Source organism: Lygodium microphyllum, chromosome 4, assembly GCF_053477565.2.
Source record: "Lygodium microphyllum isolate KBCC chromosome 4, Lygodium_microphyllum_v1.1.10, whole genome shotgun sequence".
Classification (NCBI taxonomy): domain Eukaryota; kingdom Viridiplantae; phylum Streptophyta; class Polypodiopsida; order Schizaeales; family Lygodiaceae; genus Lygodium; species Lygodium microphyllum.
In genome coordinates, this window is record NC_141138.1 from 63908436 (window position 1) to 64052614 (window position 144179).

At 41.5% G+C, this 144179-nt stretch overlaps 2 protein-coding genes across 8 annotated transcripts; one reads left to right on the forward strand and one right to left on the reverse strand.

Moving 5' to 3' along the window:
- The first annotated feature begins 13458 nt into the window (after positions 1–13458).
- On the forward strand, positions 13459–15296 carry LOC148037104 (uncharacterized). Its single transcript, XM_087677239.1, has 2 exons — positions 13459–14157; positions 14390–15296. The coding sequence occupies exons 1-2, from the start codon at positions 13550–13552 to the stop codon at positions 14988–14990; spliced, it is 1209 nt and encodes a 402-aa protein (XP_087533365.1). The 5' UTR covers positions 13459–13549; the 3' UTR covers positions 14991–15296.
- An 8649-nt stretch (positions 15297–23945) lies between these two features.
- Positions 23946–110153, reverse strand: LOC148037105 (Thioredoxin family protein). Of its 7 annotated transcripts, none has more exons than XM_087676040.1 (12): positions 109923–110153; positions 109800–109838; positions 109466–109586; positions 93565–93626; positions 93345–93412; positions 74663–74743; positions 74516–74565; positions 74324–74393; positions 66762–66885; positions 66556–66672; positions 65987–66079; positions 23946–24187 (listed from the first exon to the last, which is right to left on the reverse strand). In XM_087676040.1, exons 1-12 carry the CDS (start codon positions 110109–110111, stop codon positions 24071–24073), a joined length of 1131 nt encoding a protein of 376 aa, XP_087532166.1. In that variant the 5' UTR covers positions 110112–110153; the 3' UTR covers positions 23946–24070. The 7 variants fall into 7 exon arrangements, with proteins under 7 accessions (XP_087532166.1, XP_087532172.1, XP_087532170.1 ...); XM_087676046.1 differs by having other exon boundaries at positions 109466–109582; positions 109923–110022; XM_087676044.1 differs by having other exon boundaries at positions 109466–109694; positions 109923–110021.
- Positions 110154–144179: the final 34026 nt, after the last annotated feature.

Consider the following 144179-nt stretch of genomic DNA (forward strand, 5'->3'; position numbering starts at 1 on the left):
GACTCAGTTCCTTAAATTCTCCCAAAGATAAGGAACTCTTCTTGGGTCGTACACGAATAAAAACCATATCTCCTTCTTTGAAGAGTCACTCTTGTCTATTTAGATATGCATAGGATTTTTCCCTATCCTTGGCAGCTCTAATGTCTTGTCTGATGGCCTTGACCTACTCTTCCATTTCCTCGAGCATTTTCTTGGAAGCTTCTACCCTTAAGGTAGGATCTGAAAATTCAATGGAGTACGACAGTCATGCCCATATAATGCTTGGAAAGGTGCCATTTGAATGCTTTGTTGGTAGGAAGCATTATAAGCGAATTCTACCAATGGTAGATATTGCATCCACTTTATGGGTTCACGACAACAATATGCTCTAAGAATATCTTCAACGTCTTGGTTGACCCTCTCCGTTTGGCCATCAGTTTGAGGGTGATAGGTTATACTAAAATAGATTTGAGTTCCAATGGCCTTGAATATCCCCCTCCAAAAGTGAGGTGTGAACATGGAATCACAGTCACTAACGATCCTTCTAGGCAACCCATGGAGTCTGAATATCTCCTTGATTAATAATATGGCAATATCTAAAGCTTTATAGTTTGTCTTGACTGAAATGAGGTATGCAACCTTGGTGAGCATGTCTACTATAACCATAATTGAATTGTGGCCTCCTTGCACTGAAGGTAACCCAACAACAAAGTCCATACTGATAAATTCCCACTTTATTTGGGGAATGTCAAGAGGTTGCAACTTCCCAAGCATCTTGACATGTTCTGCCTTAACGCACTGGCAAGACAAACATTCCGTGACATATTTGAGTATGTCACCCTTAAGCCTTTCCCAATGGTAGCTCTTTTTGACCGTGTTAAGGGTCTTGACATATCCGAGATGGCCTGAAAAGGGGGAGTCATGTGCTTCTCAAAGTATTCTCTATTTGAGTTTTTTGCTCAAGGCTATTCATAATATTGTCCTAAAATAGAACAGTCCCTCATTGACGGATAATTCTTGATACTTGACCTTAAGTATGGGGTTTTGGTCCTTTTCCAAAATCTCATTTATCATCTTTAGATATTCCGGGTCATGGCTAGCTTCTTCCTTAGCTAGTTCAAGGATAGGGGCTCTAGGCATTGACACCATAGTTGCCAATGATTCCTCCATTAAGGGCTCCTCCATGATAAGAGAGTTGAGGAATGCCTTGCAACTTAAGGCATTAGCGACTACTTTCTCTTTGTCGAGTTGATACCTGATCTCAAAATCATACTCCTACAAAACTTTAATCCATTGACGTTGCCTCATGTTGAGGTCGGTCTGGATGAAGATCCATTTAAGGCTCTTATGGTCCATGACCAAAGAGAACTTGCTACCAAGCAAGTAATGTCCCCAAATTTTGAGAGCATGAATAACTGCTAGCAACTCCAAGTCATGGGTGGCATACTTCCTTTCATGGGTTTTTAGCTTCCTTGAGGAATAGGCTACAGGATTACCTTCTTGCATTAGTACAAAGCCTAGTGCAAGTGAGCTAGCATCCATGACAACTTCAAATCCCTTGCTCAAGTCACGGAGTTTCAGAATTAGTGCCATCACTAAGCTATGCTTGAGTTGATCAAAACTTGATTGTTTAGTGGGCGTCCACACTATGGCAACTTACTTTTTCAACAAATTTGTGAGGGGTGCTGCAATTAAGGTATAGTCCTCAATGAAGATCCTGTACAAACCTATTAATTTAAGAAAGCTATGCACTTCTTTAACAGTAGCTGGTGGAGACTCTTAGACATCCTTAACCTTTTTAGGATATACAGATATTCCTTGATTTGACACAATAAACCCAAGATATTCAATATGCCTTTTGAGGAAGGCACACTTTTTCTTCTTAGCATAGAGCTTATGAGTCCTCATGGTCTCAAGGATGATGCAGACTTGGGATTCATGATCCTTCTTTTCCTTGGAATAAACTAAGGTGTCATCAAAGAAGACAAGTACAAAATCATTGAGATATGGTCTAAAAACGTTCTGCATTAGCATGTTAAAGGTGGCATGGGCATTAGTCAATCCAAAAGACATTACAGTGAATTCAAAATGACCATATCTCGTATTGAATGCCATCTTTGAAATATCCTCATCCTTGATGCGGATCTAATAGTACATGATCTTAGAGAAGATTTTTGATCCATGTAATCGATCGAGTGACTCATCTATCCTTGGAATGCGGTATTTATTATTGATGGTTACTTGGTTCATACCTCTATAATCAATGCAAAGGCGAAGTGTACCATCCTTCTTCTTTTGGAACAAGAGTGGAGCCCCCCAAGGAGAATTGCTAGGGTGTATGTACCCTTGGTCCAGTAGTTGTTTGATTTGTTCCTATTTAACTCAATAGCTTCAAGATTGGACATCTTGTAGGGCCTTTTTGCAACTAGTGCGACTCTTGGTATTAGCTTGATCTCATGGTCCACTTCCCTAGGCAGTGGTAATTCAATAAATTCTTCTAGGAACACATCCTCATACTCTTTTGGCCATGATGGTTCTTCATTGGTGTCCTCTACCTATTCCGGTTTGTTTAGCTTGATCAAGTAGACAGGTAATCCTTTCCTTATTCCTTGAACTATTTGTGTTACCTTAGCTAGTTGGATCTTTGTTTTACTTGCCTCTCCTTGAGTTGTAACTAGCTTACCCTTGGGATTCCGAAAGGAGACTTGACCCTTTCCACAATGGATATGTGAATCATTGGGGATTAGCCAAATCTATCCCGAGTAGGCACTCATGGACTCTTAAGCTCATTACCCTGAAGATAACAGATGTGGGCTCATTTTTTAGTAGGAATTCCACCTTAGCAATTTGTCTAGTGCAAGTAATTTCTCACCCATTTGCTAGTTTGACAAGCAAAGTGGGTGCAGCTACAGTGGATATCCCTAACCTTCTTGCACAAGCTAGTGAAATGAAAGAATGAGTGGTGCCACAATCAATCAAGGTTTTGAATTTCTTACCCTGGTAATCCGATGGTGTTTGGATCATCCAAAATTGGTGGTTCGGCCCTTTTTTATGGAGAGCCGCATGAACAATTGCCCTCTCAATCTCAATTTCCATGGACAGGTCTTCTTCTTCGTTGATTCCCTTGGTGGTGATATTGGTTTTTGCCCTTCCCATTGTTGCACGAGCGTGACCATGGGTAGCCCTGGCTTGGCCTCCAAATTTTCCTTGACGGTGATCTCCGCCAAGTTTGGGACATCCCTTTTGAAGTGCCCAGGTTCATTGCAGTGAAAACAACGTAGGATTTGATCACTTCTTTGAGTGGGGACAAAGTCACTGATTGCATTTGCTCTCGATTCTTCCATTGGCCTTGACTTTGTCCTTGCGCTCTTTCAATTTGAGCTTTCAGCATCCCTAGATTCTCATCTTTGTGGGACCAAGGTCTATTATTCCTAGACTTCAGCTGAACTTCTTGGGCAATAGCTCTCACTCTTATCAATGCATCCTACAAATCTAAAGGATGCATTGATTCCAACCGAGTATTCATTGGTGGGTTCAATCCATCACAAAACTTTGAGACTTGTTGGGGAGATACTCATTATCGGGGCGTATTTCAGTAAGGAGACAAATTTTGGGTAGTATGCCTCCAGAGATAGGTCCAACTGTTTCAACTTAAAGAACTCGTTCATCTTCTGAGTTCTCTACGTGGGTGGCATGTACCTCCTTTAGTTTATCCCAAGTTATTGTGCTTTCCATGACTATTTGGTCTTTACACCATTGCTTTCACCACAGCCTAGCTTTGCTAGTGACCTCGAGCTTGGTAATCATGGCTTGGTTCACATGTGTTATTCTTGCTACATTGAAATAGTCCTCCATGGATTCAATCCATATTTTGGCATCGGCTTCAACAGTCTTTCCTTTTCCATCAAATTCCAATGGTTTAATTTTTTTGAGAAGAAACTTCTTCTCTTGTGTCTCTGCCGGGCTTAGTGCAGAAATAGGATTCTGGTTCTGCGCTTGGGGTTGTATCTAGTTACGAATTTAAACTTTTCGTGTTAGGATTGCATTTACATATCTTTACACAACTTAAATCAACGCGCACATTATTTTCCATCACTACTGTGCAACAAATCGAATGAGCATAAAATTCTTATTTATCCATAAAGAAGTATAAGCCTCAAGTACAATTATTCGGGAGTAGATAGAGATCGGCTAGGATGTTTTTCTTTTCAAGAGGTACATCAACACCATGTTAATAATTCCCTATTGGATTCAGCTACAGGGATAGAATAGTAATATGGATTAGGGGAATGGATTCTCAGGAAGCGATAAGTCATAGGATGTTTAGGAAATACCTGTTTTTGATAGCCATAACATTCATTTTGTCCCATTACTTTATTTCTGTATGCTGGCAAGACTTTGACCATCTCCTCATAGATATAGCGATTTTGTTCTACTTGCCGGTGTCCCATATGTAGGATCGAGTTCACACGTGCCTCATGGAAGATGAATAACTTGATGATCTTTAGGTCTTCCAACCATTTTAGCCTCTTCAGATTGTTTTGAAGATAGGCGAGTCGGTTGGCACCTATGTAGCAGTATCTCGCGCTCAAAGTCCAACACCTTTCCACATACAGCAATGAAGGGTTGTAAAGTTGATCTAGTATCCCCATCATGTCTCATCATCCTCGATAACTTGAAGAGTTCATAGTCGTCTTGAATATGATATGAAATACGAGGAATCTGCTCCATGCCTTATAAGTCTGGAAGTGGCAACAATCCACAAGTCAGTAAAAGGAAAATTATTTTCTAGTGAAAGCATCACTTCACTCTTCCCCAATTTATCCTAATTATTTTATTCATTGGTTGGCTCTAATACTACTTGTAACATGCCCACCCATTGGCTGTCTAAACACAATTTTAGCAGTCCATCGAGACACGAATCTAAGTGGCACCGCCTGGCTTTTCTATGGAATGTTACGGGGTTTGTCACATAGGGTATCCTGAGTCCACCTCGCAACAAAACGTTCGCGGCTGACCCACTAGGATTGACTTGAAATATAGGTTCCTAGTGGTCAGGATCTCTTCACAACATTCTAGCGTCGATGGGTCCTGGACATCCAACTTTACGCATAGATACCCAAGCCGAAGCAAACCCATACCGCACTTGGTTCAAAGAGAATGGGAAAGGAGAGGTATACGCCACTCAACCTCTCTACCAGTAGGGCATAGTCCCATCCCAGTCCCCTAAAATGGCATGAATCGGGTTCTAACCTCCTAGTCCTCTGGAACCACCCTTTCGTAGGATGGACTTGTTCGAGGTTCCACCCACCCACTTCCCTCAATAGGCATTCTTTAGTTATCTAATTAGGCCCTACCACATTTATCTGTGAAATTTAAAATTAGCTTATTTAATTAGGCCTTTTAAGGAAACACGATTCGTTCACATAATCTTATGGCACTAACATGAAGTAGGCTTAATATTAGCATTTTAACTGAGATACAAGTCTTGTCCAAAAAAGAAAAAGACAATTCCTACAATCCATGAGGAAGCGTCTTATTCCCTCTAAGTTCCCCCCTTGCACTAGCAGGGGCTTGAGAAATCATCTCAAGTCACGTAGATTGTTCGAGTAGAACCCGGAGACATGGAATTTTATAGCCAAAGTCCCCCTGTGGCATCCAAGCATCCTCCTATGTTCAAACTAACCCACAAAGAGACCTCTCGTGGTGGGTTCAATCCACATTCCTGTAACAGTTATTTAGAACCCCCTTGGATAGGGTTGGCGGTCAGCTGGGGGTGGCTTGGCATGCCCTCCATGAATTCAACCTGATTCATTATTCTAATTTCTTGTGAGTTTGGGATCATACAATCCTTTCACAGACAGTGTTCCTAAATTTTCAAGCACAAACAATAGTGAAGGCGAGTGCTCAAGTCATCTCCTAAGGTGGAGATCCCATCTTTGAATGCTTAGCGTTCACCGTTCTTGGGTCTTTCTTGCCTTGGTGACAGATTCCATGACCTTTCGAGGGATAAAGAATATTGTTGTTCTAACCTCATTCCCATGTGATAGGACCGAGCAATACGCTATTGGATTTGTATCCATTAGTCTTTGGATGGTAGCTGCCCTAATTTGCAAGCCTTTAGCCGAGGGTTCTTGTCTTGGGGATACGACACTCGAGTTTTCTTGTATTGACATCGAGTTGTATCATGGTTAAAGGTGATATCTCCAAGAGTGTTTTGGAATTATCGCGGCCAGTTGTAGGATAGAGACCAATGAGTGGTGTACTTGTCTCAAGGTCAACCTATGATTATAACAATAGCTTGACTTTTTTACATTTAAACCCTAAATAAGTCGAATTAAACCCTAGCCTTACGTATCCTATAGGGTTTCATTTATCGAACTGCCTCAACAATTAAGTTTAGTAACTCCTATGTGCATCTTATATCTATCTTTTAAAATGAATCCTTAACATGCAGTGCAACTGAAACTATCCATGATGCCACACAAGACTAGATGTGAGTCTTTCCTATGTTGATGATGCAATAATGCGAAGCTTCTATTCCTAGAAATTCATTTCAATACACTTATGCAAATCATAAATAGTGACTGGTATTTTTCTTTATGCGAGGAACATGAAATCATCATGCCTAATGCAAATGTGAGCTAACTCTCTTTAAAAGTTCATAGGAGCCTAATACTCGGCCTAGTATTGCAACAATTCATAAATACTTAACCTTTTTGTGGCAACTCATGATCATCACGGACTTGATTCAAGCCTTTACACCTACATTTTCAATTATGCAAAATTTGCGATGCAAAAGTATGATTTCTTTCTAATGATGACTATGCTTTACCGTCCCATTCATAGGGCTTGACATTGTAACAATACCCCGTTCTAGAGTGTCGAATTAGTGTTTATACCCAATAACCCATTTTTAGTTTCTTTTACCTCTCAAGCATGGCAATGCTAGTGCATAAATCTAATGCTCTACAAACACAATCAATAAATCCCTTGATTCCAATGTACACCAAAGCATAATCTTTTGTGCAAATTGTTCGTTCTATAACATGTCATAGTGCGATAAAACACAATTTCCAACATGATTATATATTGCAACCTAATTGGTAGTTAGCTATCATGGATTTTTGCAAGAATACTTCTCCCTTCATAATGAAGTCGATCTTCGTTTTAAAAATTTCCTATCAAAGTAGGATTTATGGGACGCACCTGGTTACCAAGTGTCAGGGTTCCTTGACCCATAGCTCCATCGATTGATGTAGGATTCACACTTGATTGGACCTTACTTCGCTTGGGAGGCATAGTATAGTTTGGCCTTTTCTTCGAGAATATGTGCATGGCTACAAAGGAGTTGACTCCTTGCGCAGGGGGGGGGAGAAACAACCTTGGGAACACCCTCAAAGGGGAGGGAGAGGAAGCTTGGAATCTTCTAAGGAGATTCCCCCTTTCTGTCTCTCCCTCTCTCTGTTCCTTAGTGCCTCTCTCTCTCTCTCTCTCTCTCAATCAATTGGACAACTGGGGGGAAAGGGAAAAAGAGGTGCCCCACCCTCACCTCGTTGGGGGAAGGGGGGGAGGGGGGGGGGGGGGGGGGAAGAGAGATTCCCCCTTTCTGTCTCCCCCTCTCTTTCTGTATTCCTTAGTGCCTCTCTCTCTCTCTCTCTCTCTCTCTCTCTCTCTCTCTCTCTCTCTCTCTCTCTCTCTCTCTCTCTCTCTCTCTCTCTCTCTCTCTCTCTCTCTCTCTCTCTCTCTCTCTCTCTCTCTCTCTCTCTCTCTCTCTCTCTCTCTCTCTCTCTCTCTCTCTCTCTCTCTCTCTCTCTCTCTCTCTCTCTCTCTCTCTCTCTCAATCAATTGGACAATTGGGGGAAAGAGGTGCCCCACCCTTACAGCAGCTCCACCTCCCCCCGCTATTTCTTGCCATCATCACGACCCCGTCATCCCACAGTAGCCCCCCCTCCGTCTGCCAGCTGGTGGCGTGAATAGGGGGTGTTTTTTTTGTTTTTTTTTTAATCGTTAATTTATAAAGGGGAAGGGGGAGAGTCTAGTGGTGACTCATTACACTATTGAATGCATCAAATAGATGGATTGATCTCCTACATGCCGCCATGCTTCACTTGGAATTTATGTAGCTTTGTGTCATCTAATCCCTTATACATTTGGACACATCATATAATTTTGAGAGGAAAGTAAGTGCTCTCTCTAGTGACCTCCATAAACTCTTCGAAGGCACCTTGGCTTATCATGTTTCCAAGCTTGAGGACATAAAATGTAATACCAATTGATGGTGCACATTGATGATTTCAAAGTATGCACATAATGGTGCCTACCCTTGACAAACCACTTGGGTTACTTGAAGGACTTGGGCATTGACTTTGACCTATGGTAATCCTTTAGCTACTTGGTATGGACCCTAAAAATTCATGCTTACCTCCTTTTTGTCATCTTACACAAAGGATGTCAATGAAGAAATGCTAGTACAAATGCTTTTTGTGGGATGTCTTGTGTACCATGGAAGAGATTATACTAAAGTGTCATTTACTTTTCCAAGCTCACAATTTTGAACATTGTGCTCTCTAGCTATGCTGGGAGCCTCTCCTTTACCACCTATTATTTATTTGTAGTTGGATAACACAAAAAGAGAATATTAAAAATCAAACAATTTTCAATATGCTTATATATATGGGTGTATTTCAAAACCTTTAATGAATTTTTTGATGGTAGATCATCTACATGATCATGATCAAATGTTTAGCACATTTTCTAAGGGTTTATCTTGGCACAATGCTTTTAACTTACTTGAAATTATGTGTATCATACATAGTGCTTATACAATTATTTAAGTTTTTTTAGAGGTTTATATATTTTTTAATAAAAAAATACAATTGTATGAGTTTAGTAGTATTGATTTAAAAAACACAAAAACATTGCATTATTTGAAATAAAACAACCCATAGGTCTGTACACACATGACAGAGCAAAGGTATCATGATAAATATGTCTGTCAAATATATGACACATGCCAATCCATGTGTCCAAGAACTTACAAGTGAGAAGACCAAACATATGCAATACATGCAAGTAATGCATGATAAGGAAGAACTGCCTAATGGCATACATTACCTATGCCAATAAGTTATATCCTCTCTACCACACATGTGTGTGTGAACCGTATATACGTACACACAATGAGTGATAGTAGGGGATTGCCTCATCAATCCTCATGACATGAATATGCTAAATTCACAATGCATGCTAATAGCATGACCTTCTATCATGCACGTGTGTGTGTGTGTGTGTGTGTGTGTGTGTGTGTGTGTGTGTGTGTGTGTGTGTGTGTGTGTGTGTGCGTGTGCGTGCGTGTGCGTGTGCGTGTGCGTGTGCGTGTGCGTGTGCGTGTGCGTGTGCGTGTGCGTGTGCGTGTGCGTGTGCGTGTGCGTGTGCGTGTGCGTGTGCGTGTGCGTGTGCGTGTGCGTGTGCGTGTGCGTGTGCGTGTGCGTGTGCGTGTGCGTGTGCGTGTGCGTGTGCGTGTGCGTGTGTGTGTGTGTGTGTGCATATATATAGACATTCATATATACTAAGTGATAGGACAAGACTACCTCATGAAATGCATATATGGTGAATTCATAGCACATCCTGATTAGAGCTACCACACACACCACACAAGGTTGAAGAGAGAGAGACAGAGACAAAGAGACAAACAGAGAGAGAGACAAAGAGAGAAAGAGAGTGGGAAAAACTACCTAGAGGTAAGAATAGAAGAAAGCCTTATAGGCTCGTCGAGCTTACCCTTATGTACAAATTTGAAGCTTTTCAGTCAACATGCTATAGATGTTACCAATGGGCTCGAAGGGCTTTATGCTTTTCTTGGTGAGATTTTAATCAGTTTTCGTGTAACCTTTTATCTACTCTAGAGTGAAAAAAATCAATACAATCATATTAATATAGTAATCACACACCCTGTTTACATAAAAAATTTAAGTAATTACATAAATATTCAATTCTTGCTAAGAATATTATTGCACTAAATAAAGTGAAACAAAATATTATAACATACCTCTACTTGAACTTGATACAGTGCATCAAGTTGGTAGAGATATTGACAAACATTCATTGTAATTCATCAAACTATCTTCAAGAAGTTAGAAATTTCTTAGAACCTTGATGTGGTGCATGAAGATCTCTATAACCTTAAGAAAACTCCTTGCTTGAGTAATCAAATATATTTATTATGATTCACTATAACTCGTGATGCATTATATCAAGCTTACCTATTTTTATCAATCATTATTTTTATAAAGTCATTATCTAAATAAAAGACTTATAAAATTCAACTATCTAGCTCTTATAAGTTAATTGCTTACTTGAAAATACTTTATAATCTATCTTTTGAGTAAAAATAATCTTTTTTATGTCTTTTAACACTAGCCAAAAATCACTTACATTAGCATTTTCAGTTGTTGTTGCAAGGTTGTTGCACTAGATTTGTGTGGATTGGTCGTGCTTCTTCTACAACACTCCTCTACTCTAGATTTTTGATCTCTTCCTCATGCAATTGGGAGGAATGAGATATGCATCACTTCTTATTAATAAAAGTTCTTCAACTTACTAGGTTCTCAATCCTAGGTCACCTTCATACCAAGCCCTATCCCTGACCTAACCCTAAACTCAAATGTTCTCCTTATAAAAAATCAATGACCCTATTATTCCATTTTGCTCTTGCCATTGAGTTCTACGTACCATTATCCTTAGGCATTTACTTCTAATTCTCTTGCTAGAAACTACATTGTACCTTTTCTCTTCTATAAATGGATACTTTGTCTTTTTTCTTATGAGGGATATAATACTTTATCTTTTGAATCCTTTGACTTGGATATCCTATCAAGTGCATGTAGCCTAACCCATATTATAAAGAAAAATGATATGGAGATAGTCAAAGACCAAGATCAATTTTCTTTTGATTCATTTGATTCCAATACTTTGGAGGACATTAGAGGTTCCCTAAATGATGTATAGGTGAATCATCAAAGCATGTAGATCAGTCATACTACCAATATCACAAATCATCTAAATACATTTCATATATGGAGAAACATTGTGGTGATAAAACAATTGTGCATCTCCAAAAGAATAGAAGAAACTATAGTATAGAGCATGCTATGTTACTTGTATAAGTGATGAGTAAAGTGATGCACAAATCAAGTATGCATTGCAATGTGATTATTGTTAGAAGATTATTCTTGCTACATATGGTTATCGAAAGTTGAAGGCACTACATCAACATGAATTTTATTTGATGTGTAGTCACAGAAAGATGCTTTTCTTTCATCAATGTTGATATCATGGATGTATGGAAAGTTCCACTATTGTTTTTATAATACAGTGGTTTATAGGATATATTTTAAACTAGGCTTGAACCTAGTTAATACTTGTCTTGAAAGTGTCGAATATAGAATATTTAAGTATAATGGACATACATGTGCCAAATATTATCATTGGTCCTCTAGACAAGGTTATAGTTTCTTAGATGGAAATGTACTTTAAGGCACAATGTGAACTTATGGTAGTAACTGGGAGGTTGCATATTGCTGATAACTTTACTAGGATTGAAGTATGTTTCATTTACAAGCAAGCTATGCTTCAAAATGCAGACAAGTTTATTAGCTATCCACATTTTAACAGATCATTTCACTATCCCAAGGAAAGTCAAAATAGGAGTATGTAGCATCTATACAAATTTCAAAGCTCAAGGAAAGAATACAAGAGGTGACGAAGATCTTACAATGGCAAAGGAAGCACTACAAATTCATGAAGAAGAGGAAGCAACTGAGGAATGAAGTCCATGCACCATAGCTCTAAGTGTTTTGTTGTACCAAAAGATATAAGAAATGCTCGTACAAATGCTTTTAGTGGGATGTCTTGTGTATCATGGAAGAGATTAGCCTAAAGTGTTATTTACTTATCCAAATTTTTGTAATGATCTTAACCTTACAATCATAATTTTGAACATTGTGCTCTCTAGTAGCTAGGAGCCTTTACTTTACCACCTATTCTTTACCAGAGGGGTGCACCTATAAGAGATTATATATATAATGTGTTTTCAAACGGTAGTAAGAAATACAAATTTTTCAACATGCTATAAGGTCATAAAATGACCCCTTCTACTTTACTGAGTTTATGATTTTTTTTAAAATTATAATTAGAAAACCTCTTTTGTAAACATAGTACTATAATTTTTACTCAATAAAATATACTTTCCGTTGAACTCGGGTGGTATCTTACATGTTCTATAAGGAGGTGGACTTCCCAGGGTTCTTAATTTGCAGTTGAATAACAAAGCAAGAGAATAACAAAAATCAAACAATTTTCAATATACTTGTATATATGGGTGTATTTCAAAAAGTTTAGTGGGTTTTTAATGGTGCATCATCTACATGATCATATTAATCAAATGTTTCGCACATTTGCTAAGGGTTTACGTTGACACAATGCTTTTAGCTTGCTTGAAATTATGTGTATCATACAAAATGCTTATACACCAAAACAAGTTGTCATACACCTAAGAGAAATATATGATTTCAAGCTTTTTGCATTTTACTCAAAAGAAGAAAAGGTAAAATATTTGCATGACTTAAATGTCCTAAGCTTTCAACATGTATTTCTAATAAAGAGAAAATTAAAGAAAGGTGTTAGAGTAGATTTGATGACCACAATGCAAAAGTCATGCCATCTAGTTGTTGTCTATATATTGCAAGAATCACCCTCTATTATTTGTTAGCATTTCAAGTGCAATAAAATTTCAAAATGCAATGTTCATATTTACTTTCTATTAGCATTTCTAACTGCATTAAAATGTACTATTGTAAGGCTATATTTTCTAGTTGAAGAAACACACATGTACTATTAATGTACTATTGTAAGGGTATAATTTCTAGTTGAAGAAACACACATGCTTGAAAATGCTAAAATGTAACAATAGTGATGGAGTAAGAGATTTGCAAGTGTATGTGTGATAATGAGTCCTTTATACGACTTGATGCTCGAAGAATTGGTTATCTCAATGAGTGAAATTATGAGTATTTTTTAGTTTTAGGAGTAAGGGACTTTGAAACATCCATCTCCCATTGGACCATGTAAAGAAGCTCATGGAGCCCTTAGAGTATATTTTTACTACGGAGATATATATGTGTTTGCCTCTAATATTAATTTTTACTCCAATACTAAGATATGTATGCATTTTCCTTTTTTAAAAACATTGCCTTGATTTGTGTACGAGTGGAACGAGAAAGTGCAGCGAAAGGGCCCCTTGAAAATATAAGATTTGAACGGGGCGTGGGGATCTTGACCATCTTTCTTCACAAAAGAAAGCGGGCGAGTGAGTTGCTGAGACTCAGTCAAAGGTAGGAGTTTCTTCACATTTTTGGCCTCCCATAAATGGTAAGCGTTCCGCATTGCCTCTTTTGCACAGCCCGCTAGTATAAAAAAACTCCCGAGCCCCACCCACACACACACACACTCTCTCTCTCTCTCTCTCTCTCTCTCTGTCTGTGTTCACTCGTCTGTGTAGCTTACTCTGATGGCGGCTGTAGCCTCCCAAGAACAGCAGCTCCGGGCGCTCGTCATGCGCGCGATTGAGCTCCCCTTCCCTCTCCACCTCGCCCTCGATTCCCTCCCTCCCGGCACCCTAACGCTTCACTCCCAATTGCAGAACTCCAATATCGTCTCCATCTCCGTCGCTTTCATCAACCAGTCCCTGCAGCTCATCAATGATCTCAGCTCCTCCATCAAGACTCTCATCAATCGCAGCACCAAAGAATTGGCTAGCGAATCATATGAATTAGCTGCTCCAGCTCCGATCGATGAACAGATGAGAGAGGAGGCTGTGAGGAATGCCACACAACTGACTAATGGCAGGGTTGAGCAGATTGGACAGAACCGGAAGGATAAGGGGCGGAAGGAGGGGAGTGGTACGACTCCAAAGAAGAGGAAGCCTTCTGCTACTGCGTCGCCTGCTGGTGGTGTGAGAGGCAGTAGTGGTGGTAGTTATAGAAGGAGCCGGAATAGTACTTATCATAGCAATGAAGTCATCACTGTTCACTGTACAAGCGAGAACCCTGACCACTTCGACCACTATACATGGCGCAAGTATGGCGAGAAGACGATTCATGGCACAGAGAAGCGAAGGTAATGGCGATATTCTCTGTTACGACTCCGAGTGTATTCTACTTTAGCTGAGTCGATCCAAGCATCTAGTTCTTTTCTGTCGGGCGATCAGTCGCGAGATAAATATAAGAGTAGGGTAGAGAAAGAGCTATCGCAAAAGTTATAATTACTCAATATTTAATACGTGAACACATATAATAAACTGGCTAATTGGCTCTTATATGTTTCTTCCTTTGCGATGTTAAACAAGCAGGGCCTACTACCGTTGCACCCGCAAGCACGACACGGGGTGCTTGGCGATGAAGCGAGTGCAAGCATGTGAATCCCCAACACAAGGCTACTCCATCACATACGTGAATAACCACACGTGCAAGTCGGTCTCTCTACCCCACAACCCACTAACGAGTTCTCCCTCTCTTGACGTCTTGCATACAAAGACTAGTACTACTACTATAGCCAACAATAATCAGCCTGCGATCTATGATCGAGAACCCTTTGATATACTTAATCCCCTTAACACAATGTTTAATTGTGACCCTCTTTTTATTAAGCCTAATACTATAGCTACCAATTACACTTCAACCCCAACACAATCTGCGAATGACAATTGTCAAACATTTTCACAAGAATTGGAAAGCATTACCTCCTCTGCATGTTGCCTCACTCCTTCATCCTCTCAACCTTCTCTTGATGAGCTAGAGGTTTCTTTCCCATTCATTAGTGAAGGCATGAATGCAATGCTTCATCCTTATCCTTATCATCAAGATCAAACCAATACTAGTTCTATGGCTGAAGCTTACTTCTTGAATCCACCTTGCCATAATGACAACTTCATGTACCCCAACACAATCTAGGAATGACAACTGGCAAACGTTTTGAAAGGAATTGGAAAGCATTACCTCCTCTATATGTTGCCTTACTCCTCCATCCTCTCAACCTTCCCTTGATGATCTAGAGGTTGCTTTCCTATTCATTACTGAATGCATGAATGCAATGCCTCATCATTATCCTTATCATCAAGTTGAGGCCAATAATAGTTTCATGACTAAAGCTTACTTCTTTTAGTCACATTGCCACAATGGTGACTTTATGTATTTTGATTCATGGCTAAGGAAAATCTCTCATTAGAGTACATTTTTCTAATACAAAGGGCAACTGCTTTTCCATGCGTACATCTTGAGGCTTGAACATAATGCTTGCAAGTTTGTATGATAGAAATGTATAATGTGAATATTCTCTAAGTTCAAGATGTTTCTACATTCTACTCAACTATGCCTATTTAACATTTCATTGAGAAGGACTAAGCGAATGAGTAACATGCCCAAGCAATGTGCATTAGAAAATGTAAATGTTGTGTGATCAATAGAAAGGTTATTCTATTTGAAAATTTTGAATAAAATTACAAGATTATTTTTATAAAAGGATTTTCAATATTTTGAAAAAAACATAAGTCTCTTAAGAAATAAATACCATTTTATTTCCTTAGAACATGTATGTAAAGGAGTTTTCTTAATACCCATTAAGAAAAAAATGGACTCCAAAGGGGCCTCATACGGAATGGATTAGAAACTCTCCAAAAGCACCTCATAAAGAATGGATTAGAAACCCTTAACCTTGGATTTGTCCCCCTTCCATGGTAATCATTACATGTTCTTTTGTGCCCTATCTCCCTTATATGTCTAGGCTCTATAGAAATTACACAGCATAGTGGACATGACCTGAGTAAGGAGTAGAGAACACACATCAAATATGAGAAGAACGGAGACTTCTTTAATTTTAAACGAATTGATACAAAGATGGCTCTATCCACCTATGTGCTTCCACTGTGAAGCTTAGATGGCGATCCAAACAGATGATAGAGGTGAAGATCTTAAGAGTAGCTGGAAAAACTCAAACTAAGTGAAAGATAAACTGATAATGGCTTTAGAGAGATCTTCCTTTTATAGCTCGGGAAGGTAGTCTGGTTGGCATGACCAAACATAATATGAACCTTCACTAGTCGGCTAGGGATTTATTTTACCATTGGGCGGAGGGCTCCCCCGTTTTAGGGAGGCTATCGGCTCCCATGAGACCCCCCACAAACCTCCAAATAGGGACCCCTAGTAACTCCTATACCCCGCAACTCAATGCATTGTGCATCGAGTTGCTACCAACATAACTACTCTATCTAAATCAAAGGCTAGATCCACAAAGGTCACCTAAGGCTATGTCCACAAAGGTGACCTTTTTTCCATTTGATCATAAAGACCTCATCTGACATACAAGTTAGGACCCACCCAATATTTGAGCACACATGGCTTCTCCTCATAATAGGAGCCTTATAACTTAGAGCACCATGGATCATTGATGGCACCTTATGAGGATGGAACATTAAGCATATCTAACACCACCTCTCAATGTCAACTACATTCTTAGAGTCTTTGAAGATGAATTGGAAGAAGATCTTTCATTAGATCTTTGGTAAAGATATTTACTCCATTCTCCTTCATTGGACATTAAACCAACTCTTTATCCCATCCTCAATCAAGTCACGTACATAGTGATACTAGATCTCAATGTGTTTGGTGCATGCACGAAAAATTGGATTTTTTGCAATGACGATGCAACTCTGATTTTCACATCTTAGCAGCATTGTTGGATCTTCATCTTGTACTCCCATAAGCCATTGGATCCTCTTTAACCATACAACTTCATATGCAGCAAAGCAAGCTGCCTTGTATTTTTCTTTAATAGAAGACAAAATGCCACAATTGGCTGCTGCTTATTGATCCAAGAGAAGATTCTTGAACCTAAAGAGAAACAATATCCAGAAACTAATTTCCTAGAGTCACTATCACCTTGCCCAATCAGAGTCACAATTCGCCATAAGAGCACTTCTGAAATTGCATATTATATCATAGTCAAGAGTTCCCTTCAAGTATCTGAGCACCCGCATCCCAGCTTTTCATTGACTTTCTCCAAGTTTGTTTGGGAACCGACTCAAAATCCCAATAGCAAAACTAATATTTGGTCTAATGTCACACAAGTAGATGAGACAGCAAACCAATCTCATTTACCTCCCAATGTCTACTAGTGTTGATGTATCCTCAATGGATAACTTCACATTGACCTCCATAGATGTAGCTATCTCCTTACACTCTGTCATGCCAAATGCTTTTAAGATCTCCCATGCATACTTCTTTTAAGATATGAATATTTTGCCCTGCTAAACTTCAATCTCCAAACAATAGTGCAACAAGCCCAAGTCTGTCATTTCAAACTCAGAGCTCAAAGTCTTTCAAGTCTAATGGATCATATCTTCATGGTCACCTATAATAAGAAGGTCATCCACATATAGGACAACTACTACAGACTTTTCACCATCCCTATAAACATACAAGTTAGTATCTGAGGCACATCTTATGAAATTCAAGCCTAAAAAGAATTTTATATATTCACTAGTACCATACTCTAGGGGCTTTTTTTAGCCCATACAATGTCTTCTTCAACTTCTTACAAACTTTGTTCTCAAAATGGGGGACCTCAAACGCTAGTGGTTGATCCATGTACACTTCCTTCTTGAGGTTACTATTCAAGAACGTTGATTTAACATCCATGTGGTAAATTGGCCACTTCTTATGAGCAACCACTCCAAGTACTATGTGAATAGTGGTCATTCTAGCAGTTGGAACAAATGATTCTTGAAAATCAAATTCTTCAACCTGTAAAAAATTGTGTGCAACTAATCTAGCTTTGTACTTTTTGAAATTACCATCATCCTTGTACTTTACCTTCCAGACCCACTTGTTGATGCCAATGATATTCCTCTTTTCTAGCCGATCCACTAGTTCCAAAGTGTCATTCTTCATTATGCTATCATACTCAACTTGCATAGCTGCTCTCCATGCTAGAATGGCAAGTGTTATTTTCAAGTGTGCCAGCTCTTTTACTTCTCTCATAGTATTAGCCCCATCAAGGCCATGTTGATGATATAAGTATAAGCCTTTCTTTGCTCCTCTATTCTCAAAGACCTCCTTGGTCCATCTATCTTTTCCTCAACTATAGTAGGCATAGGATTATTGTGATCATAGAGTTGCTTCATCCATTGTGGCAATGACTCTTCCAGTGGCATGATTGCAAGTAGGTGAATCTTGTCCTCATCATTTGAAGACGATGCTTCCTCCTCCCTAAGAGTAGGGATAGCTCTTGGATTAGATTCATAGGGGACTACTTTTTCATTGGATGATAAAGTGAAAAAACTTATAGTCTCATCCTCCACTATATGTGGCTGCTCCTTGAACACCATATCACGGCTCACTATGATCTACACCATATCACGGCTCACTATGATCTTCTTTGCCTCTTGCGTCTTGTTTATACAATATAGAAGCCGTTTTCTAATTATCATAACCCAAAAATATACATTTTGTGATTTTTGGATTTAACTTGTTCCTCTTATCCTTTGGAACATGTGCATAATATTCGCATCGAATTGTTCTAAAATGAGACCAATGGTTTCTTACCAGAATTGGCCTCCTGAGAAGTTTTGCCCTTAAAAGCCTTTGTGTAACTTGGATTGAGAATATAAACTACATTATTAATAGCTTTTTCCCAAAACTTGTTAGGCAATCCCTTGTTCTTAAGCATGCACCTTGTCATTTTCACAATGGTGAGATTTTGGCATTTCATCTCCACTACTACCTTCTTAGGCTTTAAGCCCCAACTTCTCTTCCATTAGTAGTGCATACAATTTCTCAAATGTCAAAGCTTGGGGTCTCACTTGAGTAGTTAGGGCAATTACCAATCCATAAAACTTCGGTGGAGAAATCTCAAGCCACCTTCGAGCTAGCTCCTAGTCTTTTGTATCCCAATGGCAATCATCTAGTCACATAGATTCTTTATCTGAGTGATAAACGCTTCAATTGACTCTCCTTTAGCAAAAAAAATTCTGCTAATTGATTCTCCAAGTTCTAAATCCTTGTTTGATTTCACATTTTGTACTAACTCCTAAGCATGTTTCAAGCCTCTGATGCCTTGATTGTATGCTAAATCAAGGTCAAAACATTGTCAAAATAGCTTATAACTAAGGCATATAGTGCATCTGCATTGCTTTGTTTCCAAGCTCGTAGAAGATTTACATTTAGAGGAATCATAATACTCAAATTTGATGGGTTTGGATTGGGTTGTGATTCCGAGTCAATCTCCAACATCTTCTCAAGAAGTTCATAAGAATCAAGGATAGTTATGATTTTTAACTTCTACAAAGTATAGTTTGTACTATGTAACTTACCTTCATTGAAGGTTGGTGGATGAATCCTTAGTATTTGAATTGCTTGTACAACACCACTACCACCTCATGTGCCAACACTAGTACTTAATGTAGTAGATGACATTTCGCCTCTTTGCTATTGAATCCCTTACCTCTCCATACTCTTCACTCCTCAAAGCCCCATTTGATACCATGTAGAAATTACATTGCACAATGGATAGAATCTGAGCAAGAAGTAGAGTACACACAACAAATATGAGAAGAATAGAGACGGCTTTAATTTCAAACAAATTGATACAGAGATGGTTCTATCCACCTGTGCACTTCCATTGTGAAGATTAAATGGAAATCCAAATAGCTGATAGATGAAGAGCTTAAGGGCAGTTGCAAGAACTCTGACTGGGTGAAAGATAGATTGACGATAGCTTTAGAGGGGACTTTCTTTTATAGCCTGGAAAGGTAATTGGTTGGCATGTCCAACCATATTATAAACATTCCCTAGTCGACCAAGGAATATTCTAGAGAATACTCCCTTTACCATTGGGCTGTGGTGGCTGCTACCACCAAACCCTCGTTAGGGGGCATTAGTCCCCTTAAGACAACCTAGCCAAGGGCCGCATGCATTGTGCCTCGAGTTACTACCAGTATAAATACTCTATCTAACCCAAAGGCTAGATCCACAAAGGTTGCCTTTCTATCATCTAGTCATATAGACCTCATCTAACATACAAGTGAGGACCCACCCAATGTTTGTGCTCACGTATGGCTTCTCCTCATAATGCAGGCCTTACAACTTAAAACACCATGGATTATTGATGGCACCTTATGAGGGTAGGGCATTGAGCATATCTAATAGGCTTTGTTCCACTTTTTGTGATAACCAATCTACAAAGTAGGGGATCTCCCCTTCTTTCACCCTCCACACTTGTGGGACTTAGGGTCCACAAGAGAGTACATAACCCTAGCACTCGCCAAAAGTGCAACACTAACAGGGTAGATTTACTTTTACATAAAGAATCATTATTCTATTTTTTATTTGAAAATATTTCTTTATCCAAAAAGCTTTTCAATTATATTGCATGTTAAAATAAACATTTTTTTGTACTCTATTGTACACTATAAAGCCTCCAAACATACGGTCTTTCTCACAATCCATACACGTAGTACCATGGCTCACTAAAGAGAGCTGCACGATATTTCCTACTCCATTACTTCTCCAAAACTTGCCACATTAGTAGAGCAAGCTATGTTTCGCCCCCAAAAATTGACATTTTTCTAAATGTCACATTTCCTAAATGGCAAGTTGCTTTGTGCATGCACGACCCAAAACCAACCCTTGTGCATGAACTCGGCTTGTCAAGAAAATGTTATAATCTTCCAACTATAATGAAATGATTAACATTTTTTAAATGATCTGTTGTATAGTGCAAGTCTCGTCATTATCAAACATGAGTTGTCATTGTTTGCACATCATCAACATCAAACACGTGAACCTCATTCTCACTTGTCACTACACTTCATCCCCATTAATGTCTACTATAACTATAATTACCACTCGAACTACTTATTGTCAACATCAAAATGTTATCGAATTACATTGTTGGAACAAACTACATTGCCATTATAAATTCACTTGCCATCATCATTGAACACCCTCATCATGTAAGCTGGATGGATTGAATGAGGCAAAGAAGAGCCAAAGTGATAATCATGAAGATGGAGGCTTAGCAAGACGACAATGGTCAATGGTCTATAGTATCCTTGAATCATAGATAACTACAATATAAAGTTATTCTTACATTCTCTATCATGGATAATATACCACAAGGTATGACAAACTACAATATAAAGTTATTCTTGTATTCTCTTTTCTGGCTTGAGGAATCACAAGCACATTGGACAAGGGAGCAAAAACAATATGTACAACAATACAAACATTCGGCCTTCTGCTTACCATGGGACACTTTACAAGTTTTTGTAGCTATACATAGACCATACAACCGTTGTTTTTAAAAAATACATGCTTTCTATACTTTTAGAAGATCTCATCCATTCCAAACAAATTTATTTGTTCTCTATATATATTTGCCAAGATCTTCAAACAAGGCCTTGATTTTTGCAAGGGTTGAGGAGATGTACTTGATAGAGGATGAGTCAATAAGCAAATATCTAGTTGCCAGAGCAAGAGATTCCTAATTCTCATTAAGAGTGCTAAGACCAATGTAAATGTCAACCTTGTGGAAAAATAGATCCTTGATACAAGTAAACAACCCTTAAAAGATGAGGGGCACCAACAAAGGATCTCCATAGCCAACAAGTATTATATCCATGTCATATATTCTAAAATCAAGAGTAAGAAGTTTAATGTCTTGCTTTTGGAAAACGATATTACAACTTATTAAAATGTACAAGGCAAAGGTGGTCAGAAAACACCATTATCAATATTGTGTTCGCGAGTTATCAACATCAAAAACTAAAATATGAACAATGGCATCTTCATAAAAGCTTTTGATAACAAGAAGTTCAACTCCTTGAATCAAAAGAGGCTTTACAACAAATGTCATGAAACATTATTTACAGGGCTGTAGTAATGATGCATCACAATAAGGAAAAATCCTTGGGAGCAAGATTCAACTACCATAAAAGAAGTGGTTCTCCAAGGTGCAACTAATCAAGAAATATGTTTGCAAAAGGGCAATAATGATCTATGAATATACTCGAAATACGCTCTCCATGGTACAATTAATCAAAAAATATGTTGCATAGGGGCCATAACTATCTAAGAATAAACTCGAAAAATTTTCAATTAAGATAAAAAATACAAGTCATGATGAAGGGGCGAGTGAGCAAACAAATCACAATCATGATGATGCAGTCGCTAGGGAAGAAATCAAATGGGACAAAGAGATAAGGGGGTAATCCAATAAGGGGTCACTGCATTGCGCGCACAAACATCATCCTTTATCATGAGGGAGCACGCAGATGGACTTTCAGGAAGTCCACCAAGATCTACTGGGATACAGCTGCTGATAAATGCTTTGAGTTTTCTGTCAATGCCAACTTGCCATCGCTCAAGAGTGCAGGAAAACACATTGAATCAAATCTGCTAAGTAGCAAAATAACAATGCCTGCCAACAAGATCGTAGCCTAGTGGTTGAGTGTGGGTTGAATAATATGGTTGCGCGAGTTCAAACCCTAGGTTCCACATCCGCCATGGCACAAATCATTTCACACCTACAATAATAAGGCCGCCTTCGTCAAATTAGGTTCCAGAGGTTGACAAAAGACCAGAGCTTTGAGGCCTAGATGTCAAAGAGCAGCAAATGTCAAGTGCCTTAGAGAATATGTGGCCACTTAGGCTTGCCCTCACGGACAAGGTATTTATGTGAAGTCATGATGGGATGTATATTTACAGGTGACAAGCTCAAAAGGAGACGTTTGGCATATGGGAAATGTAGCTCTGGAGAGGAAGATTGCCAGATGGCAAATTTGTGGCAAGATATCTTCAAGAAATTGAATTGGCAACAAGTTAAAATTGTGTTTTGGGTGAGATAAAATGCCCAACACAACCTTAAAGAACTTGGATATCATACTCAAAAAATCCCAACATGTAAACTGATTTGGGAGTTTAGACTCAAATCTGTTTGAGAGAGATAGGGTAGAAGTGAAGGTTACTTTAGTATATAAAGTCAGATGGTGTTGGTGTCTTACCTGTACACAGGGTGAACAGCAAGAACGGAATATGACTTAAGATACTTGGCTATTTTGCAGTTATCCTCCTAACTCCACTATTTATAAATCATAAATACAATCATTTGCATCAAAATACAAAATTAAGGCTTAGATTTTTACACTAGATTAAGATTTTGTCTTTAAAGTCTAGTCAAAAAAGACAAAAAGTACAAAAAATCACGTGTAAATAAATAATCATTTTTTGAATAAAATAATTGAATAGAATGGTTACAAATTATCGAAGAAGTATTCTGTATGGTCCAACTGTCCAAATTGGGCACTACTACATAACACACACCTTTGCTTAATAAAATTGTGATAACCAAAAATCAAAATTGTGAATTGAAAGTTTGAATTTACATAGGGTGCGAGTTCATTTTCATCAAGGTTGACCACATAATGGTTTCACTTTTTTCTCAATGTTTTTGATGCATCTTTTGTTCTCACTGAACATAACACCTATTGTACATAAAGAATTGAACATAACACCTATTGAACATTAATATAATTCATTCAACTCGTTGCAACCAAAAACAAGTGTTTGGAAATTTGGGTGTCCCTTGCTCTCATACCTATGCCTCCTGGATCAGACCATAGAGGGTTGGTGCAGCTGATTAATACAACCCTAGCAATGTCAATGACCGTGGCTTTGCAAACCCAACTCAATCTGAATGCTGGCATGAGAGGCATCAGTTCAACTCAACAAAATATGACAGCTTCAATTTACTCTTGGAGCCTATCTTACAGGCGTTTCTTGAGTTTCATCCGTAAAGGAAAACCTCAATTGCATGAAGGGATGAAGGTTCAAAGGTTTAGAGCATAAGCATCCTTAAAACAGTAATCAATAGCCTTACTACAGAAATTAGGTGCTTTTTTCCAAAATTATGATATAAAAGGCATCAAATTACTGAACAAGAAGTTCCAGTATGAAAGAGAATGGTTTGCATTCAAACATTACCCACTAGGCTCAATATCAAGGCTGCTATAGGTTTGGAACAGATATGCAAGGCTGTCTTCATGATTTTTGATGCACGTATCTGTGTTTGGATCAACCAGAAATGGAATCTCTACCTGAAAATGTGAGTACTGTTAGCCAAACCTAAATGTGTAGATCTTACAAAATAGAAGGTTACGTATCAGGCATATTCTCTGACCTTCATACAGGAAAAACTGAACATGAAATTTACCTAAAATATTACGAATGTGTCCAATCTCAATACTATACATACTCATTGCAAGGCAAACACATTATCAGAATGAAGCTTGCTGAAAGCAACAAAGAATTTCAAAAACTTTCTCGTAAGTAAAACTAAGAACCTGCCTATGGGTATGCCCAATATACAAGAGAAACTTAAGAAAGTACTGGACCTTGTGAATGCAAATAAAATCATTCGCTACAAAGAAAAAAGAAGCTCAAAGACGAAGCATCCACTACAGACTTATTTCAGTATGGGACCATTACACTTGGGAAAACTTAACTTCTGAGTTCAAGTGAACAGAGCTATTGAGATTTGGGCTTAAAGCCACCTAAGTTTATATTCTACACATGTTAACTAGCTATCAGGGTTAAGTCCAGTTTTGAGGTAAGCTGTAATGTTGCCTCGAATTCCTGAATATATGCTTATGATTTTAGCAATGTCAACCTTTTTAGCACTATCTTTGGTTACCATGCCATGCACCCATTAATCTCGATTTGGTGCAGCCATGTGTAGCATTCAAGACATGTGATATGCTGAGACATATTTTTCTCTTTCTCCTAACCATAAAAATCTAGGAATCTTTTTGTTCTCGGCATTGTTTTGGTGCCCCCACCTGAGGGACTTCAAATTTGATTTGCTTAATTTTGCATCAATGGCACAACCATTTTCAGAATTCATTGGTGCCCAATGTGAGGATGTTAGAAACTTTGTAGAATGATTTTCTTGTGCCTGTCTCATCAATAAGACCAATGCTGATATTTTGTTTGGAGATTCTCCAATATAAGCTGACTTGTGAAGCTCGTCCTTGGATGAATGAGTATCTAGCCACTCTACGAAATAATAATCCACTAATCGCTCCAGATATTATGCAGTTAAAATGCTTTAGTTGCTAAATTCACAAATAGGTCAATGTAGATGGTCTTTGGCATGAGAATTTATCCTTGGACAGGGAGACCCTTGCTGCTACTATTGCTATATTGAAAAAGAAAACGTTTTCCAATTTCACTACTCTATGAAGTTTAGGGTTGAATTGAAAAACTGCAAAGTTTTGATGAAGCTTTGGTAATTGCCAAAGAATAAGAGTGGAAATTGTTGAGGATGGGCCAATCGACAAAGGGATTCAGGAAGAAGATTAAGCAGGAACATATGAAAAACATAGTCATAACGAAACAACTCCCGCCATCACGACACAACGCTGTTCCCCCCCCCCCGTCTCGAGTGAACGGTCGATCCATGCCAGTCCTTCCTTCCCCCCGCCTGCACCAATCCCCCCCTGTCCTACGCCATATCTCCTCCCCCCCCCCCCCCCCCCGGGGCCCTGCAGCTGCCTGCCCTGTGCCCCTCCCGCCTGCCTGCGCTCCGCCCTCCCCCGCCCCCCCCCTGCACACCTGCCGCCCTGGGCCTGCCTGCGTTCCGCCTTCCACCTTGCCCGCCACCTATTCCCCCCCCCCCCCCCCCCTGCCTCCTCCGTCGTGAGGTCACATCACCGTTTGAAAAAAACATTCCCCCTCCTCGCCATCGACTCCCCCCCCCCCAACCTCTAGTTGCTCCCTCCCCTCTCCAGGACTTCCCCCTGTGGTAGCACAACAGCGTGATAGCTAGGTTCCCAACAGGGACGCGCAATGGAATCCTCTGGTCAAACATCGGCACATTCTGCGAGCGCCCCCGAGTCAAACACCTTGCGCATCATCCTCTCTGAGGAACAACTCTTAGCCGTCCGTGCCACAGAGCTAGAGTTAAAAGAAACAGCGATCTTTGGTCAGGTTATTAGACATTCCCCATCGAGGTTCCAATTGCGGGATTAGCTCCACTCTACGCTACGCATTGGCACAACACAAATCGTGAAGGCAGTCCTCATGGGCCGAGGGATCTTCATGGTTCGACTCACCTCTGCACATGCAGCTCGTGAGTTAGTGAAGAGCTCGCCCTACGCCTCCACAAAGGGGGTCATCTACATGGTTCCCCGGTATAGCAGCTTCACTATGGAGTCATTTGCGCTCCACAACAGATTTCTCAGACATCCAGTCACTTTACTTTTCCCCAGATTGGCAGTAGAGTACCGCCAGTTAGTGGAGGACTTTGGACGACTCTTCGGCATAGTTCTCCTTGCCTCCTTCGCGGATGCAGTAACAGTTGCAAGTGTCCCAAAGCAATGAGTGGCCGTTAAAGACACAAAGAGTATAAAAAGTTCCTAGAGATTGAGATAGGAGGTCACTCCTTTAGGCAGCAGGTCATTGTGACCGGGCAACCAAGGCAATGCTTGCACTACCACGACTTTGGGCATCAGGCAACAGATTGCTCCGCAAACTGGCCCAGAGGTGGACGCTGACGGCTTCACACGGGTCCAAAGACGACAAAGAGAGAGATGACATGGGGGGCCACAACCAGCTCCTCAGACGCAGCCTTGACAACAGGGAGCAGGAGGACGAGTGACGCCCTCTCGGCAGAGCACTCCGCAGTTCCCCCCCCCCCCCCCCCACTCCACCCAGTAGGACCGCAGTCCCCCACAGCAACAACCCGCGCCACAGACTATCCCACCTGAAATCCCACAGCCCCCGCACCCACCTCCTAGCTCCCTCCACTGACCCTAGCCCACAGCCCTCCCCTTCCAGGGCCACTAGCGCCCCCCCCCAAACACTTGCCACATACCTCTGACCATCCCACCATCCCTCAATCCGCTTTCCCCCCACCACCCCCCTTGCCGAGCACCCCCCCTCATCCGCACCCGTTTCAGGAGATCCCCCCCAGACCCACCCCCGCTCCTCCTGCAAGAGGTAATGAGCCACACACACTCACATCCTCCTCGCACCAACAGTTTCCCCCCTCCCACACAGCGACCAGCTCATCTGCCCCTGTTGCCCACCACACTTTTCCGAGTCATACACAATTGTTGCCACAGGAGCTCTTCCGTAGTGGCCCATGGTCCTACCTGAGAGTTGGAAAGCGCGGAGAGTTCCCGCTACCTCTAGAGGTGGGGATCTTCGTGGTTCATAAGTCAAGGAGGGGCAAGGTCCATCTACTAGCACCAACGGATGGACCAAACTACGTTTTTTTCCTTTTAGTCCTCTCACTGAGGGGATTGGACGACGACACAAGTAGAGGAGTTGAAAAGCCAGGTGGCAGACCACATCTCCCAGTGGATGGGAGAAGGACAAGCATTGTTTGCACAGCAGTGCCCTAGTTGTATGATGGACATTAACTGGTGGGCTCGTGCCAAAGTACCACACTTGAGCATTATCTTTTGAGCCCCCCCACAGTGGAGAGCTCCGAGAGATGTGATCGAGTGGCCCTTGGCACAAGCGGCCCGCTTCTACTAGTGTACAGAGTCTCGCCCCTCAGCATAGTTAATAGATGTAGTGATAGCAACTATCATATAATAAAACTAAATCGTCTTCTTTAAATTCTCGTATTTTGATATTCTTTAAACTAAATCGTCTTCTTTAAAATCTCGTATTTTGATATTATGATCATGCCAAGCTTTACGATGTTTCTGCATTACTTCTAAGCTCTGTAAAGCTAACACTTGGGAAGCTAAAAATTTGTTGGTTAGGACCTTTTAAGGTTGTTAAAGTTTACGATAATGGTTCTCTTGATATGCAGGATATTAATGCTGAAAATGAGATTTTTAGAGTTAATGAACTCCATCTTAAACATTTTGTGACTTAGTTTAGTTAGGTGTAGTTAGGTAAGTGGTTATAATGACCCCTTACCTAATCTATATTTCCGATGTGCAGGGAGTTTTTTCAAGTGCACCAGCCTCGCACCTCAGGAGAGCAAATACGCAACCTTCGAGATCAGTATGGGAGAACTCGTTCTAGCCCAAATGAGGTGATGGAGATTACCACAGACTACTACAGTCGCCTCTTCCAACAGGAGACAGCCTCAGCTAGAGGACTACGATATAGACAACAGGTCTGGGATCACATCTCGTCCCTCGTCTCAAAGGAGATGGGATGCTCCCTCCTAGCCCCCTTCACAGAGAAGCAACTCGAGGAGGCTTTCCATACACAGGGAAAGGATGGCCTCTCTAAGGCCTTCTTCACTACCTACTAGGAAGTGGTGAAGGACCCCCTATTGATGGCCTTTCAGAAGGTTTTCACTTCAGGAAAAATGCCAGGGAGTCTTTCGAGAGCCCTTATCAATCTTCTCCCCAAAGGGGGAGACCGATTGGAGCTTTCCTAGTGGAGACCGATCACCTTATTGTCAATGGCCTATAAGGCACTGGCAAAGATGATAGGTACGCGTCTACGCCCCTTGCTTCCAGACATCATCCATGACACACAGACAGGCTCTGTCAAGGATAGGAGCATTCTGGACAATGTATTCACCTTCTTTGAGACGATAGAGTGGGCTCAGCACAGTGGAGAGAGGCTGGCCATACTACTCTTGGATTTCGAGAAAGCCTATGATAGGGTGGACTAGGACTTCCTTGAGGGCACCATGGTGAGGTTGGGTTTCCCCCACGCTTGGATTCACAGGGTCTCTAGACTTTACAAATCGGCCACCAACAGGGTTCTCATAGGTGGTAAGCGTGAGGAGGAGTTCCAACTAGAGAGATCGGTTTGACAAGGTTTCCCTCTTGCCCCGTACCTGTTCTTACTCTTTACAGAGGCGATGTCCCACTTCCTCAAGTCACGTGTGAGCGGATTACGCGGCCTCCGACTTCCAGTGAGAGAGGAGATGGAGTTGTTAGATTCAAAGTATGCAGATGACACAACACTCTACATTGAGGACGATGAGCTAATGCTAGAGAGAGTGAGACTGGCTCTAGAGGTGTTCTACTTTGTAGTAGAAGCAAAAATCAACTGGAAATTGTCGGTTGGTTTCCTCACAAACCCGGGTTCTAGCACGGAGTGGGGCGTCCACCTAGGATTTAGATGGGTGAGCATAGGGCAGACTATCCGGTACCTAGGGTTCGAGGTGGGACTTGACATTACTCCCACCCAGCAGTTTCTTCCAGTCCTCGATTCTATTCGGAGGAAGCTGACCTGCTGGAGCACGGCTCGCCTCTCACTAGCCAACCGAGCCCTAGTGGTTAATCAGGTCCTCCTAGCGACGGCTTGGTACATCGCCTTATGTTGGTGCTTCTCCTCACCATGCGTAGTGTAGCTTCACCACCTAGTTCAGAACTTCCCTTGGTCCGGGTCAGACGGCTCCAGGGATTCCAAGGCCAAGGTGGCATGGGCAACTATCATAAGGCATTGGTCAAAGGGAGGGCTCGGGATCATAGACACAGAGTATCAGAGTATTGCCCTCTTGGGCAAGCTAGTTGTCTACAGCCTCACACCAGGAGGGCAAACCTGGAAGATCCTATTGCAAGAGGGTCTTCAGGATTGTAGACTGAGGCTTGGTAGGGAGTGGAGACTGTCCTTGAGATGGATCTTCATGACACCATAGATCAGCACACCCCCCCCACCCGATCACCTTTCCTATGCAGATTGCTCCGCGTGTAGCAGGGCCTTCGTAAGGCCCTAATCCAGAGCCCCCCAGGCTGCCAGCAGGAGATAAATCGTCAATCGGTGATCTGAAACCCCCAAGTCAGGGATCAGGAAGAGGCACAGATTGGCGAACACCCCCACATTCAGTGGGCTGATTGGGAGACTGGCCCGGCTCGTACCATCAGGACATGGCAGGAGGTGTACAGGAGGATGGACGAGGAGATCCTGCAGCGAGTATCAGGCTGCCAGAGAGAGGTGGAGTTGAGGAGAAGGGAGATAGACACAATAATACCTCAAGAGTGGCTTGCTCCCCTGATACGAGAGCCGATAGAGCCAGGGGAGGTATGGACCACCAAGTTCACCAGCAAGCATCCCCCTACACGTGGCAGGTAGAGTGGGCAGCGCTCCACTTGGGACCTTCTTCATCGTACACGAGGGGGGGCGTCTAGCTCTTGACAGAGGATGTCACAACTCTATAGAAACAGAATTTGTATCCTTTTTCATTAATTTATCTATATAATGATTTATTAAATTTATTTCCTTTGCACTAATTAGATATAAAGAAAAGTGCATTGGAGCTGGCCACTGATGAGTGGTCACAGGTTATGGTGGACCCACACGGTGGGTTAGAGAAAAGATAGTTCACACTTCCACCTATATGACCCGATTGGGCGCCTGTGACTAGAACTCACGCATATCAGGGTTAGACTCGCACACAGAAAGGATTGATGCCTTGAAGTGTGGGCTAGATCCACCAGAACAGACAGTTACAATCAACAAGATGGCATGATCATGAAATGCTTGTATAATGTGCATGTGTGGGCTGAAAGCTTGAAATGCACATTTCTTTGCATAGGAAAGTCACATGAAGATTCAAATACCATTTTTGCGATGTACACGGAAAAAGCTTTCATATGATACCCATATTGGGGGGGTCCCTAAATTCTAGGAGATCCCTAAATTTTAGAAGGTCCCTAAATTTTAGGAGCCTCGAATTAGCCTAAAAATGCTAGTCCTAAAAAATAGGGATGTCATTCTAAAAATAGTAAGTTCTGTACTCTGACTGTGCTTACTAAATTTGGTTGTTTCTATTCTTGACAGTATTCAACCCAAAAAGGAAGGCCATAAAGAAGAGACAAGTGTCAAGACACTTGTCACACAAGTTTCCAAGTGTCCCACCACTTGTCACATCTCATGACATGTGGCTGGACACTTGTCTTGTGCTACTCAACTTTCCCCTTTTGTACTAGCTCTCCCCTCTCCTATAAATAAGAGCTCGTTTTTCTTCATTGAGCATCATTTTTCTTTGCTGTAAACTCATGTACAGCACCCACAGATAGCCAAAAACTGGCCCCATCCATCCCCATCATCATCCCCCACTTCTCCATTATCAAATTCCTCCATATTCCCTCTTCTATCACTGCTGTTTAACAAGACAGCAAGCCTGTAAATTCATTACAGCACCTCCTTCTTGAGCTCTTTCTTCCATTTTAGCTACAAGAAGCAAGCTCTATCCCTGTACTGCTGATCAACGATGGAGAAAGGCTGAATTCCCCTTTTTCTTCTCTCATACTGTAAAGAAATCAGTTCTTATCATTGCATAATAGATAATGCATGTGTGTTTGTACATCTTTGCATGATCTTATGAGAGTGAGAATTACTTCTTCTCACTCTCAAGTTGATTGTAACTGAGCTCTTCCCTAAGGGACTTGGGTTGAGCAGAAATACATTCCTTCGGGGGGGGTTGCCCATCTTCAACCCTCAATCTTGTCTCCATTACTTTTACATTTTTATGGCTGTAATTTTGTGAGTAATTTTCATTTTCAGCTTTAAGTGTTCATTCTCTTTTCTATTAAATCTCGAAAACAAGCAAATATCATAATTGTTAAGCATACTACGTTGTTCGGGGCGTTTACAGCGGTATCAGAGCTTTGGCTCGGTCCTCGCCCCCAACACTGGTAGTGCTTACAACTATAAGTTTGTTTGTTTTCAGCCCTTGCATTGAGTGCGTGAGCATATTTTTTTTTCTTTAGTCTCAATGGATCAATCGAGTGCTATCCTTCAAGCCATTCAAAGTCTTAGAGAGGAGAATCAGCAAATTCGTGAGCAACTTCTCAAACTAGAAAAAGTTGAGAATCCCAAAGAATTCAAGGAAAGAAACCCATCTACTTCAAGGAGACAAAGCCATACCAATGAAAGGAGCCGATCAAGAAGTCCAACTACTTCTAAGAGGCAGTCCCATTCTACTTCAAGACAAAGAAAGAGATCGCGTCGAAGCTCATCCTCTTCTTCAAAGTCATCTGGCGCCTATTCTGATGGATCCTCTTCTAGTAATGAAGAGTCACACCCTTCTCGTGGAAGACCTCATCATCGTCAAAGGCGTCGACATTCTTCACCCTCGTCTCCATCTTCATCCCCATCAAGCACTTCATCATCTTCAACCTCAATATCCGAGCATGGACGAAGGCATAAGAAGAAGAAGAAGACTAAGTCACTATCTCAACTTGAAAAGAAGATCAAGTTCAGTATGTATGATGATTCCCGAAATCCTGATCTTCTTCTGAAGTTTATTCGTCAATTTCAAATTTTGTATGGTCGTGACAAGTATAAAGAAAAAGAAAAGATTAAGTTTGCAGCTTTACATTTAACCGACTTAGCCCATACTTGGTGGACGGGGTTGGAATATGATCATGCTGCCCCAAAATCATGGCGGTCCTTTGTTCGCCTGATACAAAGCCAATTTCTTCCTGTTCATTTCAAAAGAGATGTAAAAATGGAATGGGATCGGCTTTGGCAAAGGAAAAATGAGTCACTTGGTGACTATACCAAGAGATTTTGGGAGCTACTTTTGAAGTCCAACATTTCAAGAAGATCAGCAGTTCGGAAAAGCTTAGGAAGTTTCAAGGAGGTTTGCATTTTAAACTTCGTACTGCTCTTAATCATTATCATTGTTCTAGTCTCAGGGAACTCATTGACCATGCTGAGACATGGGAAATGGAGCACAATGGCAACAAATCATTCCAAAAGAATGATAAGAAGAGAGTAGCTGATGATGAGGAGTATTCAGCCCCAAATGAAGGACAAAAACAGTGGCAAAAGCAGCCATCAAATCAAAAGAAGATGAAGCCCTATGCACCTCCTAATGCTCCTCAATTTCGCTCCAATCTATACCCACAAGCAAAGCAATTTTCCGAAGAAGAAAAGCAACGCTTCATGAAAGAAGGGAAGTGCTTTAAATGTGGACAAACAGGCCACATAGCGAAGCAATGTCCAAACAAGGGACAAAGCAAGGTTTCTGACAACAAGCCTAAGTCGCCAGTGAAAATCAATGCTATCAGTGATGTAGTTGCAAACACAACTCACACTCCAGAGACGCGCAAATTATTAAAAGCTTGGGGACAGTTGCAAGGTAAGCAAGCACTATTCTTGATAGATCTTGGGGCGAATGAAAATATTATTTCCTTGCAATTAGCTAAAGAGCTTGGATTAAAGAATGAAGAGATGGACACTCCGGTAGAAGTTCGCCAAGCTTTAAATGTTGATGAAGGTGACACAATGAAGACTGTGATACCCTACATTGGCAAGCTCAAGTTTCAAATTCAAGGCTACAGTGACGAAGATACCTTCTGTATCGGAGACCTTGATGGTTGCGATGTGATTCTTGGCATGCCCTGGAATCATAGAATAGATTCAACCATCTTCTCTCAGAAAAAGAAGGTAGAACTCACCAACAAAGGCAAGAAGTACGAGATCCAAGCTGGAGTTTCTGGAGACACCATACCTATGGTAAGCCATATGCAAGTCTCTAGAGCAATTAAGGATTGTGTTCAATGTTGTCTGCTTTATGTCACTGATGTAAAAGATAATATGAATGCTGAAAACCAAGAGCAACTTCAACTCTTGGAAAAGTATAAAGATTGTTTTTTGGAAGATCTTCCTTATCAGCTTCCCCCAGAAAGGCCAGAAGACCATCATATTGATATTATCCCGGGCAGTTCTCCTCCTAATATAGCACCATACCGTGTGAGCCGTCCTCAACAAGAAGAAATCAGAAAGCAAGTCGAAGACCTACTCAACCGTGGGCTAATTAGGCCAAGTAGCTCACCATTTTGTTCACCGGTTCTTCTTGTTCAAAAGAAAGATGGCACATTCAGGATGTGCATTGATTATCGAGCCCTCAACAAAATCACCGTAAAGAATCGGTTTCCTATTCCCAGAATTGACGACATTTTGGATCGTCTAGGAGGCTCAAAGGTTTTTAGCCGCATTGATTTAAAGAGTGGTTATCATCAAATTAGGGTAATACTACAAGATGTACACAAAACTGCTTTCCGCACTTCATACGGTCTTTATGAATTCTTGGTGGTTCCTTTCGGATTAACCAATGCACCAGCCACCTTTAATCGAATGATGGAGCGCATCTTTAGAGAGCATCGACAATATGTCGGTACTTTCTTTGATGATATTCTTGTCTTTAGCAAGAATGAAGAGGAGCATCATCAACACTTGGAAATTGTTCTACAATTACTACAACAAAATCAACTCTTGGTAAATGGTAAAAAGAGTGAATTTTTCATGCATAAAATAAATTACCTTGGGCATGTCATCTCTTTTGAAGGGATTCAGATGGATCCTGAAAAGATCAAGATAATCCAAGAATGGCCTCATCTTCGTGATGTACATGAGGTGCGATCGTTTCTTGGCTTATGTTCTTATTACCGCCGCTTCATCAAGCATTTTGCACATATGGCTTCTCCACTTCATGACCTTACAAAGAAGAAGATCTCTTTCCAATGGAAGGAAAAAGAGAAGGCAGCCTTCACAAGGCTGAAAACAGCTCTTACTTCTGGACCTGTTCTTATCATTCCAGATCTGGTAAAACCATTTGTGGTGGAAGCAGATGCTTGCGGTGATTGTATTGGTGCAGTGCTAAATCAAGAAGGCCATGCCGTAGCCTTTGAAAGCCGCCATCTAAATGATGTGGAGAAAAGGTATGACATTTATGAAAAGGAGCTCTTAGCAGTGGTTCATGCTTTAAAGATATGGAAACATTATCTTTTAGGCAATGAATTCCTTATTAAAACCGATCATCAAAGCTTGAAGTATTTCAAGACTCAAAAGCATTTGCAGAAGAAACATGCAAGATGGGAAAATTTCTTGTCTATGTTTCATTTTCAAATTATGTACACTCCAGGGAAACAAAATGTAGTTGCTGATGCACTTTCTAGAGTGCCTCGCATTGCAACTATTACAGTGGCTCATCATGAAGATTTTCAAACGATGAAGAATACTTATGATGAAGATACTGATTTTGCAGCAATTTGGTCAAATTTACAGCAAGGAGGTTCTCATCCAGATTATTCCATCAAAGATGGTTACCTTCTCATGAACAATCGCCTTTGTGTCACTCTTCCTGTTCGACAAAAGGTGCTTAAAGAAAGTCATGAACCCCCTTATGCAGGGCATAGAGGGAGGGCAGCCACTCTAAGTGCAATTGAGCGCTACTTTTATTGGCCAACATTACGAAAAGATACACATAACTTCATTGAGGCTTGTCTGGTATGCCAAAAATCCAAATATGATAGGCAGAAGATTCCAGGATTGTTGCAACCTCTTCCAGTGCCCAAAGATCTATGGGAATCTATCACAATGGATTTCATCTCAGGTATTCCAAGAACACCTCAAGGTCATGATATGATTTGGGTCATAATTGATAGATTCGGCAAACAATCACATTTTATTCCATGTCATAAAACATTGAAATCCGCACAAGCTGCAAGACTTTTCATTCAACATATCTTCAGATTACATGGTGTGCCTTCTGAGATCATTTCAGATAGAGACTCCAAATTCACAAGTAACTTTTGGCGTGCTTTATTTGAGAATTTGGGAACCACTTTAAAGTTCTCCTCAGCTTTTCATCCTCAAACTGACGGCCAAACAGAGGTGATGAATCTCACTCTTTTGGATATGTTGAAAGCTTATGTTAGTGAACATAAGTCACAATGGGAGAAATATCTTCCATTATTGGAGTTTGCTTACAACAATACAGTGCACTCATCCACAGGGAAAGCTCCAAATGAAATAGTACAGGGTAAAGCGATTCCTCCTCCAATTATTCGCACTAAAGATAAGATTTTTGATGCTGATGAGTTTGCTTCAGATTTAAAAACAACAATGGATCAAGTTCGAGCCACTATCAAAGTTGCGCAAGAGCGACAAAAGAAGCAAGCAGATAAATGAAGAAGACCTTTGGCTTTTGAAAAAGGTCAATATGTCTTGCTAAAGTTTGATAAAAGCAGGCTCAAACAAGGTTCTGGTCAAAATTCATCTTTTCCAAAGCTCTCCAGTAGATACTTTGGACCCTTCAAAGTGATTGAGAAAATAAATGAAGTTTATATCGACTTGAGCTTCCTACTCATTGGAAAATACACAATGCTTTTCATATAAGTTTGCTAAAACCTTACATAGGACCAGAACCAAAGGAACCCATTACTGAAGATCCCCCAGAAGTTGAAGAAACAGAGCAACTCTTAGAACTTGAAAAGATTTTGTTTCTCAAGGATCGAACCACGAGAAGTGGCCTTGTGACACGAAAATTCTTGCTAAAATTCAAGAATCTACCCACCACAGATGCACAGTGGGTAGATGAAAAATTCATGAAGGATTACCCAAATATTCTACAACAATATCAAGAAGATTTTCAGCTGAGAACAGCTGAATAAAAGCCAGAGGGCTGTCACAACTCTATAGAAACAGAATTTGTATCCTTTTTCATTAATTTATCTATCTAATGATTTATTAAATTTATTTCCTTTGCACTAATTAGATATAAAGAAAAGTACATTGGAGCTGGCCACTGATGAGTGGTCACAGGTTATGGTGGACCCACACGGTGGGTTAGAGAAAAGATAGTTCACACTTCCACCTATATGACCCAATTGGGCGCCTGTGACTAGAACTCATGCATATCAGGGTTAGACTCGCACACAGAAAGGATTGATGCCTTGAAGTGTGGGCTAGATCCACCAGAACAGATAGTTACAATCAACAAGATGGCATGATCATGAAATGCTTGTATAATGTGCATGTGTGGGCTGAAAGCTTGAAATGCATATTTCTTTACATAGGAAAGTCACATGAAGATTCAGATACCATTTTTGCGATGTACACGGAAAAAGCTTTCATATGATGCCCATATTGGGGGGGTCCCTAAATTCTAGGAGATCCCTAAATTTTAGGAGGTCCCTAAATTTTAGGAGCCTCGAATTAGCCTAAAAATGCTAGTCCTAAAAAATAGAGATGTCATTCTAAAAATAGTAAGTTCTGTACTCTGACTGTGCTTACTAAATTTGGTTGTTTCTATTCTTGACAGTATTCAACCCAAAAAGGAAGGCCATAAAGAAGAGACAAGTGTCAAGACACATGTCACACAAGTTTCCAAGTGTCCCACCACTTGTCACATCTCATGACATGTGGCTGGACACTTGTCTTGTGCTACTCAACTTTCCCCTTTTGTACTAGCTCTCCCCTCTCCTATAAATAAGAGCTCGTTTTTCTTCATTGAGCATCATTTTTCTTTGCTGTAAACTCATGTACAGCACCCACAGATAGCCAGAAACTGGCCCCATCCATCCCCATCATCATCCCCCACTTCTCCATTATCAAATTCCTCCATATTCCCTCTTCTATCACTGCTGTTTTACAAGAAAGCAAGCCTGTAAATTCATTACAGCACCTCCTTCTTGAGCTCTTTCTTCCATTTTAGCTACAAGAAGCAAGCTCTATCCCTGTACTGCTGATCAACGATGGAGAAAGGCTGAATTCCCCTTTTTCTTCTCTCATACTATAAAGAAATCAGTTCTTATCATTGCATAATAGATAATGCATGTGTGTTTGTACATCTTCGCATGATCTTGTGAGAGTGAGAATTACTTCTTCTCACTCTCAGGTTGATTGTAACTGAGCTCTTCCCTAAGGGACTTGGGTTGAGCAGAAATACATTCCTTCGGGGGGGGGTTGCCCATCTTCAACCCTCAATCTTGTCTCCATTACTTTTACATTTTTATGACTGTAATTTTGTGAGTAATTTTCATTTTCAGCTTTAAGTGTTCATTCTCTTTTCTATTAAATCTCGAAAACAAGCAAATATCATAATTGTTAAGCATACTACGTTGTTCGGGGCGTTTACAGAGGACAACAGGATGAGGGGATGGCTGTCCTTTCATGGAAGAGGATCCGGATGACTGGCCTTCAAGGAAAGACATGGCGTCTGGACCCTTTTGTCTTTTGGCAGGAGCTCAAGGAGTGGCACCTCTGGATCTGGGAGAGCAGGCCACTTGACGAGCTAGAGTGAGATCCGGGAAAGTGGCTATGGCCGGCCACAGAGGTCGCCAAGAAGCCACCACGGTTCCTAGAGTACACAGCCAGGATTGAAAGATACGTACTAGTGCAAGAGAATATGGATTGGGCGTCGTCACATAGCAGGCATTGGGTGAGCACAACATCACGGAGCCTTTCCGACAGACCTTCTGGCGCCGCCTATGGGATAGTTGGAGGCCGAGGAGGGTATTCTACTTCTTATAGCTGGTGGCACATGGAGGCTTGGCGGTGGAAAGTTGGCTTGCCCAAATGCAAAAGGAGGGAGGTTGTAAGCGATGCACACAATAGCCCCTGGAAACCACAAAGCACTGCCTTTGGTCGTGTGAGGCGACGCAGCTCGTGTGGAGAGGAGCATGTCACATCCTTCGCCGTATACCACCTAGCCTCCAATGTATCTCATGGGGAGCTTTCTGCTAGCAGGCGGTCAGCCAGGGCCGTCACCTTCTGTATGAGACTGGAATGCAAGACACGATATTCATTATTGAGGTAGGGTCACGAGCAGTGGTCGGTTTAAAGGCTAAAACCTATCTGCGAGGTGCTCGACCCCACAGCAAATCGCTCTGAGATATGGGAGATCATAGGGAGTCTTATTGGTTGGCATATCTGGAAGGCGCAGTGTCATGAGATTTTCGACGGGAAGAGACTTTCAGTACAGGCAACCTTAGCAGAGCTCTAGACCTCCATCATCCACTCCCTCCGTGGCCGATGGGATCAGGTGCAGGGTAAGTCCAAGGCTCGTCAGGAGCTTCGAAGTCATTTCATGCGCACGTGGGGCAACCAAGACCTGTTTTTCATGATGCAGGCAAGCAGCCCCAGATGGCAATACACCCCTCCTCCATGGCTTCTTGCCCCCATCCTTCCCAGACCACCTTCAAAGGCTTGTACACATGATGTATTTGTGACTTTCATCACCTCCAGCTAGTTTGTTGAGCATGAGCACTCCGTTGTAATCAGTTTTTTTTTAGTAACATAATCAGCTACATTTTATTTGCAAAAAAAAAGAAGATTAAGTAGGATAACTATGATAATGCTAATAAAGACTTGAAAACATTAAAAGCATAATGAAAAATGAACAAGCCAATGTAACAAGACATGTGCAAGCAGTGTGAAGATGAATCCTTGAAGAAGGTTGTGATGGAAATGTACCAGTAATCAATTGCCAATTTTCAGCTTGTAAGCCATTGAGTTGGGAAGTATGACCAACATGAGAAAAAGAGGGGACAAGAAGAGGAAATGGAAGAGGAACTTATGGCGCAAATGCTCAAGATAATGCTTGTGCAGATGATTGGCCTCAAGGAAAAGTAAAAGGTATGTGTGGTCTTTGATGTTGGGTATGGATGTGGACCATGATGCATGTAAATATTGATGCTATGTTGAATGTTCATTTGCATTGTATAGAATAATGAATAATGTCAATTTATGTTTTCTACATCACATGAATTGTACAATGTGTATATCAACTTTCTCGAATAAAACCCTTTCTAACATTTTACGAAACTCGTATGAAGCCTATGAAACCCGTTTCATACCTCCCGTTTTAGAAACCCTTGGCAACTATGGGCTCGCATGCTTTAACTGCAAAGATTGGGTCAATATAGGCCATAATGTCCCAAACCTTCCAAAATAGGTCGGCACATGTATCCATTACAAGACAGATTAAGAAATTGAGCCAATGACTATTTTTATTGCTCAAGAAAAGGAAAGGTGGTCCATCTAAATAGAAAGCTGATGTAATGCCAATAAGAGGCCAAGAAATCACAAAAAAGAAAGAAAGAGGAATAGGTTCAACGAAATGATGAAGCAAGCCCATCGACAAAACCAAAAACCAGACCTTGCAAAAAGTTGCAACTCAAGGATGTGCCCATAGGAGAAGGGCAAGTTAGTTATAGTTTACAAAAGGATTTATGGCACATGAAGGTGGATACCATCTATGGCCAGCTCATGAAGTTGGTTTTGATATTGAGAATAGACTTGGAAAGGGTTAGCAAATCAGCCAAAAGGTGAGTGGAGAAAAGGGGTTGTATGTCATAGGGACATGTATTCTTAATGATTTCCTTAGCATTTGTCTTCGGCATTAATCAAATGTGCACATGTGATGTGCAAGTCTATTAAGTCACAATGATAAGCCATGGTGATTTGTCAATAAAAATAGCGACATTAGGAATTAGGTATTAATTAATTAACTAATGCTAGTTCAAGGACAAATAAATGCATAGGGCCACTTGGGAGTGCCCAGCCAATTTAATTCTGGATGGGCACTTTTAAATTTTTTAGGCAAGGACAAAAGGTTAAATTAATTTTCAGAATTATTAATTCTAGAAATTCATTTAAATGACTGAAAAATCATTTGGAAGGCTGCCAAGTGGCAAACTTTCCCATGCAAGCTGAGGGAAGGGCTGTTGGGGCCTGGCTGAGGGTCATTCCAGTCATTTGGAGGTTGTGCATGCTGAGGGAGGAGAGAGTGTTGTCCAAGCAGGTACTAGCAGATTTTAATTATTTCCACCCAGTGTAGGAGGCTTCAGCAAGTGGCGACAACACCTAGAGAGGCCAAGAAAGTAGGCAACTACATCCTCAAGAGACTGGGACAGCTGGCGATCAGCCCAAGGCTTGCAAGCAGCAGCAGGCCAGTAAACAATAGGCAACAGTGGATTCTCTCTCTTCTCACGACAGAAATAAAAAATTCTCTCTCAGCTTTCTCTCTCCTCAACAAACAATTCCTCAGCATTTCTCTGCACAGCAGATTTCAGCCATTGAAGGATATTTATTGCTATAAACCCTAATTTACACCAAAATTTAGGGTTTACCAGCCAACTCGGGTCTCAGTCAAGGAATTGAAGGCTTAGAACTTGAAATCAGCTGCTAAAAATTGGGCATTTTCAGAGATTTCAGAAGGCCATCACATCCTAGTCAAATTTGGGGTTAGATTTGACCAACCAAGGCTCAATTGAGGGCCAATCCCTTGTCAAATGAAGGGACAAATTGATTGGAAGGCTTGCTAGTCATCTATAACAGCAAGAGGCATTGGATTTCGAAGGAGATTGGAGCAATCACGGTGTACTTCTTCCAATTGCAATACAAGTTAAAGAAATACTCCAAGAAGCACCAATTTTGGGGCCAATCCAGAGTCTACTATCCAAGATTAATCAGTAACACTTGTACTTTAGTTTATGTGAATTTATTGCTTGCTGTAGTTAGTGTATAATTATGTCATTTACTACCCTTTCAGAGAAGGAAGACTGGTTTCAATTGTAAGAGTTCATGAGATTGAGGATTTGTTATAGGACATTTGTACAATTGTGGATTCTTGGCATGAAACCACTTGTACAAGGGAAGTCCATATCCATGTGAGAGATCATGTGTCTAGTCACTTAGTCTATATGAAGTGGCTCAATTTGATTTTGACAAGAATATCTAGTTTAAAAATCAAATTGGCAAACCATTCAACCATTAAATATCTCAGTATTATAAGAGGATGAAGTAAGAGCATTTAGTGATTCGGTAAAATTTTAAGTCTCATGTTATGCTGGCATGTTTTGGAGCTTTCTCTTTGATTCTCAAAGGCCCTGATTATAATATTCAAGTGCTAGTCACGGTTGGGGAAGAGGTAAGACTACCCTATATGCCAAAAGAATCTGAAAGAAATTTGAGATGGCCACAAGATCTCTAATAAAACAGAAAAAGAACAAAGAAGAGGAGGTGAAGAGTGAAGTAACAGGGGAAGGTTATACAAGGGGAAGATACTTGCATCGCACAAGTGCTTGAAGTTGAAGACCAAAAAAGTAGTATAGAGGAAATGGAAAGACTAATAAAGCAAAAGATGCAACCGTACAAGAAAGAGCACTTGATCAACAAAAAGTTGTATGAAGGCTTGTCAACCTAGGAGAAGATGGAATGCAAAGCCATACTAAGTAAGTATCTAGATTTGTTTGCTACTTCATATCATGAGTTTAGAGGTTTACAGGAGACGCTTTACATATTGTTTCAAAAGAGGACACAAAGCGAATGTCTCAAAAGATGAAACATTATCCAAAGAACATACAAGAGATTTAAAGGAAGAATAGATAAGCTATTGGCGACAAGATACATTTTTTATCATTAGATTCTACATGAACTAGCAAGATATGAGAGGTATTGTCTCTAAGATTGTCATTCAAGATATCTCCAACTAACCATCAAAAAGGAGGATCTGAAAAAGACTTACCTTTCTTATACTATCGGGATGCTTCTCTTAAGGAGTGTTACCTTTGATTTGGCTAGTGGCATGGCTCCTAAGAAGGGTGAGAATCATTTTTTCTCTTTTTCTTTGGGAATTTATTGTGAGAAATCAGAGTTAGCTACAGGAGAGAGAAACGAGACTGACAATGAGTGGGCTGACACAAGAGAGTAGAGCGTACTCACAAAATTGAAAAGATAGAGTGAAAGTACAACCTAAGTTAGGTCAAGGGTTCACCTAACCAGCCCTCCACCAATTGACTAGAGTTAAGCTAACCAACTCTAGTCCTCTCATACCCATCCTTACTAATGAGGTTACCATCATCAAATGATGATGCCCTAGGTGCCGGCTATGTAGGCAAGGGGGGAATGTCATCATGAGGAACGAGATGTGAGCTACTAAAGCCCCACATTACATATGTCTGCAAACCACTCAAACCACCCCTCCTCAATGTCAAAGGGCACCAAATGACCATACCTCTGCAACCACCTCCTCAAACTCCTCGCCCACAAGTATGCTAACTATGAGTGTCATGAGTATCTGCTGCTATAAGCTCTCTATAGAGCTCTGCAAAATCATCTCCTCCTCCTCTACCTCTTGATGTACAGTCCAAAGTGTTGCCCGTCAACTTGAATGTATCAACATTCACCTATACAATGCACATAAGATTGTAAATGCTAAAGTATAAAGTATAAAGTATAAACTTTAAAGTTTAAAACAACAAATTTGAAATTTTATGGTTAACTGTTTACCTACTTTGAACTATCCATGCTCATCATAACCCCCATCATGCATAAGTTAGTGCAGAAATAGACTAGCCGCTCTAACTGTCATGTGCTAAGCTGATTCCAAATCTTCGTATGAATGGTGCCTTCCTCCAAGAGCTCATCAATTATAGCAATCAAAGGGGCACCACTTTCGCATCTATCATTTGTTGGAAGCGAGAATCGTTGGTGAAGCCCCTTTTTTTGTGGGAGTCATTTGGCTACCAATTGCCCCACCTCGAAAGAGTGGCCTTACGCATTCTTGCACAGGTTTGAAAATCTCCTCTCTTTTTTAATTTAATTCTAGTTACAACTTATAACAGGTAAGTTTAAAGTCTAAACTTACTTTTTCTTCACATGGTCTAGGATTGTTCGTCGAATACATGTGAGAGGAATTGGTCCGCCTATTCCTTCGTGCACACCAAAATTCATAATAAGCTTAGCACACAACAATTGAAGTGACTAATTTATTGTCACTCCAATTTACATATGTAACATATGAGATGTCTATGGTAAGACAAATATTGTATATCCAATTTTTTTACTTTTTAGTTCATAATTTTATTCATAGATTATGAAATATATGTTACAAAAGCTTCATTTGTTTAATCTAAATTTTTTATCTTTTAAATGTATAGATAAATGTGGATTCACTCAAGCTCTCTGCTAACACACTCAAAAGTGTGACTCGTGAGAGACTTGGAGGAGGAGCAAATCTTTAGGAAGCTTTACTTGAAACTCGAGGAGATAGACCGGCAGGTCTCTCGCACTTGTGAATGCGCTGCTCGTTTTATTATTCGCCCTCGCATTGATAGCAATGGAACTTCCACTTCGGCATCCACATCCGCTGCCCGTTATGCTTATGGGATCCTTAGATGCTACAGGAGACGTAGGAGTGGCTCAAGAAGCACTCCTAGTTCGGCCCAAGATAACATACCTATCACTGCCTCTCACCTAGAGCTTAGAGAGCCCGAGTATGATGACGAGGGCAATGTCATTAGTGAGGGTGATTTTGTTGAGGAGGATAATGGCTCCTTAAGCAGCGACGAGGATGCTTCCACCTTCGATACCGAGAGTGCTATGAGCACCTAGAGTAATCATGTATCTTGATTCGGATTGAGGCATGGATGATGGCTTTTATCTCAATCCATTTTTGTGTACTTTTTGTGTGAGATTGCACATCTAGCTTATAAAAAAGTTGGTGGTTTCATTATTCATGCTACACTCTTGAGTCTTGTTTCAACTCTCTTTTGCACTTTTGACTTGAATCTCTAAGTTTATGTTTTAACTTTTAAGTCCAAACATTAAGCATAGACTTAAAATTATATGTATTTTTTCTTTCATCAGATGTAGGTCCGAGATTTATTAGTCCGATTAGTACCGTACTAGTATCGGACTGTACTAATCAGTCGCCATCAGACATGACAACCCTGGACAGATAGGATGCCAAGAAATAGCATAAAGCTATGCTGTCATAGATGAAATCTCTAAAGAAAAATGGTACTTGGGATTTGCTGCATTTGCCTAAGGGGCAAAAAATCCTACCATGCAAATGGGTTTTTACAAAATGAAGGTCACCTCTCAAGATCCTTCATATTAAAGTTGCTATAGCTTCTTCTTCAATGTATCTAACGCATGAACCCATACCACCAATCAACATGTCATCCACAGACAAAATTAGTATAATAAGGTTGCCATCCGCTGCCTTCTTGGTATACAAGTAGTGATCCACTTGATTTCTCTTAAATTCTTGAGAGTGCATGAATGTATCAAACTTATGATACCATTCATGCAGTGTCTCTTTCAATCCATATAGCTTTTGTTGAGTTTATATATCATTTTTTCTTGCCCCTTAGCCATAAAAGCTTCTGGCTGTTGCATATATATGTCATGCAGATCACCATGTAAGAAAGTAGTCTTTACATCAATCTGTATGAGTTCCATATTCTCACATGCAACCAAACCCAACATGGTTCATAAAGTAGTCATTTTCATTACAAGAGAAAAGATCTCATCAAAATCAATCCAATATTCTTGCTTATAGCCTTTGCTTGTACTTTGGTGAGGAAGTGAAGCAAATCATATTCTTGGCATGCTTATACTCAAGGACAGATTGAAAGGTCTTCTTCATGTCACAACAAGAGTATGTATCTAAGATTTTACAGCATTTCAACTTGGAGGGAAGCAATTAGTGTACCATACCTCCACATGTGAAACTCGGTGCAAAGGAGAGCCCTACATCAGATGATGAAAAGGATAAAATGGCCAAGATGCCATATGATTCAGCTGTAGGTAGCTTGATGTATGCTATGGTTGCTACACGTCCTGACATAACATTTGCGGTGGGAGTGGTTGGCAAGTACACGGCACATCCTAATAGAAACTATTGGGAAGTAATGGAAGGTATCATGAGATATCTTAAGGGCAGAAAGGATTTGTGTATCCACTTTGGACAATAGAAGGCATCTATCATTGGCTTTATGGATGCACAGACTATGTTGGTCATGCTGACTACAAGAAATCTACTTCAGGATATATATTCACGCTTACAGGGGGGAGCAATTTTTTGGATCTCCAAGCTATAGAAGTGTGTTGCATTGTCTACTACAAAGGTAGAGTATATGGCTGCCACTGAGGCATGCAAAGAGGCTTTATGGCTTTCACACCTGGTGGTAGAACTTGGTATTACTCTGACTCTTCTTCTCCATAGTGTAAGTCAGAGTGCTATCATGCTAGCATGGAATCTCGTCTTTCATGCAAAGATGAAGCCTATACAGGTGAAGTATCACTTTATCAAGGATGTACTTGACAACAAAGCCATTGAGCTTATCAAGGTAGATACAGATGATAATCCTATGGACCTTCTCAAGAAGGCTCTTCCGATAAAGTGGTTTACTCATTGCTGACAAATGATGGGAGTTAGATACTACATGTATTTTAGCTTTGTACATACTTAGATGATTCTTTTCTCAATCTTTAGACACGCTGCCTTTAGGTGGGAGATTGTTGGAAATAAAGGGCCACCATGCCTTTTATGCGTACTCAGGTGTGAACACAATAGCACTTGTACTTTAGTACTTTATATATAACTATCACGAAAACCTAAAAAGAGCTACACTCATTTGTACCCACACCTCGTGCATCTCTCTCACTACTCTCTCTCTCTCTCTCTCTCTCTCTCTCTCTCTCTCTCTCTCTCATTGCCATTGTCATTGCCATTGCTGAACATTGAATCTTCACTACATGTAGATCACCATAGATCCTAGCTCTAATATCATGTAAAGAAGTGCCTTATTGTAGAAAACACAAATACAATCATGCGGCAAAGCATCAGCTGATACAAAACACTGTTAAGGTTGGGGTGACTCAAAGACAATGAACACCATGAATGATTTGGAATCAATGAATCTAATCTAAATACGAACTCTCGTGTCTCGAGGATCAGGGCAGAGGTAATGAGCTAGAGAGAGTGTCATACTCTAAGGGATCCCAAAACGTAGCAAGGCAACCTCCGAAGACGTCTAGTAGCAGCAAACGCAGCCGGATCAATGTTAGGCTGATTACACACCAAATGACGGATGCCCACTTTGTAAGCTTTAACCAATCAACACTTAAATATTTAAGGGTTGGGCGTCTTTAACACACTGGAGAGGACATGACTTCTTGTTTACCTGCTAAATAGGTGAACTCCCCGCCCACTTTTGGACAGGGAGTCTCCTCATCCCACTTTATAAAGTGGCGGACAAGGGTGCACTTTTTGCATTTGCAATGAATTAAAAAACTTATAAGTTTATTATTTTATTTTATTTTTTTCAAACTGTGTTCATTTGGTGTGTAAAGGTATGGCACCCATGTCCACGCCCAATTTCAAAAAGTGCATGCCCACACTCTAGGTGGGGGTTGGCTGACCATCACTTGGTGTATAACCAACCTTAGACAAGCAAATGAGAGAGGAAAACAGCAAACCAACCTTAGACACTTGGTGTATAACCAACCTTAGACAAGCAAATGAGAGAGGAAAACAGCAAACGCCAATTTTCAAGAATACATGAATGGGATCAGGTAGAATCAAAACGCAGTCAACTAGGGGGTCGCTAACTAGAGTAGACGATAGCTTGTAGATGGTCAGCAGACACAATAGATAGGTCATCAACAGCAAACACAAGCTTGGAAACATGCAACAATTGAGGTGGACAACAAATTGCTAAAGAAGGCTAATAGACAACCCTGAACCGCTCCCGTTGTAAGAAAAGGTTTAAATCCATTAATAAACTTGAGTTTTGGGACAGTTTAGTGAAGAAAATGATAATTTAGCTCAACAACCCTCTCAGGCCCAAAACACAAAGCAAAAAGTCTTAAGCCCAAAACACGAAGCAAAAAGGGACTGAAAACAAGCCCAAGCCCTTTTTCTTTTCTTTTTTCCCAAGGCTTCCCACCCCAAAGTAGCTAAGGCATCAGACAAAGGGTGGACGTCAACTACCTAGTGACCTACCAAGACTACATAGGCAATGGTTTTCTTACCAATAGAGCCTAAGTGTTCACCCTAGAGAGAACAGAGCATTGGACAAAGGATGCTCGTTGGCTAATAGACAAGCACCAAAAGGTAGGAGATGATGTTGGGCAAATCCGGCTATGGTATCCTCTGCAAACAAGGTGTGGACACAAAGCTACAACACTTGCAAATTACATAAACGAGATTGGACTGAGTAGAAGGGCAAGCTATCTATTTATAGAAAGTTTGGGACCTCCCAAATTAGGATTTACATGTGGGACACCGAAACTCTCTTGAACCGCTCCCATTCAAAAGAAATGGTTAAAATTCATTAATTAACTTTCTGGGGCTGTTTTATGAAGATTAATGATAATTTAGCTCAACACCTCCTCTCGGGCTCCATTGAAATTAAAAAGGGATTGAAAACAAGCCCAAGCCCTTTCACTTTTCTTTTTCCCCAAGGCATCCCACCCCAAAGCAACCAAGGCATCAGGTAAGGGTACAAGTCAACTACCTTGTGACCTACCAAGACTAAAGACATGATGATTATCTTACCAAGGGAGCCCAAGTGTTCACCCCAAAGAGAACAAAGCATTAGACAAAGGGTGATCATCGATAAGTCTTGCAAAGGTGGATCAAACACAGCCTATGGCCACACCTCTCGATCCAATTACCCACTTATAGAAGGATGCCCTAGATCAGCCCTTCAATGAGTACACCTATAGATTTGTAGTAGGGAAACTCCTTTGCTTAATCCATACTAGATCACATTTAGCATACTCTCTTAGTTTGCTCAGTCAATGGAATCCAATGAAAGGATCCCCGAATCTTTCATGGCCTGCTGATACCAACGAGGTAACAGAACTTGCAAAGGGGGCTTGGAAATTGAAGAATTCGCGGAAATGTCAAGGGTGGGTAGTAAACTGCCGACTACGAAGGTAGTATCTCTGATGGAATATGTTGAGGAATCAACTCAGAATCCAGTGCAAAAGACTACACAATATCCCTCTCATCAAACACCTTGTTTGTCTGAGGATCATAGGTCCTTTTTTTAAACGAGTATCCTACAAAAATAAGGAGATCGTTCTAGGAGTGAGCTTTCCTATCTTAACATGAGGTATGTGTGTACACAGGCCAAAAACTCTAAAAGTAGGAAACTATAGAGCCACAATCAAAGAATGCCTCAGGGGAAGTCCTCTAAGGAACAACCACAGTTAGGCACTAGTTGAGAGCATGTACATCAAAGTGTTAATAGCCTCAACCCAAAGGAGCTCAAGGGGCTCTACTTCGAACAACATAGAATGTGTCATGGTCCAGTTCCTACGCTCTAGACTCCATTCTAAGAGGGGGAGTTGGTACAAGTTAGTTGATGAGAAATGCCATGCTCTTATAGAAACTCAGAAAACCTGTGTGAGGTAAACTCACCACCATATCACTCGTCATGCATCATACACGACAACCAATTTGGTTATTAACCAATAGTACTCAAGAATAGAAATATATATGTGTCACACTTATGCTTAAGAAAGTACACCCACGTGTATCTAGGATGATCATCCACTATCAAAAAAAAAGTATTACGTGTCGTCCAAGATAGCATTGCATGTAAGTCATGTGGTACAAGTCACGAGGATGTGTCTCAACACGAGCAATCACTAAATCAATCTATGAGTCAAGTATCTCAACTATGGTCATTGTAAAGAAAGTTGCTCGTCCCAACTAGCAAATTTGTTAGATGGATGATAAGTTTACCCCAAGTTGCAAGACATTGTATACATCATCCAGCAAATCCGAGCCCTGGTCAATGGCAAAACTAACATGATGGGGAGCCTGAATCTTAATCGAGGAGTCATTCCCTATCATAGCTCTAGGGGCTCAAGGGATGAAAATATCTGAGATCAAGATCATATGATATGTAGCTTCACTCTCCATAATCCAGGAGTAACCGAAGTACTCGGTTGTGATGAGTAGGCCTCTGCAATCACCTCATGAAAAGGCAACTCGAAGATATGGACAAGACTCGCATCCTCAAATAACTCTAAGGAGACAATGTGGGCCTCTGTAAATCAATTAGACGTGCCCTCTAGCATTGAAAATAATGTAGACTGAGACGGCTGACTAGTGGCAACATGAATCTGCCCTCGCCATTACCCCTGCTAGGATTGTCACCACACTACCACCCTTACTAGGGGTTGCTTGACTGAGGGGCAAAGGTTTGAGTCTTAGCTTTTGGTGTGTGCCTCTTGTCTTTGAACGACACTCATCATCAAAGTAGCCAACCTTTTAACAATGCTAACAAAACCTATTCTTCATAGGTACATTCTACCACCTAGGTTTTAGAGAAGACTGGGAGGTCCCTTGGATCTCATTGGCTTGGTTTTGAGTTTGATTTTGCTTCTGATTTTGATGTCAATTTTGATTTTACTTGCCCTTCCCTTGTTGCCCCTTCTGCAAAGAAGTAATGGAAGCCCTCTTCATGGAGATCATACTATGAAACTCATCGAGCTGTCAAGCGTAATGCAATAGTGAACCCTCAAATTCATACAACATAGACATAGTGGGTTGTAAGGTAACCTGTTGCACAAAATGCAAGTTTTTCCATGGCACCCTATTAAGGACTAATGTGACTTGATTATCAGAGAACTAAGGAGCTCTGGTGGTAGAGAACTCGGCAAGTAGTTGCAAATACTCAATCAACTTGACTTTCAAGTCATCCCGATCAATAATTTTAATGTTTTGAAGCTCATTGTTAATATTTATATGATGGGTTCTATCCCAAACCGCATAGCAATCAATCAAGTATGCACAATGCTCTGACACTAAGTCAAAATGCTAAAGTAAAGAATGAAACTTGGGCAATAAATCCTATATCATCTCGACAATATGAAAGGCATTCCTAGCCTTCCATGAGTGGAAAAACCTTAACTGGAATAAGTATGGCATCAGATTGGGGTTCCAACCCTTACAGAATATCCCATAGATTCTGTGAATCAAGGATATGTCTGATCAGATTGGACCAAGTAGTATAGTTAGACCCATTAAAACGAGTCTTGTCACTGAAGGCATACTTGGCTGATGAGAAAGTGAAACCCTGAGGTGTCAAATAGATAGGCTAAGAAAAATTCTATCGATAAGGAGATGGTAGATGGGCATAAGAGAAACAAAGAGGAGGAGGTGAATAGGAAAAACTAGGTTATATGTGTCCAATTGGTGTTGATTGATGAGGAGACACTAGAACATGAATGTATCCATAAGATGCAAGTGGAGATGGAGACACTGAGACACATAAACCCTATCCTAATGTCAGCTAGGGCACAACAAAAAAACTAGAAGACCCACTAGGTAATGCCAAGGAGGTAAATTGTGGTATCACCTCATCTACACTCGGTAATAGCTCGGTGGAAATCCTACGCCATGATAAACGCCAAAGTATATGGATGGGAGAACGAGCATCCATCATGGGTACACCACCCAACTGAGCAAAAGACCAAGTTGCAAAGGTTGTGCCTAAGCATGAAGAACCCCCCAATGTGGTGTGTGAAGACATATGCAATGCACTTAATACATATGTCAAGGAAGCTAGCATCAAAAGAAGAGAGGGGGATGGATGGAACATCAAATGGATTAGTAAAGGCAATTATTAGAAATATTTTTTGTTTCTTTTATCCATCAAATACATTGAATTGAAATGAAGAAAGAGATAATTAACCTACTTCAATATGACCTTGACTTAAAGAATTTGAAGGAAAAGAAGGGGGGAAACTTACAAGTAATTCAAATAATCTTTCGTACTCTTCATCTTTCCTTGTATTCGTAAACAAAAGTCTGTCTTCTTTAACACTCTTGAGCCAATATCTTGATTGTATACTTCCTTCTGTTGGGCATAAAGGGTATTTACACCCAACGACCTCCCACTTAAAGGTCCTAAGCGAACCTTTAACCAACTCCCACAAGTCTAATGCAATGCTCATGTTGAGCCTTTGTAAGACTTTTAGTGAAAACGTTTGCAAGGTTATCCTGTGATTTTATCTTAGTCAGGGTGACTAGACCATTATCCAGAACCTGTTTGATAAAAAGATACCAAACATCAATATGTTTGGTACGTGCATGAAACATGGCATTCTTAGCCAGGCATACAGCGCTCTGGCTATCACATCTAAGTACAGGTGTTTTGGTGGGCAGCCCAAAATCCTTGACCAAACGACCAAGCCAAACTGCTTCCTTTTAAAGCTTCAGTGGCTGAAATATATTCAGCCTCAATGGTAGAGAGTGCTACTATTTTTTGCAATCTAGAGCACCAAGAAACTGCCCCACCCGTCAAGGTAAAGATATACCCGCTAGTAGACTTACGAGTATCCAAGTCACCTGCCATGTCTGCATCACAATACCCCTGCAAATCCAATGTACCCTCGCCATAGCAAATACATTTTCTTTGTGCGCCCTTAAGGTACCGTAAGATACATTTCATTGCTTCCCAATGTGCTTTGCCAAGATTTGACATGAACCTGCTTACAACTCCTATTGCATAAGCAATGTCAGGTCTAGTGGCAACCATAACATAGATGAGTAAACCACAAGCTGAAGCATAAGGAACACCCTTCATAGTACCGGCTGCCTTATCATCTTTTGGGCAATCTGCTTTGCTAAGCTTAAGATAGGGTGGAAAAGGTACACCAAGAGGCTTAGTATCAGCCATAGAAAAACGATCAAGTACTTTGCTGATGTACTTTTCTTGTGAGAATAATAAGAGTTGTTGCCCTCTATCTCATGTTAAACGCATTCCCAAAATACGATCAGCTGCACCCAAATCCTTCATAGAAAAGGCTGAATTCAGCTGCTTTCTCAATGCATTAATCTGGCTTTTATGCTTACCAGCAATAAGCATATCATCCACATAAAGCACAAGTATAATAAGGCTTCCATCATCAGCCTTCTTAATATATAAGCAGTGATCTGCACTACTCCTTTTAAAACCATGTGAGAGCATGAAGGCATCAAACTTTTTATACCATTGTCTAGGAGCATGTTTCAAACCATACAAGCTTCTCTTAAGCTTACATACCAAATGCTCTTTTCCATGTATAACAAAGCCTTCGGGCTATTTCATGTACAGCTCTTCTTCCAGATCACCATGCACAAATACAGTTCTAACATCCATCTAATTAAGTTCAAGATTCATAGATGCTACAATAGCAAATAACACTCGAAGAGTGGTCATCTTGACAACAAGAGAAAACACTTCTTGAAAATCAATGCCCTTCTTTTGTGTGTAGCCCTTAGCCACGAGTCTCCCTTTGTATTTGGGTTTGCCATCCACACATTTGATTTTATAGACCCATTTGTTAGGGAAGGCTTTTCTATCCTTGGGCAATGTAACCAAATCCCAAGTATCATTCTGATACAATGACTTCATTTTTTCTTGCATAGCTAGCTCCCACTTTTTCTTTAACTCACATGATAAGGCCTCTTTATACGTAAGAGGTTCACCTTCATCTATGAGCAAAATGCAATCCAAAGAAGGATCGAATCTTTCTATAGGTCTTCTGACACGTGTAGACCTTCTTACCCAATGATCTCATTATCAGGTAATGGATCCACATCCAAGGGAATGTCAATGACCTCATTGTTTGGCTGCTGAACTGCATATTCAAGTTGCTCTAATACAATTTCAGGCTGCTATAATTCATTTTCAGCATGCTGATTTTGGTCCTCAAGCTAATGTTCACCATCCCCTTGCTGCCCATTTTCATCTAGCTCAATAATGATACATTGATTGTCATAATCAGCATCAAAAGGAGCTGAATTTTCAGTTTGGCTGATGGCTGCTCAAGTAACTAATAATGCTGAAATATAAATTTATTTTTGTCTGAGTCATTAGATGTGACATTTTTCAGCAGCTTTGACTCATTGAATACCACATCCTGGCTGCGTAGCATCTTTTTTATGCTTGGAACCCAAACTCGATAGCCCATTTCACCTTCATCTCCATAACCCATGAAGATGCCTCTATTAGATTTCATGTCATGTTTGGTTCTACTATCAACAGGTACATGTACATATTATTCATAGCCAAAGACTCTTAAGTGGTCATATGAAGCAAGTTTGCCAAACCAAACCTCTTCAAGGATACCACTTTCAAGTGCACGATGTGGAGATCGGTTGCAAATATGCACCACGGTTTTAAGTGCCTCTCCCCAAAACAATCGCAAGAGATTAGCTGTGAACAACATGCACCGAATCTTCTCACATAACGTGCGATTCATTCGCTCAACCACACCATTAGATGATGGATTGTAAGGAGCTGTAAGCTCTCGTTTAATGCCATTGTCATCACAAAACTTATTGAATTCTTTAGATACATAATCTCCCCCGTTATTTGTTCTTATGCATTTTAACTTTAATCCTTTTTTAGTATTGACCAATGCATAAAACCTAGGTGTCGTGCTCACTCTCCTTTCTACAGCTCTCTACTCTGTGTGTATTATCTGCCGCGTTCACTCTCAGCTCCATTAGGCTCCATCAAATTGGTATCAGAGCATTAGGAGTGCACACTTCTCGAAGCTGGACATGCACACGCTAGTCAAGCAACCTCAAGTGAGAGGTGTCGGCACCAATATAGTCAGTGTTCAGCAAGTGCAAGTCAGCACAAGGTCAGCGCGGTCAACAGGGGGGCCAAGCGAAGATTGCACAACCATTCAAGCGGGCTGTTGGAGAGTAGGCGACATGCGACAAGTCGACGGGGGGTCACACGGGACCTGCATGTGACCAAGACCAGGTGGCGGACGAGACGAGCTGCGACGAGCGCTCCGATGGGATAGGCTGCGACGTGTTCGACAAGTCACCCATGACTAGACGGGCCATGGGTCATCATTTTTTTTATATTTCAAATTTGTTCCCCTTCCACAATTGGGTGTTCGTGCATACATGCACTATGTGCAAGTCTGACCTGAAAAATTGGGACTTTTATCGGATTTGGGGACTTTAATGCAAAACTAGACAATCTACCTCACAAATTGCAAAATCGGTGTACACTTGCCCGTGAATTTTGGGCTTTTCACATTTTAGTGAATGTTTTTCAATTTCACCGAAATTTGTGCACACCAGACCCCAGAAATTTGGGGATTTGTCCAGATTTGATACAAGCAAGACACAATAGTGATATTTGTCTTGCAGGAATTTTGTGACATTTTGCCTTCGACATTTGGGGCTTTTCATACACATGTAAGAATTGGATTGAAATTTACTCAATTTCTCGACATTGGTGCACATTGGACCCCATGCAATTTGGGGTTTTTGCTGTTTGGGCGAAATTTGTGCACCATTTGGTCATTTTATATACATATGGGTTTAATTACATGCAATTTGGACATCTAGCACTTGAAAAAATTTGGGGGTTTTGCTGAAATTGCTCTATTTTTGCAAAATTGGCCTATTCTATGCATGTCAAAGACAGTGCAGATGTATGGTTGATGCTTTGAGCACAAAAATTTTGGGGCTTTTGACAGTGTGTGTCAAATTTTGTGCCCGTAGGTGCATGTACAACAGAAAGTGGAGCTAAAATTTGGGACTTCTCATGTAATGTAATGTATTTGTCCCTGGAACAGCTGTAATCAGATGTAGAGTGTTGTGACACGAGGTATATTGATGTACAGAGTGCTCTACTCATGGAAGAAATGAATCGGCAGAACAATGCATCCAGTAAGTTTTCCAGTGCTTTGCATACTAGGGACAGATCACAGCAGAAAGGCAAATCTGATAGCAAGGGACACAGTAAATCACGTGGTAAGGATAATAAATGCCATCATTGTGGCAAGAAGGGTCACTTTAAATGTGACTGCTACAAATGGAAGAAAGAGAAAGGAAAGGGCAAGAAGACAGATGATAGCAAGGAAGAGAAGAAAGAGAGTCAGCCTAAGAAAAGCAGTGTCAAAATTGAAGAGGAGAATATAGTCACTCATGACAATGATAGTGGGAATGGTGTACTCTTTGTCTCTTCACACTTTAGTACACATGCTTTACTTGCATATACGGATGATGACATACACACTTGGATTCTATTTCAAGTGCTTCCTTTCATGTCACCCCTCATCGTGAGTGGTTTTTTGACTATACAAGGAGTCGACATGGTGTTTTCCATCTTGGGGACAACTATGCATGTGACATTGCAGGTATTGGCATTGTGCAGTTGCAGTTTCAGCATGATTCTGTCTTCACACTTCAACATGTCCAGCATGTACCTTAGCTCAAGAAGAACTTGATTAGCAAAGGGCAACTAGATGAGAATGGATTCTATACCACCTTTGGTGATGGGAAATAGAAGATCTGTAAGGGATCTAGAGTGATTGCCAGAGGTTGTAAAAGTGATACCTTGTATCCTTTCCATGTATCTAGTGTGCATGACCATCTTGTTGCGGTGACCAAGCAGCCAAGTGTTTCTTTGTGGCATGGCCGGTTGTGACACATGAGTCAAACTCGAATGAAAGTACTTTCTCACTTGGGTTACTTGCCTTGTCTTCATTATGCTGATTTTGAGCATTGTGATCATTGTGTTTATGGTAAACAAGCACAAACATCTAATAACAAGTCTCTTTCGCTGAAATCTTCTCCTCTAGAGTTCGCACATTCCGATGTATGTCAGATGCCAAGGTTATCTTTAGGGGGAAAAGAAATACTTTGTTGATGATGCTAAACAAAAGATATGGGTTTACCCTATTCGTAGCAAGGAAAAAGTGCTTGATAAGTTTCAAAACTTCTTGGCATTGGTTGAAAATCAGACTAATAAGACACTTAAGTAACTTCGCTCTGACAATGGTGGGGAATATGTGTCCAAGGCCTTTCAAGCATTTTGTGACAGCAAAGGGATAAAGAGAGAGCTCACTACCTCTCATAATCCAACCCAGAATGGAGTTGTAGAGCATATGAATCGAACCATAGAAGATAAGGTCCGTACGATGCTGTCTCATGCTACATTACCCCATGACTTTTGGGCTGACGCTATTATGACAGCTATTCACTTAATTAATCGGTCACCGAACGGGGGGGGGGGGGATTCCTCAAGAAGCGTGGTCGGGGATACCACCTTCATATGCTCACCTGAAAGTGTTTGGTTGCGAGGCTTTTGAGCACATTCATAAAGAAAAATGTAGCAAACTAAAGCCAAAGTCCTGTAAATGCATTTTCCTAGGATTTGGTGACAGAGGTAAAATGGGGTATAGATTATGGGATCCCGAGAAAAGGAAAATAGTACGCAACAATAATGTTATCTTCCGGCAAGATCGCATGCATAAACAGCTAGACAAAACTCAAGAGATCCGTAGGTTTCTATTCCGGGAAGATACCTTTGGGACAGCAAACTGTGCCCGCTGTACAACAGCAAATACCTGCTGTAAATTAACCGGAAAATGCAAAAAATAATGCTGAAAATGATTAGTCAGCCATTGCCCATAATTATGAGCCACTGGATGTGCAGGAACAGCCAGGACAGCAAGCTGTTAATGCTGATTTGCAGGCTGAAATGCCAAGACGGCAAGCTAAAAATGGAAATTTGCAGTCTCAACAGCCAGCAAACAATGATCATTGGGTTAGGAAATTGTCTAGGGCTACTAGACAACCTGAAAGATTCGTTCCTAATGCAAACAATGTGGCTGATTATGTCATGTTGACAAACTGTGGTGAACCATCTTGCTTCAAGGAAGCAATGGACAGACAAGACAGCAAGAAATCGTATAAAGCCATGTTGTCAGAGATGGAATCTGTTGAGAAAAATGGCACTTGGGACTTGGTGCAGTTGCCTAAAGGGCAAAAAACCCTTCCATGCAAATGGGTTTACAAGATGAAGGTCACTTGTGGTTCCCCGCCAAAGTACAAAGCATGATTGGTTGCGAAGGGGTACAAGCACGAACATGGAGTTGACTTTGATGAGATCTTCTCTCTTGTAGTTAAGATGACGACATTGAGACCCATTTTGAGCTTTGGTTGCAGCTGAAGATATGGAGCTCATACAGATGGATGTAAATACTGCATTCTTACATGGTGATTTGCATGAAAACATATATATGCCGCAGCCTGAGGGGTTTGAGGCAAAATGGAAAGAGAAGATGATATGTAAACTCAAAAGGAGTTTGTATGGGCTGAACAAGCACCAAGAGACTGGTATCCTAAGTTTGATACATTTATGCAGTCTCGAGGTTTTCATTGAAGTCAAGTGGATCACTACTTGTACACCAACAAGGCAGCAGATGCCAACCTGATTATCTCGGTTCTGTATGTTGATGACATACTGATTACTGGCAGGGATACTCATGCCTTGGACTGAAGCAAAGTCTTCATGGCAGCTTTGACATGAAGGATCTTGGTGATGCAAATCACATTCTTGGCATGCGAATACTCATAGATAGGTCAAAAGGATTACTCTATCTATCTCAGCAAGCAGAGTATATCTCCAAGGTTTTGCAGTGTTTCAATATGGAGGGGGGAAAACAATTGGGGTTTCATTGCCTCCATATGTGCAACTTAGTGCAGAGGACAGCCCTATAAATGATGATGAGAAGGCTAAAATGGCCAAGATACCATATGCTTCAAGTGTTGGCAGTTTGATGTATGCTATGGTTGCTACATGTCCTGACATTGCCTTTGCAGTGGGAGTGGTTAGCAGATACATGGCAAACCTTGGTAAAAAGCATTGGAAAGCAGTGAAACGTATTATGAGATACCTTAAAGGCACAAAGGATTTGTGCATCTGCTTTGGAAAGCATAAGGTATCTGACGTTGGCTTTAGGATGCAGACTATGCTGGTCATGCGGACTGCAAAATGTCCACTTCTGGGTATGTATTTACCTTCACATGAGGAGCAATCTCTTGGATACCCAAGCTAAAAAAGTGTGTTGCATTGTCTACTACACAGGCAGAGTATATGGCCGCCACTGAGGAATGCAAGGAGGCTTTATGGCTTTCATGTCTAGGGGGAGAGCTTGGTATTACAGAGTTACCTGTTCTCCATTGGAGTGTCAGAGTGCTATCATGCTAGCACGGAATCCCATCTTTTATGCAAAGAAGAAACACATACATATGAAGCATCACTTCATTAGAGATGTACTTGACAGCAAGAGCATTGAGCTTGTCAAAGTGCATACAGATGATAATCCTGCATATCTTCTCACGAAGGGTCTTCCAGTAGAGCGGTTTGCTCATTGCCAACAGATGATGGGAGTTGGATAGGTATATGTATTTCAGCTTTGTACATACATGTGAAGCATCACTTCATTAGAGATGTACTTGACAGCAAGAGCATTGAACTTGTCAAAGTGCATACAGATGATAATCCTGCAGATCTTCTTACAAAGGGTCTTCCAGTAGAGCGGTTTGCTCATTCCTGATAGATGATGGGAGTTGGATAGGTATATGTATTTCAGCTTTGTACATACCTAGACTTAGCTAATTCTTTTCTCCTCTTAAGGCACATTGCTTTTAGGTGGGAGGTTGCTGGGAATAAAGGGCCATCGTGCCTTTTATATGTGCACACGTGTGAACATACCCTCGGCACATTTATACTTTCATATATATCTATCTAAAACCTAAAGAGGTATACTAGTCTTGTACCAAACATCAAAGGTGTCGTGCTCACTCTCCTTTCTACTGCTCTCTACTCTCTGTGTGTTATCCGTCGCGTTCACTCTCATTATATATTAAGAAGCCAGATGATTGAAGCCTTATTATACTTGTGCTTTATGTGGATGATATGCTTATTGCTGGTAAGCATAAAAGCCAGATTAATGCATTGAGAAAGCAGTTGAATTCAGCCTTTTCTATGAAGGATTTGGGTGCAGCTGATCATATTTTGGAAATGCGTTTAACATGAGATAGAGGGCAACAACTCTTATTTCTCTCACAAGAAAAGTACATCAACAAAGTACTTGATCGTTTTTCTATGGCTGATACTAAGCCTCTCAGTGTACCTTTTCCATCCTATCTTAAGCTTAGCAAAGCAGATTGCCCAAAAGATGATAAGGCAACCGGTACTATGAAGGGTGTTCCTTATGCTTCAGCTTGTGGTTTACTCTTCTATGTTATGGTTGCCACTAGACCTGACATTGCTTATGCAATAGGAGTTGTAAGTAGGTTCATGTCAAATCTTGGCAAAGCACATTGGGAAGCAATGAAATGTATCTTATGGTACCTTAAGGGCGCACAAAGAAAATGTATTTGCTACGGCAAGGGTACGTTGGATCTGCAAGGGTATTGTGATGCAGACATGGCAGGTGACTTGGATACTCACAAGTCTACTAGCGGGTATATCTTTACCTTGACAGGTGGGGCGGTTTCTTGGTGCTCTAGATTGCAAAAAATAGTAGCACTCTCTACCACTGAGGCTGAATATATTTCAGCCATTGAAGCTTCAAAAGAAAATAGTTTGGCTTGGTCGTTTGGTTAAGGATTTTGGGCTGCCCACCAAAACACCTGTACTTAGATGTGATAGCCAGAGCGCTATATGCTTGGCTAAGAATGCCATGCTTCATGCACGTACCAAACATATTGATGTTCGGTATCATTTTATCAAGCAGGTTCTGGATGATGGTCTAGTCACCCTGACTAAGATCAAATCACAGGATAACCCTGCAGATGTTCTCACTAAAGTCTTGCAAAGCCTCGACATGAGCATTGCATTAGACTTATGGGAGTTGGTTAAAGGTTCGCTTAGGATCTTTAAGTGGGAGGTTGTTGGGTATAAAGGCCCTTTACGCACTCCTGTGTATATTTTACTTCACACATGTGAACCCACCCTAATGGGATTAAGTGTACCGTACCCTAAGTATAAATACATTCTTTTATTCTTTGTGTGTACGACACTCGTACACACCTATCCGACGACTCACTCTCACACTATCACTCTCGAACACTGTTCAGCTCTGAGTGATTGAACTCCTTAATTACTGTGCCTACTCTCAGCTCTCTTTCTCTATCTGCTTCCGTTTCGACTCTACACCTTCTTCATGAGAATCACCAAAATTTTGCAAAAGTGAGAAAGTAGAATCAAAAGATTGAGCAAAAACAAACTACAGACTTGGCATAGGAATAAATTTGGGAGGAGATATGAATGGCATAGATGAAAGAGAACATAGTGAATGATGTAGATGTAGATGGAAAAGAGATAAATGATTTGAACTCCGTGCATGTGTCCATGACAGGATAGCCAGTCCCTTGTGGAGCTTCTGTCCTTCTTGCAAAATCATTGGACTAGTGCACCGAATCTAAAGGGGAAACTCAGATTTACCTTAAAGTTGTTGTTGAGCCCGATATATAAGAATGAGATTGTACTCGACTCTTGAAATCTCATAGGGTCTTTCAACTCCATGGTAGTCCAATGTCTCTCCAACCATGTCGGAACCTTGCGGAGCCAGTCGTAAGACCCGCTGCTGCTTGTTTCTCAATGAATTTGGCTCAAGAGAATTAAGAGGTGATGTAGTATTCAAAGTCATCTTGCCCTCCTATTGTTCTTGCTTCTTACGAAGGGCTTTCATATCAAAGGCCTAGGTTTCTTTAGAGAGTTTCTAGCTTTAATATCATGTAAAGAAATGCCCTATTGCAAAAAATACAAATACAACCGTGCAACAAAGCACAAACTGATATAGATAATAGTTAGGGTTAGGGTAACTCACACACAATGAACACCATGAATAATTTGGAATGAATAAATCTAAATAGTACGATGCTGAATATAGCAAACACACTATATAGTGAATAAATATTCTACCTCAAACTTTGGTATCTGAAGAACCAAGGCAAAGGTAATGAGCTGGAGAGTGTATCATATTCTAGCAAATCCCGAAATGCAACAAGGCAACCTCCGAAGACATCTAGAAGCAGCAAACACAACAATGTGGATATCAAAGACAAGCAGAGGAGATAAGAAAACAAAATGCCAATTTTCAAAATGACATGGCAGCCTGGCTAAGTTGTGGAGCAGCAAAGCATAAGTTTTCTAATGAAGACGAGCAGACAATATCAAAACGCAGCCAGCTAGGGGGTTGCCCACAGTAGCCATGCACAATAGACAAGTCACCAACAGCAAACGCGGATTTTGGGACTGTTTGGCGATAGTTGATAACTGAGGTGGACAGCAAATTGGAAAGAAAGGCTGAGAGACGGACGCGAGAAGGTGGAAGATGATGACATGCAGTTGCAATTGAGATATCTTCCACAAACATAGTGTTGACAATGAAGCTCCTACAATCTGCAAGCCAAGATTGAATTAAGTGGAAGGGAAAGCTGTCTATTTAAAGAAAGTTTGGGGCTTCCCAAATTAGAGTTTACATGTGGGACACTAAAACTCACTCGAACCACTCCCATTTATAAGAAATTGTTAGAATTCATTAATTAACATAAGTTTTGGGACTGTTTAATGAAGACTAATGATAATTTAGCTCAATATCACTCAATCTTCTCAATGGCCTCTCCCATAAAGTGAATGAGAAGCCTCAAGGTGGCGCTCTCGATGTCACTTAAATGTAAAACCTTATATAAAGGGGTGCTAGCTATGGCCAATGATTGTATATCATACCAAAATGCCTCTCTCAAGGAAAGCCTCTAAATGGCTTTCCCCTCTTCCACACTTGAGAGTGGCTCCTCTTCCAATCGTGCCTTGAACTCCTTGAAAACCATGGCTTGCTGAATTTTGTTTTGCACATTATATAGTCGCTCTAAAAGCAATCACATGGTAGCAAAACGAGTCTTAGAGGGCTTCTTTAGCTCTTCATCACTAAGTATAGAAAATGGCCAAGACCTTTACCTTCTTTGTGATAAAATTAACAATAAGGCAAGCATCCCCATCAATCTTTTCCACCCGATCAAGTGACCCCATGTCTTCCATTAGAAGGTCAGTGCAATGGGTGGCATACAAAGTCCAAACAATGGATGGAAACTCCACTTTAAGCAAGCATCCCATCCTCCATTTCAAGCAAGCGTCCCATCCTCCAACAATTAGAAGCATTGTCAATGACCACTTGCACCATGTTGGCCACACCAACCTACATGATACAAGTGAAAGAGAAGGTAGGTAAATTTTAGGATATAGATGAAGGAAAAGAGAGAGAGATTTATGAATATAGAAGAGGTATTGGGATACGTAAATCATGATTCATGAATGAGGAGATAAGAGATAGAATTTAGAGGAGATACAAGAATGATAAGGCATCTAGATTCTAAAAAATAAAAATTGAAACATAAAATGAATAATGAATTATATACTAAATACTAAAAGATAACTTTGATTTTTAAGATTATCTCAATAATAGCTTATCGCAATATGTGTATATGAAAGACCCTTGTCTTCTTCATCCTCTTTGACCTACATGCACAGCCTACAGGAAATATGTACCCAAAGATAAAGAAATGAGGATGTTGATGATACCTCATTTCTTCCTATTACTCCATCTATCGAAAAGTATGGTGCAACCATACTTTGCCCATTCGGCACGCATGTGCTCAAGAGATTTGTCAATTCTCCCTATCCTCATTGAGCTTTTTGGTCTACATGCCTTTGTACATAACATCATATTACCCTTCTCATGGACCAACCATGACAATATCTTTGATCATTCTTTTCCACCTATCTACGCAAAGCGGATGGAATGGGCGATTGCACTTGATGATAGTAAATAAAACCTCTATCTCTGCATTGCTTTGCCTCTCTTTTTTTTTAAAAAACAAAGGATCAAAAATACCACCTGTAGCTTCTTGTAGCAAAGCTTGCCTACATGGGCTTTTGTTTCTGACGATGGTGACAAAGGCTGAGGCTGTTGAGGCGTGGACTAGGACTAGGAGTTTTTGAAGTATCCACTTCCATGTCAAGGGAGACCACCTCCTCTTGATCCTTTGCCACACTCAATGACACATTGCCAGTTTAATTGGAGAGAGAGAAGTACTTCATGATATCATTGGCTACAAATTGAGGGATTTAAGAACATGGGTTGCACCACCCGCCTTGGTCAAGTGAATGATGAGTCTCATCACACTACTTGTCATTGTCTTTCCACAAAACTTGTCAGTCCAACGATAGCAATTTGACTTGCCCGTGGCTTTCTCAAGATTTGTGGTGTAGAAACAAAAATCCATGAAGAGCCCTAGGCATTGCAGAGAAGAATGAGGAGAAAGGAGAAGGGAGAGAGGAAGAGGGATTTGGGAAAGGGAGAGGGAGAGGGAGAGGGAGCAGGTGTAATATGTATGAATGAAACTTGAAAGAGAGAGAGGAGGGGTGAGAGAGGGAGAGGGAGAGGAGAGGAAGAGAAGGTGAGGGAAAGAGAGAGGGGGAGAAAGAGCGAGAGGAAGTGAGAGAGTAGGGTGATGAAGCTTGAATGGAGGCTTGAGCTCAAGAGAGGGAGATTGAAGAAGACGGAGGCTGATTAGTGTGATGAGATTGGGTCTAGGGGCTGCCTTTTTATAAGGGCTTACGTGAGGGAGAAGAGATGAGGGAGCAGTATGAAAGAGTAGATGAGGTTTGAAAGAGAGAAACTTTACAAGTTTGAAGTTGTAACAACAAAAAAAACTGTCATTGTTTCGAAAAAAAAGCACCAACAACCACTTTAAAACAATCATTTTGTTAAATACAGTTCAAACACACGAGACCTGTACAGTACGGTAGCATATGAAGCGTACCATATGCGAACAAAATGCAACCTTGATCGGTTAAGCTTATTGTTAGGGGGTCTTCTTCCAAGCTAGAAGCCTTAGGAGGAACTTTTCCTAGGGACGCTACAGTCCGTTACACCTACACCAAGGAAGCCTAGCATTCACTAGATTTCTTAGGAGATCACCTCTTGCGGTATTTTCTTTCACATTAATTCCAGAAATTGATGAGTTACAACAAGGACAGACCAAATCTCTGAAATTGGGAAGATCGGGCCAAGAATTTGAAATCCCTCCAAATTCCTTAAACTGAAATCTTCCCCAGGATACAAGATTGAGAATTCTGAATCCCCTCAACTGAAATCCCCTTCAATTCCACCAAATCAAGGCTCAATCCTTCACACTTTTCGATTCACTTGCTGTCCTTTACAGCCAGCACCCCAATTTTCCATTTGCCCCTTAATTGCACATCCTAGAGAGCAAAATTGAATCTTCTCCATTGCATATAAATCAGCCCTATTGTAGACCACCATATTTCACCCAAATCTGTTGTCCACTAATTGAATCTACAGCAGCAACTTTCACAAATCACTGAAGCATGCATGCGCACTTCCTAAGGCAGTCATGCAAACCCTAATCCTTGCCGATTATAAGCCTAGGATCAGCAAAACATCAACACTAATACTTCAGGTACAAATTTGAGACCCCAGCCCATCAAGTTTCTTGTGCATGCATCAGGCATGAAGGAGAGAGAAGTGGTAGAAGAGAAAAATTACTGTTTTGATGTCCCCCAAATAATTACCAGTCCAAATTGACACCCAAAAACAGGTGGCCTGCTTCAAAATGTGCTCCAAATCAGGACAAGTGCATCAAAATGGTGTCGTCCTGCTTCTGTCACCTGTATTAAATGGTGTCCCAGATGCTGTCACCAGCCCCAGATTGATGCTGAGATCAGGTCACCTGCTGCTGTCAAACTGCCCGGATTAGGGTTCATCTGCTGTCAATTGCTCCCAATTATTGATCAGCTTCTGTCTTTGGCCCCCAAACTGCTCAAAATGCCCCTTCCGAGCTTTGCATGGCACCAATCACGAATGAATGCCAAGTGGCAAACCCACCCGTGCAAAATTCAGCCTCTAGAATAAAATTCCAGTCATCTATAATTCAATTAAAATGACTTGATAGATGCACTGGTTTGGTATTGCCAAAAATAGTCTTCGAGCTAGTAGTCACTACTGGATACTAGCCTAGCGCAAGTACCAGCTGAGCTTCAGCTTTCGTACTGCACTTTGGCAAGGTCCTCAATAAATTATAGAAATATCGCCAAAGCTAGTAGGTTTTGGGGCCAACAAGTCGTCTCTTCATTGTAGGAGCATTCTAGCCCACAATTGTGCGTTCATTGCTTGCTGAATGTCCAGTTTGGTTGAGCGTGCTTGTTAGTTTATGTTTCACTAGCCTTTGGTCACATTGAAGGCCAGTTTCAACAAATACCATGCAAGGAAATGAATTTCAAGAGAAGCAGCAAAGTTGCTTGGGGCAGGGTATACTCTTTATTTTATGTTTCTTCCTCCAAGTATGTTCACTTAACATTAACAAGAGAAGATGGAACAAATATCCTATGCTTGACGCAGGGTAAATTCCTTATTTAAGTTTCTTTCTTCCAACTGCATGTCTTTAAAAATATTAGAGAGGATAGAATAACTATTCTTCTTGAATAGCATCAACTTGAAGGCTTTCAACTTAAGCTTGAGCAAAGTAGTGAAACCTTGCATGGAGGACCCAGCCACTTGCAGGTTGCTCGAAGGGCACCCCAACCACCTTGCTCAAAGAGCCCTTGAGTTACTTGTGGCATGAACATCTAAAGGCAATGAAAAATTAGGCAAATCAGTAGAATTTGGACCTCAAATTGAGCTAGACCTTCAATGCACTAGGAGACAATCAAACCCGACATGTTGTAGGATCCCAGTCTGTTGGAGGTCCAAATTTTTCTGACTTGCCTAATATTTTTTTGCCTTTGAATATTCATGCCACAAGTACTTCAAGGGCTCTTTAAGCAAAGGTGAATGGGATGCTGTTCAAGCAACCTGCAAGTGGTTGAGTCCACAAAAGGCTTCACCTTGAAGAGCAGCCCAACCACCTTGCTCTAAGAACTCTTGAGGAACTAGTGGAATTGATTCCTAAAAGCAATGAAAAGACTCTAATGACTATCTAGCAGTTCTTATAGCAGTAAACCAGTTACCTTAGAAAAATCAAGGCATTCATGCAAGCCTGAAGTGAAACAGACCTAACTCTCACAGCTATTGATTCATACCTTTTGGTTTGAAAGGATATTACCTTTGTTGACCCCTGAAGCTTTTCCAGCTTAGCAGCATTGCTTGTGCCAAATCCGACATTATATAGTGTGTATGCTAGTTCTAACTCACATAATGCTTCACGAACTATCCTTGCAAACTGCCATTATCAATAGTGGCTTCAATACCTCAATAGACAAAACCAATCAACCATTAGAACATAACCAGATTAACTTGTTTCAAACAGACCTGATTGTTTTCATATGAATACAGTTCAAGTTTCTTCTCCGGAATATTGGAAGTCGCAGCCTGCCATCTACTCATTCCACGACCTGCTCGGAGTAAAGTGGGTACCCATCCAGTAAAGATTGTGCTGCAGAAGAATGGAATCGTAATATTTAAAAAAAGATTAACATTTCAAAAAGTCAAATAAATGCCTTTTACAACTGCAGTAATATACCAAATGTCAACATGCACAACTACTCATCTGTGCATACTGTTAGAAGTGGTTATATCACAGGTTCATAGGCTCCCATGCCTTCATTTGTGGGTGATCCCTTTATTGTTTATTTGGTTATTGGCCAACCTATTTTGTGGTACCACAAAGCTATATCTATCAGGTTTATACTTACCGCTCCTACCATCCCGCCGCTGCTCCATCTCCCCCGACATTGCCAGTGCACCCCCCCCACTGACCCATGGCGTGCGCCGCCTGCTCCCCACCATTCCCCCCCCCCCCCCCGCCTTCTGTGCCACCTGCCCCCCGTCTCTCCCCAGCACGACCCCCCGTCTTCCCCCCAGCGCGCAGCGCAACCCCCCCCTCTGTCCTTCTCTCAGCGCCCCCCGTCAGTCCCTGCCCAACACCAAGCCGCCTGCCCCTCTCCCCCCCCCTGCACGCCTCACCTCCCCCGCTGCAGACACAATTCTGCCGCCCCATCTGAAAACTTGTCCACCCGCCTGAACCCGCAATGTGGCCTCCTGCCTAAGGATCTATTTCACCGCCCCTCCGCACTCCCCCCCCCCCCCCCCGCCTCGACACGAGCTGGATTACAGCAGGGTCCAACACTTCCCCCACCGTGTAAACAAGCTTCTCCCACCCCCACCCTCCTCCTTGCCATCATTTCTCCTCCCCTCCAGTTGCTCCCTTCCTCTGCGGCAACATAACCCCCCCCCCCCTCCTCCAACAGCGCAGCAACGTGAGTAGTAGGTCCTCTGTTGGGGCACGCAATGGAAACCTCTAGTCAAACGCCGGCGCATTCTACAAGTGCCCCCCAGTCAAACACCTTGCGCATCATCCTCTCTGAGGAACAGCTCTTGGCCGTCTGGGCCACAGAGTTGGAGCTGAAAGAGACAGCGATCTTTGGTCAGGTCGTTGGACACTCCCCATCGACAGCCCAGCTACGGAACTGGCTCCACTCCACGCTGCACATTGGCACAGCGCAGATCTTGGAGGCAGTGCTAATGGGCCGAGGGATCTTCATGGTTCGACTCACCTCTGCAGACGCAGCCCGTGAGTTGGTGGAGAGCTCTCCCTATGCCTCCACGAAGGGGGTCATCTACATGGTTCCTTGGTATAGCGGCTTCATAGTGGAGTCATTTGCGCTCCACAATAGTTTTCTCAGACATCCATTCACCCTACTTTTTCCTAGACTGGCGATAGAATACTGCCAGTTATAGTAGAGGACTTTGGACAGTTTTTTGGCACAGTTCTCCTGCTTCCTTCGCAGATGCAATGACAGCTGCAGAAGTCCCAAAGGTACGAGTGGCGGTGAAAAACACAAAAAGTATACCAAAGTTCCTAGAGATCGAGGCTGGAGGTCACTTCTTTAGACAGCAGGTCATTGTGACTGGGCAACCAAGGCAGTGCCTACGCTGCCATGACTTTGGACATCACGCAGTAGACTGTACGCGTTTCGCGGCCAAGGCGGCTCTGGTGACGGGCCCATAGGTGGACGTCGGCAGCTTCACATGGGTCCAAAGATGACAGAGAGGGAGACGGCAGGGGGGGCCGCAGCCAGCGCCTCAGTCGCAGCCTCGACAGCAGGGCGCAGGACAGCGAGCGACGCCCCCTTGGCAGAGCACTCCGCAGCCCCCCCCCCTGCCCGTCCCACCCGGCAGGATCGCAATCCCCCACAACCACCACTCGCACCACAAACTACCCCACCTGAGATCCCACAGTTCCCACACCCACCCTCCACCACCTCCCAAGCTCCCCCCATTGACCCTGGCCCACAGTCCCCCCCCCCTTCCAGGGCCACCAGCCCCCCCACACCCGCCACATACTTCCGACCATCCCTCGACCCTCTTCCCCCCCACCATCTCCCCTGCCGAGCACCCCCCCTGATCCACACCCATTGCAAGTGATCCCCCCCAGACCCACTCCCGCTCATCCCACAGGAGGGGATGAGCCACACACACCTACATCCTCCTTGCACCAGCAGTCTTCCCCCTGCCACACAACCACTAGCTCATCTACCCCTATCGCCCGTCACACCTTCCCAAAACAGGCACATCTGTTGCCACAGGAATTTTTCCGCAATGGCCCGTGGTCCTACTTGAGAGTTGCAAGGCGCAGAGTGTTCCCACTACCTCTAGAGTTGGGGATCTTCGTGGTTTGCAAGTCAAGGAGGGGCAAGATCCATCTACTAGCACCATCGGATGGACCAAACTACTCTTTCTTCTTTCAGTCCTCTCACTCAGGGGATTAGACGACGACACAAATAGAGGAGATGAAGAGTCAGGTGGCGGACCACATCTCCCAGTGGATGGGGGAAGAAGGACAAACACTGTTTGCACAGCAATGGCTTGGTAGCATGATAGACATTAACTGGTGGGCTAGTACCGAGGTCCCACACTTGAGCATTATCTTTCGAGCCCCTCCACAGTGGAGGGCTCCAAGGGATGTGATTGAGTGGCCCCTAGCACAAGCGGCCCGTTTCTACTAGTGCACGAAGTCACGACTCTCAATGTGGCTGATAGATGCATTGATTGTACCACCTGGAGCATCTATCACCCCTATGGTCCGTTCAAGGGCTACCATAGGGGACTGGAGTTCGCCGTCCAGACCTACAGCAAAGCGGTACCTGCATGCCCCATAGTTTCTCATCCTCGTCAGCAGCTTCCACACCGAATAGATGTTTGTTCGGTCAGTCGTCGCAGGTTTTCCCATGAGCTTACACCTTGCATCCTAGAATGTGAATAGCCTCCACTATAGTGGGGCACGTGGATCCACGAAGTTGATTGTTCAACAGGAGCTGCAGTCTGCCCTTACCGGATGGATCAACATTTTACTTTTACAGGAGCACAAGCTCACCCCCTCCCAGGCCCAGCGAGTAGGGAAGGTACTCCCACGCAGCTCGCACACTTACTCGGAGCACGCCATAGGCGCCCACGGCAGGAGTGGAGGCGTATGCACCTCTATTGGCCCGAGTCTCACCACCTGTGTACGAGACCACGGGACAATAGTGGCAGGGAGGGTTCTATGGATCAGACTGGATATTGGGGACTCGTGCTTGGGAGTCCTCAACGTCTATGCCCCTACGGACGTTAGGGGGCACGTAGCAAGTTCTGGGTGGAGATCACGGATGGACTCCCAGAGGTGGAATCCTGGATCGTTGCAGGAGACTTCAACAACTTGGAGGCTTTGGAGGACCAACAGGACAGAGGCATAAACTATCAGGCCATGACCGAGGAGCAGCAGGAGGCATGGGAGGTATTTCTATTGGCAGTAGGTGCACATGATGCCTGGAGAGACCCTGCCTTCCACAAGAGGGAGAGGTCGCTGGACTTCTCTTGGGGATACAGGCGGCTAGGTGGAGACCTACTGGAGCAGTTGGACAGGTTTTATGTGGGAGAGTGGGGAGGCTCTCATGGGGGCCAGATTGGGCAGTTGGCGGGGACCACGTTGTTTGATCACTGCCCGGTTCTCCTGACACTAGATCCCCCAGCATCTGCCCTAGACACTCGATCTTGTAGGATCCCTAACTCGATCTATAGGAGGAAGGAGGTGACGAGGCAGATAGAGCAGCTCTAGACTAGCGAGTGGAGTAGGAGGGACCGGATCGCAGAGGAGATTGCAGAGGTCCTAGCCAAGTCGAGCAACATCTGCCAAGAGGCAGCCATACAGGCCAGGCAGCAAAGATGGGAGGTGAAGAGAGAGCTCCGGCGAGACCTTGCAGCCACGCAGAGATTACTACAAGAGGCACCAAGCAATCCCATCCTCCACGCACAAGAGGTGAGAGCGCGAGCAGCCATTGCTAGCCTAGAGGATAAGAGCTCTGAGTTCTCTTTTTGCACCTCAGCAGCTTTTTGGGCACGGAAGGGGGACACGATGTGCAGGGAGTTTTTTCAAGTGCACCAGCCTCGCACCTTAGGAGTGCAGATACACAGCCTTCGAGATCAGTATGGGAGAACTCGTTCAACCCCAGATGAGGTGATGGAGATTGCCACTGATTACTATAGGCGCCTTTTCCACCAGGAGACAGCCTCAGCTAGAGGACAGCGATGTAGGCAGCAGGTATGGGATCACATCTCGTCCCTTGTCACAGAGGAGATGGAACGCCCCCTCCTAGCCCCCTTCAAAGAGAAGGAACTAGAGGAGGCTTTCCATACACAGGACGGGCAGAAATGCCTAGGAAAGGATGGCCTCTTTAAGGCCTTCTTTACTACCTACTAGGAAGTGGTGAAGGACCCCCTACTGATGGCCTTCCAAGAGATCTTCACTTCAGGACCAGATGCCAGGGAGCCTTTCGACAGGCCTTATCAATCTTCTCCCCAAAGGGGGAGACCGATTGGAGCTTTCCCAATGGAGACCGATCACCTTATTGTCAGTGGCTTATAAGACACTGGCAAAGATGATTGGTAGGCGACTACATCCCGTGCTGCCAGACATCATCCATGATACACAGACAGGCTTTGTCCAGGATACGAGTATCCTAAACAATGTATTCACCTTCTTTGAGGTGACAGAGTGGGCTCAGCACAGTGGGCAAAGACTGGCCGTACTACTCTTGGATTTCGAGAAAGCTTATGATAAGGTGGACTGGGATTTCCTAGAGGGCACCATGGGAAGGTTGGGTTTCCCCCAGGCTTGGATTCGCGAGGTTGCCACACTTTACAGATCGGCCACCAACAGGGTTCTCATAGGTGGTAGGCAAGGGGAGGAGTTTCGACTGGAGAGATCGGTCCAACAAGGCTGCCCCCTGGCCCCGTACCTCTTCCTACTTATCATCTCAAGCGAAAATGCCTCCTCATAAGGTTTTCACTCATGAACATCAGTTTCACTTTCACTTAATATTATGTATTATATGTATATTGTAGCCTATATATTTTAATTTGTGAGCTAGGAATGCTAGTTGCTAAATCAGTAGCCGAAATGGATGTTCTAGTTTTAGGCTTTTGACTTTTGACTAGGATCTAATTGGAATGAGCATTTTCATTTTATGGACATGTTTTCTTCCTCTAATAATACTACATATGGATCTTCTTTTTTTTTCTCTAATGTTACTAATACATAATGATTTTAATTATTATAAGTAATATCTTTCAAAACCTTGAAACCTCAAGATAGCTAACAAAACGAAACAGGAAACGAAACCTCAAAACACGGAACAAGACAACTTTTTGGTAACTGCGCACATTTGTCAAAGACAATGTGGGTGACTGGTCACTAAGGTCAGTATGAGCTAACCAAAGTATGCCTTCAGCGCAACTTTGGGTGTGCTGTGAAACACGGTCTAATGTTGCTTGCCCAACTAACACAATCTTTCAGCTGAGATCCTTTTGTATATGACACCATATCGTAGATGTAGTCATCCATCATCCACTCCAAGCCATTGGGATCAGCTTCAAGGGGACTCAGTCACTCATGCCATTAACAAGAGCTTCAAAATCTGTTCATTCATACCTTTACCATAGCCTTTCCTTCACAATACAAGATTATAACCCCTAGTGGTGTGTCCCCCTCCCCCTCCGGTGGACATTGTTTCTTTCTCCCATCCCTCCCAAATTGATTTTGCTTTGAACTCAACCCCAACTAGACTGTACTTCATTATATTCTCTTCTCAGAATATAAGCAGTACAGGAAGGCACAAGATTCAGCAAGAGCCTATATCGCATCATATACAAGACCTCTTATTTTGAGAAAGGGGAGCAAGGTGATCTTCAAGTGTCTGAGCAATCTGACTAAACATATGGGAGAAATTTCTTACAAACCATAATTACCGGTCATCTTGGCTTCACACAAGACAATGGGTACAAATAGGGGCTCAGACCAAGGAAGTGTGCGATGTGGTGGGCATGAGCCAAACTTCCTGAGGATTAATCAATTAGTCATCAAATAAGTTCATGCAATGCTGGTTTGTGAATCACAACAGCTCTCTCCATCTTTCTCTCATCCTGCCTGCTAAAACCTCACTCTCAGATCACACAGCAAGCTTTATTATTAGCCTATCATTCAGCAACAAAGTGGTCCTGTAACAATTTGACCTATGTGCACCATGGCTCACACAAAACTTTCACAGGACTACAAGCTCATAACAATGCCAAGGTATACAAATGCCAAGGTATACATCATGGTCTTCATAGGAACTATACTTCCAGTATCAGAAGTATATTGTTGTCACTGCCCAACCCTAGTGTAAAATGCATATGGCATTCCCTCCTTTTTAGCTCAGTGGCAGAAGACACATTGCCTCAGAATAGTTTACCTAGCACCAACAATTGTGGGAACTCCTCAAAGACATCATATTGCCTCACAAGTCCCTAGCACCCTCTAAACTATCACCCTCTAAATCATGAAAACAATCATGTTCCTCCTTGTTTGTTCCAATTCCAGAGGGCTAACTCACCTGCTTTGGTTCCTTCTTCCTCGTGCTAAACTATCGCTCTCTAAATCATGCAAACAACAAGAAAGAAATCACAGCATCTTCCCTATGGATAACCTACTTGCTTTTTATGATACAAAATAGCAATCATCCATTGAAAGCATCATGCTTTGCTGCAAATGCATTTTACAGCTTGTTTCACAAGTAAAACCTGACAACCATATGTTTCATGGAATTCATTACATTCATCAGCACACTAAGCAACTCCATAAAACTTGCAGCTGCATTTAAAGTGAGAAAGTAAGAGAATCACAAAATTGAATATTCACATGCTTGGTAGGAAAATCCAAAAGCCTCATTGCTGTCCTCACAATAAGATACAAAAACGAAATCTGTTATTTCAACCAATCACCTCATTTCTGCAGGATGAGACTCAAGCCTTAGAGGTGTGAGGCTTATTAATTAAGCATGTCCATTTTTTATGTTAGCTGCCAGGTGTGCACTTGCTGATTCTAAAACTTCAGTATCTAGACATGAGATAAAAACAACTTTCCTTTTAGACTCATCAAAAAGGGCATCATTAAGATGTTTCATGAAGAACTGAAAAGCAAGGAAAATATTTATCTTCAAAGATGTGGTTGCAAATAAGCCTCAACACTTCACAAGCACTAAAATGGTAACACAATACAGAATCAATGAGCATCTAGTTATGGCAATCGAGGAAGATCACATAGATGCATCAAAAGAAGACAGAAGGTGATATCGCTATCCCTGTTCCGTCCCTGAGGTCATAAGTTCAATAGCTTCCAGCAAATTAGGTAAGGATATTTGCAAATATTGCTTTGCCAATCTCAACCTCCCAATCAGATTTTGAATCACTTGGAATCAAACATATGTCTGAAATATGTGACCACTAGGTCAGCTATGTTCCATGAAACTAAAGCCTTTAAAGCAAAAAGAAATGAAAAGTGTTAGGCAAGCATGAACCTTTCCAAGAGTCCATTAGAGGGATCCTTGCCACCACCATAGGTTTTGAACAGATATTTTACAATGTCCCCTGTTCCAAGTAAAGTTACCTATTTAAGACAATGCAGCATTGCACATGACATACTGAACCTTGTCCCTTATAGTGCAAAGAACTTAGAATGAATGTAAGGAAGATAAGCAACAAGAACCCACCACTTTCAAACAAGCATACCCCAGTGTTAGGATCAATGAGGTAAGGAAATCTGCAAAACAAAGCATACTGTTATTCTTGTACAATTAGAAAACATAGTGATGATTCCTTTTTCTTGCTTTTGTTGCATAAGTCAAAAGGGAAGTAACCTTGAAGCATATTGCAGCCTAACTAGAGCTTTAGCAGAGCATATAACCGACTCAGATAGTGAATTTTGTGGTGAAAAAGATCTGGAATGTACAGCACAAAGACCTAAATCTATGAATAAGGAGCTTAGCACAAACCTAAAAATGAAGCTACCAAAGTTAATAAGATAGATACCTGAGAAAGAAAAATCTATATCTCATACTCCCTGTATTCCAACAAACAGGATTATGGGATCTCCAAAGCTATGATCTCCAAAATGACAAGAAGGAAGCCAACTGGGAGGACAACTGGTCCAATGAAGTACACAAAGAAGAAACTCCTCAAATAACAATTGAATTCTCAGCTCTAAAAATAGAGGAAATGTGCAACAAAGATGAACTGAAATAACAAGTACAATGAACCTCTACTGAGATACAGAATGAGATAGAGTCTAGTACAAGGAGCCATAGTGAAGGTTCTAACCAATGCAGAAGCAGGAACAAGGAGGTGAAGGCTTGAGGCAGAGAGTGGTAGTAGGGTCGCACAAGGGTCATGCCACATGGATGCTTGAAGAAGTGGTCCAGAATGTGTGGTCCTGAACTCGAGGCAGATGATGCCAAAGGTAGCACAAGTGGAGCAGATTATCACTCGTATGGATACCAAATGTGAGCAGCCAACCAACACTTGAAGCAAGTGTACCAGACTGTGAGGAAAAATCTGTTTTGGGTGCCAATGAGGAATGAAAGTCTGTGTTTTGACTAATAGCAGCAGTGCAGGGAGAACCAGCTTTGTTTGGAGCAGCAAACAGCTGCATTTTGCAGGCTGGGGTAGAAACCTAGCAGCAGGAACAGCAATCTGGGCAACACTGGCTGTCTTTAGGTAGAAAGCAGTAGCTTGATGATTTGTAGCAGTAGCTTGAGCAACAGGAGCTGCATTTCAGATAGAAAATGGCAAAATGTAGTATGTGGGCAGTTGATGATGTTCATGACAATGTGGTCAGGCAGCAGCACCAGCCTTCTGGAGCAATCATGGACAGCAAATGACTGTGGCAACAGCAGGATTGGTCATGAGTAGCAAATGACTTGGCATGGGGATGTTGATGACTGATGTATGATGATCATAATGATGTAGGATGACGAGTAGCTCCCCCTCACTGATGAATGATATATGTGATCATTGTAACCATGCAGGATGAAGAATGGTTCCCCTTTGTCCCCTTTTTTGCAGCGCTTGGGTAGGTAACTCAAGGAGAAAACCACCTTCGATGGTGTTGTTGAAGAGGACAAAATTAAGCCTCAAATTGAAATATCAGGATCAATGTACTGTTTCCATATATCAGGTAATTTGCTCAGGACAAGTGGTAGATGTGGCAATGAAGCCCACAACCACCACTCATAGTAGAGGTGGAAATGGGGCATGCATATACACATGCAACGGTTTTCACTTGGAAGGACACCTAATTGGGTTTTAATCCATCCATGTGGCTCCCTAAATCTGTTATGTTGAACTCTTGGCAAAGTAACTCTGATGTCCTATCCACCTCCTGTGAGTCACTCCCTGTAATGATCAAATCATCTACACAAAGGATGACCAGGACACATTGCTAACCCTCAACCTGATGGTAAAGGTCAGGATCATGGTCTAATATGCGAAAGCCACTCTAAAAGAAGAACCAATCGACACATTGGTACCAAGCCCTAGAAGCTTGCTTCAAGCCATAGATGGCCTACCACAAATGGTAGACATGGTCCTTTCCATGCACATGGAAACCTAGAGGCTACAAGAGTCAAGATAGCCCGAAGAGTAGATATATGTGCCGTGTGCGAAACTCTAAATAATCCAATCCCACCCTCTGTGCGAAATCCTCGGCAACAAGCCTAGCTTTGTGCTTGTCCAGCCTGGTCATATAGTTTGCCACGTCATCAAGGTAGTTGTTTCTTATGCTCTCATTCCACACCCCCTATATATACAGTAGCTCTCGTTTGCCCCTATCCTTTGGCCTATGTTATCCTTGCTATCATCTCTCTAACCAATACTAGTCATGATTAATCAAGTGATATTATTTTAATGATGGGATAGTGATAACGATTGGGATGAGTTGTTGACACTTATACAACAAACTATTGTTTGTTACTCCTCACTAACTAATGGTTGTGATTTGTTTGTAGATTTCTGACTCGTCCCTTCATCATGACTCGTACTTTTTTATCTCAATTGAAAAGTATTTTAAGTATATTCATAGACCATTATGGCCCTTATGCAACAAGATTTTTGTTGATTGCACCATTGAGAACTATTGCAATGATAGTTAGATCTCACACCAAAGGATTTTTCCTTTTTACGATGCATCATTATTGTAGCAATATAAAGAATGTTTCATGACATTGTTGTAAAGCCTTTTTTGATTCAAGGAGTTGAACTTCTTGTCATCCGAAGCTTTTATGAACACACACACACAAAATATTGACAATGGTATTTTTTGACAACCTTTGCCTTCAGTAATTTGTAATAATTTTTTCCAAAGCAAAACACTATAGTTGTTGCTCTTCCTTGATTTTAGAATTATGACACTTGAAGATAATAACCATTGGCTACGGAGATCCTCTCCTTGTCCCCCTAATCTTTTTTAAAGGGTTGTTTGCTTTCCTCAAGGATCTGGTATTCCACAAGGTTGTTATTTACGTTTGTCATAGCACTCTTAATGAGAACCTTGAATCTGAATCTCTTGCTCTAGATGCAAGCAACTAGATATGGCTTGTAGACTCATCCTCTATCAAATACATCTCCTCAACCCTTGCAAAAATAAAAGCCTTGTTTGAAGAGCTTTGCAATTAAATAGAGAAGAATAAACAAATTTATTTGGAATGAATGAAATCTTCAAATAGGATCATAAAGCATGTATTTCCTCTTAACCAAGGTTGCACAACTTATGTATAGCTACAAAAACTCGTAAGATGCCCCATAGCAAGGAGAATGTCTAATTTTTACATGGTTGCATGACTGCTTCTACTCTCCCATCCAATGTGCTTGTGATACTTCAAGCTATAAAAGAGAATGCAATAACAATTTTATCTTATAGTTTGTCATACCTTGTGATACATTATCCATAATATTGAAAAAGTCATTATCGGTTGCTCTCTAAGGGAGTCCATACACCTTCTCTTCAATGTTGTGGATGTTAGCAGCTGGAGGGGTGAGCAGGTGAGTCAGAGAGAGAGAGAGAGAGAGAGAGAGAGAGAGAGAGAGAGTACAAATCGATTTAGGTGTACCAACAATGTGTTGGTACACAAAGAATAAAATGTATCTATATTTAGGACACGTAAGGGTGCATTCACATGTATACCTAAATAATACACGTGCACTATACATGAAGGTGAATAAAGGGACTTTATCCCAACAACCTGTAAATAATACACGTGTACTATACACGGAGGTGAATAAAGGGCCATTATCCCAACAACCTCCCACTTAAAGGTCCGAAGTGAACCTCTAACCAACTCCCACTAGTCGTATGCAATGCTCATGCTGAGCCTTGTTTAGACTTTTACTGAGAACATCTACAAGGTTGTCCTATGTTTTGATCTTGGTCGATGTGATTAGACCATCTTCCAAAATCTGTCTGATAAAGTGATATCGCACATTTATATGCTTTGTGTCTGCATGAAACATAGCATTCTTAGCTAGATACACAGCACTCTAGCTATCACATCCCAACACTGGAGTACTCATAAACATGCCGAAATCCTCTGCAAATCTGCTCAACCATATAGCTTCCTTAGAAGCTTCAGTAGCTGATATCTATTCAACTTCAGTAGTACTCAAACTCTACAATGTTCTGCAACCTGGAGAACCAAGTAACGGCCCCACCAGCAACTGTGACACACGCTAGTGGACCTGCCAGTGTTCAAGTAGCCTACCATATTTGCATCACAATAACCCTGCAAACTAAGTACACCGTACCCATAGCAAATAGTAAATACACTTTCTTTGTGTACCCTTTGGGTATCGAAGAATACACTTGACAGCTTCCCAATGTGGTTTGCCAAGATTTGACATAAACCTGTTGACAACTCCCACTGCATGAGCAATGGCTGGATGAGTAGCAACCATAGCATACATAAGAGAGCCACAAGCTGATGCATAAGGAACTACCTTCATCTTTTGGGTTGTTGGCTTTACTAAGCTTAAGTATGGAGGTAAGGGCACCCCACAAGGCTTGGCTTGTTGAATCTGTCCAGTACCTTTTCAATGTACTTTTCTTGAGATAAAAACAGCAATTTCTGTGTTCTATCCCTGCAAATCCTCATGCCCAATATATGCTTTGCATTCCCCAAATCTTTCATGGAGAAAGCTGATTTCAGTTGATCTTTGAGAGCATCCAAGCCAGTCTTTCTTTTCCCAGCTAGAACATATCATCCACATACAAAACAAGTATGATGGAGCTGCCATCTGTATCCTTTTTCATGTACAAACAATGATCTGCATGGCTGTGTGTAAACCCATGAGAGAGCATCAAAGTGCCAAACTTTTTGTACCACTGCCGTGGTGCTTGCTTCAGCCCATACAAGTTGCATTTTTGTTTACACAACACCTGCTCTTTTCCACAAACTATGAAGCCCTCGGGCTGTTTCATGTAGATTTCCTCATCAATATCACCACACAGAAAATATATTTTCACATTCATTTGGTACAGCTCTAAGTCCAATACAGTAGTGACAACAAAAAGCACACGTAGAGTGGTCATCTTCACAATAGGTGAGAAGACCTCTTGGAAGTCAATCCCTTCCTTCTATGCATACCCTTTGGCAACCAGTCTTGCCTTGTACTTGGATTTCCTATCAACTATCTTTACTTTGTAGACCCATTTGTTTGGAAGAGGCTTCCTTCCTTTGGGCAACGACACAAGATCCCAAGTATCATTAGCATACACAAATTTAATCTCTTCCTGCATAGCTAGCTCCCACTTACTGCTGAATTTGCATGACTTGGCCTCTTTATATGTAAGAGGCTCACCTTCATCTCTAAGCATCACATAATGCAAGAAGGGGTCATACCTATGTGGCTGCTTTCTTAAGCATATAGACTTGTATACCCAATGATCAACATTTTCAGGAATTTGGTCTACATATGGGGATATGTTATTTTCAACATTTATTAGCTGCTATAAGCCATTTTCAACATCATGTTCATCCTGTACAGCGCCTCATTTTCATTACTAGCACCTACATTTTCATAATCAGCAAGTCTTTCTTGCTGTCCATGATCTCCTTGTGCTTGTATTTGCTGTTCATCATCATCTGGCTCAAAAATAACCGGCTGATCATCAGTTTCAGCCTGTGCTACAACATCATGAGGGTCATCATTTGAAGTAATAGGTGGTTGCAAATTCTGAAATTTGACCCTTTTCATGTCTTCATTAGAGGCTAAAGTACCTTTCAGCAATTTTGCCTCATTAAACACAACCAGTTAAGTTTAGAGCCTTTTCCATCAACCCTCTTCAAAGAGGTAAGGATATCAAGTCCTTTGTGTCTCATATGGCCTAATCTCTTATGCCACAACTCCAAATGACAACTAATTTCAGCAACTGCAAGAAACTTGCCATTCAAAGCTTTACAGTGCAAACAATACAAAGTGCCCTTCTTGGTTCCTTATGCAATCAGCATGGAACCCTTTTTCAATTTCCACAATCCACCACCAAACAGTGTAGTGTAACCATGCAAGTCAAGCTAACCAACAGATAGTAAACTCTTCTTGATGCCAGGCACACATCAGACATCTTTCAACACAAGCTCTTGCCCATTATCTAAAGACAAGTGTACAGTGCCAATCCCATCAATGCTGCAAGCATGGTTATTTCCAAGGTATACTTTTCCATATCTACCTGCATTGAACATAGCGAAACACTCCAAGCAAGGAGTTACATGGAAAGAGGCACCAGAGTCTACAATCCAAGTTTGAGTGACACCATCATCAACTAATAAAAGTGCATCAGTCACATCAACCTTGGTAATCTGCATATCCTACATGTGACATACAAGGGCATCATAATCAATTGCACATAACAAATCAGCCTCTTTATCCGAAAGCTCCTCTACGACTATACTTGAGGCCACATTGGCCTTTTCCTTACCTTTGGCTGCCTCAGATGCGTCTGTCTTATCATGTTTCTTCTTTTTGTCTCCTACATTCTTCTTTCTTTCTTGTTCCTTCTTGTAGTACCTGCAATCTGGCTTCTTGTGGCCCTTCCGAATACACTGATAGCAAGTAATATCACTCTTTTCCTTTCCTTTGCTCTTGCTTCTGTTTCTCTGTCCAACATTTGCATTTTTCAAATTTCTTTTCAGCCCTGCCTCTAACATTATAAGCTAAGTTGTTGCCTTCTCCACTAGACATACGTCTAATTTATTCATTCAAGATTGAACCCATCATATGAGAGATTGGGATTATAATTTATTACTAAGAGAAACCACCAAGGTCTCCCAAGAATCAAGCAGTGTCATGATCAGAAAGATCGCCCTCAAATTATCATCAAAATCCAAATTGGCATCCTTGAGCTGATTTAAAATGCCAGTAAATGCACTTAGATGCTCAGCTACAAGCTTGGACTCATCCAATCGCATATTCATCAACTTGCGCATTAAATGCACCTAATTAATAGGTGTGGTGATCTTATAGGTAGTTTTCAACTGCTCCCGTATTGCATAACCAGTATCTAAGCCCTTAATGCCTGTCAAAATGTCATCAGTGACACCCATGTTTATGTAAGCCACAGCCTTTATGTTAACTCTGGCCCAATGTATATTAGACATTTGTGCAGGTTTATCTTCCTACAAAGCATCTTCACAATCCTTTAAGTGTTGGGATATAAAAGCCCGGTGACCTCCATATATTTAGTACACGCACACTGTACATGTGAACGCACCCTTTGCGTGCCCTAAGTATAAATACATTTTATTATTTGTGTACCAACACATTGTTGGTACACTCTTATCGTCTCGAGCTTTCACTCTGCTCACACTCTCTCCAGCCATCACACTCATACGCTCCTACTCGATCTCAAACTCTCTAAGCTGTGTCCTTACAGTCCAACAACTGGTATCAAAGCCAAGACTCTGCACGCTTTCAAGATTGAGGCGACGGCTGCTAGGCTTGCGGCAGCAGGCGTATAGCAGCAGTCAGTACGCGACTGTAGTAGGGAACCGTCAGACGTCGCGTAACGGGCGACAGAGCCAGCGAAAAGGCAGGCGTCAGGCGTCGCGTGACAGACGACAGGCAGGCAGCTCCGATGGGCAAGCGTCAGTCAGACGTGACACGACGTGAAGGCAACGACTGGAACGATGCGACCTGCAGGTGACCTCTAGGGGCGGTTCGCGTGACGGGCGATGTGACGCGACACGGGTCAACGGACCCCCCCCCCCCCCCCCCGTTAGTTCCTTCATTTTTTTTTCAAAAACAAATCAAATTTTTTTCTAATCCCCTCATTACCACTTGCCTTGGTGAGTATTCGCACACCAAAGGCACAGTTTCAAAATCTGTGCAAATCGGGCCACAGAATTTGGGACTTTTCCCAGATTTGGCATCATTCATGCCTGTCAATGACTTTTGAGTCAAAAATTGCAGACATCGCGAGCGGTGACCTCTATTAAATTGGGGATTTTTCAAATTTTGTCAAAATTTTGCCTTTTTGGATAAAATTTCCTGACATTAGATCCCAGAAATTTAGGGCTTTTCATGTATTGGCAAAGCTTTACTCAGCTGGGTCAGACTGACATTCATGCAATTTTGGACTTGAAATTTTGGGGATTTGCGTAGAATTTGGTAAATTTCTGCATCCTTTGCCCATGCAGTGGCTGGTTAATGTATAAACAGCAGAGATTTATTTCTGGTTGAGGAAAAACAGTAGGGTATTTTGTTGGTTCAGCTTGTGCTTCCACAGATTAGTGCATTTACTCTTGTGTTCGTGATAAAATGGCTGCAACTTCTTCCAGTTCAGGCATCAAGAGTTTGATGCAGATTAAACGGTTTGATGGTCATGGATTTGACCTTTGGAAAGACCGTATGCAAGGCATTTTGTTCTTGAAGGGTTGTGAGGATGCTTTGCAGAAAGATAAACCCGCACTAATGTCTGATGCAAATTGGGCCAGAGTGAATAAAAAGGTTGTGGCTTACATAAAGATGAGTGTCACTGATGACATTCTGACAGACATTAAGGATTTAGACACAGGTTATGCAATATGGGAGAAGCTAAAAATTGCTTATGAGATCACCACACCTGTTAGTCAAGTGTATTTAATGCGCAAGTTGGTGAATATGCAACTAGATGAGTCAAAGCCTGCAGCTGAGCACTTGAGTGCATTTACAGGGATTCTAAATCAGCTCAAAGATGCAAACTTGGACTTTGATGACAAGTTGAGGGTGATCTTTTTTATCATGACACTACCAGACTCATGGGAAACCTTGGTGGTTTCACTCAACAATAACCCCAATCTCTCATATGATGGGGTGAGGGATTCTATCTTGAATGAAGAAATTAGACGTATGTCTAGTGGAGAAGGCAGCAACTCAGCTTATAATGTAAGAGGCAGAGCTGAAAAGAAAAATGCATATGCAAGGCAGAGAAACAGGAGCAAGAGCAAAGGAAAGAATAAGAGTGACATTACTTGCTATCATTGTGGTCAGAAGGGCCACAAGAAACCTGATTGCATGTACTACAACAAGGAACAAGAGATAAAGAAGAATGCAAGAGATAAAAAGAAGAAGGAAGAAAAGACAGATGCATTGGAGACATCCAAAGGCAAAGAAAAGGCCAATGTGGCCTCCAGTGTGGTCATAGAGAAGCTTTCAGATACAGAGGCTGATGCATTATGTGCAGTTGATTATGATGCCCTTGTATATCACATGCAGGATATGCAGATTACCAAGGCTGATGTAATTGATGCACTCTTGTCAGTTGATAGTGGTGTCACTCAGACTTGGATTGTAGACTCTGGTGCCTCTTTCCATGTAACTGCTTCGATTGTTTTGCTATGTTTAATGCAAGCAGTTATGGAAAGGTGTACCTTGGAAATAACCATGCTTGCAGCATTTATGGTATTGGCACCATACACTTGTCTTTAGACAATGGTCAAGAGCTTGTGTTGAAAGATGTCAAATATGTGCCTGGCACTAAAAAGAGTTTACTATCTGTTGGTTAGCTTGACTTGCATGGCTACATCACACTGTTTGGTGGTGGTTTGTGGAAAGTAAAAAAGCGTTCCATGCTGATTGCAAAAGGAACCAAGAAGGGCACATTGTATTGTTTGCATTGTAAAGCTTTGAATGGCAAGTTTCTTGCAGTTGCTGAAATTTGCAGCCACTTGGACTTATGGCATAAGAGATTGGTCATATGAGCCAAAAAGGACTTGATGTTCTTACCTCTCTGAAGAGGGTTGATGGAAAAGGCTTTAAACTTGATTTTTGTAATGAGTGTCAGTTTGGAAAGCAAATAAAAATTTCATTTTACTCTAGTGTCTCTCGTATGGTCTTTCCATAGGTCAAAGCCCTAATCATCAAACCGTTTGATTTCCATCAAACTCTTAATGTCAAAACTAGAAGAAGTTGCAGCCATTTTTATCACGAACACGAGTAAATGCACTGAACAGTAGGAGCACAAGCTGAACCAGCAAAATACACTGCTCTTCTTGCCCAAACAGTAATAAATCTCTATTGTTTTTACATAAACCAGCCACTACATAGGCAAATACTACAGAAATTTATCAAATTCTGCACAAAATGCCAAAATTCCAGGTCCAACAGTGCATAAATGTCAACCAATCTAACCCAGCTGAGCTTCCACGCGTGAACCCCCATCAAGACAAGGGGATAATCGAGAAATTAGAGGAATTTCTGATTTCCTTTATTTTTTTAATTGACCGCCGGGGGGGGGGGTTCATTGACCCGCCGCGTCACGTGACTAACGCGATTGACACCTGTCACGCGCCTATCATGCATGTTGCCCACCTCGTCGACCGTCACGCGCGCCTGTCACCCCTGCTGCGCCTGCAACCCGCTGATGAACACCCAACTCCCTACAGCCATCACCTAGTTCACACCCGTTGGTCGTTGGTCAGCAACGTGGTCGCCTCGACTCCCTTCTAGTCCCCGCTAGTCACTGGTCAGCAGCGCGATCGCCTGACTCCCTGCTAGACACGAACTCCAGCCGTCTGCACGCCTATCACCAAGTCATTCATGGACTATCGCATTGGTTCCTCCATCGCCTGCAACCAATCGCAAGCACCTGCACGACCTGTCAGTCTTGTACCGTAAGCTCTGATACTCGTTGTGGATATTAGCAGTTGGAGGAGTAAGCACGTGACACACAGAGAGAGAGAGAGAGAGAGAGAGAGAGAGAGAGAGAGAGTACAATTTCATTTGGGTGTACCAACAATATATTGGTATACAAAGAATAAAATGTATTTATATTTAGGGCACGTAAGAGTGCATTCACATGTACAACTAAATAATACACATGTACTATACACGGAGATAAATAAAGGGCCTTTATCCCAACAACCTATAAATAATACACCTGCACTATACATGGAGGTGAATAAAGGGCCTTTATCTCAACATTCAAATGGATCAATGATGCACATTATTTTGTTCAGGTCTCATTTGTCTTTTCTATTATAGGAACTTGTGCTTATGTCCATGAAGAAGACACTCATCCACCATATAGACAACATCCTTGGCTACCTTAAGATTGATGGCATAAGCTTATTGATAGATGTCTCCCACCCTTTCAAGTAAACAATAATCTGGACTCCACCCTATAATCTAACTAACGGATGAGTCACCCCTAGCCTTTATTACCTTCATCTAGAAGTACAGAAGCTCCTTATGAAGCAAAGCTAAAAAGTTTGAAAGTCATCTTCCCTCTGTAAACTTGTTCCTAATGACAAGCTCTCCAATCAAAAGCCTAGGTTTCTCCAATGAATACATAGCTCTGATACCATGTAAAGAAATACTCATCTACATATAGCAAACACAAAAGTACAACAAAGCATAGACTAACAAAGTACACAATTAGGGCTAGGATAACTCAGAGATAATGAGCATTGAAGATGAATAATGAATGTTGAATATATACAATGCTCAATACAACAAACACACTATGCAAAGTGAATACTACCCCCCAGCTCTCAGATCTCTAGGACTAAGGCAAAGAGTATGAGCTAGAGAGTTTGTCATACTTTGATGGATCCCAAAATACAACAAACAGCCTTTGAAGATGTCAAGCAACAGTAAAGCTCTCCAAGAGTAGGTGACAGCAACCCACGGTCCAAGGTGTAGATAACAGTATACAAGAGAGGCAACAATCTTTCTAGTGGTCCTAAGCCGTAGGTGACAACTTCGATTGTTGTTTGAGTAGGGCAGCAGTAGCTTTTCAATATTTCTTGTGATGAAACTCTGAAATCTCTCTCTCTACACCATTCTCTCTCATTCCCCAACCATCTCTCGAGTTATCTCAGCATTTCCCAACAGCTTAAACCATTAGAGGAAGAGATTTTAATCAATCTCTGTTGTAAATCCTAATTTACAACAAAAAGAAAGATTCAAGAGGCTAACCATCCACTATTAAATTTCGGGCTGAATTTATCTTTCAAGGTGCAAGCTGAAGGCCAATTCCAAAGCAAACCAAGGGACAAATAGATTTGGAGGTTTGCTCGTCAGTTTTGATATCAAGTGGTACTTTGATTAGCCGAGAAGATCAAAGGATCCTAGTTATACTCCTTCCATTTGCAATATAAGTTAAAGAAATACGAAAAGGGGATTCAATTTTGGAGTCAACAGGGTATCCAATGTCTAAGATTAAAGTGGTAAAGTGTAGATTTTCAGTTTTGTGAATTTGTTAATTTTTGTAATTAAGTGCTTAATCAAATTTCACCACCCTCTTCAAAAAGGAAGGAAGGTTTCATTGAGCATTACGGCAAAAATGTCTTCAAATAGTGAGATGGGATCAAGCAAGGATTTCAAGGGGGTCTTAGCCATTCACTCTTACAACTTGGAAGAGAGAGAGGGAGCTATTGGTCCATTTTCTAATCCCTAGTAATAGGTGACTACATTAAATGCAAGTTGGAGTAGACATAAGGCACATTTAAGGGTTTTCTCGCAAAGAAAATCAAATCTCTCTCTCATCTTGGCTTTCTCTCATCCTCTCCAGTAATTTCTCAAAAGATCTCAACATTTCTCAACCATTCTTAGTATATCTCAGCCAAATTTACTAGACAGCACGAGGATAAGGCATCGTACACTAAAATCAGCACATACGATTTGTTGTATTAACAAGGATTTCAAATGTCAACCCATCCACTGTAAATTGAGACAACATTTGGCCAGTTGGTGATTCCATTTGTGCAAGTCTTGGGTGTAAATCAAGAGGCAATTGGCCCAATTTGCTTGTTGATTGTATGTACAACAAGGAGCTTTTGGATCAGCACAGGAGATTGTGGAATCACAACTTGTACATTGTCCATTAGACATCAAAGTTAAAGAAATACTGAAAGGGGAACAAGTTTTAGGGCCAACTGGATGTCTATTATCCAAGATTGTCTTCAATTTATGCTCAGTTATTAATTACTGTAATTGAGTGCTTGATCAGGTTTTACCACCCTATCTAAAGAGGAAGGCTAGTTTCATAGGTGTGTCACGAGGACGTGAAATTTTATTGCTTTGCTTAGCATTTGACTGAAAGTCAATCAAGTACGCAAATGTAACTTGCACATGTGAGGAGCAAGTTAATTATTTCAATGTGTGGGAATCAAGACCTTGAGATATCAAGAGGTGTCAAAGACAAAAGTTATAATAAGCTATGTGACAGATACTAGGTGATACCCGGTATCAGATTTGGACCTAGACCAATATATTGGTCACTAATGTCAATGGTGACATTAGAGACTAGGCATTAATTAATTAATTAATGTCAATCTAAGGATCAATAATTGCTAAGGGATACTTGGAAGACAAATTGGCCTAGCTAATTTAATTATTGGCTATTGGAATTAAATTTCTGAGCACTAGAATAATTAATAAATTGAATAATGCTGAAAATTTGGATTAGAAGACTGCCACTTGGTAAAACTTGCCTATGCAAGTGGAAAAAACGTTTTTAGGGGCTGGTAAATCTCTATTCTAACCACTATGAGAGAGAACAAGGTTGTTAGAGAGCTGGTTTCACAAGCTCTCAAATCAAAATCTTGGGTTTCTTTAGTGAGTACATAGCTCTAATACTATATGAAGAAGTACTCATCTATAAATAGCAAACACAATTGTACAACAAAGTGTGAACTAATTAAAAAACACAATTAGGGTCAGGATAACTCAGGGACAATGAACACTGAAGATGAATAATGAATACTGAATACATGCAATGCTCAATGTAGCAAACACACTATGCAAAGTGAATACTATCCCCAAACTCTTGTCTCTAGGACCAAGGCAATGAGTATAAACTAGAGAGTGTGTCATAATTTAATGACTCCCGAAATACAACAAACAGCCTCTGAAGATGTCAAGTAGCAACAAACGCAACTCTCAGTTGGTTGGATCAATGCCAAATGGAGCAAACTCTAAAAAAACAATACAAAATCGCCAAGCAAGTATTGCAACAAAACACAACTGCCTTGATGATGCCGCAAACTATACGACGAGACTAGGCAGTAAACGCAAGTGCAAAAGATGGCATCAACATAGCTAGAGGCAACAGATCTGTGTCAAACACACACTGAAGAGTGGTCTGAAGCAATTATGAACGCAACTTGTAGGGTGAAGGCAGCAAGCTGAGAACAGTGGCCAACAGGCATAGAGGGCTGGATAGAAGGTGCAAAATGTAGAACAGCAATAAATAGACAAACTGAGATATCCTCCGTGAACGAGATGTGAACAGCAAAGACAAGTGCCATCAATCAACAAAATAGGATCAGAACTAAGTGATGGGCAACCTACCTATTTATAGAAGTACGGATCCTCCCAAATTACGGTATGATTTATGGGACGCAAACACTCTCTAGGAACACACACCATTTAATAAAAGTTTGGTAATAATTGGAGTTTTCGGGCTGTAATAAAGAGCTAATCTGTTTATAATGCAAATATTTGACTCAACACATGGATGGTACACAATATGCATTTGCTAATACTATAAGAGGAATACATTTGCCTAAGATACATGTGGTTTGCAACTGGTGTAAGATTTACATACATATTGTGTGATACATGATGATTCATTGCTATAGGACATTGTTTATGCTCGGGTTATGCATTACATTGTCTTGGTGATGAAAACAATGTTGGGCTTTGGCATGTGAAATCTAGATGTATCTCTTATGGTTCTAACAATGGTTATGATTCACAAGGATGGATCATAACTAGTTTAAGTGACTAGAATTTCAAACATCCATAGGGTATGAGCATGGTTAAGCAATAGGTGCACATGTTGTTTAACTATGATGCTCGTATCTATTCCCAATAGTAATTGATGCTTTTGTGTTACACTGTAGTGCAATTGAGGGTGATTGCAAGAATTTAAGGAAATCTATAACAAGGACATGAATTTTAACTTAATACTCTTTGGATACTTAAGTTTGGACATTTAAGTTGTGCATGTATGAGGTGTTAATGTGAAATTAAGTTAGATGTGAGTCACAATGACAAATTATCCTAGCTTGAGCAGTTCGGGACATTGGAAGCAGTTGTGGATAGGTGCCAATGGGGTACCTAGGATAAATCTTGGTTAGGGACATTGAATTCGCCTTGGAAATGACTTTCAATGTCATGGGGGTTAAAGTTTTAAATGATTTAATGTCCTAAACTAAGGTTTGTAAGAAGTTTCAAGACTTTCAAGTTCAAAGAGGTTTGGAATGTAAAATTGAGGCTAGCATCATTTAATATTATTTTAAATGAGGACAAGGCCAAAGAACTAGGCAGCACATTATTGCATGTGGAAGCCCCACTGAAAATCAAAATTTTCCAAATGTCCAGTTTGGATCAGTTTTGGGTTGCACGCAAGTGTATCTTCCATGTTGGGCTGTTTTTTCTCCCATTTTGGGCTGTTTGGGGCAAATCTAAGTGTGAAGAACTCAGTTGTGAGTAGGGAGACAACTACTGAAGCTTCTGGACAACAAGGAAAGCTGATCTAGAGCAAATTCTGGGGCTGTAAACAGCAGAATACCCTAAAAAATAGAGGTTATTGAGACTTGCTGGTGCAGAAATTAGGGTTTCAAACAGCAGCAAAACCCAAAGAATCAGTAGGCAACCTGATTTTCTCTCTCTAAAACAACAGGGAATTGCTATTACATCACTTTCTTGGCATTAAATTGAAGGTCTCTCAACCCTCTGGTGTCCGCCATCATCTCAGCAAATCTAAAGATATTCAGCACTCTTTTGCTGAATTCAGATCTAACTACTGCTGTAATTTGGGTTTATCAGCTGTCTTCAAAAGCATGCCATTAAATCTAAGCCATTGTCAATCATTCTCAGTTTTGCTCAGCTATTTGAAGGTGGACAGTAGTGTTTATACTGTCAAAACCCTAATTCACAACAAAAATTAAAGTTTCCCAGCCACCTTGAAGTGTGTGCCCATTAAATAGGAGCCCAAAGATCAAAGCAGCTGCTGTTGGAGTCTTGCTCTATTTTTTTCCAATCTTTGCGGTCTTAAGTGCGACGTGTCTTTGGTCTTTGTGTTGGTCCTTGGCTTAGAATTTGGCCCTAGCTTTGCCTTTTGTTTTGGCCCTAGCTTTGGCTTAGAAATTGATCTTCGTGCCTTCTTTGGTGGACTTCTTGTTAGTCCTCTTGAACTTCATGTTGGTGCTGTTGACTTTCTTGGTCTTCTCGGCCTTCATCTTCACTTGGGCTTGACTCTTCTTTGAAACACACATCTTGGAAGCATAAGGTTTACATCATTTTTGGGAGAAATAGTGTCTTGGCTCAATTGCTTCTTGGCATACATAGGATTTGTAAGCATTACATTGGTCCTTGAAAGGTATCATGGCTTTGGCATACATCCGTTGTTTGGGTCATTCATATTGGCTTCATGGAATTGATATTGGCTCTTGGCCTCAATGCAATGCTTCAATTTGAGGTCCATGGTTGACTGGGCTTCAAGTATAATTCTACAAACTAGCATTTCTAGCTTCACTGACTTAATATTCTTGATACCTTTGCTTGAATTGCTTCTTGTGGCTATTAAATACAAGACTTTATCTTTGCTTTCAAATACAAAAGATTTAATAACTCTACTTTACATATGCCATGTACATGTTCTGTGATGTTACACATTCACCCACACATCCACCACCACATCACATGCATACATTTGGTAACTATGAAGTTTATACAATTATGCCATCCCATAACTATGAAGGTTACATTGTTGTTTATTTATGCCATCCCATGCCCTCACCCACCCAAAGTCCTTGACAATTGACCCCTACTTTTTGCCATCCTTGTGTGAGCAACGAAAATTAAAGGACTGAATTATCATGCATTAAGTCCAAATTTAGCTCCACATAAACAACCCCAAAAAGAGGTAGAGAGAATGCATTAAGTCCTTGATTCTCTCCACCTCTTGCTCGGTTTACAGAGTCCCATTCAAAATGGAACTCTTCATGATTTACATCAGTGCACCCCTTGATTCTCTCCACCTCTTGCTGACTTTACAGACTCCCATTCTGACTGAAACTCTTCATGATTTACATCAGTGCTTGCAATCATTGACTCGGCACACAACTATGCTTGTGACCATAGTAACAAGGGGCAGTTGTCTTGGACCCTGAGACACACAGACTCCATCTCAAACACATCTCTCGAAGGGGACATCAAAATGGGACAGGGGGACATCCCTTATCCCGTCCCTAACAATTGTCTTCCCATCCTAGGGTCCCTACCCCTTGTCAAGAAGGGCTGACAAGGGACCTTTTTTTTTTTTGAGTTTTCAACCTCCTTCCAAGCGGTTTAATATATTAGTCACCTTTGTTTCTTCTCGTGCATATACATATAGAAAATCAGAAGACTCTCATACGGAGCCATACCAAATCAGCCCACATCTCACACACATTTTTTTCATAACGGAGAGCACACTTATGCATGCATGCCCATGCACATGTTCTGTGATAGTACATATTCACCCCCACATCTGCCCACCACATCACATGCATACATTTGGTAGCTATGAAGTTTATATGGCGTGCAAACTCACGCGACATCAGAATGCAAAATCAAACGAAAATTAACTTCAAAAAATCCATCTATCGGAACGAAGTGTGGAAAGAAGAAAAAGTGGGCAGGACAACGCACCAGATAGGCCTATCACATCAGAATAACGTTTTGACAGGGATAGCATGCATTGGCATGGGAAAAACTGTAAAAAAGTTCCCGAAACTGGAAAGAAAAATTAATACGGAAAGATCCGGCAGTTGAAACCCAACGAGGTGATCACAAAAAATGTTCGCAAGAATGGGTCAAACAGGATGGGTAAGGTCGAACGCAATTCCGGGGATGGTAAGGTGCATTCGCATGGGAAAAATGGCAAAAAGGTCAACAAAAACAAAGTCGGAAATTCATACAGAGAAATCTGGGCATTGGGAAAAATCTCAAGGGAAGCTTTGGGATAGGGGCACTAGGTCAAAATGCAGGTCCGTCCCATGCTACTACAATGTGGGCAAGGGGCATCCATCCTAATCCCAATTTTTTCTCTCTCACATCCACAATATGCTAAAGCTCTCATCATCATGCCTCTCATTCAAGCTGCCACCCTGCCCTTGGAGCTGCCTCTCCCATCAGCTGGAAATTTTGCCCTTGCTTCTAGTGGTGCCGTCATCACTCCAGGACTACCACCCAGCAGCCAACAGTGCTGCCACTGCTGCTGTCATCTGCCCTGTGCTGCCACCCTGCCCTTTGGAGGATCCTATGCACCTGTGTTTGTGTTTTTCATTGAGCATTGTCTCTATCGTTTGCAACAGTCACCTACTCTCAAATCCTCTCTAGGTGGCTGTGTTTTGGCAGTCAGCTGCGCCACACTCCATCACAGACTGCTACTAGACTGTACACTGCTCTGTTTGGTCATTCCAGCCCCAAACACCCACTATGTTTTCACATCTGGCCTGCTACCCTGCTGTCCACAGTTCTCTGCATCAGAATTTCACTCTGCATTGGTGGTTTTCTGCATTCAGGATCCATTATCTGAAGGACAACAATCTCCCTCAATCTGCTCCAATGAGAGTCAGTGATTGTTGGAGAGTCTCTGTTCCTTGAGCTTCCTTCATCAGTATCAAATTGCTTTCATTCATTCATCAATTTCTTCTTTTTTCCCTTTTGTATTCTTGTGTGACACAACTATGTTTGAGTCATACTCATACACTCTCTTCAGTGTTTTCTCTGCAAACTCTGGTGTATATTCACACCCTGAACCTGACCCGGTCTTCATCCCTGTCCCATGTTACTATGCTTGTAACTAAGGTCCTATTGAACCATAATTAATATGACAAGCCCTAATCTACCCTTGCACACCCTCAACAAACACATTGAGCAGCTCCAAATTAATAACGTTAACAATCTCAAAAAGGCACAGTAACAAGAACCACGAGAGAAAGACTGACTACTAATAAGAGTAAACCTCAATGCATTTTTCTGTTTTGATCACTTTTACAAAGAGAGATGTTAGAAACGCACTGCTCTTTCCCTCCACTTTCTTTGACAATACGCCGATAATGTACAGATCCCTTTGGACAAGGATAAACCTGTAAAGAAGCAACCAATATCAGCCCTTGAAGTGATCTGAAGCCTTCTTCCATTTAAAAAAGTTCAGCTATTTAACTCGTTTTTGATGGAGAACAAAAGCATTTGCATTGTTAAAAAAATATTGTACAAGGGTGAGCACTAAACATGTCACCTCAACAATAAGATCCAACTCTGTCAATGCTTCTCGTACACGCCGACAAAAAGGGCACGCTTCTGCAAGCATCAAACGCTTCGTAAGACTTTTTGCAAGAACATGATTGAAGACTTGTCTGAAAACATACAATCAAATGTTTCCAATAATAAAAATGCAAAGGCCCAAAATTTTTGGCTAATACAAAAGAGAGATTTTTTCAAAATGGCAATGAGTTGTATGTGACCAAGAACCACAATCATGATGAGTCTAAACCATCACTAACCTTTTTGTCATTCTCTTAACCTTTGCCCTAAAACTTAGGATCCAAATATAAGCTGCTCCATCTCACCACAGATTGTTTATGACTCTTTATAGACACACCCTCATTGGACACTAGCTCTTGGAGACTTGGAGTTGCTTTATCATACCGTCAATGGCTTCATAGATTTTCCCAAAACACAATTTACAAAGCATTCAAAAGCCTCAACATATGCACAATCTCCCAATTCTCTATACCTTCTCCTTACATTCTGTTCCTACACCAATAGAAGCCAATGCAAACGTAGTATACTTCTCACTCATGAAGAGCTGCTTCAATGCACCGTTGCACTCTTTCAAGTGACCCAATATCAAGAAGCCATACCAACTTGAGAAATTACTTTTTAATTTATCTTTTCTTTAACGCATGCCCACAAATTTGGTGGTTCGAAAAAATGTAACGATCAGATTGGCCTTCTCAATCACTCTCTCAACTCACGTCAATTTCATGATGTCCTTCAACAAAATATTCAAACAAAAGTGCAATGCAAAAAATACACTCCAATGCACTTATAGTAGTCCTCAAAAGATGACACTGTTTACAAACTCAACATCTGTAACAAAATACCACAACAAGCTATGGATCAATCACCTCAATGATAGCTACACCATAAAAACAGGAAATGGTGAGATGAGCTGCTTACACACTAGAACAGCTTCCCTCAACAAAGCTATCTCAATAGCTCATCCCAAACTAAGGGCCATTCCCTATGCCATCCTTGACAAGGGGACAAACAAGGTACGAGAAAGGGGATGCATGCTCTTGTCCAGGATGAAAAAAGGGGACAGCCAAGGAACAGGTGGAGGGTGTTCATATGCACCCCTAGTGCATCACACATGCACTCACTCACATTTATCTACACGGCACATTCAAGCTTTAAAAATCAAACTTACACACATGCACACACTCTTTGCTAGATAAAAGTACAAGTATAGATAAGTATTTTAGTATAAATTAAAATACAACAAGTATGTCATCCCATCCTCTATCGCCATCCTTTGCCTTTGATCCCCATTTCTATCATCATTCTCTCACATATGTACTCTTGTCCCTAAAGTTTCATGCATAAACATGAAGTATAGCTCACCTAGTGAATATGATTCTATGCAATGGATTGACCTCTTTCATGTGTCACTCCATCCATCAGCAACGAGCATCATCCCATTTTTTGTCCGTATTCACTTCTTGTTTCTTCTCCTTGACAAGAACATGCAATTTTTTGAATGATGTGGACATATAGTTTAGGTCATACTCCCCAATTTTCTTAAAATATTCAAACCTAGCAACATAGCAAGCCAACGTGATCGTGGTAAAAGAGCAACATAGCAAGCCAACATGGTCGTCGTAAAAGAAGTGGTCTATAGTTGTATGGGCCTCCTACTTCAATGGGTCCCAACCCCCCAAGGGTACTTTGTGAAAACCGACCTTCCATAAATAAACAATAGTACATGCTAATACTATTGCTTTTAAACTAGCGTTTCAAACAAATTAGCAAGCCACACACACAAACAAAGCTAGATTTCCGTTGCACAATTAAATAATTTCCTGCAAACACCAACACCAAATTAGCCCCCAATCCTAGCACCCCTTTCGAGTTTCTTACCATAAGCATACTATGTGACTTACCGCTAGGTAAGCATGCATAGATACGAAGTGGTTTTATAAAGTTAAAAGACAAGTTGACGTATCTGAGGTGCAAAGCCTGCCTAGTTGCTAAGGGCCATGCACAGCAACAAGGTATTGATTTCGAGGAGACCTTTGCTCCTACCTCTTCCATTACCACCATCACATGTGTCGTGCACTTGCTGCCCATATTCATTGGCAAGTACATTAGCTTGATATTACAATTTATATCTCCACGACTACTTGACAAAGGAAATATATGTCACCCAACCTCCAAGCTTTGAAGTCAAGGGGTTAGAAGAAAAGGTATACCACTTGAAGAAAGCTTTGTATGGCTTAAAGTACTCCTCAACCCTTTATTCATTCTCATTTATTGCATCTGGGTTTCCATGATAGTCCTACAAAGGATACTTTATATATTTGACACATGAGAATTCAACTGTGCTAATTTGCATTATGCATGTTGATGATATGCTTGTTATTGGGACCAATGCTAATCAAGTTGCAACATTTATGTAATATCCCCACCCCCTCTTCATGCGAATGGGGGGCTTGTGGAAAGGACTATAAATAAAGGTTATAACCTTAGGAATACCTACCTCTCCTTTTAATCCGACAACAACCCTCGTTTTCCCACCAATCACATCATTGAACGGATCACTGTCAAGCAGCCTGTCGTCATCACCAAGTTAGTCACCTCCATTAACATAGACTAGATGAAGCAAACCAGAGAAAGAGCACAAGAGATAAGCTAGAGGAGATAGAAAGAAAAAAAGGTATATTAATATCTACAGAAGGCCAAATTGGCCTATGAGACCAAAATGTTACATCTGAAATTAAGGATGCCTGAAGGGCTACAGCGCCAATTGGAGGCACTACGGGCCTTCTGCCAGGATAACGACCTCATTGTGAACCTGGGGAAGACCAAGGTCATGGTGTCAACACTTCAACCCAATGGATTTGACGGTCAGTATGCCCCTTCACATACGGCAAGAAAACCATGGAAGTGGTCCAAAGATACGTCTATCTGGGGATTGCATTTTCAGGACCGAGATTCACATTGAGAAAGGCAACAGAAGATAGATTGACACGAGGCTATGCAACCCTTGGATCCATGGAGAACCAATGTGCCCGCATACAATTCTAGGAGCCCCGTACAAAGCTCTGACTATTTGACACTCTAGTCACACCAGCACTCTTGTATGGGGCTCCCATATGGGGATCCAGTCTCTACCACATGAGGAGGGCCACACAGGACCAGCCACTGCCTCAGGAGGAGGCCACCTATGAGGGATGGGAGTAGATGGAGAGATCCCTGGTACTTATGATCTCATGGATGATCCGGAGCAAGTCCTCTGTGCCACATGAGATTATTAGAGCAGAGATGGGGGCACCGCCCATCGTAGTTGAGGCCCTCTTCCAAATAGTGGCCTTCTTGCACCGACTATGGGACTTGCCTCGGCATCGGTACCCCAAACTCGTGCTGGAATCATCCAAACAACTTGCACTGCAAGAGGACATTGAATGCTGGTATGCCCAAACAGAGACCTGGCTACAGCCACATGGCCTACACATGGACCACCTCTCCCCACTACAATACAACCTAGATTGCCCCCACCTGGAGCTCAGCCAGGAGGAGGTGAACCGTTTCATTAGAATGGACATCATTCAGCTACACGGCCAAGACATGGGTGACTCCTACAGAAGACCTAAAGACAAAGAAGGCTTTCTACCGGGAGCACTTCCTGCACATATCTCCAGATGGCTTCATTACCCGCCCAAGCTACATGGACACACACTTGTCCCATGGAGTCAGAAGCGCCATGGGACAAGTGTGAACCATTTCATTAGAATGGACATCATTCAGCTACACGGCCAAGACATGGGTGACTCCTACAGAAGACCTAGGGACAAAGAAGGCTTTCTACCGAGAGCACTTCCTGCACATATCTCTGGACAGCTTCATTACCCGCCCAAGCTACATGGACACACACTTGTCCCATGGAGTCAGAAGCGCCATCGGACAAATCTGTACATCTTCACACCAGCTACGGGTCAAGACATGTAGATATGGGGCCCACCCCCTCCCCCTAGAAGATCGGATCTGCCAAATCTGCGAGCTCGAGCCAGAGACAGAAGAACACTACATATGCAGGTGCCTAGTGTACTACGAGATCTCGGGACGCTTCCACTGCATGTTCAAAGAAGGATTCGGGCCACTCTCGAGAGTGATGGATTTCAAGGACCAGAGATGCCTTGGGGTCTTCCTACTAGAAATACGGCGCCACAGAGACCACTTCCTCCAGACCTCAAAGTAGAGACAGGGAGCCGCCCAACGCCTGCTCATAGAATTCTACCGAGAGCCAACTACCATCCCCACCCTTGAGCCCCCACTAGCCCCACTGACCTCCCGGCCGCAGGGGACCATCCTAGCCATAGCCACGGCAAGAAGCAAAGCCTGGCACCCATGCCCAACCGGCCCCCGCAGGATGCACATGTCGAGGATACAAGGGATACTATGCTGCCATCGAAGGTCCTTGCTCCGCATGGGTCCACCATAACCTGTGACCACTCATCAGTGGCCAGCTCCAATGCACTTTTCTTTATATCTAATTAGTGCAAAGGAAATAAATTTAATAAATCATTATATAGACAAATTAATGAAAAAGGATACAAATTCTATTTCTATAGAGTTGTGACAAGTATGCAGTTAGTCTTTATACTGTGGAGCGTCAGCCACCTCTTCCTGACCCACTTGAGCCTTGTCCAGAGACCACCACTTTCTTTATAGAAAGTAGGGTCCAAGACGCCATTGACAGACTTAGCAGAGAAAAGGCACAAGATCATGATGGATTAGTAGCCGAGCACTTGATCCATGCTAGAGATTTGGTGGCAGGATTCCTAGCATACATGTTTAATAGAGCCATGTGTGAAGGCCTACCAGAAAGCTAGAGCACGAACACTATTGTGCCTATCCTCAAGTCAGGAGACCCTGCTCTACCCAGTAACTATCGGACTATCATGGTTGGGCATACATTGGCTAAGTTATATGCTTCCATCCTTGAGCATGAGTTAAGCAAGTGGGCACAGATGTGGGGTCTTAGAGCACAAGGACACACTGGCTATAGGAGAGGCTTCTCCACATTGGATCACATCCTCACACTCAGAGCAATCATTGAGGAGGGAAGGGCCCATGGCCGACCGACCTACTGCTGCTTTGTGGACTCCCGCAAAGCCTTTGACACAGTACCAAGAGCCAAGGTACGAGCTAGGGACAAAGATGGCTTTCTACCGCGAGCATTTCCTTCATACTATAGATGATGGATTTATTGTTCGCCCGAGATACATAGACACCCACCTTTCTCATGGGATCAGATGTACTATTGGCCAGTTGCGCACCTCCTGACATCAGCTAGAGATCGAGACTAGCAGATATAGATCCATCCCACTAGAGGAGCGCATATGCCAGATATGCCAATTAGAGCTAGAGACAAAGGAGCATTATATCTGCTGTTGCCTAGCGTATTATGAGGTCCATGGTTGTTTCCACTGTCTCTTTAGAGACAGATTTGGACCACTATCCAGAGTCGTGGATTTTACCGATTAGCGATGCCTTGGCCTCTTTCTTCTTGAGATACGACGGCTTCGTGACATGCGCCTCAGGAGTACAACTGCTCCAAGACACTGAGGCCCTTCACAGAGGCAGCTCACAGACTTCTTTGCAAAGGAGACTCAGAAGACTTCAACACAGTTACAGCCACAATCCACAAGAGAGCCTTTCTCACCGCCACAGTCCACACACAGGCATGGATCTAGACATCCTAGGCCTCAACACACACATTGACGACACCTTCATAGGCGGATGCAGGGGATTATTGCTTGGGCTAGAGCTAGGCCCTCCATACCCACATGAGATTGTACCATTTGGAGCTCATTGTTACTAGATAGAGCTCTATGTTTTACACATAGCCATAGTTAATTTCCTTTCTTATTTTGCTTTGTGCTACATACTTTGCCCAGACAGTTGTACCATCATACACGTGATTGTAACTCATGGTCTCATAGGTCATTTTGGCCTTTTGTAGACGTTAATATATCATTTCATTTCTCTCTTTTGTACATATTATACCTTCATTATTTAGTATTCAGCATTCATCCACTCTCTCTCTCTCTCTCTCTCTCATAATGGGTAACTTATATTAATTACGAAGAAAGTATAGGATAACACGATTACAAAGTGCAAGGTGACTCTAGGCCATCATATATGAACCAAATACAATGGATTCAACAAATGGACAAGGATGAGTGTGCAAGAGGCACCCCGGGACTAGATAGACATAGATGCTCAAGATTGTTGACAAGATTTTGCCACATGGGCCTAGACCTTTGTTGTCGATGTATCTTGTACACCATCTTCAAAGAAGTCCCCTAGCATAGCAAAACATTTGAACCTACGAGGGTCAGCCCGTTGAGGAGGAAGGTCCACCTATAGTGTGGAAGGTAGAACTTGCATACTTGCAATCCCATGGAGTGATGACTCGACCAGCAGTGTCAAAAGCCAACTGGGCTAGAGGGTCACGAGCAGTGTTGTTGTTGTTGCTCTTTGGGGAGCTATAGATCCTTGGGAGTAGTAGCAACTCGACCAGTCGATGCCTCTGAGGATGTCTCGGGAACACAAATAAGTGCACAGGAGATTCGGCGATGAAGAAGGGTCAACATGTACTATTAGGCATAGAAGTCTCCTTGGCTTTTCCCTTATTGTGTCGAGCTCACATCCATCCGTGTGTCTCCAAATCTAAAGGAGGAGCTGGTTGCTTGGGTTTAGACTAGCTAGGCTGAATAATATGTTGCTTAACAAGACGAGGGGGTATGTTTTGGTCCTTATCCATGGGCTGGTCCACCAAGGTACTCTTTCCATGTGGACATTCTGCCAAGAAGTGACCCAGTTGACCACGAGAAACAATGTCCAGCAAAAGTACCCCACTTGAGCCAAAACCAAAGAGGCCGCATACCATTGCAATTGAGGCCCAACTAGTTGGGTTTCTTTCTAGTTGTATTCCATAGCATACACAGCCATTTTCTATTAGCTGCCTTCAAAATGGAGGGCACCAACAGTGAACACATGACCCACTACAGCAATAGAATCCTTGAGGAAGGCCCGGTAAACAGCCAAGCAACACTCTACTTCCACCCATATCAGACATGCTTGCTTGAACAAACACTGGAAGTCTAACATGGAACACCATGAAACAATATGCACCAACTATTTATCAAAAAAGAGGAGTTGATGTGGAGAAGAAAATCTCATGCGAAGGGAGAGCAAAGCATAACCTCAGAAGCCACACTGACTAGCAAAAATTTCCTCCACACCATCAGTCTAAAGAAGAGATGTCAAACACTAATGGATCCTGATCAAGACCGGAATCCGACCATGAAGAGAGAATGACACCTCACTCATGAAAGGCTGATAAGGAGTGAAGGACCTCCTAAGTATTCACGAGCGTGTCCAAGATCTCTTCCTCCACGCAAACAAGAGTAGCTCAATTATTGTGCTCAAAATACTCCTTCAAAAGAGAGTTAGCAAGCTCTAGCAATTGTTCCCAATTTGGCTCTAGCAAATCCTACAAGGTAGAAGCCACCTGAGCATACGAGCATAGCAGAGAATCATCCAAGTCAAGGGCCTCAAGAGCAGCAAAAAATTCTTCATGCTTGCTACATTTAACAGATGGTTGGACATCATGGGGGAGTTGAACCATGTCATCAATGCAAGGCTCTATGTCTTCTACCACCACATCTTCTTCTATGTCGATGTCTAGATTCAAGGCTATAACATCCCAGCCCATAGTCTCCATATCCAAGCTCATTATCAAGATATGGGTGCTATTAGCTATTCGTGATGTGTCGCTCAGTATCATGCTGCCTGGTCCAGATGCACAATAGCCTCAGCAAGCGGGCAAGCTTGCAACAGTGTGCACAAAAGGAGGGGGTGTGCTAGGCAACAAGGTTGAAGACAGAGAAGGCTGAACCCTGCACAGTGCTACAAAAATGAGCTACAGAAAGGGCACGCAAACACCCTAGCTATGGGCCAACAGCTGATGTAGGGGGGGCATACTCAAACGCTTAGGTTGGAAGGAACAAGGCAGACACTAGGGCTGCAAGAAGGTGCATAGAGGCATAGGGGGCATCAGTGCAGTCAAGCACTGCACAGACAACACGGTAGGTACATGGAGCTATAGAACCACACTGCAAGGGTGGCACGCAAGCGTGCAGGCTACAAGGCGGTGCACAGGCGTGCAAGCCACAAGGGTCACACAATCTCTTTTTTTTTTCATAAAGGGTAATTGTACTAATTATGAGAAAAAAAGTACAAGATCACATGACTACAAAATGCACAATGGCTCTAGGCCATTGTGCATAGTCACAATGAAGGTACAAAGGAAGCGAAGTGACTAAAGGGAGGCAAAAGAAACTGCAATTGGCCAAACAAGCAAATCTTGTCTAAGCATCTCTCTCTCTTTTTTTCGTAAAAGGTAATTGTATTAATTACGAAAAAAAGGTACAAGTTTACATGGTTACAAGATACACGATGGCTCTAAGCCATCGCGTGTAATCTCTCTCTCTCTCTCTCTCTCTCTCTCTCTTTTGTAGAATCCCAATACAAAGCCACGAAAAAGTTACACGAGTCATGGCAAAGACCCAAAGGAAATTGCCATATGCCAGAGAAGCAAGTCCTCCCGAGGGAGCAAGTCCGAGTGCCGAATGAGATCTATCTGCCAATGCAAGAGACCTTTAAGCCGGCAATGTATCTCGATACATTAGAGGCCGAATCAAAAAGAAAGGCATTCCGAGTGGTCCAATTGTGCCAGCATCCCCAATATTTCAAAAAGTGGAATAAGATCTTCATATGCAACGGTGGCGGTGTGGGGTATTTTGGGTGTGCAAAAACCCAATCAAAAGGGGTTAGTGAGAACCCCACCAACGTGCGCCAAATCTGTGACAAAAGCGACCAGATATTCTTGGCGAGCGGGCAAGAAATAAATCGATGTCGGGCCGATTCCACGGTAGTGGTGCAAAAGAAACAATTGCCGTTCGAGATTCGACGCTTGGAAAGGGCCGAGGCAAGAGGAAGACCACCAATCATCGCCCGCCAAAGAAAGACCTTACATTTGAAAGGTGTCTTATTCAACCAGCCCTCCATCACAGTTGCCTTCCACCATGACTGAGATTTCCGCAATCCCCAGACAGTATTAGCTTTAACCCCCACCCATTGATGATCCTTAATCAGAGCCCAAATTTCAAGTTGATCCTAGTGGGTTCGGCCGCGAACGTTTCGTTGTAAGGCGGACTCGAGAAACCCTAGGCGACAAACCCCATAACATTCCATAGGAATGTCGGGCAGTGTCGCTTAGATTTGTCTCTCAATAGACCACTAAAAGCATGCTTGGACAGCTGATAGGCGGGCACGTTATAGTTGGTATCAGAGTGAAACTTTGTAATAATACTTGATTGATATAAAGTTCGTAGGCATATTCTAAACAGAGTAACCTAAGTGGTATGACTTGATTGGTAGGCACCTTCTGCACCCACAAATGCTGACATGCAAGAGAAGAAATTCGAAACGAATAGACTGAGCTCCATGCATTCAAAATCGTAGTAGTCCAAGGCAGCAATGGCAAGAAATATGTGAGCATTGGCAACATAATTGTCTGGGCTACTTTGAGACGAACATGGAAGGGCCAGGCCTGAGACTTCCAATACAGAAACTTAGCCGCCAGTTTTTGATAAATCCACTGCAGAAGCTACTTTGGGGAAACATCAACACCCAAAGGGTACCCAAGATGCCTGACAATGGAGCCACAAGGAACAACCATACCTTGCCAGTCCAATGACTGCAAATCCGACTCCGTGCAGCTGAGAATGGCTGATTTCAACGCATTGACGCGAAGGCCGGATGCCTGACCAAAGAGAGCCCAAACATCCAATGCTTTGCGAAGGTTATCCTAGTCTGCACGCAAAATCATAAAGCTATCATCAGCCAAGGATTGACTAATGAAGTGCTGTCCAGAAGGAAGCGACAATCTAGCCAACTGCGTAGAAGCTGCCATATAAGATAACATTGAAAGAACTGGATGAGTCGCAAGGGCAAAGAAGAGAGGGCTCAAAGGGCACCCCTGTCTGACAGAGCAGAAAAGGACAAATGGCTCAGTAATGCCTCCATTCAGCATGACTCGCGAAGACACCGTAGCACTGATGGTGTAGATCAGACGAGACATCCGAGCACCAAAGCCCATAGCAGACATAAGTTCAGCAAAACGAAAGACCAGTCCAGATAGTCAAAAGCCTTTTCCAGGTCCAATTGAATCAGTACGACCTCCTGATTAGAATGCCTTGCATAATCAATCGCCAGTTGCGCATTTAATACATTGTGCAGAATGTTTCGGCCCTTAATGAAACCATATTGAAGAGGGTGCACAATGGCAGGGAGATGCTTATGTAGCCGATTCGCCATTACTTTGGAAAAGATTTTATACATAGAACCCATCAAAGAAATTGGGCGCCAATGTTTCAACGTAGACGACGAAGGAACCTTTGGAAGCAGTTTAATAAGTCCTTTCCATGAGGAAGGCATGATCCCCATTTCCCACACCTGCTGAAACAAAGCCTTCAATGGTTTTGCCAATTGGGTAGCAAAAGCCTCAAAGAACTCATTGGTGAGACCATCCCAGCCAGGACTTTTATCCTTGGGCAAGTGTAACAAAACGTCCATAACCTCCGCCTCACAAATATCTAACTCCATAGTAGCTTGCATGTCCTGCGAAACCTAATTGCGGACCAGGTCATAAACAACCGAACGGGCCTGAGTAGTTTGGACTGAAGGTGGAAAAGTGGAACCAAGAAGATCGAGGAAATAATTCCTACACATATGCACAATAGTCTGCGGATCAAGGACCAAGTGGCCTTCTGCATCCTGGAGTCTAGTCATATTCTCTTGAGCAGGAGAGGCATGGAGAGCTCGAAAGAACTTATGAGTCTGACATGCACTATCTTGCAAAGTCTCCATCAGATGTTGCAATTTGGCCTGCTGATACGATTTCAACTGAAACTCTTTAATAAGATCAGCCACCCGCATTGCCAGTGCTAGCAGAAATGCATCATCTGGAGTGTCCACCAGCAGAGAACGAACCAAAGCCAGCAGGTCCTCCGCTGCTTGTTGACGCCGCCGACAAAGAGAGGCATGATGGATCCCATACTGCCGAGCAACCCGCTGCACATTAGAGAGCAATCGTTCAAACAAAGCAGTACCCTGAGAGAAGAAGTCCAATAAGAATCAATCAATCAATTGCTGCATATAGCCCTGAAAGATTGCGTGCTTCAAATAAGACAAGTTGAAACGCAAAGGGAGTCTCTCCAGAAATTGCTTAAAAGGTGCACTGGGTTGTGTAAGCAGCTCAAGCTGCAAAGGGAAATGGTCCGACAAGGCATATTGCTGCAATACTTTCATTTAGAGCATCTCAGGAAGGAAATCATCATTCTGCATGATGTATATGCAGTCCAACCGCGACCATGTTGTTGCATACTGGGCAGAATGGAAAGTAAACCCTGTAGAAGACGGGTGTAGCCAGGACCAGAGATCTTGCTTAAGAACAGCAAGAGCCAACTCATGCCACATACGACTTTCCGGCGCGTCCATTACCGAATGCTCCAATGTGGACTGGGAAGAATCAACACACATATTGAAATCCCTCATCAAGAAGCCCCGTCTGCCAAGTGACAAGGAAGTCTGCAAAGTATGCCAAAGCTCCCGGCGAGATAAAGGATCATTCGGAGCATAGAAGCCAAGTAACCATAAGATCTCCCCTTCAAATAAAATTTCAATCACCAGAAAGCAGCCATGTACATCATTTTTAATAAGAACAGGCTGATATTTTTCATGTACAATCATGAGCACACCCGAATAATGCATGGCCTGTGTCCCTGCATAGAACAAACGAAAGCCATGGCAATCCACAGCTTTTCCGGCTTCTCCGTGACTCTTGTGCTCAACAACACACAAGACATCCCACTGATTCTCATGCAATACAGTCCACATGGCATGTTGCTTGTGGCGAGAACAAATTCCTCGCACATTCCATGGGCTATTTTCATCTGTATTCAAAACAAAATCAGGTACGAGGCACAGCTTGCCTCGATTTGACTTTTTCTGCGAGAATGTCCAGGACTCCCTCATCCAAGAAATCTGCCAACACGGCAAAAGAGTTCTGAGGACCAGATTAGACGGCATATCTGGTGGCTTGGAGATGAAACGGGAATAACGACAATCCCACGAAGTAATGACGTTGCCTCTGGTATCAAAAGCCAACTTAGCAGGTGGACCCTTTGGACGATCCGAATACACTCTCCTAGTGGGCTGACGACGGGGGGCAAAGAAAACCATAGCAGGAACAGAGTGCTCTGAAGACAACATTTCTTTACTGCGCATATAGGTACGCATGGAATCTTGTGAGGCAGTAGGCACAGTATTCTCCATGCCAGTAACAACCTTGTTGCCTTTTTTCGCGCGTACTTTAACCAGTCAGTGCCACGGGAATCCAAACCCGAAACCTGTTGTTTACCTTTATCCAAAACTTTAGGTGGGTGGATAGCATCCTGCGACCGAGTATCACACACCATATCTTCCATGGGCAGCGCAACATGCCCAGCATCTGAAGTGTGTTGCTGCTCTAGGCATTCGGCCATAAAATGCCCCAATTGTCCACAGGAAAAGCAATGTCCTCCAAAATTGCCCCATTTTAAACGAAAGTGTAAAGGATGCATGCCAGAGCAATTGAGATGTAACCAAGCAGGCCTTTTCCTTGCAGTGTCCCATAACATACACAACCAGTTGCAATTCACGGCCCTTAGACTTGGAGGGACTAGAACAGTGCCCACAGCGGCCATAGCGTCCTTCAACACAGGCGGGTGGGTCGTCAGGCGGAGCAGGCAGGCAGTCGTCAGGCAGGTGGGTCTTCAGGTGCGCAGGCAGTCGTCAGGCGCGCAGGCAGTCGTGAGGCGCGCAGGCAGGCGTCAAGCGGCAGTCAGGCGCGCAGGCAGTCGTCAAGCGGCAGTCATCAGTCTCTCTCTCTCTCTCTCTCTCTCTCTCTCTCTCGTAATGGGTAATTATATTGATTACAAAAAAAGTACAATATATCAAGATTACAAAGAGCAGGTTGGCTTTAGGCCATCATGTTTAAACCAAATACAATAGATTCAACAAGTGCAACATGATGAGAATCTTCAAAGAGGTCCCCCAACACAGCGAAGGAAATGGGTCTGTGATGTTCAGCCTGTGAGAAGGAAGGCACATCCGCTAGATGGGAAGAATAATTTGGATATGCACAATCCCATGAAGTGACGATTGACTCTACCGGCAGTATCAAAAGCCAACTGAGCTAGAGACTTGTAGGCACACAGCAATGATCAAGATGATTGCTCATTTTTTTGGTGCTCTTTAGGGGCCTACGAGTCCTTGGCAATAATAGGAACTCGAGCGGCAGGCACATCCAAGGATTTGTCTCAACGACACGAATAAGTGCAGCGGGTATCCTACAAAGAAGAAGGGTTAGGAGGTGCTCTGGGGACAGAAGTCTCCTTTGTGTTTCATTTGTTGCAATCTATTGCTCAGTAAAGTAGGGAGGTGTATTCTGATCCCTATCCATGGGCTGATCCACCAAGGCACTCTTTCAATCTAGACATTCGCCGATAAAATGACCCAGCTGACCATAGGAGAAGTAGTGGCCAGCAAAAGTACCCCACTTTGAGCCAAAACCAAAGAAGGCCGCATGCCTATACAATTGAGGCACAACCAATTGGGTCACTTCCTAGCAATATCCCACAACATGCATAATTTGTTTCTGTTGATTGCCTTCAAACTAGGGATACCAAGTTCCAACACATGGCCTTTGGCAGTCATTGCATCCTTGAGAAGGGCCCAATAGATAGCTGAACAATTCTCCACTTCCACCCATACTGTGTTGTTTCAATATGCACCAACTGTTTCTCAAAGAAGAGGGGCTACTTTTGGAGAAGAAAATCACACGCCGAAGCTAACAAAAGGGCAACCTCGTAAAATCCATGTGGACCGGTGAAGATCTCCTCCATATTATCAGTCTAAAGAATAGAGGTCAGCCACTGGCAGATCCTGGCAAACACCGGAATTTGATGCATGAAGAAGAGAATAACATTGTGCTCATAGAAAGCTAAAAAGGAGCAAAGAACCTCTTGAGTTAGCCTTTTTATATCCAAAACCTCCTCCTTCACACAAATAGGGATAGCGCAATGATTATGCTCAACATATTCTTTCAAGAGGGAGTTCACAAGCTCGCACAACTATTCCTAGTTTGATTCTTGCAAATCTTGAGAAGAGGAAGCCACTTGAGAGCTCTCTCTCTCTCTCTCTCTCTCTCTCTCTCTCTCTCTCTCTCTCTCTTTGCGCACGCACGCATCTATGAGACCTCTCAGCTCACCTTTGGCCCCACCCTTAGTATACTATGTTTCTTTGACTACCCTAACATTTCCTTATAGTTATCACTTTACTTTGGGTTTAGATGCCATTTCTTGGAGCAGCAAGCAAAAACGCTCTTTGTTCCATGGAGGCAAAGTATCGAGTTGATTGTGCAACTACCCAAGATGTTGTTTAATTGAGGGATTTCCACAACCATAGCCTATAATTATTCATGGTGACAATCAAAGCTATCTTGCCTTAGCCTAGTCACCACTATTTGATGCTCAAATGAAGCATATTTAGATCCAATATCACTATGTTCGGGTATGCATACAAGATGGGGAGCTGGTGCTAGTTTATTGCCCCACAACGGATAACATGCAAACATCTTCATGAAGGCTCTTCCATTGCCTTTGCTTCCTCATACGTGTCCCTTGGGAGTTCATGCACATATGGGATCTAAGAGGGGGTGTTACTTGTCATAATCATCTCCTAGTTGTGAGCCCTACACTGAATCAACAAGGGACATTACAAGTTTTGTCCGGGTCCAATCATTTTGGTCACATTTGGCCATTTTGTCCTTTGTCCCTATTTTTGGAACCCATCCATGTTTTTGGTTGGGGTGCTTTCCTAGAGAATTTTTATGTCAATCTTGCTTTTTTATAGGCCCCTTCTATTCGTTGGTCAACACGCATTTAGTAATTGAGTAATTCTATCTCCCACCTTCTCTCTCCTAACACCCTCCCTTGTAGTTACACTTGCGGCACATAAGGGTTAAAAGTTGAACCTTGCATCAACATCTTTTCATCATTCAATTGAGTACCTCATCTTTATCATATGCTTGCCTTTAGTGTTTCTCTTCTTCCTCATGTGCACCCTCTTGCATTGCACCTCTCACACCCATCACCCAATTCTAGAAGGTGCAATAGAGTCCATTACCATGAACAGGTCCAAGCCATCATTACGCACCCCCAAGGATGCCCTACCATGACATTCGTGAGGACATATTCATTATGCTTCCACGACCCATATAGGCCATCCTCAAATAACATATAGTCCACTACTTGAGCCACTTTCTCCACATAAGTCCTATTTCCCCTTTGGCACCATTGTACTCTATCATGAGATATATGTACATATACCTTGCTATTAGCAAGTGATGTATGTATCAAAATCATGGCATTGTATCTCTTGGGGCAAATAGGCCACTTTGACCTCTTTAGAGACATTAATATTCTCTCTCTCTCTCTCTCTCTCTCTCTCTCTCTCTCTCTCTCTCTCTCTCTCTCTCATGGATAATTATATTAATTATGAAAAAAGATACAAGATTATAAGATTACAAGTTGCAGAGTAGCTCTAGGCCATCATGGCATGGGCCGGGGCCTCCGCACACGCGTGCGCACACGCACACACTCTCTCTCTCTCTCTCTCTCTCTCTCTCTCTCTCTCTCTCTCTCTCTCTCTCTCTCTCTCTCTCTATAGCAAGGAAGATGTACCAAATTCATATAGCTTCAAAGGTTGCAATGATCCTCTGCTCCTTGAAATCATCGAGATATCAGGGTGCACTTTTGATCCCCATGGAAACCGCGCCAAAGTGGACGCTCCTGAAGTTGCTGTCTAGCATATGCCACAGCTGAGCAAATAAACAAGTAATACAGCATGTGCCCATCACAGTATGCGGCTTATTCTAGATGGTCAAGAGTCTTTAAAGTCTTCTTATGTGGCCTACAACACCTCCAATTGTACACTAAACATATGTCACTGCTGATCATCCTTACGCTGAACGAAAACCAAGGAATGAAAGCAGAAGGAATGAAGATGGAAAGGTACCTCCAATGATGCATTGCGTGGGGCAGAGGGATCGGTTGCCTGCGAACAAACAAGACAGGAATGCAATGATCCCTCTGAGGTAAGAAGCCGCCATATTAGCAGTAAGATTCGTACAATACTCACCCCGAAGAGCTTAAGCAGAGGGCAAAGGAAAGAGAGAAGGCTGCCCTGCTGCGGTGATGGTGATCGAGAAGTATCGAGTCGATTGGATTCATGCAACTGTGCATGACAACGCAATCTCCTCTCAGGAACTCTGCTGAAAAGCGGCACCGTGACAGAGACGCAGGAAACGGCTGGGAGAGTGAACATCATTCTTCACCCGTTCAAATTCAATTTGCATGGCACTAGGTGGACCTCATGAGACTTAATACATACTCCATAAGGCCTCTTTATCTATACTATATTATTATTTGAGCTACAGGTTCACGAAAGTGTCGAAGTACCATAGTGCTCTCGAACCTAGCTTCCAAACCAAACCAAAGTGGTATTAGATGCTCACATGATTGGGGGCAGAAGGAAATATAAGTGACCATTTATGTCACATAATTGGGGGCAAAGAGAAATGTGGTCTCTTTCCACCACCTTCTCCTCTCACTCTCATGGGCAGAAGACAAGAGGAGGCAAACAGCAAGCAGGCAGCAGGCAGCATGCAGGTCAGTCCTCTCTCTCTCTCTCTCTCTCTCTCTCTCTCTCTCTCTCTCTCTCTCTCTCTCCACGCAGGGCCAAGGTGTGGAATCCATCTGTCTTATCAAAGAGAGAGTCTCTCTCTCTCTCTCTCTCTCTCTCTCTCTCTCTCTCTCTCTCTCTCTCTCTCTCTCCACACAGGGCCAAGGTGTCAAATCCATCTATCTCATTAGAGAGAGACGCACGCTCTCTGCACCTCTCTGTCTCAGTCAGTCTCTCTCTCTCTCTAATGATCTTGGGCGTTGGATTGGGGTGGAGAAAGCGAGGCCGTCGGATTTTGATTAATGGGCAGGGCAGGAAAGGACGTGCAATTCGAAAACGAGGGAGGGTACTTTTGCATATAAGGGGGGTGGGGTTTGCCAGCGATGCCTCATGCAATTTAGTGGCACGTCAGAGAGAGAGAGAGAGAAAGAGAGGCGCGCACGCACACACACACACTCTCTCTCTCTGTGTGACGTCTACCATCACAAAGAGAGAGACACACACAAAGAGGCGCAGTCGTTTTGTCGCCACACTGCCATCTTCAAGTTGACTGCCATCCACGCTGCGCAGGTTCGGGAAATGACAAGATTGACTGCCATCCACACTGCACATGAAGAATATCATGCTTGCCATCTCTCTCTCTCTCTCTCTCTCTCTCTCTCTCTCTCTCTCTCTCTCTCTCTCTCTCTCTCTCTCTCTCTCTCTCTCTCTCTCTCTCTCTCTCTCTCTCTCTCGTATGCACAGAGAGAAAGAGAGGGAGAGAGGCCCATGTGTTGCAAACTGTGCAGAGAGAGGGAGAGAGGCTCGTGCGCTACAGACACTACGACCGTGTAGAGAGAGGCGCTTACACTAACACGAGACGCTACTGCTAGGTGGCAAAGGCAGAGGAGGCCCATATTGCTGCTGTCGGCGCCTGGGCACACTCACACTACTGCGGGCAGAATGCGGAGAGAGAGAGAGAGAGAGGGGCATTAGATACGTTAGCTTATTAGATTACTTAGTTAGTTTAATTTAGTTAGTTACTCAATTTAATAATTTAGTTGGTTAGTTAGTTTAGTTTAGTTAGTTACATTAGATTAGTTAGTTTAGTTAGTTAGATTTGTTTACGGTCATATTTATTTATTTAGATTGGTAAGTTTTCTATGTTAGTTAGTTTAGTTGGTTACATTAGATTAGTTAGTTTAGTTTAGTTTAGTTTATGGTTGGTTTAATTTTGTTGTTTTGGTTTAGTAAGTTGGTAGGTTTTAATTGTTTGTGGTTAGTTGATTAGATACGTTAGTTTAGTTTAGTTAGTTTGTGGTTAGTTTTGGTTATTTGTGGTTAGTTAGTTTTGGTTGTTTGTGGTTAGTTGATTAGATAAGTTAGTTTAGTTTAGTTAGTTTATTTAGTTATTCCAATTTTTTGTTTGATTTAATTAGTAAGTTAGTTTAGTTGGTTTAGTTTAGTAAGTTAGTAGATAAATTGACAAGTGATTAGTAAGTTAGTAAGTTTTACCTTAGATTAGTTGCTTAGTTACTTTAAATTGTGTGTTTGTTACTTTAGATTGTGTGTTATGGATATAGTTTAGGGTTAGTTTGTTTTTTGTTTTAGTTTATATATGTGTTATGGGTTAGTTATGGAAGAGAGAGAGAGAGAGAGAGAGAGAGAGAGTTTACTTGGTATGGTTTAATTTATTGGTATTTTGGTTTATTTGGTGCAATTTGTTTGTGAGGATTGGTTGTCTAGCCAATATTTGCAACTATTACTCTCTCTCTCTCTCTCTCTCTCTCTCTCTCTCTCTCTCTCTCTCTCTCTCTCTCTCTCTCTCTCTCTCTCTCTCTCTCTCAGGTTTTAAATTTGTTTTGATGTATTCATTGGTTTAAATAGTAAGTTAGTTAGTTAAATAGATTGTTAGTTTTGTTGGTTTACTTTAGTAAGTTTTTTACTGTTATTTAGTTTGGTTAGATACGTTAGCTTATTAGATTAGTTAGTTTATTTAGTTATCTCAATTTTTTGTTTGATTTGATTAGTAAGTTGGTTAGTTAAATAGTAAGTTAGTTTAGTTGGTTTTGTTTAGTAAGTTAGTAGATAAATTAATGATTGATTAGTAAGTTAGTAGGTTTTACCTTAGATTAGTTACTTACCTTACTTTAATTTGTTGGTTAGTAAGTTTTTTACTGTTAGTTAGTTTGGTTAGATACGTTAGCTTATTAGATTAGTTAGTTTAAATTATTTTTGTTTATTATCTATTGGATAGTTTAGTTAGATTGATTGGTTAGTTTAGTTAGTTAGTTTTGTTTACGGTCGTGTTTATTTATTTAGATTGGTAAGTTTTTAATATTGTTAGTTTAGTTGGTTACATTAGATTAGTTAGTTTAGTTTAGTTTAATTTACGGTTGGTTTAATTTTGTTGTTTTGGTTTAGTAAGTTAGTAGGTTTTAATTGTTTCTGGTTAGTTGATTAGATTAGTATGTTAGCACATATAGCTGTTTAGGGTTAGCTTTTTTTTTTGTTTTAGTTTACTTTAAACTATAAGTTAGTTTAGTTGGTTAGTAAATAAAATTTAGGGTTAGTTTAATCGTTTGATTTAGTTTAGTTTACTTTAAAGTTTAGGGTTAGAGAATGATAAGTTAGTTTAGTTTAGTTAGTTTATTTAGTTATTCCAATTTTTTGTTTGATTTGATTAGTAAGTTTGTTAGTTAAATAGTAAGTTAGTTTAGATGGTTTAGTTTAGTAAGTTAGTAGATAAATTGATAATTGATTAGTAAGTTAGTAGGTTTTACCTTGTAGTAGTTACTTACCTTAGATTACTTTAGTGAGATATAGCAAGTTAGTAGGTTAGTTAGTTAGTTAGTTGGTTGATTAGTTACTTTAGATTGTGTGTTATGTTAATTTTTTATTTATGGATATAGTTTAGGGTCAGCTTGTTTTTTTGTTTTAGTTTATATATGTGTTATGGGTCAGATATGAGAGAGAGAGATAGAGAGAGAGAGAGAGAGAGAGAGAGAGAGAGAGAGAGAGAGAGAGAGAGAGAGAGAGAGGTTAGTTTGCTTGGTATGGTTTAATTTATTGGTACTTTGGTTTATTTAATACAGTTTGTTTGTGAGGATTGGTTGTCTAGCCAATATTTGCAAGTATTATTCAGGTTGGTAATCTCTCTCTCTCTCTCTCTCTCTCTCTCTCTTTGGTTGTAAATTTGTTTTGATGTATTTATTGGTTTTAAATAGTAAGTTAGTTAGCTAAATAGGTTGTTAGTTTTGTTGGTTTACTTTAGTAAGTTTTTTATTGTTAGTTAGTTTGGCTAGATACGCTAGCTTATTAGATTAGTTAGTTTAAATTAGTTAGTTAGTTTCATTTAGTTAGTTAGTTAGCTAGCTTTTTATGTTGGTTTAATTTTGTTGCTTGCATTAGATTAGTTTAATTTTATTTATTATCTATTGGATAGTTTAGTTAGATTGATTGGCTAGTTTAGTTTAGTTAGTTAGTTACTTTTAGTAAGTTACTGAGATACTTATTTAGTAAATTTTAATTATTTTTTTGTTTAATTGATTGGATTAGTAAGTTAGTAAGTTAGTTAGTTATTTTCTTATGTTATGTTGATTTTTTATTTGTGGATATAGTATAGATTAGTTTAGTTAGATAGTTAACTGGGAGTTACCTTTAAATAGTAAGTTAGTTAGTTAAATAGTAAGCTAGTATTGAAGCACCACAGTGCTCTCGAACCTAGCTCCCAAACCAAACCAAAGTGGCATTAGATGCTCACATGATTGGGGGCAGAAGGAAAGATAAGTGACCATTTATGTCACATGATTGGGGGTAGAGAGAAATGTGGTCTCTTTCCACCACCTTCTCCTCTCACTCTCACAGGCAGCAGACAGGGGGTAGAGAGAAATGTGGTCTCTTTCCACCACCTTCTCCTCTCACTCTCACAGGCAGCAGACAGGAGGAGGCAAGCAGCAAGCAGGCAACACGCAGCATGCAAGTCAGTCCTCTCTTTCTCTCTCTCTCTCTCTCTCTCTCTCTCTCTCTCTGTGGGCATTTTTATTCTCTCTCTCTCTCTCTCTCTCTCTCTCTCTCTCTCTCTCTCTCTCTCTCTCTCTCGTCAGATGTTAGAGGGAGAGAGACTGATTGCGCCTCTCTGTCTCAGTCAGTCTCTCTCTCTCTTTGATGATCCTGGGCGTTGGATGGGGGCGAGGCCATCGGATTTTGATTGATAGGCAGGGCGAGAAAGGATGTGCGATTCGAAAATGAGAGATGTGTACTTTTGTGTATAAGGGGTGTGGGGTTTGCCAACGATGCCTCATGCAATTTAGTGGCATGTGTGTGTGTGTGTGACAAAGAGATCAAGAGGCGTACTCTCTCTCTCTCTCTCTCTCTCTCTCTCTCTCTCTCTCTCTCTCTCTCTCTCTCTCTTTGTGTCTCTGTGAAGTCTGCCGTCAGAGACACACACACACACAGAGGTGCAGTTGTTTTGTCGCCACACTGCCATCTTTAGGTTGACTGCCATCCATGTTGCGCAGGTTCGGAAAATGACAAGATTGACTGCCATTGGTGCACAGATCGGATGTTGTATGCTCGCGTAGTGAACGCCGGAAGGTCCCCAAGAACAAAAGAACTCTACTTTTTGCACAAAACTCAAGGTAGAAAGCATGCACGACATGAACAAGAGACCAATTGGGTGCAATCTCCCCCCATGCCTTGTGTGAGCACTCCACAAAGCATGTATTTTTATGTATTAATCATCTTCAAGCTCAAATAATAGCCCAAATTACAAAATAGCACGCTTTTGGCTTTTGAGTTTGCTTTAGCACAAAATAGAAATAAAGCTAATGGGCGGGCGCCCAAAGAGTCAGACATACCCAATACAATGTCCAAATACAAATATCATAATCATGCGCCCATGCGCATACAAAATAACAAATAAATATCCAACGCCTTAATGAATAGGCGCGACAAAATATAGGCGCCATGCCTAAGGTATGAGCCCATCAAAATATAAATGATAACTTGAATACACCTATCCTCCAATGCTTTCCTCCGCCAGTGCTGCTATCTCTACACATCAACTGAAGCATTCACAATCGTTAGTAAAATAACACAATTAAACCGACAAAAGTGAATACCTAGCACTCTTCAGCTACATAAATAAATCAACTCGTTAGAAATCAATCCTAACCTTAATTTATCACAAGTGTGCACTCTAAACTCATAAACGTTTATTAATTTAATATGTATTATGCGGAATCACCCGTTATGGAATCACCCATGTACACACTAAATTAATGAAACGCCCGAAAAGGATAAGCGTCCCCGTTAACTTCTCGCATAAAGAATCCACTTTGTGTATGAGCCCCGGTCAACAAAGTTTACGGAATCCACCATAAAACCTCACGGAATCCATCGTGAAATATGCCTCCTGGCATCATACCCCCGGGGTGGGATAGCAATTGAGGACAATTGCTATTAGCTCAATGTGGAGCTAACAGAGTGGGGAAAGTATTTAAGTCTCTAGCGTGCATCCATTGGGCCTCTTCAACAGGATGGTTTTTAAATTTTACCAAATATCTAGAATATCTACAACCAGTTCTAGTAGTCATAAAGTCAGTATCTATGATAGCTTCAGGTTCAAGTATTTCAGTCTCTTCATCTAGCAAAGGTGGGTTTTCATAAACAGGGTGTACAGGTAATTGGCCTCTAATGGGTCGTAATAAACTAATGTGAAAGGTGTTGTGAATTTTCCAGTGAGGTGGTAGTTCTAACTTGAATGCATTGACATTGATTTTGTGAATTATCTTAAATGGTCCATAGAATCTAGGTGCTAATTTCACAACTAGGTGTTTATCTACACTTTGTAATCTACGTTTTTCTATTCTTAACCAAACATAGTCATCAACTTTGAAATTCATGGTCTGTCTTTTCTTATTGGCTTGTTTTGTATATGATTGCTGGGCTTTTGGCAATCATATCTTTAACCTCATCAAAAATAGTAGCGTGCATGTTAGCAATATCATCAGCACTCTGAATTCTATTTGATAAAGATGCAACATGTGTAGACAATCTATAACCATAAATCACTTCAAACGGTGCTTTCTTTATAGCTGTGTGTGGTGTATTGTTATATGCAAACTGTAGTAAATGCAAATGTGTGTCCCATATTTGTGGTTTAGAAATAGTGTAAGTATGTAAAAGATCTAAAATAGTACTGTTAGTGGCTTCTGTTTGTCCATTAGTTTCAGGATGAAATGCAGATGAGAAATCAATCTTTGTTCTTAGGTTAGCAAACAAAGTAATCCAAAAGTTATTACAAAATCTAGAATCACGGTCAGAAATAATAACTTTTGGTAATCCATGATTAGTGAAAATAGTTTTCAAAAACAATTGTGATGTCTGAGATGCTGTTAAAGTTTTCTTGCATGGAATGAAATATGCTTGTTTACTAAACCTGTCTACAATAGTCCAAATCATATCATGGTTAGCTTTAGTATTAGGTAAACCAGTAATAAAATCCATAGAAATCTGTTCCCATGGTCTTGTTGGAATAGATAAAGGCATAAGTAAACCATATTGTTTACCATGATGTCTCTTAACTCTTTGACAAACCAAACATTCAAAAACAAAGTTAGATTCATCAGTGTCCATATGTGGCCAATAAAAATCTTCAGTCAATGTATGTAAAGTAGATATGATGCCTCTATGACCTTGATATGGAGGACAATGAATCTCATTCAAAACAAAAGATCTAAATGGAACTGTAACACATAATCTCTTTTCATAAAACATGAATCCATCATTATAAGACAGTGAATCAATAGGAATCCAGTTATTACTAACTAATTTATTCCAATCAGCATGAAAAGTAATGTCTTGATGATAAGTATCTTTCATAGGAGTTAGAGAATTAAATGATATAACAGAAATATTATAAATGGTCGGTCTTCTACTTAATGCATCGGCTACTACATTTTCTTTACCTGGTTGATATTGAATAAGGGGATGAAAACTCTGAATAAAAGCTGCCCATTTGATATGTCGATTAGATATTTAAGGTTGACTAAGGAGATGTCTAATACTTTGTTGGTCAGTCTTAATCATAAACTCAGAACCCATTAAGTAATGTTTCCACTATCTTAAAGCTTGTACAACAACTAACAATTCTTTATCATATGTGGAATATTTAAGTTCGGATGGTTTCAGTTTACAACTAGAATAGGCTATGTGATGATTATCTTGCATAAGTATGGCTCCTATTCCAGATCCGCTAGCATCAGTAACTACTAAAAAGAATGGTCTATTGAAATCAGGTAGTTGTAATACAAGAGCATGGGTTAATGCATGTTTCAATAAATCAAAAGATTTTTGTTGATTATCAGACCAATGATAAACAATACCTTTCTTTAAAAGTTTAGTCAAAGGCAAAGCAAGTAATGAAAAATTTCGCACAAACTTCCTGTAAAAACTAGCAAGACCTAGAAAAGAACGTAACTCATGTACATTTTTAGGTATAGGCCAGTTCAATATTGCTTCTATCTTCTTAGGGTCAATCTTAATACCTTCTGATGACACAATATGACCTAAATATTCAATTTCTGTTTGAAAGAACTCACTCTTTTCCGGATTAGCATACAATTGATTATCTTTCAACAACTTGAAAACCAAAGACAGATGTTCATAATGCTCTTTCTCATTTTTACTGAATACCAATATATCATCAAAGAATACTATAACACAATGCTGATATTTCAAAAATACGCAATTCATCATTCTACTAAATGTAGCAGGTGCGTTAGTCAATCCAAAAGGCATCACTAGAAATTCATAATGACCAAATTGTGTTCTAAATGCAGTCTTGAATATGTCAGATTTATCTAATCTCACCTGATGATAACCAGATTTAAGATCTATTTTACTAAATATGGCAGAACCTTGTAGTTTATCCATAAGATCATCTACCCTGGGAATTGGATATCTATTCTTTACAGTAATCTTATTTAGGGCACGATAATCAATGCACATGCGATAAGTATTATTATTCTTCTTTACCAACAAAACAGGTGCGCCAAATGGAGAACTACTAGGTCTAATTAATCCTCTATTTAATAATTCCTCAACTTGATTTTGAATTTCTTTCTACTCTATCTGGTTATGCCTATATGGTGCTATACAAGGTGGTTGTGTACCGGGAATTAAATCTATTTTATGGTCTTCAGGACGTGAAGGAGGTAGTCCAGGTGGTAGATCTTCAGCAAAACAATCTTTAAATTGTGCAAGGAAGTCTTTATGCCTAGGGTGTATATGTTTTTCTTTAGCTTGAAGTTCATTCACCCAAATTAGATAAGATTTACTACTTTTGCGTAATGCACGTTTAGCTTGAGTATGAGTAAGCAGTGTAAAATTATTGGATGCATGCATACCATACAATGTAATGTGTTTTCCTTGAAAGTGAATTTTAATTGAATGCGTGGAATAATCTATGTTAGGATTATGCTGATGACGCCAAGGCATACCTAGGATAATATCACTAGACTGTAATGGTACAACTAGAAAATTCCTTCTTTCAGTATATTCACCAATTTGAATTTCTAAATCATGCACCTCTTGTGTTCCATTATACCTTGTGCCTAAGAATGCTGCTTTAATGCGATAATGCGTAGGAACGGTTTGTAATTTCAATTCTTTCACTAACTTTGTAGAAATAAAATCATGTGTACTGCCATCATCATACAAAATAATGTTTTCTTTTCCATGCACTAAACATTTCATTGTCAACAAAGAATGTGGAGTTGGCATACCTGGTAAAGTATTCGAAGGAGTAGTAATGTCATCCTCATCTTCCGTAAAGTCAAGCATTTCTTCATGTTCTTCATCTTCCATTGCTCCAAGATAGTTGATATGGACAGGTGGCTTCTTCGATTGGCAATTGGTTGCTAGATGTCCAGGTTGATGGCATTTGTAACACACTATAGGTTTGGCTTTAGATACATTGTTTGAAATGGCAGGAAGTCTAGGAATATTAGGATTTGGTTGTGAGGATGGCTTAGGGTTTTGATTGGTATTCGATGGCAAAGTAGGTGGTTTTGTCCAAGACTTACGAAAAGATGATGAAGGAAATCGACTTTGATTAAATCTTCTAAAATTTGAATTGAATTGCTTAGAACCATAATTACTATTTGCTTGAAATTGTTGTGGACGCTTGTCTCTTCCTTGAGTCTTGTCTTCAGTGTCATGAGCTAAAGAAATTGCATCTTTAAGAGTTGCAGGCTTGAACGTATTGACTTCAGTGTAATAATGCCCAAGTAATCCAGACATATGCTTGCGCTTGTGAGTCGCTTTAGGTACGTCTTCAAGCATGCGTAGTTGGAGTAAGGCATTCCAAAAGCGTTCAGTATACTGGGAAATAGGCTCACGATCTCTTGCTGAAGAAGGTCCCATTGCTTTATGGCTTTTTCATGGAATTGTGGAGGAATGAAATTCTGCATAAACTTCTTCTTGAAACTCTTCCAGGTAGTGGGACAATCTATACTCTTACGAACCACGGTCCACCAAAAAGATGCTCTATCCACTAAATGATTAGTGACACACTTGATTTTATCTTTTTCAGCATATGTCTCTTCATGAAAGTAATCATCAAACTGACTGATGAATGGAAGAATAATTTTTCCATCTTTAGTGCCATTGAAAGTACGGAATTTGAAATTTCTTTTACTTATCTTTGTTTCTTTGCGGATGGATTGAGCTTCGAGACTCGCATCGATGGTTCGTCGGATAAGATCTTCGGGTTGTGGTTCCTCTTTGTCAGTAGTCGATCTTTGTAAATTGGCCAATTGAACTTGCAAGGCTTGCTGGGCTCTTCGTTCTTCGTCCAACTGCATCATAATTAAATCCAACTTTTGTTCCATGGTAGGTTCAGGAAGATCGCCTTCAGCCATTAAATCATCCATATTTTGTTCCGTCATCTTGTAAAAATTCAAAAGACCTCAGACTCTCAAAATCCAATTAGCGAGATGAGCGTAGCTCAAAGTCGGGTGTAAAAGGCTTATATATTTTTGTTTGGCTTTCACGGTCTTCGACTTTTGCGGTTGCGGGATTTGAAATCTTCGTAAATTCTGCGTATGTCCTTCTGCGTGTGATGAAACTGGTTCAGCAAGTCTGCGTATGCGAACAGAGTCTTCCAGGGAACAACTTCGCAGTTCAGTGCTTCTGCGCAGGAACAGTCCTTATGGGATTTTTTGGCATAAGTCAGTTATGACTTCTGGTGACTTGATTGACTTGCAGGGTAAGTAAATTTAGACTTGCAGAATCTGAACTTGTAGACTTTGAAGATTTGTGTAACTTAGGACTTGATTGACTTAGCTTAAAGCTAAACTGAATAAAACGTTGAATTTTAGGGGGGGGCGTTTTCTCACGCCGAAAATCACGGAATGCTGTCGTCCTGCCACCGATTAATCAATTTGAAGTACTAAGCTTTTTAAAAGCTTAGTTTTAAGCTTTAGCTTTAAACTTTGAAGATTAAAGATGAAGCTTATATTTGTTTTGTCTGAGAAGAAACGACTTGAGTAGGGAGATGTTGACGTGGTCCTCCGCCTCCTCAGGCTGGTCCTTCGCGATCAAAGGCTGTAGACAGAGGTTCTTGACCGCTAGGAATCCACCTATATCGACCGTTCATGATGAGATTGACTGTAGAGCTCGATCGTTCCAGGAGCTCCACCTTCGCGCAAGATGGGTAGCGATTGGAAGCTCTTGATCTCAGCTTTGCTTTGATACCACTGGTGTACAGATCAGATGTTGTATGCTTGTGTAGTGAATGCCGGAAGGTCCTCAGGAACAAAAGAACTCTACTTTTTGCACAAAACTCAAGGTAGAAAGCATGCACAACATGAATAAGAGACCAATTGGGTGCAATCTCCCCCATACCTTGTGTGAGCACTCCACAAAGCATGTATTTTTATGTATTAATCATCGCCCAAATTACAAAATAGCACGCTTTTGGCTTTTGAGTTTGCTTTAGCACAAAATAGAAACAAAGCTAATGGGTGGGTGCCCAAAGAGTCAGGCATACCCAATACAATGTCCAAATATAAATATCATAATCGTGCGCCCATGCGCATACAAAATAATAAATAAACATCCAATGCCTTAATAAATAGGTGCGACAAAATATAAGCGCCATGCCTAAGGTATGCGCCCATCAAAATATAAGTGATAACTCGAATACACACTATCCTCCAATGCTTTCCTCTGCCACTGCTGCTATCTCTATACATCAACTAAAGCATTCACAATCGTTAGTAAAATAATACAATTAAACCGACAAAAGTGAATACCTTGTAGTCTTTAGCTACATAAATAAATCAACTGGTTAGAAATCAATCCTAACCTTAATTTATCACGAGTGTGCACTCTAAACTCATAAACGTTTATTAATTTAATATGTATTTTGCGGAATCACCCGCTATGGAATCACCCATGTACACACTAAATTAATGAAACGCCCGAAAAGGATAGGCGTCCCCATCAACTTCTCGCACAAAGAATCCACTTTATGTATGAGCCTCGGTCAACAAAGTTTACGGAATCCACCGTAAAACCTCACGGAATCCACCGTGAAATATGCCTCCTGGCATCAGCCATCCACACTGCGCATGAAGAATATCATGCCTGCCAATCGATCTCGTAGTCTCTCTCTCTATCTCATGTATGCCATGAGAGAGAGAGAGAGAGAGAGAGAGAGAGAGAGAGAGAGAGAGAGAGAGAGAGAGAGAGAGAGAGAGGGGGAGGGAGAGAGGCCCATGTGTTGCAAACTGTGTAGAGAGAGGGAGAGAGGCTCATGTGCTACAGACACTACGACCGTGTAGAGAGAGGCGCTAACGCTGATGCGAGGCACTACTGCTAGGTGGCAAAGGCAGAGGAGGCTCGTACTGCTGCTATCGGTCGACTGGCCACACTATCACTGCTGCAGGCAGAATGCACACAGAGAGAGAGAGAGAGAGAGAGAGAGAGAGAGAGAGAGAGAGAGAGAGAGAGAGAGAGAGAGAGAGAGAGAGAGAGAGAGAGAGAGAGAGAGAGAGAGGTTAGCTTATTAGATTAGTTAGTTACTCAATTTAATAATTTAGTTGGTTAGTTAGTTTAGTTTAGTTAGTTACATTAGATTAGTTAGTTAGATTTGTTTACGGTCATGTTTATTTATTTAGATTGGTAAGTTTTTTATGTTAGTTAGTTTAGTTGGTTACATTAGATTAGTTAGTTTAGTTTAGTTTAATTTACAGTTGGTTCAATTTTGTTGTTCTGGTTTAGTAAGTTAGTAGGTTTTAATTGTTTGTGGTTAGTTGATTAGATACGTTAGTTTAGTTTAGTTAGTTTGTGGTTAGTTTTGGTTATTTGTGGTTAGTTAGTTTTGATTATTTGTGGTTAGTTGATTAGATAAGTTAGTTTAGTTTAGTTAGTTTATTTAGTTATTCCAATTTTTTATTTGATTTGATTAGTAAGTCAGTTAAATAGTAAGTTAGTTTAGTTGGTTTAGTTTAGTAAGTTAGTAGATAAATTGACGATTGATTAGTAAGTCAGTAGGTTTTACCTTAGATTAGTTGCTTAATTACTTTAGATTGTGTGTTATGGATATAGTTTAGGGTTAGTTTGTTTTTTTGTTTTAGTTTATATATGTGTTATGGGTTAGTTATGGAAGAGAGAGAGAGAGAGAGAGAGAGAGAGAGAGAGAGAGAGAGAGAGAGAGAGAGAGAGAGAGAGAGAGAGAGAGAGAGAGAGAGAGAGAGAGAGTTTGCTTTGTATGGTTTAATTTATTGGTATTTTGGTTTATTTGGTGCAATTTGTTTGTGAGGATTGGTTGTCTAGCCAATATTTGCAACTATTATTTAGGTCGGCGATCTCTCTCTCTCTCTCTCTCTCTCTCTCTCTCTCTCTCTCTCTCTCTCTCTCTCTCTCTCTCTCTCTCTCAGGTTGTAAATTTGTTTTGATGTATTTATTGGTTTAAATAGTAAGTTAGTTAGTTAAATAGGTTGTTAAATTTGTTGGTTTACTTTAGTAAGTTTTTTACTGTTATTTAGTTTGGTTAGATACGCTAGCTTATTAGATTAGTTAGTTTATTTAGTTATTTCAATTTTTTGTTTGCTTTGATTAGTAAGTTAGTTAGTTAAATAGTAAGTTAGTTTAGTTGGTTTTGTTTAGTAAGTTAGTAGATAAATTGATGATTGATTAGTAAGTTAGTAGGTTTTACCTTAGATTAGTTGCTTTCCTTTAGTTTTTTGGTTAGTAAGTTTTTTACTATTAGCTAGTTTGGTTAGATACGTTAGCTTATTAGATTAGTTAGTTTAAATTAGTTTAAATTATTTTTATTGATTATCTATTGGATAGTTTAGTTAGATTGATTGGTTAGTTTAGTTTGGTTAGTTAGTTAACTTTAGTTTAGTTAGTTAGTTTTGTTTACGGTCGTGTTTATTTATTTAGATTGGTAAGCTTTTAATGTTAGTTAGTTTAGTTGGTTACATTAGATTAGTTAGTTTAGTTTAGTCTAATTTACGGTTGGTTTAATTTTGTTGTTTTGGTTTAGTAAGTTAGTATGTTTTATGATAAGTTAGTTTAGTTTAGTTATTCCAATTTTTTGTTTGATTTGATTAGTAAGTTAGTTTAGATGGTTTAGTTTAGTAAGTTAGTAGATAAATTGATGATTGATTAGTAACTTAGTAGGTTTTACCTTGCAGTAGTTACTTACATTAGATTACTTTAGTGAGATATAGCAAGTTAGTAGGTTAGTTAGTTAGTTGGTTGATTAGTTACTTTAGATTGTGTGTTATGTTAATTTTTTATTTATGGATATAGTTTAGGGTTATTTTGTTTTTTTTAAAAGTTTATATATGTGTTATGGGTTAGTGGAGAGAGAGAGAGAGAGAGAGAGAGAGAGAGAGAGAGAGAGAGAGAGAGAGAGAGAGAGAGAGAGAGAGAGAGAGAGAGAGAGAGAGAGAGAGAGGTTTGTTTGGTATGGTTTAATTTATTGGTATTTTGGTTTATTTGGTGTAGTTTGTTTGTGAGGATTAGTTGTCTAGCCAATATTTGTAACTATTATTCAGGTTGGTGATCTCTCTCTCTCTCTCTCTCTCTCTCTCTCTCTCTCTCTCTCTCTCTCTCTCTCTCTCTCTTAGGTTGTAAATTTGTATTGATGTATTTATTGGTTTTAAATAGTAAGTAAGTTAGTTAAATAGGTTGTTAGTTTTGTTGGTTTACTTTAGTAAGTTTTTTACTGTTAGTTAGTTTGGTTAGATACGTTAGCTTATTAAATTAGTTAGCTAGTTTCATTTAGTTAGTTAGTTAGTTAGCTTTTTATATTGGTTTAATTTGTTGCTTGCATTAGATTAGTTTATTTTTGTTTATTATCTATTGGATAGTTTAGTTAGATTGATTGGTTAGTTTAGTTTAGTTAGTTAGTTACTTTTAGTAAGTTGGTGAGATACTTATTTAGTAAGTTTTAATTATTTTTTTGTTGAATTGAGTGGATTAGTAAGTTAGTAAGTTAGTTAGTTATTTTCTTATGTCATGTTGATTTTTTATTTGTGGATATAGTATAGATTAGTTTAGTTAGATAGTTAACTAGGAGTGAACTTTAAATAGTAAGTTAGTGTCGAAGCACCGGAGTGCTCCCGAACCTAGCTCCCAAACCAAACCAAAGTGGCATTAGATGCTCACATGATTGGGGGCAGAAGGAAAGGTAAGTGACAATTTATGTCACATGATTGGGGGTAGAGAGAAATGTGGTCTCTTTCCACCACCTTCTCCTCTCACTCTCACGAGCAGGAGACAGGAGGAGGCAGGTAACACTCAGCACGCAGCAGGCAGGTCAATCCTCTCTTTCTCTCTCTCCCTTTCGGCGTTTTTGTTCTCTCTCTCTCTCTCTCTCTCTCTCTCCCTCCATGCAGGGCCAAGGTGTCGAATCCATCTGTCTCATCAGAGAGAGGCGCTCTCTCTCTCTCTCTCACATCTGTCGTGAGAGAGAAAGAGGGCAATGCGTGGATCTCTCTCTCTCTCTCTCACGGCAGACGTCAGAGAGAGAGAGAGAGTGATTGCACCTCTTTGTCTCAGTCAGTCTCTCTCTCTCTCTCTCTCTCTCTGATGATCCTGGGCATTGGATGGGGGCGGAGAAAGCGGGGTCGTCGGATTTTGATTGATGGGTAGGGCAGGAAAGGACATGCGATTCGAAAACGAGGGACGGGTACTTTTGCGTATAAGGGGTGTGGGGTTTGCCAGCGATGTCTCATGCAATTTAGTGGCACGTGAGAGAGAGAGAGAGAGAGAGAGAGAGAGAGAGAGAGAGAGAGAGAGAGAGAGAGAGAGAGAGGCGCAGTCTCTCTCTCTCTGTGGCGTCTACCGCTGTTAGAGAGAGAGACACACACACACACACAAAGAGGCGCAGTCATTTTGTCGCCACACTGCCATCTTCAGGTTGATTGCCATCCATGCGGTGCAGGTTCGAGAAATGACAAGATTGACTGCCATCCACGCTGCGCATGAAGAATATCACGCCTGCCATCGATCTTGCAGTCTCTCTCTCTCTCTCTCTCTCATGTCTGCCATGAGAGAGAGAGGGAGAGAGGCTCATGCGCTACAGACACTACAGCCGTGTAGAGAGAGGCGCTAATGCTGACGCGAGGCGCTACTGCTAGGTGGCAAAGGCAAAGGAGGCCTGTACTGCTGCTGTCGGCGACTGGGCACACTGGCACTGCTGGGGGCAAAATGTGGAGAGAGAGAGAGAGAGAGAGGCGCTAGATACGTTAGCTTATTAGATTAGTTAGTTAGTTTAATTTAGTTAATTAGTCAGTTTAACAATTTAGTTGGTTAGTTAGTTTAGTTTAGTTAGTTACATTAGATTAGTTAGTTTAGTTGGTTAGATTTGTTTACGGTCATGTTTATTTATTTAGATTGGTAAGTTTTTTATGTTAGTTAGTTTAGTTGGTTACATTAGATTAGATTAGTTTAGTTTAGTTTAATTTTATTGTTTTGGTTTAGTAAGTTAGTAGGTTTTAATTGTTTGTGGTTAGTTGATTAGATACGTTAGTTTAGTTTAGTTAGTTTGTGGTTAGTTTTGGTTGTTTGTGGTTAGCTAGTTTTGGTTGTTTGTGGTTAGTTGATTAGATAAGTTAGTTTATTTAGTTATTCCAAATTTTTGTTTGATTTGATTAGTAAGTTAGTTAGTTAAATAGTAAGCTAGTTTAGTTGGTTTAGTTTAGTAAGTTAGTAGATAAATTGATGATTGATTAGTAAGTTAGTAGGTTTTACCTTAGATTAGTTGCTTGGTTACTTTAGATTGTGTGTTATGGATATAGTTTAGGGTTAGTTTGTTTTTTTATTTTAGTTTATATATGTGTTATGGGTTAGTTATGGAAGAGAGAGAGAGAGAGAGAGAGAGAGAGAGAGAGAGAGAGAGAGAGAGAGAGAGAGAGAGAGAGAGAGAGAGAGAGAGAGAGAGAGAGAGAGGTTTACTTGTTGGTATGGTTTAATTTATTGGTAATTTGGTTTATTTGGTGCAATTTGTTTGTGAGGATTGGTTAGTTACTAATCTAATAAGCTAACAAATTGCACCAAATAAACCAAATCTCTCTCTCTCTCTCTCTCTCTCTCTCTCTCTCTCTCTCTCTCTCTCTCAGGTTGTAAATTTGTTTTGATGTATTTATTGGTTTTAAATAGTAAGTAAGTTAGTTAAATAGGTTGTTAGTTTTGTTGGTTTACTTTAGTAAGTTTTTTACTGTTAGTTAGTTTGGTTAGATACGTTAGCTTATTAGATTAGGTAGTGTAAATTAGTTAGTTAGTTAGTTAGCTTTTTATTTTGGTTTGATTTTGTTGCTTGCATTATATTAGTTTATTTTTGTTTATTATCTATTGGATAGTTTAGTTAGATTGATTGGTTAGTTTAGTTTAGTTAGTTAGTTAACTTTAGTTTAGTTTACTTTAGTTAGTTAGTTACTTTTAGTAAGTTAGTGAGATACTTATTTAGTAAGTTTTAATTATTTTTTTGTTTAATTGATTGGATTAGTAAGTTAGTAAGTTAGTTAGTTATTTTCTTCTGTTATGTTGATTTTTTATTTGTGGATATAATATAGATTAGTTTAGTTAGATAGTTAACTTTAAATAGTAAGTTAGTTAGTTAAATAGTAAGTTAGTTAGATAGTTAACTTTAAATAGTAAGTTAGTTAGTTAAATAGTAAGTTAGTTTAGTTGGTTTAGTTTAGTAAGTTAGTAGATAAATTGATGATTGATTAGTAAGTTAGTAGGTTTTACCTTAGATTAGTTGCTTACCTTACTTTAGTTTGTTGATTAGTAAGTTTGAAGGTTTTACCTTACTTACCTTAGATTACTTTAGTGAGATATAGCAAGTTAGTAGGTTAGTTAGTTACTGTAGATTGTGTGGTATGTTAATTTCTTTGTCTTCTTCATCCCCCTGCTCTCTCTCTCTCTCTCTCTCTCTCTCTCTCTCTCTCTCTCTCTCTCTCTCTCTCTCTATGTCTCTCATTCTTCCTCCTCTATCTCTCATTCTTCTTCTTCTTTGTCATTTTTCTCTTCATCCCCTTATTCTCTCTCAATGTCTCTCTTTCTTGGTTTATTTAATTTAGTTGGTAGGTTACTTTAGTTTAGAGGTTGGTTAGTTAGTGCATTGGTTGGTTGGTTAGGTGTAGAGAGAGGGAGAGGGAGAAGCAGAGAGAGAGGGTTAGTTGAACTTTGGCAGTATTAGATATGGGAGTTTTTGCTATTTCTAAATTTCGAGAATATTTTATATATCCCTCAAGGCTAACGTGTGCTTTTTGTCCAATATGAAGGCTTCTATAGCAAACAAGAATATGTCAGTAGAAGATATTATACAGTGCACTCCTAACGTGCAAATGAATGTACGCAAAATAAAGGAGGTCACAAGGAAGAAGGTTGCTCATCATGCACTTAAGCATGTTGTAAGGCATGATAGTTCCATTGGTTCCTTGAGGTTTATTCGTTGCTTGAATGGGATTGAAAAGCAAGTGAAGACACTATTTTGGCATAAAAAAGCTTCGATTTCAATTTCTGAAAACATTGGTGACCGTCTATAAAGGATTGAGAGAATGTTGGAAGAGAAATATGAAGGGCACCTTGCTGATGGAGTAACAATACATGGCGAGTTAGAAGAGATCAGGGGTTACATAGGTGACATTTTATGAACATATCCAGAAAAATTGGTGGCCGCATGCTGAATCTTTGGACGATCAAGAAGAGAAGTTGAAAGATATTCTTAATAGTGCAGGTAGAGGATGGAGTATGTGAGTTGATTGCACACAAGAACGAGAGCTTGGTTGCACCGGAGAACATTGCTCTTGATGTGTAACCTACTTCTTTGAAAGTTTATCTTAATAGATTTTCAACAATGTTAACGCATATAAATTGCCGTGTAGGTTCATCTTCTAGCACTGGAGATCATTGCCCTTGATATGCACTAGAGAATGTTGCATCTTTGAAGAGTGCTTCAGAATAGGTTTTTGGCAATGTTAACCGGTGCTTCTTTGCCGTGGTTTGCTTGATATATGTAATTCCTGCAAGACTTCTTAAATGAATTGTTTGATGAAAATCTTCATTTTGAATCACATCGTATGTGGCTTGCAAATTATAAAACTACTTTTAAACCATTTTAATAGTCTCTCTTTCTCTCTGTTTCTTTATGTTTCTCTCTTGATTACTAAGCAATTTTGCTAATGTACTTTTGTAACTTAGATTGGATTAGATACATAGAATGATTGAAGCTTTGATATGTTGGGACGTTTTGTATAGTTTGGTTTTACAATTAGGGTACATATACCTCCCTCTCTCTCTCTCTCTCTCTCTCTCTCTCTCTCTCTCTCTCTCTCTCTCTCTCTCTCTCTCTCTCTCATTCTTAGGTGGCTTATGTGTTCTTTCATGCATTTAGGGTTTTTCCCTTCTTGTGTGTTTGAAATGAAAGAAGAGGTGAGTCATGAGGAGGTGAGGCATGAAGAGACTAGGTGAGGCATGAAGAGACTGCATGTCGGCTAAACTCAAGCTTCAGAATCACAAAAAATGCAGGAAAGGAAAGGCGCAGTTTGAAAAGAAATGATTTAAGTATGGTTTGAATTTTGACGTGTGCATCTATTTTCACGTGTATATGTGCGTCTATTGTTCAGATAGACACGAATATAGACGCGAATATAGACGCGTAGATGTAGACGTGCATTTGGGATTTATCATAATTTTTTATTTTTAAGATAAGTTTTGATAGTGAATTCTTGTTAAGTTTTGATAAGTTTTAAGATGATGATTTTTGTGTATTTAAAATTAAGATCTTATGTAAACATATGAATGACAAATATCGAGATTGGGGACACCTTCCTGTATAGGACATGTTCTTTTCTCTCAAGATTGTGCAGATGTACGTGAATGAAGATCCATTGACAGGGCCTTTAGGCAATGCATGGCTGGTACTTGGTGAGTGCCATGTGTGCATGATAGCACTCATGCGTAGCATACATATATTCTTTCATGCATTTAGGGTTTGTAGTTGCGAATGCGAGTTGGTAAGTGATTATGTGTTTACCGCAACACAAAGGATCGAAAAATGGAGCAGAGGAGTGGGAAAATGGAAGAAAGAGATAACCGAAAGGACACAGGACAAAGGAAGGAAAAGGCACCCCAGATGGAGGTTAGACCCTGAAAAATTTGAATGACGACCTCTCCAGAAGGCCTCAATGTCACCTCGAGAAAAGAAAAGAGAGTAATAGTGCACCATTAATTGTGAAAGTGCTCCCGAATCCTCGTAAAAGAGTACCAGGCTCACTCCTGTGCAAATTGTAGGCATTAGTTGAGAATGGGATAACTTAGAACGATGGAAAATAGGAAAAGAGAGCCTAGGCTAATGGCCGGCCATGAAAAAAGTGGGGATGACTGCCCAAAAAGTAGGGGATGTATATAAAGTCCAAAAGTGAATGAGAAGCTCATTCTTGTGTGTGGCCAAAGCTTCTTCTTCTTATTCTCTTGTTTCTTATCTTCTTGCTTGTGCTTGAGTGAGGGATTGAGGGAGCGTGAGGGAATGAGTGTGTGAGAGTGAGGGATTGTGGGGAAGAAGCTCCCCATCTTCTCTCTTCATCTTCTCTTCTTCTTTTCTCTTCTCTTCTCTCACGCGGCTATGGAGGATGGAGCTTGACGGAGAGGGGTTGAGGTTTCTTGAGCTTGTCATAAGGATCGTGGAACTAGTAGAGTGTAAGAGAGAGGAGGGAACTTGATTGAGCATCAAGGTAAGCTCACTACACCTGTAAGGCAGGTATTGTGTGTCGGCTATGTGAGAGGTAGCCATGGCCGCTCGGCTTGAAACGCTTGATCAATAAGCGGTCGGTAGGTCTCGGGATAGATCTCCGTAGCTCCCCTCCATTTTGGTTCCCACTACATGTCATGACGCGAGCACATACAAAACAAACAGGCATCTCATTGTCTGGGCCAAGTAACCTGGATGTAGCCTCGTTGGGAAAGAAAAGACGGAGGAGAAGGAGAAAGAGAACGGATGCAAAGATTATCCTCAAGACTGAGGAAGCTACAATGCTAGTAACGGGAAATAGAGTCATTGATGCAGAGGCAGAGACCTCAGCTCCTAAGATAGCAGAACTAGGGAGTGCGAAGGTAGGGGAATATCCCCACCCCAGACGGCAACTCGAGGCTATAGCCAAAGTCAAGGAGTGGGTCAAGGACGCCCAGGAACACCTTAAGGATGTAGAGCCCATATTGGAAGACCAAATTGAAGACCTCTCTAGTGTGGATACACCCGCTTCACCATCGCAACCTCAATTGGGGAACGCACCCACACCACATGAAATGCCACAGAGGCAAGACCAGGAAGAAGCATGCCAGCAAACTAACCAAGACATATGGCCAAAGAGTGCTGACCAAGAAGGAAGGCAAGCACCCAACAACCTCCTCACCACTTTAGTAACCACTCCAGTAACAGTGAGCCTAGGAGATCTGCTTCGGTAGCACCCTTCCTTATAGCAAGAATTAAAGTATTGGGTGGAGGGAAAAGAGGAGCACACTGCCGCTGACTTGCAAGAGCAGGATGCAGTCACGCAGATTCCAAGCCTAATGCTACACTCAGCTCCAAGGTCACCGCACGTCAATGCTTTCTGGGAAGGCATTGAGATGCATGCAGTCTTACCTATCTTAGCCTTGGGGGATGCACTACAAGATATAGACCTTATACCAACGTTTAAAGCGACGAAAATACAAACAACAAAATTTGCCCCCGTCGTCGCAAAAAGCGTCGTTATTGCCGACGCCATAGAAACGTCGTTATAGGCGTCGCTATATGTGATTTGCAACGCATATAGCGACGCAACCAGTAAATTTGCGATGCACATAGCGAGGCCAATAGCGATGCGAGCAGTAAATTTGCGAAGCAAATAGCGACGGTAATAGGGGAAAAAAATTTTTGTGGCAGGGCAACAAGCTGCCCTGCCACATATAGCACTGTGTGCTGTATGAGAGCCATACAAAATAGTTTCTGCACTACTACATACAAAGCGCTTGCAAACAAAAAGAATGTATACTGAAATCATAAAACTGATATATGAAATAAATACACGATCGCATAAAATGCGATTGGTACAATCATGAAAGGATATCACTAATACATAGAAAATGTCTACATAGATCAGGCTACTAAAAACTAAAGGTGTGTGAGCTTCAAGGATCCAAGGGCGAGCTATAAATCCTCATCCCCCGAAAGCTCATCCCGCCACAAAGGAGCATCGAACGGATTCTGCAGAAAAAGAAACAACATATCAATCCACCATACAATAATGCATTCAAATATCTCATGGTAACTACGGACAAGAAAGATGAGTGACTTACAGGGCCGTCGTGTCTATACAATCGGTCGATCAATGCACGGAGACTGTGCCTCTCTGCATATCGAGTCTCAAGGCCTTGCGGATCGCGATTTGTAATGAAGTGCTACAAAGAAAACAAAATGCTAACTGTTAGAAACATGATTGTCAGTACAAAGAATATTTCAAAAAAACAAACAAGCAAAACAAAAGAGAAACTTACAAAGTCCTCCAAATATGTCCTGTGGCCGCCACTCCCAAGATGATAGACCACTCCGGCCTCGAGTTGTGCCCTCGCCGCCTCCTTGCTGACTCCAACGTCCTGGCGAATCTGTAGCCTCTTCCCTCAGTCGGCACCAGTCGTCTGCATCTAACCACTCGGGCTTTGCAGTCCCACTCTTGATTGCCTTGCATGAGTCGGATCGTCTATGTGACATGTATGCACACATGCAATCCATCATCCAACTCGTAGAGAATCTATCTACTGTGGCTGGCACCGGAAACTCCTCGTGCAAGGATGCTACTATGTAGTCCTTGCTCCCCTCCAGTATGTTCTTCCAATGATCCAGGACGTTGTGCCGAAAAACTTGTTGGCACAACTCTCTCATGCGAGCCATCACCCTCCTCCCCTCATCATTCATGATGATGGCTCATGTCCTACTTTCAACCAGGTATCCATAACCCCTAGGAGTCTGCCTAAGATGGGTCCTCTCCCATCTCTATCCACGCTTCTGGGCATATCCAGGAGACCCCTCTACATTCGGTGTACTGATGGAGGTAACCTCTCTCGGAGTGGCACTCAAAGGGTTGCCACCAAAAGGGGTGCCACCTACTGATGGCTGCGCAAAAGTTGGAGTAACTGGAGTAGACGTCCCCACAGGTGTGACAAATCCTAGAGGTGACGCAGCTCCACCTAAACGACGAGATAAAGATACCACATCCGTGTCTCCACAGCAACACCCCCTGATCCCGATGTAGTCCCTCCCTCTGGCCCAAGTCGTGAGCATCGAGATCGTCTACTCAAAGCTGAAGCATTTGATCACGCTGAAGTAGATCTAGTAGAGAGCCCTGACGAAGAACGAGATAGCTCCTAGTCTGCCATCTCTCTGAATCTGACGAGCTGGTCTGGAGACATGCGTGCCATCATGTCCTGAAACTCCTCATCGCTCATCCCTCGACTCCTCCTGAAAATATTACCTGCATAGATAAAAAATGGTATTAGAATAATCAATTTAAACTATAGAAAGCACAGTAATATAAATCATTTTTGAAAAATCCTCTTAAAATGCATATCTTATGTACCTTTATGGAAGATCTAAACAACGAATTGAGTAATATAATTCTCCAAGAATGAAGTATTCTATGGTCCCATGTTAATCTCCCGACACAACTCTGCATACACTGGAAGGTCGATAGACATGTCATCACAAAAGAACGAGTCTGCCTCGTTCTCAAAAAATTCTTGGACTACTATATTTCCATCATTGTTAGCTGATGTGGGCTCCAAGCTTGCGGTGGCTTCCACCCCTTGTAATATCAACCCCTCTATTTGCATATTATCTTCATCTATGCCCGGAACATCGCTTTGATCATATACTCTTGCACTTCGAGGAGTTGAAGGTATAACATACCACCATCGAGGTTGTCAGGGGTTTGGATAGAAGATTACCTGTTCACAAATACGTACAAAGCGAGTTCAAACCATTGTGACATAAACCATGTCGTATTACAATTAGCAAGCAAATGACTCTATGCACCTGTTCACAATGGGCCGGCAACACAAAGGTTTCCCGCAAATCCGTCCATTTTTTTTTGGAATCTATTTCAAGAAATCCAGATGGACCTCATCGAATTGTTGGTCCAGCTCCTCCAAGTACCACTTTGAACCACTGCACATCGAATAGTATCATGGAGAAGCTATGGTAATCCACCGTAATAATACTTTGCAAGTTTCCAAAATACTCCATCTCATCCACAACCGTGTTTGGATCCATTGCTCGTCGCCGGCTCTCTTGCTCAAACCTTGCCATGACACCACAGTCCATTGTGGAGCGCATTTTGTCAATATGCTCCAAGCGAAAATGTTGTCCGCGCGACCACGCTGCACTATATATTTTGTACTGTACATTGAAACACTCAAATTAGATGTCACATATAAAATTTAGATACGACATATTCTAAACCCCTCATCACCTTTGGACTACATCCCCTCGAGAACTCCCACTCCTCCATTGAGAGAACGCTCCCTGCGCTGGATGCTGCGGTCAAGGCTCCATGCAACCATCGTGTTGACGTAAACCGCGGCATCTCCTCCATGCCTTCAGGATATCGAATCGGTCGATGACGCGTACTGCGTCGTAATTTAGCTCGCGCTTCCTCTCGATCTTGCCTTGCAATTTGGTACTTGGCGAGCCACCTCTCCATGGAGGCATGGTGCAACATACAAAAGCGATTCACCTTCTCTTCCATTGAGGCATCCATTCTTTTTTCTATCCCATTTCCAACCACCACATCTCTAGTCAGTCTATCATCATCCTTCAGCGTCCATAGCATTTCATTGTCTGGTTCCACCGTTGGTAGCCATTGTGAGATATGCACTAACGCCTCTAACACCAACCAACCTTCCGCCATGCTACCTTTTGGACGAGCTCGTTGTCGCACAAAGCCTTTTAGGGTTTTCATGAAGCGCTCCAGGAAGAACATCCATCGAGTATGGACAGGTCCAGCAATCTCCACTTCGTTCACAAGATGCACAAGAAGGTGAACTTGTATCGTGAGCATGCTAATGGGCAGGTATTTCTCAAAGAGACAGACCGTCTCCACTGTTCCCCGCCTCACGGATTCAATAGAGGACATCTTAATCTCTTTCTGTGAGATCCATTAGACCAAAGTCGACAACTTATAAATGGCCCCGCGAATTTTTGGAGTAAGGCATCCTGCGATCGCGATCGGTAGGACAAACTGCCACAAATGAGAAAGCATTATGAATAATGGCCACTTTTCAAATTGCAAAATGTCCACGCTAATTACAATCCATTCTGTTCACAAACCTGACATATCTTATGCCAATCATGGGATTTTAGCCCCGACAATTGGTCATCTTTAGAAAATGCGGACGTGAGAGAACGCATCATACCCGTCGGAGTGCGGATAGACTTGATTACTTGCTTCACAATGCGCTCTTCTTTGGTGGACAAAACCCAAGGAGCACGAGGAAGCTGCACTCCCCCTTCAGCACTCGACTGCGGCCAAAGCGTCTCCATCTTACCTACCTCCTTCAAATCCATTCGTGACCCTATAGTGTCTCTCTTTCCTGTGATGTGGTCCCATAGCAAGCTGCCCACATTCTTGAAAATATGCATGGGATCCAACAAGTGGTTGACCTGTAAGTGGGTCCAATATGGCAACTCGTAGAAAACTGAGAACCGTCGCATTCCATTTGGATGTGATTCCGGGTTTACCATTTTCAGCTCGTACCAGCTTGCAGCGTTCATACGTGTTGGAGGTCGTCTAAGAAAACCTTCCCTGAGTTCATGATCCTCTGGTAAGAAAGCGGCATGTCCTTGATATACCATCTTCTTCATGGTTCGTGACCTTCAGAAGTCTAACTGTGGCCCACACAATGGACATGCATGATAACCTGAGGTAACCAGACCTGTAAGGCGAGCCACGACCTAGTGAATACTTGATTGAATGAAATAAAATATAGATATTACTAGCGAGAACGGAAGTCTGCTCACCTGAGCACTCTCCCAATCCCGGAAAGTCATGCATTGTCCACATGAGAATGGCTCGAATGTTGGCTGACCGTCGACCATCGCGCCTGCTCATATCTTGCACAGTGACCCCCTCCTCCCACAAAATCTTAAGCTCATCGACTAATGGACGAAGATATACGTCTATATTTTTTACTTTGTAGCGGCCCGAGACGAGCAAGCTAAGGATGAGATGTCCTTTCTTTGTAGAAAGCCATGGAGGGATGTTGTATTCGACAAGCACTATAGGCCACACACTGTAAGAAGTCGAGCGCAAATTGAATGGGTTCACACCATCCATGGCGAGACCGAGCCGAAGATTCCTTGGCTCTCGCGCAAAGCCTGGGAAGGTAGAGTCAATGTGGCTCCATGCGCGCGAATCCGCTGATATTCGTTGTCCGTGGACCTATTCTACACATGCCACGTTGTCAAGCTTGCCATGTCAGACGTGCGAAACATGTGGTTTATGCAGGGGATGAGCAGAAAGTGTCTGAGAACTTTTTGAGGGATGGTTTGCCCTTGCAAATCCTGTCGATACCTGTGAGCACCACACTTTGGACATGTCTCCATAGTCTCGTATTCATCTCGAAACAGTATGCAATCGTTGATACATGCATGGATGTGATTGTAGTCCATGCCAAGCTTCCGTAAAACATGTCGTGCATCATCACGAGACTCAGGCATGGTATTTGCAGGTGGTAATATATGATATTTCAATAACCTTAAAAAAATCATAAAACACCTTGAAAAAGCACAAATGTTTGCAATAATACTGTAAAAAAAATAAATCAATGAAGCCTATGTGCAAGGTACCTGAATAACTCAGTCACTCTCGTATCGCTCCAACCGTATTTTGCTTGCACACTTAAGAGTGCAAGCAATGTCTTCAACCGAGATACTCGGCACCCATCATATAATGGTATGGATGCTTCCTCTCTAAGTGGGTCAGATGTCTCAACATCCATGGGAATCAATGCATCGATCATTGCCTCCATCTCAGGCTCCAAGATTGTAGGTAGGTCGGGAAGGTTGTCTGTCTCCTCTGGCATTGACGTTATAGATGGGCCTTGCGAGTGGTGGATTGGCTCCTGCAATCCATCCATCGCACATCCACGAACTCTTCTAATTGGCCACAAAGGGTGCACTCCCCCTTGGGTCGAGACATCAACCCCCTGGATAGAAAATTTGCCAACAAGACCCAATCTTATTGTGTATGGTTTTCAATTAGCTTGCGAGTACAATGCATGATTAATATTAACTTCAAATTACCGTTTGCTGAAAATCCGCAATCGCCTGATCAATGATCTCAGATTGAAACTCGCCAAATCGTCGTACGTGTTCTATAGACAATCGGTGTTTTCGTCTAATTGCCAACTTGCATTAAGAGCAAGGACATGGAACACGCTGATTAAGATATGTCTCGCGATCTTGAACAATAAGACCTTCTTCGTTTTCCATCTTATCTACATTACAGCAAATGAGGCTTAAATGGATAGCTTTATGGAGATGTACGTCAAGTTGCAAGTTGACCATAAATCTTGCATTGTACATAATAGTTGAGAGATTTTTTGATGTTATATCTCGGCCTTGTATCATGCTCAAGGATTTGTTTGTCCCGGTAGATAATTATTCATTATTGTAAAAAACTGCATTAGAGGGCTTTGAGTATAAGTAATCCATTTATGAGCATCATTGAGGATCTCTTAGTCTAATAATAAATCAATCTCAACAAAAAGCATCTTAGAAATGTGGTTTTTTTGTCCTAGGATCGCGTATTAAAATTAATGCCATCTATGAAATTTATCAACTATAGTAATAAAATTTATTTCAATCAATTCTACTCATAGTCATAAGACCTGAGAGAAAATATCCTATATTCAATTTAAGGGATGATTCTTCTATAACAATACTTTTGGGTTCATTTTGATGAAGTACCGTAATGACCATTAGCTAGGGTATCATTTTCTTTTAGTCCTTCTGTTGACTAGTTGGCATGATTTCTAATTTGTTATGCCTATAAAGTTAATACAAAAACAATGAATTATGCATATCACAATTAGATCCCCTACTTGGACATTATGAAGGACATGACCAATTTTAAGCCATCTTAAAGAGTCACCAATGTACGTGGCCCATGGCAAAGCACATTGCATACCATTATCGATAAGTCTATTATCATGCATCTTAAATCTCCTAATTAGACTTTATAAACGGTATGACTAATTTTTAGCCCCCTTAAGGAGTCGATGTAATGGTACCCATAAAAAAAGTAAAGTGGATACCATTACCATAATCATGGATATGCTATCATTCCAATATATGTTATCTTTCTCTTTCTCTCCCTCTCCCTCCCTCTCTTTCTCTTTCTCTCGTGTTTCCTCTCCCTCTCACAATATATCTTAACACTCTCCAAAAGCAAAAGGGAGAGGGAGAGAGAGAACGCACTCCCTCTCCCTCTCCCTCTCCCTCTCCCTCTCCCTCTCTTTCTCTTTCTCTTTCTCTCTCTCATTTCCTTCCCCTCCCTCTCCCTCTCTTTCTCTCTTTCTCTCTCATTTCCTCTCCTAAACAAGCAAAAAAGAAAGTGATTCAAACATTAAACAAGCAAGAGGGAGAGTGAGAGAGAGAATGCACTCTCCCTCTCCCTCTCCCTCTCTTTCTCTTTCTCTCCCTCTCTCATTTTCTTCCCCTCCCTCTCCCTCTCCCTCTCTTTCTCTCCCTCTCTTTCTCTCTCATTTCCTAAACAAGCAAAAAATAAAGTGATTTAAACATTAAACATGCAAAAGGGAGAGGGAGAGAGACAATGCACTCTCCCTCTCTTTCTCTTTCTCTCCCTCTCTCATTTCCTTCCCCTCCCTCTCCCTCTCCCTCTCTTTCTCTCTCTCTCTTTCTCTCTCATTTCCTCTCCTAAACAAGCAAAAAATAAAGTGATTTAAACATTAAACAAGCAAAAGGGAGAGGGAGAGAGAGAATGCACTCTCCCTCCCTCTCCCTCTCTTTCTCTTTCTCTTTCTCTCCCTCTCTCATTTCCTCCCCCTCCCTCTCCCTCTCCCTCTCCCTCTCTTTCTCTCTCTCTCTTTCTCTCTCATTTCCTCTCCTAAACAAGCAAAAAATAAAGTGATTTAAACATTAAACAAGCAAAAGGGAGAGGGAGAGAGAGAATGCACTCTCCCTCCCTCTCCCTCTCTTTCTCTTTCTCTTTCTCTCCCTCTCTCATTTCCTCCCTCTCCCTCTCCCTCTCCCTCTCTTTCTCTTTCTCTTTCTCTCCCTCTCTCTCCCTCTCTTTCTCTCTTACTCTCTCGTTTCCTCTCCTAAACAAGCAAAAAAGAAAGTGATTTAAACATTAAACAAGCAAAAGGGAGAGGGAGAGAGAGAATGCACTCTTCCTCTCCCTCCCTCTCCCTCTCCCTCTCTTTCTCTTTCTCTTTCTCTCCCTCTCTCTCCCTCTCCCTCTCTTTCTCTCTCATTTCCTCTCCTAAACAAGCAAAAGAGAGTGATTTAAACCTTAAACAAGCAAAAGAATGAGAGAGGGAGACTCACCGATGAGATATGGCGAGTGTGGGGCGGCTCCTCTTTGCGATGAAGGCTCCTCCTCTCCTTTGCGAACAACGGCGGCGGCGGCGGCGGCGGCAAGTCTTCTTCCTCTCTTTCTCTCACGACGGTCACTCTCTCCCTCGCTCTCGCTCTCAAAACTCACAAGTCGCAAACACGAAATGAAAACCACGCTTGGTTTCGGCCACTTTTTTTCCCTGTGGAGCGTCGCTATTTGCATCGCAAATGCGACGCAAATAGCAATGCCAATAGCGACGCTGCTATCCGCCGTCGCTAATCGACGTCGCTACTAGCTCAAATCCTTGTAGTGATGCAACATGAAAGGGAATCGTAGACACATGCGCTGGTGTCAGTGTCTTGAGCCACACAATTCTACAGGCCTGGGGAAACCCACTTGTGGAAACGGCTAGGTTCAATGTCACATTGGCCAACTGAATGAAGGTCAGACCATTCGAGATCCTAAAGAACATGCCAATGAAGGTTGTAGGGGTGCAATTTTCTATGAACATTGTCATAAAGGGAGTGGATTATGACATATTGCTAGGCCGATCCTAGATGAGGAATGCCTGAGTTATTGAAGATTGGGGTAACAATCTTATCTTCTTGGGTAATAGAATAGAGGCTGTAAGGGTTGAGATGGATACTTGGAAGACTACCCCAGCCAACCTTGATGCTATCTCAACCATGCTAAAAGGTGATGCACAGGCAAGCAAACCCTATGGGTCATTGACCAAGTACATCCCTTGCCTTGAGGACGAGTAGGATTGGATGCATGTCTTGGCAACCGTTGACCTACCATTTCCAGATGAGGAAGAGCTATATAGGCAAGCTGCTAAATCCCCAAGCATGCCAGCAAGGGAGCCCATCGTGCCACTCTACATGATGGGAGGAAGCTCACTTAACCCAGGGGAAACGGTCTCATTCCATATCCCCACCAACAAGCTCGAGCTTCAGGAAATCATAGAGTACCTGACCAATAAACTGAAGGGCAACATGGCTGCCAATCTAAAACCAATAAGCGATCTTTTTGCTAAGCCTGAGTGGAAAAGGACCAAAATCCACTATCTGAACCTATTATACAATTGGGCTTTAGTCACTGACAAAAAGGAGATTGGAGAGGAAAGCCTGGGGGAGGACGAGTAGGCAAAGGGGCAAGACTCTGATGATGAGGAGTACGAGGATTGCCGCTCTATTGGAGACGAGAGTGAAGAAAAGTTAGACACGATAGAATATGACACTGAAGGGAGAACAATCAAATAGATCAAGGCAGACTCTTAGCCTGGAAGGAAAAGGGCATGCCGGAATGAAAGAGGAGTCATGCAGATGGAGTGCGATAGATCCTAGTTGGAGCACATAGGAGCCATGGATTATGAGTAGGCAGGAGTGGCACAACCATTGGTAATTCTAGTACTTAAGATGGATACACCTACTGAATTACGACCCCTTGCAAAACTCCTTCCTCAAGCAAGGGATGTGAGTTTAACTTGGAGTCAGAAGTTAGTACGGAGAGTGATCCCGAAATACCCCAACCCTCTAAGTTCAGATGCACCAAAGGAGACTTGCCAGTCCACCTAAGGCGCAGATGGCTAAAGGAGGAGGCCAGGAAGCAAACTAAGGACTTAGAAGTAGAGAGGCAAAAGAAGCCGCAAGATCTCCCCAAATGCTTCAGGAAGTTTAAGAAGGGTGATAGAGTGGTGATTCTGCTAGGAGCAAAGAGACAAGGGCAAACCAGTGAGCCAACTGAGGGACCTGCCAAGGTCAAGGAAGTCAACTTGGCAGGGGAAGGCGAGAAGACTCGACCTGTGTTCATTACTGATGACTTGACTAAGGATGAGGAGGCTAAACTTGTTGCTCTCCTACGAGAGTATGTCGACGTGTTTGCCTGGTCCTTGGAGGAACTTAAAGGAGTCGATCCTAGGGTTGTGACCCATAATATCCCAATGGTTCCAGATGCGGTGCCAACAAAGCAATGACCTTACCCAATGAATCCCAAACACGCCCATGTAGTGAAGGAGGAAATCGATAAGATCATGAAGGCGGGATTTATATATGAGATTGAGCACATGGATTGGGTATCACCTATAGTGATCGTTATGAAAAAGAACGGTAAAATTCGAGTGTGCGTGAATTACAAGAAAGTTAATGCCGCTATGAAGAGGGACAACTACCCCTTATCATATACCGAGTACATGCTGGAGAGGGTAGCATGCAAAGAAGCCTATAGCTTCCTAGATGGCTTCTCTGGCTATAATCAAGTGCAAGTGCACCCACACGACATGCACAAGACTGCCTTCACCACGGAATGGGGAGTATTCGCTTACATTGTTATGCCCTTTGGGCTAATGAATGCGCCTACGACCTTCCAACGATTAATGTGCACCATCTTCAAGGATATGCTTAGACATGAGCTAGAGGTGTTTGTAGATAACTTATGCGTACACTCTAGTTGGGCCGAACACTTAGAAAAGTTGAGAGCTGTCTTTGAACAGTGTCGGCTATATAACCTCTCGTTGAATCCCTTAAAGTGCCAGTTCTGGGTGAAGCACGGATGTAAGGGCATTCAGTGTTTCTTAGGCCATACGGGATACTATCGACGCTTTGTACTGAATTACGCACTGATTGCTAGACCATTGTACAAGCTGCTGATCGTATTCAAGTGGATTGAGGAATGCCAGCATGCATATGAAGAGTTGAAGAAGGCTCTCACCACTGCACCCATCTTACGAGCCCTAGACTGGAGCATAACATTCCATGTACACATAGATGCCTCTAAGTTTGCTATTGGAGCTGTTTTATGCCAGCCTAGTGAGCATAACCTAGATTACCCTTTGAGTTTTGCTAGCAAGTAGCTCACTAAAACAGAGATGAACTATTCCACTACAGAAAGGGAAGGGTTAGCCATGGTGTTTGCTGTAAATAAATTTAGACATTATCTGTTGGCCACACCCTTCGTCTTTTTCATTGACCATCAAGCCTTGCTTTATCTCGTGAATAAGCCGTGTGCTACAGGTCGCATAGCTAGATGGTTACTTCTCTTGTTGGAATTTGATTTTTCTATGGTTGTACGTAAGGGAAAGCAGCACTATATGGTTGATCACATGTCCCGCATACCCACAGGAGAAGCTGCTGGACAAGGCATACCTAATGACCTACCGGATGCTCATCTCTTTGACCTGTCTAGTGAAAGAGACTTGTTTAGAGCCGATTTGATGCCATATTGGGTCGATGATGTAGTTCAAGTGCTAGAGAACAGTCTACCTGAGAGACCTATTGAGAAAGCCAGGCTAAAAAAACTTATCTTAAAGTTCCAGCCATACCAACCGATCGCCGATCAACTCTATAGGCTAGGACAAGACAGTTTGTTGCGTAGGTATGTGTGTGAGCACGAGATGCACGATGTATTGAGAGAAGCGCATGGTGGAATAGCTGGAGGACAATTTAGTGGGGATACAACAGCTTGTAAGGTGCTACAATGCTAACTATGGTGGCTCACCCTATTCCGTGATGCTGCTAAATTTGTAAAACACTGTGATGAGTGCCAGAGGACTAAGGTGCCTGTGCGCAAGGATAAGGTGGAGTTGACCCCCGTAATAGCACGACAGCCCTTCAAAAAATGGGACATTGACTTCATTGGCACAGTACTCCCAGGCACGCTACATCATTGTGGCAACTGATTACCTGACGAAGTGGGCAGAGGCAAGAGCCACTAGGAAGAACGATGCTAGAACCACTGCGAAGTTCTTGTGGGGGCAAGTCCTTTCACGTTTTGGTTGTCCAATGGAACTAGTAAGTGATCAGGGCATGCACTTCATTAATGAAGTGATATCCCACCTGCTCTCAACCTTCCTAATCATTCATAGAAGGTCCTTGCCCTACTAACCTCAAGCAAATGGCTAAGCAGAATCCACGAATGAAATCCTAGTCAACGTGCTTACGAAAATAGTATCCACATCATGAAGTGACTGGGATAACAAATTGATGGCGGCCTTGTGGGCCTATTGTACAGCTTATAAGACGGGGTCATTATCAGAACTTGCCTCTGACTCGGAATTGTATTTGCCCTCCTCACTAGAAGAAGTTGTCTCCCTTCTAGTGCTCATAATTCTAAAGTTGTCTCAACTCCAAATAGTGGTGGGGGGCAAGGACAAGATAGTCTTGCTTGCTCATGATTTACCACCTCAAGACACTCTAGTCAACAAGCTCAATTGCAGTCTACCTTGGCCACTCCTTTGCTCACTCGGAACATGTTAATCTATCAAGGTTTGGAGTCTACCTTGATTTATTCAGTTATCCTTCATTCTAAATCATATTATATGGTGTGTACTTCCTTCTTGCTCTCCTCATTACTAATGGAGCAACAATCCTCGTGATCCTTGTCAGAACTTTTAGACTAGGTCTGTAGGTTGCTTAGTAATTAACTAACAAATGATTAGTACTTTAGTTATTACCTACGTAATTAACTAGTGCATGTGTGTATGCGTGTCTCTCTCTCTCTATGTATATGTATATGTGTTTGTGTATGGCCCTTATCTTCATTTCTCATTATGTGTATCTCTTGCAACTCTCTCTCTCTCTCTCTCTCTCTCTAT

Bases quoted from the DNA above. Each gene is read 5' to 3' on its own strand.
- LOC148037104 (XM_087677239.1), top strand. From the start codon at position 13,550: ATGGCGGCTGTAGCCTCCCAAGAACAGCAGCTCCGGGCGCTCGTCATG. The intron at 14,158-14,389 runs GTAATGGCGATA...TTAAACAAGCAG, and splicing joins CATGGCACAGAGAAGCGAAG to GGCCTACTACCGTTGCACCC.
- LOC148037105 (XM_087676040.1), bottom strand. From the start codon at position 110,111: ATGATGTTCACTCTCCCAGCCGTTTCCTGCGTCTCTGTCACGGTGCCG. The intron at 74,744-93,344 runs GTGCGTTTCTAA...TGTACATTCCAG, and splicing joins GAAAGTGGAGGGAAAGAGCA to ATCTTTTTCACCACAAAATT. The intron at 66,080-66,555 runs GTAATATCCTTT...CATTGCCTTTAG, and splicing joins AGCTTCAGGGGTCAACAAAG to ATGTTCATGCCACAAGTAAC.